At 28.9% G+C, this 144,179-nt stretch overlaps 1 protein-coding gene across 1 annotated transcript; it reads right to left on the bottom strand.

Annotated features, from left to right (window-relative positions):
- Nucleotides 1-44,332: 44,332 nt before the first annotated feature.
- On the bottom strand, nucleotides 44,333-136,435 carry LOC129975841 (uncharacterized). The gene is made up of 43 exons (XM_056089081.1): nucleotides 136,323-136,435; nucleotides 130,946-130,970; nucleotides 121,885-122,079; nucleotides 118,960-119,270; nucleotides 115,632-115,827; nucleotides 113,510-113,682; nucleotides 111,235-111,521; nucleotides 109,931-110,100; nucleotides 108,748-108,978; nucleotides 107,012-107,191; nucleotides 104,563-104,783; nucleotides 102,651-102,801; nucleotides 101,605-101,693; nucleotides 100,484-100,642; nucleotides 97,850-98,172; nucleotides 96,311-96,534; nucleotides 94,102-94,286; nucleotides 90,977-91,211; nucleotides 89,016-89,184; nucleotides 87,927-88,114; nucleotides 85,273-85,542; nucleotides 82,006-82,157; nucleotides 81,439-81,613; nucleotides 79,158-79,330; nucleotides 77,955-78,077; nucleotides 77,279-77,387; nucleotides 75,170-75,243; nucleotides 74,953-75,083; nucleotides 73,156-73,279; nucleotides 71,054-71,236; nucleotides 69,469-69,688; nucleotides 67,465-67,718; nucleotides 65,935-66,159; nucleotides 64,283-64,384; nucleotides 62,912-63,027; nucleotides 61,646-61,811; nucleotides 60,379-60,657; nucleotides 59,312-59,438; nucleotides 56,705-57,027; nucleotides 53,997-54,114; nucleotides 51,634-51,887; nucleotides 48,601-48,772; nucleotides 44,333-46,138 (listed from the first exon to the last, which is right to left on the bottom strand). Exons 1-43 carry the CDS (start codon nucleotides 136,353-136,355, stop codon nucleotides 44,664-44,666), a joined length of 9,090 nt encoding a protein of 3,029 aa, XP_055945056.1. The 5' UTR covers nucleotides 136,356-136,435; the 3' UTR covers nucleotides 44,333-44,663.
- Between the last annotated feature and the right edge of the window lie 7,744 nt (nucleotides 136,436-144,179).

The following is a 144,179-nucleotide window of genomic DNA, read 5'->3' as shown; positions in this document are numbered from 1 at the left end:
TTCATCAAATTTTTTCTTCTAAATAAGATGAGATACCGCTTCAACTACAAACGATTCAACAAACATTCAACAGCAAACGATTTTTTATTCTAAGCGAATCTTATTTTTAGAATTTGTGTTCCGACTTTTGGTTTCGTAAATACTGCTCACAGACATTTCCTTTTGCTGACTAAAAAATAGCTGAGGTGACAGGACTGATAGAATTCGTAAAAAGTTCTTATTCTAAAATTGAAAGTATTGGAAATGATATTTTCTGTGGATATGACGATCGGCGAGAGTTTTGAAAGAATGGTGCTGAGTGAGGAAAACTAATGTGATATTTTGAATGTATTCGAAAAGATTCCAAGCTTAGAAAGAGAAGTAATGTGATTTTTTTTAAAGAATTTTCGATACATTTTTTTTTCTTTTTACCACGAAGATTTGAACAGATAGGCTGACAAATACCATATCTCAGAGTTGTTCATCAAAAAGTAAAGGAAACTAGACGGTTTTTTTTCACTTAGGCAAATTGCACAGCTGGAATAAAAAAAAAAATGTAATACCCTTAATGATGGTGTAAGACAAAAAAAAATTCCAATTTATTAACTAAAATCCATTGCAACACTTCCAAATAAACGTATCTCGATTTTAATGTTCTACTGCCAACATTTTCCTCAATCATAACAATCTAATTTTCCTCAATCATTTCTTTGCCATCTTTCAGAGTCCGTAGTGTAATTTTCTTTTATCAAATTAATAAACTCACCACGGAGACACAATTTCAAAATGAGTAAAATAGTGCCATATCTAGTGAATACGTATACTTCTAGAGTCTTATTTCATGATTTTTTTGTCAAGAATAATAATGCCATTGTGAAAAGATGCATTATGATTTTGCAAAACTCATTGAGTTATTTTCCACGGTTTTTAAAGTTTTCGGTGTTTTTAGAATAGAAATTTGCTCAGCAATGATTCTAAATACTAAATGACGATCACTGATTTATCTATGACAGATTGCCATATTTTATTCCATTCAAACAGTTTTGTTTTTTACAAGCTGTTGTCTTAAAAGGGTTTTCGTAAGAAATTTAATATTTTAGTTGCAAGAGTTGCTTTGCGCTAACAAATTTTAACGCCTATTCTTTACTCAAATAATTTTCTATTTTGGAAAATTTGAAAAAATTAAAATTTATATCTAATTAATAACAAATTTATTTTCAGATTATAAAATGAAATAAATTCCAGACTACTGACTGATTTTAATAGAAATTTTAGATCTATAATACATATAACTAGATAAAAATTTTCAGACGATATCTATTAAAAACGTATTTTAAATGAAGCATTCCGGGAACGTTTTGATCACAAAATTATCTAAGCAATTTGTACGCTTGCTTTCATTTATATGTTTTTCCAATATGTATTTTTGGCAGCAGATTTTGAATGTGTTTTGGCAATGTGGTAATATCTACATGCATGTTTCTCGGTCATAATTACGATTAGATTGCAAATTTTTAACATGGAAATGTAATTTTTAAATTGAAAATATAAAAAAAAAATTATAGAAATATATGGTGATTGAAATTTTTTAAAAAATTATTTAGTCCATGTTCAAAGCGTGCTGCCACATATTGCCTTCGTAGATATGTAGGCGATTAACAATGCATAGACACATTATTAATAAAATCAGTTCACTGATACAATCAGTCAGTTTTGTGCTCTTCAAACTTCGTTATAGAAGTTACATCTTAGTTGCGAAAAATGTATTGGAGATGCATCGTTTTAGCCACAAAATTTTTCCAGTTTTCTTGAAATCGATATTAAAGGAGACGAAACATAGCATTTCCTATATGATTCAAAGACAAAGAAACAAAATGTGAGAAAAAAAATCATCCCCTTCCCCAAAGGGCTGCGGTGGTCTGGTGGTAAGATCTTGCCTGCGGTACCGGAGAGTTTCAGGTTCATGACCCGTTTCCACTGAAGAACCGTCGCTTAAGCGGATTTGATGCACCTTAATTACGTCGTGGCCAAACGTCTGATGTGGTGTGGAAGTTTGAAGAGAGGTTGTCAGGCCAGATGCCGTCCTCGTCCTCTGACTGCGGTTCAAAACTATGAGGTCCGTCCCAAAATAACCCTAGTGGGGCTTTAAAACGGGACATTAATATATTTAAACTAAAGTAAACTAAAACCCCTCAAAAAAAGTTTCATCCTGAATAAAATGAATTTTTATTAAATTTTTTTTTCAACGATAGGGTTTTCTACAGTAATCCAAAGAATTAATTCCAGAATGAACGAGCAATTACAGTACATTCAATACATTATTTCAATGCATTATCTGAAACCTTACATTGATAGATTTCATCGGATAAGTTCATAATGTGGGGATAAAAGCAATTGGTGTTTATTGCCTGATAATGTATTCACATAGAATTCACTTATTGTTCGTCAGTGTTCGGCAAAAAGTATCGTTATTGTTTAATGTTTTTCCTGATTTATCTTCTGCGACTTTTCTTATTCCTAATAATTAAAATGAAATTAAAAAGTCTTTTTTTATGTTAATTTAAGCAAGCACGCCGATTTGAAACGTGATTTAGAAGCCATTCCAAAAATCGAACAGAAGCAGGCACTGTAATGATTATTAGATTGTTCTGACGAGGGTAATGAAACTGGAGAATTTTACTTTGAATTTTTTTAAAAGGAAAAAATAATTTCTTATTTCTATTTCTTTTTACAGACTCAATCTTAAAATTTGTCTGATATCTGTGCAATCTAGTCAAATATAGTAAATTTTATATAAGGAAAAATCTATTGTTTTTTTTAATTATCGGTGCATTTAAAGTAGGCTGAAAAACAATTTTCATTATTATTTACTTATTATGATAAAAACATATGAACTTATCGAATTTCATTAAAGTATGGCCAATAGCTATGAAAATATCCACCCCAAATTTATTTAATTTTCAATACTAATATATGTTTATTCGATGTTGACAATCAAAGTGCTTTGCATTTTTTTTTCTCAATCAAAATCCTAATTTTAAATTGGCTTTTAACGTATTCATTTATTTTGATGTCTATGTATTCATTTTAAGTTTCTGTTTGTTACTCAAAGATAACAGTTCTTCTAAATATATAGCTTAATTATTTACTTTATCGGTTGTACTTTCTAATTTATATTTCAAATATTCGATTAACGGATTTTAAAATTAATGGAGTCATATTACATAACTGACACTCAAAACAGACACTACTCTTTTTTTTCTGCAAAAAGATACAACAATTTAAGTAAACTTATTTTTATATATGAGCAGTTTGCCAAATATTAGCATAAATAAATAAATAAAATGCTTTAATAAGTTTCAACTATTCTAAAAGAATACTACCAAACAATAATATAGCTTAAAATGTTATTGGAAAAATGAACTGCTGTCAAAAAAAATCCTGCATTTCCAAAGATTGTTTTTTGTAACCGCAAACCGACTGTTCTAAATTGAATTTCATTTACTAGATATCTGTCTGAATTGTATGTCTGACATTTTGTTCGAAATAACTGTTTTCAAGAATACAAAGAAGCTTCTTTTCCAGCTCCACGAAACTAAAAGAAAAAGAAAATTATAATTTTTATGACGTTATTTTTTTACTGAAAAACCATATTAAGCATTGAAAGAATAAAAACTGCGAGATTTCATATACAGTCCATTTAAATCAATGACGACTTTTTTCTTAAAAAGAAAATGTGAAGTCTGTCCTGAATTACTAATGAAATGTCTGAGTAATATTCCGGAGAATAGGAATCCCAGGAGATTAACTTGCTACTTACATTATCAGAAGAAAACGTTCCGGAAAGTAAACAACAACATTTGGCATAATTTGTTTGCAATAAACGAACGTTGGAATTGGAAGACATTCTTGGAAAATCACTGGAATATTTCATTAATTCTTAATTAAGTTAAGATTTTCAGAGAATATCTCTAAGAAACAAACCGAGTTTTGAAAAAATGTTATTTTATTAACATACTCATGTTCTTACGACTAACAAAAGAATGTTACAAAAACAGAACCTTTTCAAAGTATTCGAGGAAATACTTCTCTATTTTGTATGAAGTAAGTACTCTAGTAAACAGAATTATATTTAACTCAAAGAAGATTTCATTGTTAATAAAAATTATAAACTGTTATCTGAATATTTTTCTGTCTTTTATTGCTGTCTTTTGGTTTACTATTTCCGTAAGCGACCAAATGGAAAGTACGTGCTATCCGTCTTTGACGACCAGCTGCTCCGCCGGGATTATAGGTTGAAAAAGATTTAGTCGAATATTGTGTAGGTCATTTCGTCTTAATATCTTCCTCTACGGAGTGCTTTTAAACTTCCAATTTTTATAGTCATTTAACTCTACCTATTCTAGATGCCTTGACTATTTCTTAACCCCTGAAGCTTTAAATCTACTAATCGAAAGCTACTAATAATAAATCCTTTTTTAGTAGAAATAGATATCAGTTAACGGAAAAAATTGTTGTTACCATATTTTATTTGACTGTTAAAGTATGAATTATTGACTGATGAGGTATTGACTGATAAAGTAAAGTAAAGATTATATAGAGTATTAAAGTAAAGTATTTAATCAACATACTTTGTTTTCCATATATGGTGGTTAATGGGTCCAAAATAATGACATTCCAATCTTCATATTTCCTATTCTTTTGGGTTTTTTGAATAGAATAAGTACAATGCTTTACGTTATTTAAACTATAGGCATATATAACCCACAAGGCACGCATGCTAATTTTTAAGGATTCAAATTGAACACTTCAAGATGAGTATTTTGATGTATAACATGTGGGGTCCCAAAATGTAGCGTCACAGTCTAATGAAGGTGTAAAGCTTGTGTCATGAAAACTTCGTGAAATGAGTACAAAACCATGTGAAAATAAATTTTTACTGAGAACTTTCAATACAATAGATTTTCGACATGTTGGCCGTTCGGACAAATAAAATGGCTAAGTTTGGAATGGAATCTAAGTTCTCAATGGTTTTCTGCTAAACATCTGTTCCAATTTCCTTGGCCTCTATTCCAGTTGCTGCTCTCAAGTTATCCAATGTTGAGGGATATACGAGATACACTGTGTCCTTCAAACGTCCCCATAAAAAAAGTAGCATGGATTAAGATCCGGGGTGAAGGTGGCCATTCTCTACCATTATTTGTTTTGTAATAGAATCCAACTCAATCATTCTATCGAGAAAATATTCAGCTAAGAGATCGAGGTTCGGAGAGTATAATGAGTTCTAGCACTATCTTGCATAACCATTAATCGCTTTTCTTGTCTATGCCATTCAAGAATGGGATGTCACTGTCATTCAAAAACTTTCACTTTCTGAACATCAGGTTTTGTTCTTGCACGCATCTCACATTTTCGCTAGAACAATGTCCAACACTATGCCGATTTCCTTAAATCTTCCGTATATTCTTTTGATCGTCGTGCCGTTTATGTTGTGGTGATTGCCGAATTTTTTCATCACATTGTGATATAATTGCAATTCATGATATGTCAGCATCATGAAAACACGTTCAATAAAATATTTGCTCCTTTCAAAATCACAACGAAGGCGCACATCACGCAGAAATTTTTAGCGAGTAACGCGCAACTCATTCTCATCAAACCTGTTTTCTAGTCTTATATGACGCATTTGCATATTCACGTGCAAACACGCTTTTTCTCTCATTGGTTGCGACGAATTTGCATAATCACCTGGGGAAGCTTCCATGCTGGGCAATCGTCTTATGCATCGTAATTTAGAATACAAACTGTATCGTCAAATCATATTTTTCAAATATTTTCTACGTCTTGAATTGAACTTGACATTTCGCCGAATTCTCCAGGTTTCAGTCTTGAGCTGGACGGATGAAATTTTGTAAATGGTCTTTACACCGAATTCTTAGTTTTCTATCAAATTTTATACGGAATACATTCTAAGAAGTCTATCGGCTGTCCGAATATAATTTAATATGATGACTACAAAACGGAAAGTGCTATGTGGATAAAATTTGGTGTGACTATATGGAAAACAGTCATTTGGCACTAAAGTCTAATGTGTACTACAGATGATTTTCGTAATTTATAATATCTTAAAGAATTAGTCAACAGAAATTTCACGGTTTCATCTAAAAACCAGTTTTTATTTTTATTTTCAATAGAAATTATATAATATGAATGATAATACCTTATTTTTTTTCGGTCTATAAATATGTTTTATAAAATTACGAAGTTTAAATTTTATACAGTCTTTTGGTCTTAAGGATTCATATTCTGCAAAATATTCTGAACACTCCAACTTTTAAACAAATAAATCAACGTTTCTGTCTTCTTTTATCAAGTCTGGCCGATTTATGAAGTTTTGAATATTGCAGTTTTAAAAGAAGTGACATTTTCATAATCTCAGGCCAATCCAGTTTTGAGAAACCTTGGGCAGCGATTTGCGTATCTTTGATATGGTCGATAAAGTGGATTAAGATCTGTTGTTTATATGGAATATATTAAAATTTTCATAAATCATTTAGTTTCAGCGATTGATTTAATTGTGACTTTCTTTTAAACATTTCTGCCTCAAGAATATTTCAATATGATTCACAGGACAGTAATACAAATTTGATGGCGGCGAGCAGCTATGTAAAAATTTACAATTTATATTTCGATAGAGCATTAATTGACTCAAGTTACATTAAATATATTGTATTCCTTTGACCATTCAGTTTATCATTTATCTATTGCTAACGATTTACAAAGATATTATATATATATATATATGTAATATTTTGGTTTAAGTAGAATACAGGTTCGAATCAGTGATGAGACTTTGTAGTTTTAATTTCGTTTTATTCTCTCTAATATCCATCTCGGGAAAGCAATTTATTTACAAGACGCAGCACAGCACAAAAGCAAAAGTAAGAAAGAAGCCAAAAAGGGAGGAACAAATGATCACTAATCTTATATAACATAGGATTTCCGGCCACGCACCAAAGGAATACATAGGATGACCTTTGACAAGGGAAAAAATATTAAATGAAGTATCACTTTTATTGGCACTGATGGCGCATTAATTTTACAAAGGGATTAATTAAACCGAAAGTGGAATTGGATCAAGAAATGAGAATATTTTAGTATGAAGTTACGATGGGCTAAATTAAGATAAAGTTTTGGAAATTAATTTGGATTAAATTAAGAATTTAATATTATAGAATATTGAAGCATGTTTGCTGTAAATAGAACTGATTTATTGAATTAATAGAAAATTTAGTTTTGCATTTATTTTTTCGAAAATATTGTAGTTCTCATTTCATTTCATATAGACATGTGCTGAAAATTACAATTTTCTATGAATAATTTCCGGTAATAGTTAATTATTTACTCATTTGAGCTTTTATGAATGGGGTGGCAACGCGTTGCTAAAAGCTAATTTTTTCCCCATGCACGCGAAACGTGCGCGTGCAAGTAATTTTTTTTTTTTTTTTCATTCTTTTATTTGATTCAAATTATATTATTGAAAAAAATGGTTGAAATATATTTTTAAAAATTCATTAAGAACAGAAATTTAATTTATCGGTTAAAACTTTAGTATCATTGAAAATAACTTTGAATTTTAACCTGATGTAAAAATCATTTTTGTGTGATAGTATTTTCAGAAGTTATCGCTAAAAAACATCAAAAATTTAATTTCGCTTAGTTTTTAAATAATTAAAATTCTAATTCAAAAACATAGCCCCGAGGTGCACATTCCCAATCTCAAAAGTATGCATTTGCCAAATTTGGTAGCTGTAGGTCAAACAGTCTAGCCTCTAGAGCGCTAACACACACACACACACACACACACACACACACTAAGCTTTATCATAAGTATAGCTATAGATGGATAGATAATATCGATATTGTAAAATACCATAAAAGTTTTATTCTTACATTTATTTTTTTAGAAAATCACTTCACTGTTTATTTTATTTCATCAAATCACGTGCTGAAAATTACATTTTTTTTTTTTTTTAGATTTAATTTGCAGTAGTAATTTATTTTTAATCTGAGCTTTTGTTAATGTGGCAGCAACACGTTAATATAAGCTAATTTTTTGCCATGCTCGGGCAGATTAAATTTTATTTAAAATTTTGAGCGAAATAAATTTTTAAAAAATGATTTAATTATATTTTAAAAATTGAAACTAATCTGTAGGAAAAAACATTTATATCATTAGAAAGATAATTTTTTTGGACTTCAATTTGATTTAAAAATTATTTTTGTGCAACGATATTTTCGGAAGTGGAAAGACGTCGAAACTTCGCTTAATTTTTAATTAAAATTAATTAAAAAAGTCAAAAAATTCACTCCGATGTGCACATTCCCAACCTCCAATTTGTAAATACCATATTTGGGGTCTATGTAAAACTTTCTGGCCTGTCTAGCGCCAACACACGCACGCACACAGAACTTTATTATAAGAATAGATTTCTGAAAAGGCTAGAACCCATCGCAAGCGCACAAGTTGTGATGTGGATGCGAATGAAGACTTGAAAGAAAGTGTCAAAACTGGTTTCCAAACTTCGTTCCGGTGATTTTTCACTTTAAAATGAGCAACAATCTGGCCTGTTATCGATTCATAGCGTCAAAGCGCAACACGTGAGATTGCAGAAAAGCTCGATGTATTGCACACACGTATTAAAAAAATACTAAAACGGCTTAACTGTGTCAATCCATTGTTGGTTTACGGATCCCTTGTAAGCCTAATAAAATTCATTTGGTGCAACACAATAGCATCTGCGATTCGCTTTTGAAGCACAACGGACCTTGTCTATTTCCGAAACTACCAATTACTGAAAAAAAAAAAATCGAGGTACTTACGAAAATCGTTTATATTTATAACAAGGTAAACCAGAAAAGATCATGGACCGAAGATGAAGCAGCCAAGAGGGTAACAAAAGTTGAAATTCATCAAAAAGAAATTACAATCCCACCAGATTAACAGCATAAAGGAATTTTGCACTTTGAACTTTTAACAAAAAAGCAAACGATTCATTCAAACGAAAATTTCAACAACTCGCCAAACTGAGCGACGTAGTTCAAGAAAAGAGGGCAGAATTGCGAAAACTTGAAGACGTTTTCTGTATAATAAGGCAAAGCTCCACGCAGCTCTGGTTACTCGAAAACATTTTGCACGATGTTGGGATGTTTCACACATCTACCATATAGCCCTGAACAAAGGCCTTCAGATTACCATTTATTCCTTTCCATGCAGAACTCAAATAGAAAGTTTTTTTAATGATGCTCATGATGTAAAAATTAAATTTAATTCGATTTTGTTTGCAAAAACCGGAATATTTTTTTAATGGAATTATGACACTGCCTGAAAGGTGCAAAAGGTCATCGACGAAGACTAACAACGCCTAACTGAATAAATATATATTTAAGCAAGAATTTTAAAATTTTCTCCTCATTTAAAATCTGCAATCACTAAGTTGCCAACCCAATAATAGAGACGGTTAGTAAAATTGTGAATACATATTTCGTTAATGATTCTAACTTTAAAAGATCATCTTTTAAAGTTAAAGACTAATTGAAAACTTGAATGCAAAGAACATTTTAAAGATTGAAAATTATACGAAAAAATTTAACTATGAACAAATTTGGGTACTTTATAGTTACAATTTCTTCAAAAGTCGGGATACTGAGGATTTCAACGTTGGATATTTGAAAATTATCGACTAAGTGACGAGTTCCAAGGAAATTTCTCAAACTTGTCATTTTTAAATCTTTGATATTTTATTCACATAACAATATCTTGAATTTAAAATATAAATTCAAAATTCGTAAATTTCCGTTTCTTGTAAAAATATTTCCAAGTTGAATGGCAAGATAATTGCATTAGTTTCCATTTTAGGGAAGATTCAAGAAAATCGAACGCATTGAGAAAGGTTCATTTTCTTTTAATTATAATTTTTATCGGCAAAATTAAACAACAGTTATTATAAGATCTTTAATATACATAAAAGTGGAATTAATATTTCATAATTTTGCTTTGCTATAATTTAGAATAACTGAAAATAAACGCTATAACATTTCGCTTATAATTTACGAGTATCATTTCCCTACAAACATTTGACTCGCTAAATCCAGTTTTGAAATTCGGAGCCATGTTCGACATTCAGGAACAGCTTCTGTATCGACTTGAACTTCTGCTTTGAGATGTTTTAATGCTAATACATGCATTTTGCTTATTAAAATGAGATAAAACCATTTTTCTGTCAATCTTAATCTACATCTGTTGATTAAAAAAAAAAGAACCCAAGCTATGGTTAACAGATTTATTTTCTAGAACATATTCATTACAATAAAAACAAAATTGGATTTTTAATTTTTAATTACCAATGAAGCTTAGAATAAAACATTTAAAGCACAGATTCCACATAATTGTAAAGTTTATAATATCAGTATTTACATGGCATTGAATCGAATGAGAATTTAAGTATTGGCGTAAGAGATGCTTAATTCTACACATGTTTTATGGAACTGCTATCAGTTCAATTTAGAAACAGTATAACCTTCCAAATTAAATGCTTTTAACAAATGATGGCATAGATAAACATGATGCAAGATTTTCATTCAATGGCAAATTGAAATAAAGTAATAAATTAGTGCACATCATTGATCAAATTTAAAACATTATATTCAAATGATTTTATAAACGCCAACATCATTAAAATGTTAAAAAAGCCTCAGATTACAGCTAAACTTTGTCATACTCAAAATTTTTCTAGATAATTCAGCCCAAAATCCAAGATATTAAAATTTATAGTAGAAACATTATAAAACAGTTAATCAAAAAAGGTAACGTCATTATTTTCCAAATTGGAAATTTTAAAGGAAGCAATTAAAGATGCGAAGTATCAAAAACTTGAGTAAATGCATACGTTACATTGCAAGACAGGCACAAAACATCAATTATACGACATAAAATGCAGTTCGTAAAGCGTAAATTTTTACTTAAGAATTTCTTGTATTCCACTTTAAATATACATTAGATGCTACAGATGTATTACAATACTGGTATTTAAGAATACGTTGCTATTTTTACTTGAATACTAGAAATAAATTCATTACACATTTGCAACTTATTCTAGTTAAATACAAAATTTGTCTAAGCTGCTTCCTACATTTTTCCCACAAATCCACAGTTCTTTATTTAGTATATCAACTATCGCAATACATTTTTACCAGCATTTTAAGATACGTCAGTATGAACACAGAACAATAACAATACATTAATACACTACATCAATTATCAATATTTTGACATATTTAAGCAGATATATCTCGTACAAGGAAAGAACAGTAAAATATTACATGCTAATTATTTCCGAAAACTTCGACATGCAATCCATCTCAAATCATACATTTCAGCAAGAAATATTAAATTGCGAGGTTCGGTTGTTTTAATAACTAGAATTACAAATTCCTCCCATGTAAAGGCGTACTACAATTCAGTTTTAATTATACGGCTAAAAGTAGAATTTAAGATTAATAAAAAGGTAATTTTAACAAATATGTAATCCATTCTAATTTTTTTAAAGTATCGTTTGGTACTTTGTATACAAATTTTCAACAAGCAAAACATTCCATATCCAATTTGCATTAACCAAAGTAATGATGCTCTATGAAGTACTACTCTTACGCATCAACAGTTACCATTTTCGTAACTGCCTTTGGCATCTTCTACTAACTTTGAATAAAATTATTGAATTATAACAGTTAAAATTCAATTTCTACAATAAATTCAATACTAGTCTTAAAATATTCAAGTCCCACACAAACAGAAAAACTCGTATACAGTGAACAGATTAATAAAGTTTCATAGCTACATATTTCTGTAGAAATAGTTTATTTCTACCGAGTTTATTTCTGTAGAAATAAAAATTAAAATAGTTTTATAAGTAATATTTCTGTAGAACAAGAGAAGTTCTCGTTTTTTATAGAATTAGACTAATAAACTTAATAATAAATTACAACATATTCACTCAAAAATATTTAAAATCTAATATATTTTACATGCAAATACCATATAGAAAAACGGTTAAATTTAATTTCCTTTAATCTACAAAAACAAAATCAATTCAAAATTATTTTACGTAATTTATTAAAAAATGTTTACAAGTGACAATTTTAAAAATACTTCAAATTACTAAAAAAATAAAAATGGAAAGACTTCCGAGCTAAGCTAGTTGAGGAAGGCTGGACGATGCATTTTTTATTTAAAAACTGAATCTACATCTTACAGGTATTTATTCCGAAATTGCAAAGTTTTACGCATTGAATTCTCGCTAACATCAGAACCCAAAATGAACGAAGCGATGTTATAGAACTAATAGGAACAGATCGCAGAGTTAAATGATTAAAAAATGTGATGGAAGCTTAAATTTGGTTTTAAATTTTGGTAAATATCTACAATTATGAAACTAGAAATTTGGTAAAATTTTAATCCTTAACTAATCGATGGGCATTTGCAGTTTCCTTTGTATAAGTCGGAAATGGAATCATTTTGAATTTATTCAAATTACGAATGTGCTGAAGATGGAGTAATGCTAAGTGGCACTTGAATATCACTAAATATTACATGGCAATGTCGAATTATATACTTGTATTCCAATTCTTATCCATTCTAGTGCATTACGTTAGAATACAAAGAAATTCAATGGAGAAGAGTTTAATTGCATCTTAAAAGACAAGGGTTCGTTGTGCGAAACTGAAAACCCGATTAGTTTTTTCAAGATCTAAAATAACGTCCATCACGGCAATCAAAAAGCAAACGAGAAAGAATTGATGATTACTTTCGTGAAAAGTATTAAAAGGCAATAAATGGCGTGAGAATTACTAAAGCCTCAACCATAAATACATACATTTTTAATATAGCCATTAAAATTTTAAAATCTTTAATAATCCAAGAATTGGTTTTGGAAGCGAATCAGCGTATGTGTATGTTCCTTTAGTGGATAAATCTCGTTTTGGCAGCTCATTTAACTCAAGTGAATAATCTAAAACAGGGAACAAACCTAAGCCCTCCGAGATTATCATTTGGATAAGTCATTGTTTTGAATACATGTCTAAGATATACCCTAATTTAATCCATCAAAATAAAAATATAAACTACCCGTCAGTATGGTTTTTTAAGCTTCTGGTTTTTTTTAAGTTTAGTAAAATTTATACCGAGAAAATTTAAAATTGCTGGCAACAGATAATTAACTAGGTCAAACATTTTAACTACTCTTAGAATTAAGACAAATATATCTACTAGCCAACAGATGTTTCAGCCAAACTTTCTCCGCTTTCATTATAAATTTCGCGAATAGAATTCAAATAAACATTTAACTTACAAAATGCTTCATTGGCTTAGTAATGCATCTTGATCTGGATGTTGATCAGGCCTCGAGATCGAAAATGCATTACATTGGCAGATTTTAAAGATCGCCAATCAACCTCCAGGCGCAGTCCATTGGCGATCTTTATTAGCAAGCTGAACTAGCATCATGAAAAGAAATCGTATTTAATTCCTATTATTTTTATGGTAAATAAAAATATTTTAAGCTAAAAACCTGAAAAAAACTTCTGACAGTTTAGTTAATTCCTATTAGCTTTATTCGACATGCGCAATCCATAGAGAGTAAGTAAATCGCATTTTAGATTTAAATTTGCCTCTAGTTTGCTAGAGATAATTTTTCTTCCGAGTATTGAGAATGCGATATAATTCCAGAAATTTCACTTTCAAAACTTTTAAATTCGTCTTTCTTTCGCCAAATTAAAAAAAAAAAATCGTTATTTTTTTAAATGTGAATACAAAGCCTGAATTTTAAATTTTAAATACTCTCATCACCACTTAGTGATTTTAAAGTAATTATCTTTGCCAGAATAAAAGAAAATTCTTATAATCCTTAGCCGGATACATTAGCAAATGAACTGCCATTACGATTTTACGTCAATGTTCGATATGATAAATGTATTCGGTCTTTTGAATGCTAATTGCCTTTCGACTGAGTTACGGTTAGTCGGTTTCCTGTCGCTGAGCAAGGATTAGATACGATTTAGCTGCAGCAACTGTATAGCAAGAAAGGTTGCAAGCCTGAAAGCTTCAGAAGTTTTATTTTACTAAGAAATCACTCAGAAAGGAATACAAAAAGACTTTCAAGAGTTCAGAAAGTAAATTTGAAGTTACAGTTCAGAAATTACTTTAAATTTAAAACCACAGTTCCAAACATCATTTATATGTTTTAAATTGGCTCGCTTAAAAATATTTGGCTCCCAGGACTGCCGATTTTTATAATCAATAGAATGAAAAATGTTCGATAACTATGACATTAATCTAGCGTGAAAATTTTGAAATGATTTGGTGATAAGGTTATAGTTTCATTTAGCTATAGAGTCAAAACAATATTCATCGATTACTTAACCTAAGGTTACTACCAAGAAGTTATAAATCTACTTCATAAAGGTATTAATCTGCCTCAAGAATTCAGATAAATCTCGGGCTAGTCTAGAAAACTAAATTTTACAGATGTGAATAAATTCTATAATCGATTTCATCTTTTCACTGTGCACAAAACCTTTATGACCTTTACTTTTATGAAATATTTGCATCGAGAAATCTTCCAAGCCGTATGTTTTACCAAGATAGATCTTTTAATCTTTATTGGATTTTAATTATTCCTTTCTCTATTAAAAAACTAGCGAACTCGTAATTGTTCCGAATACAAATGGGAAAACGCGGATTTTTGTATAAAGCGTTTCAATTGCGATGTTGGCCAAGCATCACGATCTAAACGCTTTAATTTTTTAAAATGAAAATGGCCTTTTGGCTTGCCGGCGTAGCCAGTGACCACTTTTCACATAAAACTGGTTCAATTATTTACAAAGATAATACGTTACAAATCTAGACTTGGCATTTTAATAGGATCGTCAGAATTACGAAAGATGGTTTTAATTTTTCAATTATCGAAAAATGGCATAGCCTTTAATCACATTTTTCCCCATTAAGAATTACATTTTCTTATGTTTTTAAAAAATTTTTAATATAAATTCAAACTTGAGAAGTTTCAAAATTTGGATCATTTATTTGCAATTGTTTTTGGACCTTTGATTAGCGTACAGATAAACAGACAGATAATGAACAGACGGTGTACTGATAAACAGGCAGAATTAGTAAATTATGTTAACAATAGGATAGCATTATTGTAATGTATACCGACTGATTGCATTAGTTAAAATTATCCGACCTAACTGCTGAAAATCCTTTTTAAAAGGAAGCGATTTATCAGTTGAAACATGAAGGGGTTATGATTTTTTCTTCATGCTAGTAAAGAACTTTCAAATTCGATTTAACACTCCTTCCCATTGAAATTTTACACACTTGCGTAATCTCATTGAAATGCTATTTTTATAGATTCATTTTATTTTCACAAGAGCTGACGTATCTAAAAAAATTTATAATATTTTGATTCTTAATTTTATAATATAGAATGAAGCAAAATTTATGGTTCAATAAATCATTGTTTTAATACTTTCTATCAAACACAAAACCTGGATGTATTCATTTGGAAACTGCAGATGAGAGTCATGATATTGATACAGATTATATCGATAGCTATTAATTTAGATCTACAATTTTTTTTTACACGGTTTGGGGAGAAAATTAAAAAATTGGAATTCCCAGCTGTCTATATTTTTCTGAATGACTGCAAATGAGAAAAATTAATGCGCTTGTTTCATCATTTTATAAAAAGCAGGCCTAATGTAACCATTTAGAGAAAAATATTCACTTGGAAAATTATGCTGGTTAATTTTCCCACGAGCCGTTTAATAAGTTGACGGGCGCAAAATTTAACTCTTACGTATTATGTTCTAATCGCATCAAGACTCGATTCAATCGTGAAAATAATTTGGGAGCTTAAATTTGATTTCAGACGATTTTTATAGAATAATGCTCGAGTTTAAAATTCCGATATACTGCAGCGAAGTAACTTTATTTCATCGATTAGATCTATTAATATTAAGATACAATCATAATTAAAATTAATATTTTAAATTATTTTCTTTTAATATATTTTAAGCTTAAAATATATTAAATCGTAATATATTAAAATTAAATAAGCATTTTAAGAATATATTTGCTATAATTTTTATCTTCTATAAATTCTATTCTATCCATATAAATTATACACCGACCAGCCTTGATATAGATATTAAATAGAAGTACTTAAATATTTATACAGCATTTACAGGTAATTTCTACGATTACAAAGCAAAAAGATACATTTCTTACCGATTAGTTTAACACGTTTTTTTTACACAGTTCACATTAATGTCGACAGAATACAGACTTGAAAATAGAATCTAGAACTTTAGATTTATGCCAGCTTCGTCCATTGGAACTACTTGATCTTTAAAGGCCATGGATCACACAGATATACGTTCACTTTTAAAATGGCTCGTCATTGTTCAAATGAATAATAAATAGCACGTAAACAAGCCCAAATGAAATCTGAAGCAACAGTCTTAAAGCATAAGATATGATTTTTTTCATCAGAAGCACAATATATTTAAGAGTACATAAAATTAAAAACACATTCTACCTTTTGGATTCGAAAAGTATTCTACTAAAAGTTCATTTCATTACTTTAATAGGTAAAAATATTCAATAATTTAATTCTGAAAAATTTATCATCTTGTATTTACAACTTAATATTTTTAAATATTAATATAAGTATTATTCCTATGCAAACTATAGCCAATAATGCACCATCTGGAATGGGACACAAGATACAATGCTTATTTAATGAAATAATTTTAACTCGATGTAAAATTTTAAATTGTAAGGGAACTTAAATTTCAATGATTTAAAAACAAAGTTAAATTTAGCACATATAATTTTGATGTTAATCATCGAAATGTAATAAATCAATATATCTATATAAACACAAAATTCTACATCCTTCATAGAAAATCTTCAGCAGAGGATAAAGTAAATATAGTTTACTTTGAAAATTTCTAAGAAAAAATTAAATATTCTCAAATTAAAAACAAACTATCCAACTAAAGAATTAAATTTAGCTATGGAAATAAATTACCGCAACACATTAAAATTAACGCACAAGAAATTTTGACCAGCTTCAAACGAAACAGACGATTTTAACGTTTTCAAAATAAGCTTGCAATACAGAAAGTAAGATTATATTTATATTTATTACTATAATCGTTTGCCAAATATAAAACTAATGTCAAAGGCGCGAATTCTTTTTAAAGAATTTTGTCCTGTTTCTCAAATTTACATAATTTTTTTGAAGTTTTGAGTAATATTAAAGATTGATTAGATGCTTTGATTAAAAGATGGTCACAAGATTGACTAGATAAAGTGACCTAGTTCATATAGAAATCATTCGTGTAATTTGTATATTTTCCTGAAATTAAATGAAATGTGCACCAATAATTGCTGCACATGTAGAACATCTATCACACTCAGTGCATTAAATTGAAAAGATGCATTCCGAATAGCAGTTGAAAGACGCGGAATTGAGAAGTGTTAAACGTGAGAAATTTTGCAAAAACTTGATCATAGAAAACATTAGAAACATGCACATAAACTAATTTAGATTTCATTAATTCTTAAATTACTCAAACTATCTGCACAGAATTTGAGCTCGCCAAAACAAAAAAATTACTATCCTTCAAGAATTAAAATTAGGAAATTTGTATCTAGATACATTTTATGAGCATTCCTGCTATTTGAATAATACTACACTTTTAATCTATTAGTGTTCATTTTAAACAGTGCTTCTTCCGGTGACATTTATCGAGAAACTACTTTTAAATTAAAATACATATTTAAACTCTTTTTCTCGATACCAATACTAGAAGCACAAACTACACTTCACAAGCTCGCATCCTTCCCACATCAGCATTCTCCGCCTCACCATAATGTATTCAATACAACCAATCTATAAAAACCATGCTTGCAATTCCCAGCCTACTCTCCTAACTTCCCTAACAATAAGCATAGAAATATCAATTACTCTCCCCACCATTGATTCTACCCTGTTAACACGCAAGCACCGGTTACCCCGGGGACTGGCACTTTCCATTTAGGCCGCCAGTCCCATGATGCCTAAATGGAAAGTCAACAGGGACCGGAATATAATCACTTGACGTGTTAATCGCTATTCTCGACCCATTTCGAAACCCTTTGAAATCCCCTTTCATACCCAAGAAAGCCAGCAAAGTGTAGTTTCTAGCTTCAGCTTTGGTATTCAACTATCGATAGTTAAGATTAACGCGAATGAACCGAATAAAATTAAAATTTAAATCGCGAAGCCTATTGTATGAAAATTGAAAGACCAATTAGGAGGAATTTTGATTTAATAAAGAAGTTTATGTGCATGAAGTAACCGGGTCAAATCAAGCCAACGGGTCACAGGTAAAGACTAACTAAAATAATTCCAGGATGCTTTTATTGAATTTTTGTACAGATGAGCCTTTGTAGACGCCATTTTCTTGAATTCTTGCCAACAATCTCGAAGTGGTTTAAGAATAAGAAATCAAAATTCAGAGATCTTTCTGTGTTTGAACAGTCTACCAGCTTTGTTTTGAAGACATTAAATTAGCCTTTATCTTAAGAGAACGATACACTTCGCAGAATAATCTTATCTGTTTCGTTTGAAGCTAAGACTAAAAATTAAGTTTGCATAGTTGAGTTATTTTTATTTATGATGGATAGCAGTTTATCGAAGTTCCTCTCTGCAAATAATTTTCAATTATTGTACAACAATTATTTTCTAAATTTTAATTAATCATTCTGCAGAAATAACTGCAAAGTCAAAATATTACAAAATCGGGTTTAATAAGTAAAGTAATTTAAGTAGCGCAACTAAGAACAAGTAAAGCAAGTTAACATTTATGATACCAAGACCGGCCAAGAATAAGTTGCTGCAGATCCAACACAAACTCCTCAGCTCTTCATAGAATAAAAGGAGGATAAGAAGAATGAAAATCTAATTTTTGAAATAAACATACCAGGTTTTATCGAAACTGGTGTCACCGTATTTTACAATCAGGTCATTCGATATGTATGCCGTAAGCAGAACGCCAGATAAAAGGAATTTTCCCCCTCTAGTCCTTGATCATAACTTCAGTTAGAAACGCACATGCAAAATTCTTCAAAACAGCACATCAAAGGGCAGTCAAATTCTCACTGCTATTATCCGTTGAGTCGCTACTACATGGAGTTGCGATCAATTAGGATATCGAACTTGATGCGGAACACATTTGGCAAGATTCAGATTGCTTTTGTAAATAGTTTCGGGTCATTGGGTCCTTGCCTCAAAGGCGCCTCTGGTCGGATAATCGCAGACAAGACTTAGGCCTACATTCAGAACACAACGAGCTCAGCTTCTATACTTCAATGCAAACTTCGATGAACGGAGGTTTTCAGGCGCCCTGAAAAAAATGAAATGGATAAATACCCAAATATGAGCGTAAGTAAAATTCAATGGACATTTCAATGGATTCATTGTAAGCAAAAGCTTATATTGAGAATTATACAAGAATGACAAATTCTTTATAAAACATAAGGACAGTATCGATTCATGCAGAAGTTTCCTCACTGAAAAGTGTAAGAATCCCATCTAAAATAAGGAAAATGTGTGAAATTTTTGCGTCAAAAGTGAACATTTTGGAAACTACAAAAACCTTTCTCAGCAACCGTATAGAATTGCTACTTGTCGCTTATGTTAGTAACCTTATTGCTACCTTCAAATTGACGATAGGGTAATCTTGTTTTTGCTATTGCGTTGTTTACTATTTCTCGTCTTAAGTTATTTATCCCAAGACTGTCTTCACATCTGTCCTTATTGAAGATTTTAAATATGTCACAAATTACTTGACATTATTAGCATTATCAGTTCAGTGGAATGGCTCGTTATCCAATTCTTAACAAATAGAGTGAATACATTCATAAATCGTTGCCATTTTGATGAGCTGGCATAATGCATTTCATTAAGCTTATTAATCACAGAAGCTACGGAAGTATTGCTCTCAGTTTGGCTAATATGCTAACAAAAGTTAATTGGTCATGGTCATTAAATAATTTATGCAAGAGAACACACGAGATTAGCCTAAATATTATCACACGATTTATCAATTATGATCGTGAAGGCCCGTTTTTGAGAATACAAAACTTCATAACTGAACGAGTAACCGATACAAACCCCCAATATTGGTATAGAAGGCGTTGCAGAAATCCAGTATAATTTAAAACAAGCTACTCAAAAGTCTATCCCTCTTAAATACATTGATAATTACCTCCGTTTCTTTGGAAGCTTTAATTGATAAAGCCATTTACTAACAATACTTTGGAAGAGTCTAGTGACTTCAAGAAGCCAAGATAAATGTTATTATAACCATAGTGAAAACTTGTCAGTGCAATTTTATTTAATATATAATCGTTGAATCAAATAGTGCAGCTATAACAATGAGAATACGATTGCTACACATCTAAAAAAGCTAGACTCGAGTCGATGATCAATATTTCTGTTCGCCAATGCCATGTTAAGGAATAAAAACCCAAGTGCCGATCATCTTTAACCTGTTAACTGAGTAATTAACTTGTGTTCAATTTGTTTAGCATTGAAGTGTTTCGTCAAATCTAGTTAACATGTTAAGACAGCATGAAGCACAAAACTTTCGTGTGCGAAAATGCGAAGCTCCTCTTCCACGTGCATATTAATCCAAAATACGAAATTCTCCTCAATCAGACATCTTAGTGTCTAACATTCATCTTGAAAGGGAATGCTTGTGGATATAACATTTTGTTACCGTATAGGTAACCGAGTTATTGTACATATGGACGATAACTTAAAACCTTATTTTAAATATAAATCACAGGACAAGCTTCTCAAACTTGAATTCCTTAATATATATTAATTTATGAAAAAGGATGAATTTTCGCGGTACAGAGTTGAAGTGGTCAAGTATTTTTTTTAATGAAAAGCGTAAAGAATCATAATTCCAAATAGATATCACCGAAAATTGTGCAATGGGACCAATTCGTTTTTCTATATCTTCCGGTACAACAAAAATGTTTTAATTACCGAATTCTTACGATACATTAATAGAAATAGTAGAATTAGTCTTAATCTACATAGGAAATTGTAAATTTTTGAACCTCTACAGTATTAGTTAATGGCAGAACAAAAATGTCGAGTTTCCTTCAGCTGTAGAAAATTTGCCAAGGCATTTACGTTTCAACATGGCAACAATTAAAACAATCACGTCACGGCCTTGTTCTACTTGTTTTCAGAATACAGTAACAATTATTGAGCGACTATATTTTGAAAATATAATCTTCTCAGAACACGACAGATTTTAAAGTTATGCGTACAATATCCACTTCCATTTTACAATGAACTATGAAAATTTACAATTACCGACAGTCATTTTTCGATTTTTGAGACACCAGTCTTTGAACATCTGAGTAGATTTAACCCTCCAACTGCTTATTCCGCGATTTCCGCGGGTTGGCAATCACTCCATTTTCTGTTGCATCCCGCTTTTTTCGCAGTTTAAAGTGTTTATTTTTGCAATTAGATTTTTTTATTACATTATATTATGTTGTAACCTAGTATCAGTTCAATTTCTTTGAAAAATATTGAATTTATTTGCAAATATCGCACCTAAATAGTTATTTTGGAGTTATGCAGCCAAAGGGTTCATACAGCTGCTCAGACAACATGTCACTTGGAAAAGCATATAACCAATAGAAATACGAATCGTAACCGCACGATAACGAATTCTGTATTGACAACAAGCATGGTAAAAATTTCATAATACTTAGAAAATTTGAATACGAATTTAAGACTATAAAGAATATTCTTTATCAGGACTTTTTGGTATAGTATAAAAAGTGGGCTTATCATTTCGTATCTAGTAACTTCGTTAACAAACATGCAACAGAGCTAAAGAATACGATTGAATATTATGAGCCATACAGAGTTCTCTGAAAACTTTTAACTGAACTTCCAGATAAGTTTGTCCTTAAAGAATTTAAGCATCGTAGAAAATAGTAATTCAGGATTCTTACCTTTACAATTCTCGATACTTGCTGATGGGTTAATTATTCTAAACCTTATTTTCTCCATTTCGTCCTTTTCGTGGTTGGGCTGCACAGCTTCATTACAATCAAAATTGTGCATGCAATCTTGTTGTAGTAATAAGATGTCCATTTCAGCCTAGTCGGATCAATTTGAAGCCCGATTTCACATTTCTGTTAAGGATTTTAAAAGAGTACTTGTAAGAAACATTTCTACACTAGAGTAATATATAGATATGTTGCTTATAGCGAGGATTTGAACACATTATGGGGAAAATTGAAAATTCAGACATTACAAAATGTGGATCAGCGATGTTAATTTTCTCAATAGTTTTGCACTTTTTTAGAGTTAATTTTGAATATATTCAATATAATATATTCAAGATTATATTAAAGTATTATTTTCATCGTAGATTAAAAAGCTGCAAGGTCTGATTCAGTAGTTTCAGGTACCGGAATTTAAGATACGCTTAAACATCTAGAGACAATTTTAGAGGATGAGTGCACTTAACTGAGAGACAAGGTTTCATTAAAGCATCTGGTGATCTTCAATATACCATGATATAACTGGGTTTGCTTGGGATAGGATTCAACAACGATATAGTTAAATGAGAAACTCTTGGACACCAAATGCATCTAGGTATTTCCAAAATTATAATTCTTTTAATTAACACTTGAACTGACAAGACAAATTAGAGGATTGAGGGCTCAAATACCAATTTGATTCAAACACGTTGTTCCATTTGTCGCAATGGCACGGAAAAATCCATGAAATTTTGACGAGATAATTTATAGTTAACCACCTGGATAGGAGCAAATTCAAAGCGACACGTTTATTGCTAAAATCTAAGCACGCTTCAAGCAAAGCAATAAAATAAAATTTTCCACTAAGAGAGATGAGGATTATAAGCGTACTTCACAAAAAAAATCATTCCAAAGCAATCTGAAATAGACTACTTAGTTGCTTACTATCAAAAACATCTAACTACACAAATTTATTAAACAAGAAATTTTCAAAACCCACTTTTTCCTATTCTTCAGAATTGGATTGTTCCTATTTGCGACGCATAGCATATTTAACGATTCTAATATTTTACTTGGATAAACTTTATCGCTTACGTTGTGATAACTGATATTGAAGTTTTTTTTAGCGCCATCTCCGCTTCGCTTTATATTTTATAAATAAAAAAATGTTTATCTGCAATTAAACTAAAATGCCCCATCTTTGATAATTGTAAATGCTAAAATTTATTTTGAATCATTGCATATGTGATGAAGTCGCCCTTTTAAGTGTTACTGGTTTAATCCATTAGACTACCGGAAATTAAAAAGGAACCAAGCCAACATTGAAGGTCAGATATTTCCGAAAAAGAATTTTATAATGCGAAAATAAATGTTTCAAAATATTGTTTTGAGAAACATCGCAGATAAGTTCGTTTTCTGAACATTCATTCCGGTTTTAGAAGTAATTGTTAAGCAATAGAAAAGATTTTTTTCAGTTTAAACAAAACATCATTATGATTTCAGATAGAGTAACATAACAAGCGAGATACACAAATGTTTCGAATTGAGAAATTACGCATATTAAGACAATAGAAAAAATGCATACAGCATCAGCAATGAAATTATTAGAAAAACATTACTTACATGCTTAAACTGCTGTTTAACAATTTAAACGATCTACTCAGTCACAATTATGATTGTGAAGTTCAGAAAAACAAGTTGAGAAAAAGCTTCGGAAACAGGTAGATCATCTGGCTACAGTTGCAGTAATACAACCACATTTCATTAAACAAATAATTCTCACAAACATTAAAAATCATTTTAATTTATTACACTGCAAGTAAAGAAATAAGGCTAGTGATGATGATTATTTAAAACTTTTCTGAACATCAGCCAACCAATCAAAATGGCCAAAATAGATTTGCATAATTTGAGTTTTCATTATGTATTAGCATAAAACTAATCGAATGCTGCTTTTCCGGCGCCATGATGTCCTTGTTGCCTAGTTCCGCCTTTGAGGTCAGAGATATTTGCAAAAAGTTCATTTGTCCATGTCCGTTTGGGTGTGGCCTTTCGATAGATTCGTTTTCAGTATCGAAGGTATTGACATAAAATTCATTTTCTATTGATTTTTTTTGTTGGCGCAATATAGTCAAATATGGCTCTTGAGACAATAAACCACACAAGAACAACAACTATAGTTTTTCTGTTGCCTGTGGCGGCTTGGTGGTTAGTGATTGTATTCTTCTCATTTTCAGGGTAGAAGAAATATCTATTTGAGATCACATTTCAATAATGGGTAGCCGTATATGAGGTTCTAACAATCGCAACATTTGCAGCCATGAGTTCTTGTGATGGGAAATACTTATGGTGCATCGAAAATCATTTTTATCATCTGACCTCGATATAAAATAAAGAGTTTCATTTGGAAAAAAACATATAACTTCAAAATCAGATTATTATCGTTTAATTATCTCACTATTGGACAATAAATTCCGGAAATAATTCTTGATATGCAATTTCTATAAGTTTATTTTAATTATAAATAAAACTATTCTAATAATCAATAAAAAAAGTATGTTGCCTTTAGTGACCAATTCGTGCTCTTTTATTCCTTTGGCACAGAGTACTCTTTTATTCTTTGGCACACAGGCATTTTGGTACAGAGTGGTAAGGTCTCGACCTCGACGCCGGAGGGTTTGAGGCTCGAGTTTAGTTTTAATTATATTTACGTCCCATTTTTTAAAGTAACACTGGGGCTATTTTGGGAAGGACCTCCTAATTTTGAACCGCGGTCAGATGACGAGGACGACACCTGAATTGGTGACACTCTCTCCCCAACTGGGTACGTTTGCCCCGGACGGATAAACGTGCGCCAAACCCGCTTGCACGACGGTTCTTCGATGGAATCGGATCTAGAATCTGAAACACTCCTGTTCCGAAGACAAGAATTTACCAACAGGCCACCGCGGTCCCTTCAGGCTTGATACCGGATATCTCCGAAGAATCGCCTTGTAAACGATTGTGGTGTAAGGTAAATCTGTCGGGCGAAATGTCCTCGATTTGATGTGATACGGAAGCTTGGTGGGTCCAGCTCAGGTGATGTCCTCGTCACCTCGTGGTTCAAAATTACGAGGTCCATCCCAAAACAGTCCTAGTATGTCGTCAAAAACTGGACGTTAATATAACTAAACTAAAGCAAACTTTTGCTACAGAATACTGAATAGGTCTTTATTTTATTTCATTGTGAAAACCATTTTTAATATTTTTATATTCGTTTGTTCATCAAAATAATTTAACATTCAAGGATATAGTTTTAAAACAATCACGAAATATCGAATACTAGACAATTATCAACGAAACCACTTTTATTTCTGTTAGGTGAGAAGTAACCCATCACTTGAAACCGCACGAGCCGACGGAGCAGATTTAGGTTGCAAAACTCTTAGAAAAATGTGAAAAGAAGAAAAATATACAATAAGATGAAACACTTATTATTTATCTTTATTTCTTTACTATTATTTTAAATCAATATTTCTATTCAAATGTGCATTTTGATAAAGATAGTAACAAAAGAACACGAAATTCAATATCATTACAGTTCTGTGGCCGGCGTCTTGGCTTAGGGGTTGCGCGTCTTCCCCATAATGTGGGCGTCCCTGGTTCGAGTCCTGGTTCGGGCATGGTTGTTCTTCACCTATTCTATCTGTGAGGTGTGTTCAATAGCCCCCCATGCAAAACGGGTTTGTGCAAGCGAATGTGTGTGTGTGTCATCTTCATATGAGCTAGAAGTCAGACTTCTGCTGGTAACGCAGACATGGTATCATCATCATCATTACAATCTGTGCCAAATTAAAGGCTAAGTGATCAATTAAACGTAATTACAATAACTTAGGCTTCAAATTTATTACCAGTTGTTACAGTAGTTTTAATAATGAATAAAAACAAGTTTACAAAAAGCAGGGCAAATATCTTCAAACCCGCGGTGATAAACAAAGATAGTTAAGCATAGCCTTAGCATTCCATTTTTAAATTAAATAAAGGTTATTTAAGAATAAATCTTGTTATTTTGAATCTTGAAAAAATGAATAAAATGACGCCAAAACATTCGCCAATTGTGCGAGAATCTGGGCTACATCACCTAAAGCCGATTGGCTTATGATGAACATAGTCTATTAATGAACATCGGGCTCTCTATTTGAAGGAAATAGAATCTAGAGATACATAATCCACAATTTTTTGAATTACAAATAATTCTGCTATTGTTATTTTTAAATATTTGTTTCACATATCTGTTATTTCAATCATATTATTAATTAAAAATTATTACTTAGTATTAAATATAAAATTTATAAATTATAATTAATACTTAATTTACTAATTTAAGTAATGTGTGATTGAATTAATTTATCTATTTTCAGCTTACTTCTTAAATTTGATTTTTTTTCAAAGCTATTTATTTAATTTCTTTATTGTAGTAAACGATTTTCTGAAAAATTTGAATTAAATATATATGTCTGTTTCCTTTAGTTCTATATTCTACCAATAGATGGCGCCAGCAGTAAACAGAATATTTGCAATCAAAGTCATGTCACAAGCAATAAATGTTCTTTATGGAATAGTGCATTGTCAAATGCGAATATCGGAAAGCCAAGGTCACTCACACTTTCCAGTGAAGTCATCGCTCCTATAAATTTCAGTGATATGCAATTCAATGGCACAATGATTCCAAGAATAACCGGTCCGTTCACTTTTCAACCCATTCGCAGATTTCTCCTTTTCTGTTTTTTTTTTTTTTTTTTTCCCGAAATCTTTTATTAGACAGATCGTATAGATTGTTACTTTCTATCGTGATCCAAGACCTGTAATCAAAATATCACCAGTAAGATCGTATCAAGGATTTGAATCACACCCCTCACTGAAAAGTATTGATCACTGGTATTTGTGACTTTTTGATATTGGTAACGTAATAACCTCTCCTAAAATATTAGTCAACCTTATTAGAATCCAGATAAATCATTCACCGATCTTAAAGAGAATATTTTAATACCTGGCCTCCACGGCACCAGATGAACAGTTATCAAATAATATTTCTGTTCTTACTAAGAAATATTATCGACAAAAAAAATCAATTATTGAGAAAATGGATTTTGACGAATTAATGAGTTGATGGATGCTTCAAGTATATTAAAATAGAAAAGTCATACTCAACTTCTTTTCAGGCAGATATTCCTCTCTTTCACCAAAGAATAAAATGTTATGACTACAAATAAGTTTTAAGACCTATCGTCTCTTATGCTGCTCATATTTGCAGACACGATACTAAAACCACCCGAAATAAAATTCATGTTTTACAAAATAAAATACTTCGTATCATTCCCAACACTCCATATTTTGCAACTGACGGTGTAATTATTGTGGCAAGACTGGACCAATTTCAAGAACTCCACCCCAAGATGTTGCATCGGCATAGAGAAATTGCTATCCAATCCTACATCGCAGAGTCAATGTTTGATTTAAAAAATGAGTGAGGTTGCACAATCCAGTATTTTTTGAATCAGGAAATAGGAAAACTGATTTTTTTTTGTCTGAGCTTTGGATTTTGGATATAAATTTTGGCTAAAACTGAAAACTTGAAATTTTTGATTGTAAAATATAGTTAACTTAAAAAATAGAAATGAAACGATAAATACAGAATCCTTTTCTTCTCCATGAATCAAAAAATCCACATCTTAGGTCTTAATGATTAAAAAAATATCGAAGGGCTTCTGTAAGTAGTAACAAAGAGTTTAATTTTGCAGAAACCACACTCTAAATGTTTGCTGGAGGGCAACGTCCAGTTTAATGCCACCAATTCATACTAAAACAACCACTAAAGGAAAAACAGATTCGAACCTAAGAGTTGAAATTACCAGAAATTGTAATTTCTTTCTGTTACTGTTGCATATTCATATTGTTTACAAACATTGTCGATTCCCTGTTAATATTTACTTATTCCATGTATTGCAACGTTTCTTACATCCAATCTGTATTCTTTTTACAGAAATTTTAAATGGCTTTGATCGAGTTCTATGCCATTTAAAACGTCCTTTGGACGTCCTTTGGATAATCACTGCAGGATATTAACCTTTTTCACTCGGATGACTCTTCTCAGCCACCATTCAAGACGATACATCATTTTGACATTTTATTTATTTATTTTAAATTTTAATTGTTAAAAATGCCTACAAATTGTTAAAATAATGTAGATTCATTTTTCAGGAAAACTCAACTGAAAGCAGTTGCATGTATTTATTTTTTTATGTAATAAACAGGTCTATGTATTAATTGAAAAATTATGCATCGAATTATCTTTCCGACAACAAAGTGCTAATACAAAAGACAAATCTCAAACGAGATGTGCAGTCCAATCATAAAGAGAGGCAAATGAAATCTCAGTCGTCACCATAGTACTCCAATCACATACCCATGGATGTCGATTCTTCTAAAGGTTGAGAATTTTGAATATATTCTTGGCAATATATAAAAATTTTTGAAAAACTTAATCTGTGAGAAAACCGAGAAATTCTTGTTTAAAAAAAATTATATTTATAAATCTTCTTATGACGATGAGTTTGCATCTAAATGAAGCTTATGGGATTCTGTAGTTCCTTCTAGAAGTTTAATTTTATGAGTAGATCTTCGAATGAAATATTTTTAACTTAAAAGTCTTTCTTTAATTGAATGTTCATATGATCTCAAACTCAGCTTGTGCTTGTAACTTAATATAAAAGCTGTTTAATGCTTTGAGTATTGTATGGATTCATACATGAATTAGTAGGATGCATTTTCGAAACGGAAGAAATTACTACAGAATGTAACGAATAGCTTTATAACTGTTTAGATAACAGAAAAGAGATTGGTCCTAAATTAATAAGGAATCGTATTATCACCAAATAATACTTTATTCATCTACCTGTTTCTTTCTCCTTTTTTTTCCGTAAATGGAGATTATCTAGTGAGCATATGAAATTTATGCAGTTTTTCGGACGATTCCTATATTGCCCTTAATGAGTACATTATTGGTAAACTAATATCAAAATGTAAATGCTATTGCTTGCTTCCTTTAAATATCATAAAAGGCCGTGATAGCCTGGTTGGTAGGGCATTGGATCCGTATTCCTTGGGTTGCGAGTTCGAATCCCGCCGGCTGGTGACTCTCCGTGTGTGTGGTGGCAGGCGCACGTATAAATCTGTCGTGGACATAAAGTCCTCCATATAGAAAGTAATACCACTGGCGGTACTTGATCAGGGGTGATCGTTCACTGATTCATGTCTAAATTACGATCTGTGGATGTGTGAATGAAACGCATGAATGAAGTCCGCCCCGTAAAAAGGGTTGTGACGTGTGTGTAGCTAAGTCGTACTCTTAGCCCTAGATGACGCTAGTGTAAAAACAAGAGACGCATCCTTGGCTTAAAGTCACCGACTTCTAAAGGCAGTGGGCTTGTCTATGATAAGTGCCATTAGAAACAACAACAACAAACATAATAAAAATGTCTGACTAGATTTCACGCTACAGAAATTCACATTACGTAATAGTTTCTTAGAACAACACTCAGAATAACTGGGAACATTTGGAAGGTTTTAATGAATATTTCGAGATATATTGACTAAAGTCAATGCTTCGTGTATGAAGGTGATTTTTCTCCAATGTTATCATTCCTGCAGAATTTTAACCCTTTGCACTAGGGTAAGTAATGAGATGCATTATAGATATCTAAAGATTCTTTTTTGCAAATTAGAACTGAAAGCAGTTGTAGAAATTAATGATAAGGTTTTTGCTGTCATACGGATACTATCTTGTTGGATATCATCATTATCCAACAAGAATGTGAAAACAATTCATCCTGCACAATGAATAGTCAGACTGGACATATGAGTGCAAACGGTTAAACTATTTTATTCATCCCCAAGTTGCTGTTAGGCCGCGGTGGCCAGGTCCCGGATGGTTTCAGGTTCGAGACCCGATTCCACTGAAGAACCGTCGTGTAAGGAGGTCTGTTGCACGTTAAATCCGCCCTGACCAAACGTCCTCCCTCTGGTGTGGTGTGGTGTGGTGCGGTGCGGTGTGGAGAGGGGGTGCCATCTCAGGTGTCGCCCTCGTCATCTGACCGCGGTTCAAAATTACGAGGTCCGTCCCAAAATAGCCCTAGTGTTGCTTCAAACGGGACGTTAATATAACTAAACTATCCAAGTTGCTGTTTGCAAATTTGGTGAAAGTCAGCTTACAGAGTTTTTAAAAATTTGGTCATCTGATCTCCTTTAAAAATATAGTAAGAGTGCTTTCTATTTAAACAACTTTTTTACATTAAAAAAATGTTAGACCTGAAAATATTTCCTTCTGAATAACGCAAAATACATCGACTAAAATCTACTGCAAGAAGGCATAACTGTACATTTGTATCATACACAGTTCGCAATTGTAAAAAAGAACATGTCTGACCCCCAAGCAGCTAGAAACTCAGCATGATTCTCTGTAATTAATAAAAAAAATAGCATCATCTAAAAAAGTTTAATCTATAATTAATTTTCTTTAAAATTAAAAAGATGCAATGAAACGGCAAATCTTGAATTCGTGAAATCGTTATTAGAAGCGTTTAAATATGCAATTAAGATTTTCAGACTGGCATTTGAGCTTCGTAAACAAAAGTTAGTATTTTTTATGCTAAGAGGTCCCAAATACGCAGAATTTAAATAGATTTCGTAAAATTTAAATGTGAATGTTTAAAAATATCGTAGAAATTCTGTTCCGCTGAACTTTTATCCAATGAAATCTGGTAAATTTGTGTTAGTTCAGAAGTTAACTTACTCAATGTACGCTTACAGACCTTTCCTTCTCTTGTTGACTTATACCGCAGATACTGAATAAGAATAAAATGCTATTGTTACGAATCTGTGATGCTGCTTCCCAGCATAGCTGGTTCCATAGGGGGTCCCAGAGCTTGGCGACTAACTTGACTATCCATTTGGCGACTTGGCGACGAATTTGGCGACTTTGGCGTCAAAATAGATTATACCCGAAACATCGAGAATTTTCCCGTGCCGTCCAGTAGGAACCGAGTTACGCCTCGAACGTTCCTGATTGGTTGAGAGGCTTCTAGACCCCCTCCGGAGAGTAGTCGGAAGGGACAGAGAAGAGTAGTCGGAATCGACAGTGAAGAACTGGTCTTTCAGGGATTAGCGGAGCAAAGACTGAGTCAAGCTAGTGCTGAACTAAGCTGTGCGCTACTCTCTGCAGTAGAGTTTTGTTGTATGCTGCACGTCTCGGCTGAAGATAATCGTCTTCTGTGCTGTATTTAGTTGTCGTCTTTGTGCTGTCCTGTATGTCTTCGAGTGAATAAACGTCTTTGTTTTATTTTCTACTGCCGCCTGGTGATTGAACGTTCTCCACACCATATCACTTCCACTATCCAAACGAACCCCCGGAAAATTCGTAACACTATTTTACTGATATCTATAAATTTAGCTAATCGAATCTTAATTGCCAAACTCAATAAGGCTAATTTTTTTTTATCCTAATCTAAAAAGCATTAATACTGCAAATAAACAATTTTAAATGGTTACTCTGAAAACTCAATTTGAAATTAAAAATTATCATTGATTGTGCCTGGAAGTTTCACCTAAATAAAAGATTATATACAAATTTATCTTCAAGAAAAATTTGAAAATCTAAAATTTTACAAATTAAGTGTCATTGTAGATTTTTTTTGTTTACACATTTAATAGAAAAGTATAAAATATTCAACATGAACATAAATTATAATAGAAATATAAAGCAGATTGTTAGATAAAAACGTGATGGAAAAAAAATAAATTTTATGACGAATGTTTAAAATTTGATTATATTCAAAGAAGAAAATTCTGAGACAAGTGCATATAACAATACCAAAAGTGTTAACATGCAGACATTTTTCTGATTGAAAAATAATCACTCAAACCAAAAATAAGTTTTCAATATAAATGAAAAATGTATTTAAAAAACTGAAAGTAATATATTTTTTTAAAAAAAAGTCGCACTTTGCATCTGATTATAGGGATTTAAAATACTATTTACTTGCTGACGACTAATTTGTGAAAGACTTAATAATTGTTTGCATTTAGGGGAAAAAAATATTTTGGTTTCTTTTCCTCATTTTGCTTTTATATGAATCAGTAGTTGAACCACATTGATATCAAAAGTTTAATATTTTCAAAGATAAAAAGCAAATGTTTCTGCTAAATTCAATGCAAAAAGTCCTCTAAAAGGTTAATTATGATAATTAAAATTTTATTATTAAAAATTTTTATAATTATTTAAAAACATCTTTAACAAAACAAAATGGAACGAATAAATGATTAACCCTTATCATGGCAAGATTGCTTTTTTGAAGAAAAGCAAAAAAAAAATGTATATAGGTAGCTATACATTTTGTATAGTATACCTCATTCTGTATAGCATCTCATTTTGCATAGTATACCATACATACAACTTTATAAAAATTATTTTATAGTGGTAGTATATTTTTATAAAGTTGTATGTATGGTATACTATACAAAATGAAAATAAGGGTTAAAAATGTTGTTGGAATTTATGAACACTTTACAAACCCACTGACAGCTGTTTGTCAGCGATTTAAGCAGAGTGAGCGTCTCTTGCTTTTTCAATAGCCTCAATTAAGACCAAGAGTGCGAGTTCTCTACTTCATGCGTCATATTCGTTTGCACAACTCCTTTTTACAGTGGGGCACATTCACACACCTCACAGATAGAACACAGACGAACAACCATGCCCGAACCGGGACTCGAAACCGAGGCCCCCAGATGCCGGGGAAGACGTACTACCCTTATGCCAGGACGCAGGCATGATTAGAAATAACTATATATATTAAAAATATTTTCCAAACAGTGTTAATACCTCCTACCTCATATAAAATATTCAAACAATCTAAGGTTCATAACACAACAATGCATGATCTCAGTTAGCCTGTGAGACATGAATAAGGTTAACCCAGGCTAAAAACCTAAATCTCCTTTCCATGCCTTTTCTTCCGATCATGCATAGCACAAGTATTTTTGAGCTTAATTTGAACGTTGTCAGTACAGAGAATTTAGTGACAAAGGAAGTAAGGACCTTTCCAGCAATAAGTTTCTTTTAATAAATTGAAAAGTAAACGAAGGAAAAAGGTTAAAGAGAGAATTGAATCGTAAGTTTAGGGCTGAGAAAATTTCCCTGTCAAGTCAGGCACAAGGATCCAAGTGGAGTCGTGTATGTTTTCCGCCACATGGACGAAGAATTTTCTGACAAAGTCTTCAGTCTTCCGCATTTTTCCTAGGACTTCATTAATGTTGGGTGTTTTTACAAGAATTTTCTTAATTTCTCTGATGAATTTGAAGATAACGGGCAGTTCTTCCTTCTGTTGACCTCTTCTGATAAATTCGTCGCTGGAGCCCGTGGCGCCATCTCTTGATTTACTTTTATCACTTTATATTTACTTTTATCTTTCAGGTTTTTCTTCCTTTATTTTTATAAAGATAGAAGCGAAGGTGTGTGTTTTTTTCCTTTCATAATTATAATTTAATTAATCTTTGGAAATTTTGGGCACCCTCTAAACGAGGCTGCGTGTGAACCATTACATTTGGCACATTTGTGCATTAAGTTTTCTTTGACTTTATATGGATGGTTTCCAAATCCTTTTTTTTCTGCACCTGACAGTCTGCGTCCTGAGTTATGATGGACGAATTTTTAACAGACGAAACTTTAGCCTAATGATTTCCTGATGTGTATTTCAATCTTAGCAATTATATAGCCAATAGTTTCTAGATCATAGATGGTGCAAATATTTTCAGTTTTTAGATAACGAACTTGAAAAATAAGAAGTGAGTTCCTTTTTTCCTCTGCATTGTTTGATTTAATTAGCAGTGGTAACTCTGAATCCTTTATTCGAAAATTTGTCTCTGATAACTGATATAGGATATTCGACTTGAAGGCCTTTTATCACTGTTTTACTTGGCTTCTGACCACTGGTTGGAACTACATAATATTTCCATTTTTGTCCATCTAGATATTTGGTAATATTCCTGTGATTGTTATCGGAGTTGCAAAGAATATGGAGAAATTCTTCATCTGGTTATGTATTACGATTGATATTATGAACTTCATTAATTCTTTTAAGCATTTGAAAGGAGTTTGGTGGTTTCTTCATAATAACTGGGGGAATTTGTAGAGAGACATCTTACATTATTGGACAAATTTTACAGTGCGCTGTTCATCATCTTTAAGTTCTTTTTTCCGCCCTCTTTTACTTTTACAAAGCTATCACTGGCCTTATCATTTGAGATAATTTCAATCTCATCAGCCTGCAAGATTACTTCAAGATTTTGCATAACAGCCCGAATAGTTCCGGAAACTTTTTCCACTGAAATTATAGTTAGTACAAGAATTAGAAGGCGGTTCTAGACCGAAATATTCTAAATAAAGCTCCCATTTAACTATGCTTTCTTTCTTGACTAAGCCTGCTGAAATTTTCTTGATGGGTTTTTACACTTTTTCTCATTCTCATCTGTCTCTAACCCTGAAGCCACAAGTAGAACATTGAGCAACGGTTAAATTCAACGTAACTTATTGTCCCTTCAGATACTAAATATATCTTAATTAAAAAGTTTAGTATCTAAACGTACTTTTGTATTAATTATCCCCCCCCCCTTTCAGGATATTAAAAGGAGGGGAATCTGGTTGGGAAGACCTTTCCGAGATACTTTTAAAGAAATCTCGTGTTATTGCCAGGGCTCCTCTAAAATCATTTTTCGAGCCTCACCTTCAGCTGTAAAATTCATGCAAAATTATTTTTTCTAACTCTTCATAACTCATATTGCAGAAGAATAGGTTTGTTTTAATGCATCTGTTTGAATTTAAGATGCGCATAAATTCTAGTGTCAAGAATATTTCATGAAATATGATTGATAGGACCGGAGGAAGGTTTAAAAAATTAAAAATCATAGCATTTCCAGAAATACTTCCATTGCCTCAAATAACATATAATAAAATTCTACCCTTTATTGTACGTGTCATTTGACGAATTCTTCAAACTGAAATTTTATCCCTGTCATTATCAGGTTAAAAAATAGTTATTCTGATGCGATAAGAGTGGATTAGTTATTCTGATACGATAGGAAAAATTGTATTTTCTTATGCACATCCGAAAGTATTATTACAAGATTTTCTTCTACAAATACCGTCAATCATTTGTAATAACGCAGCGCATTTAATCGCTAGTTCAGCAGTTTGCTTGCTGTCTCATCCTCTAATTCTGTTACTTGACGGCGACTCCGACTACTCGCTCACACCACTTCTGACGATCACACGACTTCTCTGCAGCTTCAGAGTGCCCGTCTTTTATAGTTCCGGGAGGCGGGGCTAGAATCTTCCAGACCAATCCGGGCGTATCTGAGTGTATCTTGGTTCCTACTGGATGGATCGTGAAACTTCTCGAACTTTCCAGTATGATCCATTTTGTTGCCAAAGTCGCCAATTCATCGCAAAGTCGACAAATGCTCGCCAAGTTTGTCGCCAAGCTCTGAGGTCATTGACGCGGCACCCGCTCAGCAGGCACAGGACAGATCGTACAACAGTTTTTCCCACGATGACAATATTCGTTCCGGGTAGCAAAATTACAGATTTGTAACAGTATCATGAAAGGTAAAGTGACATCCTCCAATGCACGACAAAGTCTGAAGTGGAAGTATTTCTCTTTCCACAATGACCACCGTACAGCAAATTGCCGATTCAGTCTGACACATTTATGTATTTAGCAATATAGTAAAGAAACTCGAATATGTCATTAAGACGCCCTATTTACGCTGAATTGAAATAATTTGATTCATATGTATAATTTTGATAACTGATCACGATTTATAGTAACTATAAATTGTAAACGTTTTTACAGGTGTTTTTTTTCTGGAATTTGATATAGATGTATAAATGAGTGTAGCAAATTTTATCTATCTACCTCCTCAGTTACATTTCTTAAAAACTGCTTCCAAATGGACTTCATTGATGGAAATCTACAATTTTGATCAGAAGACCTAACATCAATTTTGATCTGTCCATCTGAAAATGTTTTTATTAACTGTGGCAGCTCATTAATCTTATTTATAGATTAAACAGGCAAACACAATTTTAAAATGCTGCGTTTTTGGATACTTTTCGAGAGAATAAAGATTTATCGCAATTATCATAATAGGAATACTTTTTCTTTGCAGGCTTCATAAAGCCCCGTTCCGACGGCCTGTGCATACCTTCAGATAGGCACATTTTCCCCTCTTTCCTCTCTCTTGTGGTTTTCAGGGATTCTTTGATGTCTGTTCATTTTACCGACAATTTGCGGGAAGCTCCTGGCCAACGTCAATAGGCGGGGGCCATATAAGCAACATACGTCGAAACGGAATTTAACATTAATGTAAAAAGAAAATGTACTTTATCCGATATATTGTAGAGATAAAACTCAACAGTTAACAAATTTTCAAAAAATTTTATAAATAGGGAGGAAAATGTAATTACCAATTTAGCACAAGAATTTAAAATTTAATGTTGGGAGCTATATAACTACATCCATTATAACGCCTTTGCTGGTTTGAAAGGTTTATAATCATTCGATGTAGTTTACAGCATTGAGTAATTTGTTTCCAGAGAAGTGATATTCATAGAATATTTAAAACAGTGCCATTATTGGTGATTGTTTGAATTAATATTTCCATTATCCTTTTAAAAGATTCTCTGAAATTTGGTACAAATTGCAACCACAGCCAATCCCTGAAAGAGATAGGACTTTTGTTGTCTTGAAAAACTTTTGCATTCTCATGCTCGCTTTTCGGGGGGCTATCAAAGAAGCTGATGCATGAGTCCTTAGAATCTAAAGGAAGGAAGGCTTGAACGATCTCTACAATGACTTTCAAAGAGAAAGTCTTGGAACGTTTCTATGTTATAAGGCGATGTGGTCGAAAGGTAGAGTACGTGGTATACTTTAAAAAATGCAAGCAGGACGTGAAAGTTCGATCCTCGTTGCTTTATTTTGTAGCAATAATCTTTTTTTAAATAAAAAATATTTTTTGCCTTTTTTTTATTATATGTTTATGATCATTATGAAAACATTTTAATTTATATGTTACGATTTATTTTTAATCGTTGTCAAATAAAGAAACAAGGTCAAAATAAGCAGAAAAATTCAAAATTTTAACAAAGATGTAATTTTATAAATTATTAGTATTATTAAAATATAAAAATGAGAAATATTATAAAAAGGACTGGATTAGAATTCTAAATACAATTATAATGATTATTATGAAAAAAATAATTTACATACTGTCCAACTAATTGCTAATCATTGTCAAATAGAGAAACTTGCTCAAAATCAGGAGAAAGATTCAAGATTTTAAAAAAGAAGTAATTTTCAAAAATAGTGAAAAAGAGAAATATGATGAAATGATTGTATTAGAATTCCAAATAAGCATCTTTGATATTAATAATTCCGTATTAATCTAACACTTTATAACCTTGCCTGACCTTAAAGCCTTATATAAATAAAATATTACAAAATCGAAAATATAATGAGCAATTTTGAGTATTTCAGATTTAATGAATGAAAGAACTTTGGAAAACTTATTTAAAAAAAAATATTATCATATTATTATAAAGTAGAAAAAATAATTTTCACAAAATTACTCCGTCTTTATGCCAAATATTTAAATCCTAAATCACAATTGCATATCTCATGTAATAATCGAGCATTTCTTTTATTGTGTTTTATATGGCTTTTAATTAATTAGGTATTTTTAATCATCGTCTGAAGTGGTGGGATTTCAGGAAGCATTGAATGCAATATCATGGATCAAATTAATTATGTTGTCTTTTTTGTTTACATTTTAATTTCAAAAGTCTAAATGACAAACAAAAATTTAATTGTGTATTGAAAGAAAGATGGAAAACTTTTTTCAATGTTCTTTAACATCGCTTAAATTAGCACCATATATGTCTTTGATTAATACAGCAACTCTTTCCATTAATTCAACAGTTACGAAGTTAGGATCCGGTTAACTCGCATCACATAATCATACAGGGAGAAAAAATGATCCATAGATTCCAATCTAATTGGAAATAAATTAAGCACCGCGTCGTATGAATGAGACATCTTCATCATTTTAATGCTTATAGAGCAATCAGTACTGTTATAAGCGACATATAGACAAAAGCCGTGTAAAGAGTACTCTATTGTAAACTGAATGACTCGAAAGTCAAATATTATTAAAAATTTGTTTCGTTCTTCCGAACTTTCGAATATAAATATTTTTAAAGTATTTTTGAAAGCCATTGTATAGTGATATCTATATTCAAAAGTAATTTATTATAACCAAAGCGCAAAAAAAAAAGTTTAAAGAAATAGATTTTAAGTTGCTAAATGCGAAAGAAAAGAGAAAGAATACAAAGAAAGTTAATTCTTTTTGTAATGAAAATATTATTTTTTAAATTTTTTTTCAGCTATCAACTGTGGTAAAACTTCATAAATTCCTGCAATTGTGATTATAGATACCTTTTTTAGGAATCACCCATTTTTGAGATATAATTTTCCGTTAATACAGTGCCCGAAAAAATTATAAGGACACGCGAAAAATCTCCAAATCTAGAAGCCTTGTTTACAGAATCGTATGCAAATTTTTGCAGCAAAAATAGAAGTAAAACTAAAATATTTTATGCGTAAAGTAATTAAAATTTTCAATTTTAAATCTGTTAAAATTTAAATTTTGATTTTTAAACCTAAATGAAAACGGAAAAAAGTATAAGGACATTGCTTTTTCTCCAGTAATTATTTAAAAAATTGCATATTTGAAAGCATAAAATGACAATTCCGAGTTAAAAGATTCATTTGCGAAAAGAATTTCCCACTCGGCGACTTTCAGTGTGAATTTTTAAACGATGCCCAAAGGAACTCAACTTTCTGACTCTGAAAAAGGAAAAATTGTTGCTTTTCGAGAATGTGGATTATATGGATGGGAAATTTCAAAAAGAATCAAGAGATCTAAAACGGTGGTTTATAATTTTCTAAAAAATCCTGGGATGTATGGTATGAAAAAGAGAACTGGGAGACCAGAAATTCTCACTCGTCGACAAAAAAGAATGATTGTAAGGAGAGCTTGCGAGAAAAGAGAAACCGCAAATGAAGTTAGACAAAATTTGAGTTTACCATGCTCAACAAGGACTGTTCAAAATATTTTGAGTAAACATCCTCAAGTTTCTTATGGGAAATTAGTGTCACGCTCCCCACTTACAAATCATCATAAGAAAAAAAGAGTTTACTTTGCCAAAAAGTGCATTTCTCTTGCTCAAAAGTGGGCTGATGTAATTTTTTCGGACGAAAAAAAGTTCAATCTTGATGGACCTGATGGTTTTTGTTATTTTTGGTATGATCTGCGAAAGACCAAGGAAGTGTTTTCCAGGCGTCAATATGGTGGTGGCTCGGTTATGGTATGGGGCTCTTTTGCGGCAAATGGTACCACTCTAATTGTATTTATCAACCGTAAAATGAATTCGAACAGGTATGTTGATATGTTAGGAGAAAGTTTGTTACCTGAAGCGCCACTAATTACTTCAGGGGACTATATTTTTCAGCAGGATAATGCTTCGATACACGTTTCTATGAGTGCAAAACTCTGGTTTGAAGCTAATTCTGTAAATTTACTTGATTGGCAGGCGAGAAGTCCCGATCTTAATCCAATCGAAAACTTATGGGGACTTCTAGCCCGAGAAGTTTATAAAAACGGCACACAATATCAATGTACACAAGATCTTGTTGTCGCTATCAAAGACGCTTGGGAAAAATTATCTGCGGACATTTTAAAAGATCTTTCAGGATCTATGACCTCTCGGTTCATTCAAGTGATTGAAAAAAAGGTAGTTTTCTTGATTATTGAAACATTTTTTTAAGTATTTTACAACATGTCCTTATAATTTTTTCCGTATTTCCTTTAATGTTAAATTTTGTAAAATCAATATTTTGAAGCTAAATTATGTTTTTTATGTGGTATAAGTGTTATCACAAAATTATGCAGCAGAAGTAAGAAATATAAAAAGTTCATTTAGGTGAAATGTAAATAAAGCATATTTTCATGCAATGACATGTTGTCCTTATACTTTTTTCGCGCACTGTATGCCTGATGTAAATGCAATTGTTCCAACTATAATATGACTTTGTCTTGTTAAATAAATAAAAAAAAGATTCCATAGTTGATACTTTTCTTAATAGATGGCGCCATGATGAACATTGATTATAAGGTGATGTTCAACAGAGGACGCTCCTTGTTCTTTCTCTGTGCAGAGAAATCAACCTTGATGTATCAGTATCTAACTTTTCATTATTACAGGATCTCCCCTCGTGTCATGGTAAGTCATTCTTAAATTGTTAGAACCATATATATATGCATCTACAAAATTTCTATTAAATGCTGGCAAAAAATTACATTTTTTATTGCTTGAGTCATTAAATGTATTTCTTAAAAAATGCTGAAAAAAGGCTTTTTATTCTGTTCCTCAACTCCTAGACATACTTAAGAATTTTTCACTTTCCAAAACATGAGATTTAAAAGGCATAGTGTTTTATGCTTAAACATTTACAAAATTATTGTTATTTAAGCTAAACAAGATTTCAGAAAAATTATAAATATTTGGAATTAAAAGTTCGTTGCAATATTTTTTTTTATATATATTCAATATAAAAGTTTAAAGAGATATTCAACATGAATATAAATTTAAAAAATATAACGCAGCTTTCTTAATTAAAAAAAAATTATTTAAGACTAAATTTTTATTGCAGTTACTTAAAATTTGATTACAATCAGATTCTGGGACAAGTGCGAAAAACAAGAACAAAAGGGCTATTACACGAGACTCATTTATTTCAAAAATAAGTGTTCAAATAAAAAATATTTTCCCATATAAATGCAAAATGGAAATTCTGCATCTTTGAAGAAGGATATAAATTCCTGTTTATTCTTTGATGACATAATAATTGTTTGCATTTAGGAAATTAAGCATTTTGAATTCTTTTACCTCAATGATGATTTATTATTTGAATCATATTTAACAAATATTTTATAATCTCAAAGACTAATATTTCTGTTAAATTAAAAGCAAAATGTGCCCTTAGAGTAAAATATAAAAATTAGTTGTTTTATATAATTATACATTAAAGATATTTTGTAAATAATAATATTTCCTTTCTCCACGTGTAAAATATTTAAAGAAATCTAAGGTTAATAGCGCAATAATGCATAATTACAATTACCCAACAATCCGCTCAGATGGTGGGATATTAATAGGATTAACCCGGACTGAAGAGCCCATGTCTCTGTTCCTTAAGTTTGCTTCCGGTCATGCGTACCACAAATCTTTTTGAGCATTGTTAGTACAGAGAATTTCTTGAGAGAGGAGGTTAAGGGCATTTTCCGCACTAAGTTTTTTTTTTTTTTTTAATAAAAGGAATTAAAAGGATTAAGAAGAGAATGTAATCATAAATTTGAGGCTGAGAAAATGTCCATGTGAAGTCAGGTAAAAGGGTCGAAAGATGAGCAGTTAGGTGTCGACGGTAAACTCCAACGCAAGGTTGAAGAGTTTTCAGGCTGTGTCAGTGAAAGTCTTCTGCATGTTCATAATACTTCGTTAACACATTGACTGCCGCAAACGCACCTGTGTGTTGCAGATAATATGCAATTTTACCAAACCATCTATGTTATTAGATGACACTTTTACAGTTAAAAGATAACAAAGAAGGGGTCATCTAATTAGATAGATGGCCTGGATATCAGGCGTGAGTAGTGGCAGTGAATGTGTTAATGTTAGGATTTTTTATAAGGATTTTCTCAATTTCTTTCATGAATTTGAAGAAAGCGGGCAGTTCTTCCTTAATGTTCATCTCCCCCGATAGATTGATCATTAGAGCCTGTGGCGCCATCTCTGTGCATCAATTTTTACCAGCTAAAGTTTCAATTTTTATGAAGACAGAAGCGTTATTTTCCCTTAGTTATAATGCAGTTAATCTTTGGACGTTTTGGGCAACCTCTAAATCAATCTGCATGAAAACCATCATAGTCAACCCGTTTGGGAACAAAAGTTTTCTTTGCCTATATTTGAACAGTTTCTGGTATCAAGATCTTTTGCACAAAAATCGCAGCGTGCTTGGAGTTTATATCGCCGCATTGAAGAAAGACAGTCGAATCTCCATGGCCGAATAGTCATGGCACTGGGCTCATGATGGACTGGGCCAGGCTCAGAGACCTGGGTTCGAATCCCACTAGAGACAATGCGATTAATAGTATATGTAAATACTTGATTTTGTGTTTTCCTTTATTTCATGTTCCAGAAGATACTGGACATTTCTTTAGTTTACCAGACAAGTGTTCTGGACTTTTCTTACTGTCTCCAGAAGAGTATTCTGGAACTTTCTCTGCTTGAATAAAAGCAGAAGATCTGTCAGTCACTGTATTCTCCGTTCTGAGTTCCGAATTCAGATAATAAATTGCTTTAGCTCTACCTCTTGTGTGTGTCATTGAGTTTTAAACTAAAGTATCTACGTGACAATATCCTAAACTGAGACGGCCGAATTTTTGACAGGCGAAACATTGACCTACTGGTTTCCTAATATATATTTCGAACTTGTCAGTAATGTATCCAATAGGATGGATGGAAAATTGTGGATATATCATTAGTTTTTAGATGACGAACTTGAAATATAGAACAGGGGCTCCTTTTTGTTCTGGAATGTTTGACTTGTTTCAGAGCGGCAACTTGTAATCCTTGATTTGATATTTCGTCTTTGATATGTGTCATAGGATAGTCGACCGGCAAGCCTTTTATAATTACTTTAATAGGCTTCTGAACAATAATTGGAAATATATAACATTTCAGTTTTTCCTCGGGAAATTCTCCAAATGGTGCTTCAGAGCTTTGCCTAACGGCCTCAATAATTTCGGATACTTACTTACCGGAAGGACGAATTTACATAGAAATTATGAGATTTCTATCAAATTTTGAAAGAAATCCACCCATAGAAAAACTGTCTTTCCAAGTACAGAATTACAACAAAACATAAAATTAGATTAGTGAAATTTGGTAAACAAATTTAAAATCTAGACAGCATATCCATATGAAATTTTGAATCAAATCTAACAAAGAGTTGATCTCTATATTTTCGTAGGCATATAAACGCGATAATATATATATAAAAAAAGCAACGACTTAGATACCTTAAATTTGGCATGTGATCTTATTGATTGTAGTTGTGTGTCAAACTTTGATTTCATTTGGGCTTAAAAGTGTTCAAAATGTAGTTTCGGCTTCCTTCGTTATATTACGAAGCACAAAATGCTCATGTGCGGAATCTGAAGGTGGGAGGTAAAAAACTGAGCACTCGTGGCGTTCCCGACTTTGCTCGAAAAACCAAATTTTTTTTAGGATACATGGATGTCCCCCCCCCCTTATTATGAAGTATAGAAGAAAGTTCCAGAAACACGCTCCCTGCTAATTCAGTTATCGTATTGATACAGACATAATTTCAGATATTTGTTTTTAGGGCTAAGGAAGGTTTAAAGTACATCAAAATCTCAGTCAAAATTTTTGACGATTACAAAATTTTCTTTTTGCATTATATTTCGTATAAGATGGAATAAAAAGCGACACATTAAAATAAAAAAATAAAAACTATTTAAAAATAAATTTATTTAAAAATGTTTTTTGCATTTGATGGGAAATTCCTAGGGCTTCAGTTTAGCAAAAAATGCTTCTTTAAGCGTCGGTACTATATGCGACAAAAGGACTTTAAAACATAAAAGTAATGTAGATAAATTGTTTATTATCATCAGTGCTTTTCTTTCTTTTTTTAAAATCAGTTATTTTATGTGTTGTAATGGAAAAACATCACTTATATTATTAAGTTAAAAAAAAACAACTATTAGATTCAACTTTATTTGATGATTAATATCTCCAAAAACAGAACATATCTATACATAGAATTTAGAATCAACAACAACAAATAAAACTTGATGTTACAGAGGAACTAATAAATGGAATCATTTTTTATAATCAACAGTTTTAAAACTCTAACTAGGTTTAAAATCGGTGTTTGTACTGTGCGTAGAATATTGATCTAGAAATTGAATAAATAAAGTCCTCAAATTCATTCTGTAAAATAAAAGCGCAAAAAATTAGACTGAAATATGAATTTTTTTTCCTTTAAAGGAATGTGAAAGCATATCTTTTCTATGCAAAAGAAAGTTTTTTGGAACAACTAATTATTTACAATTAAATAATTCATTAAAAATAAATTATTTATTTACACATGAAAAAAAATTACTGAACAGTGATACTAAATATCAGAAACAAGTAATATGCTTCCCTATGATAAAGCTATACTTCAGGGTGCTTCATGGGGAAAAAAAGAAATAATAATAATAATCCTTAACGATTATTCCAACTCATAAAAGACATCTTATCCGATTTTGCGTTGCCCTTTGTCATTCCAAAATCGTAATCGTTATCGTCATCTTTCTTGTAGAGACTTTTCAGAGCCTTCTTGCTATTCAGATCCAGCTGCCCATCAAAGTAGAACGAATTTATGTGATTAAGGAGCCTGTCCACTTTCTCTGGGAAATCCTGTATCTTGTCATCATTCGCCGAAAGCCTGAAGATGGGCTTGACATCATTATCGAAGTCGTCATCATTCTTGGGTTTGTCATCATCGAAGATGAAAAAGAATCCTTTCAACTTCTTCCACATGAAGTCGACGATTTCGTAGTCGTTGGCCTGTTTTCCGATGTCCTCTTTGACATCCTGGAATGAGCTCAGGATTAGAGTGACGAAGATGTTCAGCAGTATGATCGTCGTTATCAGGCAGAAGACAAAGAACGACAAAGGACCCAGTATCGGTGCGGCAAGGCACATTTCGTCGAAATCGAAGCCGCCACCATTCATGATGGCGAACGTCGTTTCGGCAGCAGTGACAAAAGATGAAAATTCTCGCATCGTAACGCCAAACACGAGGTAGAAAAACTGGACAAAGGCGAGGTAGATGACGCCAAAAACGACAAAGAACGATTTCAGATCTTTGGCGCACAAGGCAAGTGTGCTGAACAGGATGCCCATTCTTTTGTTGAACCTCACCAACTTGATGAACTTCAAGATGGCAATAAACATTAAGAAAGCGACCAGGAAGCCGAAAACTTCATCAACCGATGCCACAAACTGCATCTTGATATAACCATTACCGTGTGTTTTCTCAAAGGTGCTCAAGATCTTTCTAGTGACCAGCATCCTATAGGAATAGAACACTATGGCACTGATGGACAGACCAATAACCATAACTTCTGCCAAATTCCAATACGCTTTGAAATAATCTCTGCCTTCCATTCTGAATTTTTTATATTCTCGATACAAGAAATACAAAGTGAATATGACATAGCCTAACTCGCAAGCTAAGACAAATGCCCCAAAACCTTGGTGATATCTCATGAGCCGAATAACTTCGAGGCGGTAGAATGGAACAACGCCTCCACCGGGCAGAAATTCTGCAACTATCGTCATGACACCGAACAAATTCACTTGTGCATTGTAGACTGAGAATTCTGCAAAGACGGCTCTGGTTCGTTCGTCAATCCAATCACTTTTTTCCAAGCGGAACACTTCTTCTTTTAGTTTTTCTGGCGTGCCGCGCAATGGAAAGACGTAACCTCCCCCACCGTACACATCCCTAATAGCCCAGAAAGGTAAACCATTCAGTTCTTTTGACGTTCTGTATCGATATTCATCATTTGTATCGTTCTGGGCCTCGACTTTCCACCCAGGTTCATAACTCTTTTTATCTTCAAAAATGAGGTTGGAATGGGATCGGCAGACTTCCGTCAGGCTTTTCACTCGCTTATCCACATTACAAGACCCTGTAACATATAATTAAATGAATGGAAATCTTTAATAGTCATCGAGGATATCATCTTATTTTCATTTTAAAAAAGACTTATTCACGTTATAAATACAATTCATGAAGTAATACAATCATTAATTATGAAATACAGCTGACAACCATTTATATTTAAAATAACCAGGAAAATAAACGAACTCCTCTCCCCGTAGCCTTATTAATCCGATTTCGACAGTGGTTATTTCGTATAAAAGCTCATGAAGTCTAGATGCATCATTAGTGATTGCCGCTCATCCCTTCATTACGGATATAAATCTCAAAAACATTATTTTACTGTACATTCTTAAAAGGGGGGGGGGGACTCAAGACAGAGTTTTCCAGCCACAACCACTGTCATTCATTTATATTTCAAATGAGATCTTACAAAAACATTTTAATGTATATTATATATGAGAAAAAAAAGTCATCGTTCCTTGAGCCACAACCCATTTAAGCTCTTCATGATGTCTAGACCGTTATCAATAATCGTTTGACCACCTTCCCCCAAAGTTTCGTGAGAAATCTCAATAAAACCCTGACAATTTTAACAACTGGGCCGATTATGCCAATTTCGTTTTTTTATGTGTATAGTTAGCCAATCAAAATATTCCTCTTTTTTTTTTTTTTTTTTTTTTTTTACCATGCAAATATAATTTAAAATTGTACCTTCATTTGGTGTGATAGGATATAATCCATCATAGTTGGTCGACATTACTAAATTGGTTAGTTGTTATTAATATAATAAATGGGTGAGGGGTTGGTCGCTGAAAACGGGTAGTTTATTTTTAAATAAGTTTAATCAATTTTACTTGCAATTAAGATTTTCAAAAGCGAAAATATTGGATAAAACCTGATTGCTACTTTAAAAACGAAAGAAAAACATCACGTTTTAAATTTGAATCGTCAATGAAACGAGCCTTGACCCTGATCGATCTTTTCTAGCTTTAGATTACTAATTCTTCACATTAAACAGCAAGCAATTACGTTCAGGATTTATTTTTTTAAATAACCGCAATAAAATGGTTATATTTTTGAATTTTTGCATAAAAAAAGATTGGTATATCCATGAAACCAAAATATACCAGTTAAATGATAAAGATTGGGCGGGGGGGGGGGGTCTAAAAAGAGATATAATCTTCTAGTTTAGAAGTTTATCAAATGATATGTTAAAAATTTTATATATAGCTGAATAATTATATTACCCAGTTCCTAAACTTAAAAAAAATAATAAGCTACATTTTTTATACACCCTTTAAAATATTGAGGTTTGACTCATAAATAACACGAAATTTTCTTTTCTCTCTCTCTTTTTTAACGTATGGTGAAGTATTAAAACAATTATAGAGTATTTCTGAATGAGCAGATGACTTATTTTCCAATTCAGGAACTGCAGACCATATTAAGAAATTGTTATATCAAATTTGAAAAAAAATACATACATTAGATTTTAATTTATGAGGTGTTTTGTAAGACAATTCTACCGATATTTAGAATTTGAGAAAATGGCATTTCAAGATGTAAAATAAATTTAAAACGCATATAATGCAAACATAAAAATCAGTGGCATTTAAGGAAAAATGGACTTCGAAGCAAAATTCAAAATACTATTTTTGCAACAATTCGGTTTTTTAAAGCAGCTTTAATAGTTGAAAGATTATTGAGCCATCTATGATTTGAATTCAATAACAAGGGATAGGGGTACAATGGGTTGCTATCTTTGTAGAGAAAGAATGTGGGGACAATTTTTTATTAGAATCAGCAATAAAAGTAATCTTTTTTTTATTGCAGATTGATTTCAAAATGTTATAAAAAATTCAATAGTAAATTTTTAAAAAGTGTTTTTAACATAAAAAAGTATTATTTTACACAAAAAAAATTAAGTGCAGAAATCTTTCATGTATTCATAATTATTTAATGTTTCAGCCCCTTACTGTGATTACAAATTGTTCTAAAATTATTTTATTGTGAATAGGTATCTTTTCCCGACAATATTACGAGTTATCCGCAATTTTTATACCTCCTAAGTTCTATACAATCCGAGTTCACTTTATTACTAATATAAATATCTCATCTTTTTATCTTTCCTCTCATCCCTATTTTGACTAAATAAATGCATCCTGATACATGCACAAAAGCGCAGAGGGTTTTCGAATCCAAGAATGGACAATAGGCCTCCTTAAATAAATGGCATTACCGGACTGTGACTCAATTAGATCATTGAATGAAACGACCTTGAATAGTAAAAGCAGTAAAGCTAACTATAAGATGATTAGACTCAATAATCTGAAGTGAATGCTAATAGTTAACTGGTAGTGCATAAATATCAACACGAAAGATTAAGAATTTGAAGATACAACAACTTCCCCCTTCCACAGAAATAAATAAATAAAGATAAACAATAAATATCTTTTCCAGGAAATAAAACAAAGACATCGAACTTACTTTCTTTGATTCGGACTTGCCGAAGCATTCCATATCCCATGATTCTGTTCACTCTGTCATTCAAAAAGCCTCGGAGCCCAAAAGGTTGGTCACCATTGTACCATTTGCCAACAATTAATTCTGGTATCAAGATATTTCTTGTCCATTTATAGAAGTCTGCTGTGGTAGTTACCTGCAAATAAAAAATTAATTAACAGTTTGTAAACTAAAGCAGATATTTTGGTATGAAAAATGAGTAATCTTTATTCCGTCTATTTTAATTGTATTAATATTTAATTTTTTTTTCCATATAATTGAAATAGATTATGAAAAAATCTCACATTTGAAATGAACCATAAGAAAGTGTTTAATCGGTAATATTGTTTTATATTATATATATATATATATATATATATATATATATATATATATATATATATATATATATATATATATATATATATATATATATATATATATATATATAAACGTTTACAACATTCTTATTTATATATATATATTTATATATAAATTCAGCCATTATCTCGATCTTGCATAGAATAAAAAAACTTGCAAATATACATTTTTTTCGGAATTTTCAATAAGCAAAACTAAGAAAATCGTCATTGATCCCTATGTTACAATCAAATTTTTTTACATATCATTAATTACTGTTTCATCTCCTCGAAAGAAATATACAGTGTGTCGAATCTGATTTTGATGCATTGGCTAATTTCTAAGCCTGTAAAGATTGGAATACACTTCAGTATTTTATGCTACTTCAGTCAAGAAAAAATTACGAAATCTAAATTTTTATACAACCGGATTGTATTAATCATATTTAATGAAATAATTTTGATGCACTAAAAATAAAACAAAAACAGTCTCAATCATCTGCATTTAGAATTGACCGATTTATGGAGCTTTGAATTTTATTACTCTAGACCAATCAGCGGCTACTTCAAGAAAACGAAGACCGCTGATTGGATGATCTTCCTTGCAGTAGTCATTGAAATGAACTAGAATTATCTAAAATAACGATATTTATAAACTTCATAACTCGTCAGTTTTGATTCAAGGAAGATGGAACGATTTTTTTCTGGTAAGAATTTTAATTAAATGATAGGATTACAAAACTGGAAAGCTTAAGATAAGAAATATCGAACTAATGTAATAAGATTAGGAGAAAAAAAAAACTGTTTTGAAATGTTTAAATAAATTAGACCATATGAAATAAATTTGAATAATTAGACAATAGGAATGTAAAAAATTTTAGACTTGTAAGTAAAGCATTTAGATTGAAACAACACAAAATATAATTCTATTCTATCGCTTAAAGCATTTTTTCAATTGGATGTTTAATGCTTATTTCCAAAGGTTTATAATTTTATTATTGAGCTTGAATAGCAGTGGATACCAATATACACATATAAATAAAATATATTTTCCATATAGATCAAGGTCTCTAAAATGGGTTGCAATTTTTATTACAGTGACAAAAACGTTTAAAGGACCAAATTTATTTTTTTCGGAGGGGGAGGGGGGATCCCTTAATATTCATAAGTAAAAATGATTACAGAAATACTTCTGACATAACAGATTGCTTTCCATTTTATCAATGTTTCCTTGGTATTGCTACGAATCTGTGATGCAGCTTCCCAGCATAGGAGGTCCCAGAGCTTGGCGACAAACTTGGCGACTTTGGCGCCAAAATAGATTATACCCGAAACATCGAGAATTTTCCCGATCCGTCCAGTAGGTACCGAGATACGCCTCGAACGTTCCTGATTGGTTGAGAGGCTTCTAGCCCCGTCTATAAAAGGAGCTGCAGCTGCCGGGCAGTCGTCGTGAACCAGGAGTAGTCAGAATCGATGATGAAGAACTGGTCTTCCAGGGATTAGCAGAGCAGCGACGGAGTCAAGCTAGTGCTGAACCAAGCTGTGCGCTACTGTCTGCAGTAGAGTCTTGTTGTATGCTGCACGTCTCGGCTGAAGACAATCGTCTTCTGTGCTGTATATAGTTGTCGTCTTTGTGCTGTCCTGTGTGTCTTCGTGTAAATAAACGTCGTTGTTTCTTTTTCTACTGCCACCTGCTGATTGAGTGTTTTCCGCACCATATAACTCCCACTATCCAAACGAACCCCAGAAATTTCGAAACAGTATTTTAGGCAGGTGAAATTTTCCAATCAAAAACGGAATCCCCACAATTATTTCATCTCGAAACATAACATAACCCCGCTGCATGCCCTGCAACTATAACCTATTGGTTATTTAAACAGCGTAATGAACATAAAATGGGAGAGACATCAGAAGATGCTCCTGTACTATCCATCGCGGAGATTATCGCCCAAGGAGATTTTAACATTAGATAAACAAAACTGAGAGCAATGAGACTCTTGAATTTCAAGTGAGAAATGACAGTGGTTTTGTAAACAAACTATCAAAGAGAAATTTAAACTATTCTACTTAAGCAGACATATTGTCTGTTTATGATAACAAAATTCAGGAAATTATAATAACAATAAAATTATTAGCAAAATAAGGCTGCAAAAATGAAAACAGATATTTAAGAAAGGGATAAGACAAATACAAAAATGAAAATAAAAATACAGAAACAAAAAATTGCTATGCACAATGTATACATGTGTATATATTACTACTCTTGAAAAGAGTGTTCTTTAAATCTGTAAAAATCTTGATTGCCTTTAAAATGACAAATCATTAGAGTCGAAGATAGAAGATGTTAATTATTCTCGATACAGTCTTACCAACCCCAAGCAAAATATGATAGTAACTTAACTCTATGAGTACTGAAAGACTCGAAATGCCCGTACAATGAAGCAACAACACATGCCCAGGATGTCTGGATATCAGTGAGAAATTTCTTCCCCTTTCATTAAGTGTGATGAAATGATTATCCAAGGTTCATGCAATGTTCCTAAGATATTTGTTTTTAAATCTTTTACAGAGGAAACTCGAGTGTTCGAGTAATCCAAAGTAGCTAAATTTGAAAGATCTTAAGAACGAGAGGGTTAAACAATGGACTAAAACTCACCGCCATAAAGCCGTCGTCTGCGCCTTCTTTAATAAAAGTGTCTTTCAAGTTTTGTCTCAAATAATAGGCACTGGGATCTCGATTGCCATAACTGAGAACGGTTAGAATCCAGATGAAGAAGCAGTAGGAGAAAATCTCTTTCAGTATGGCTGTCATTTGCATTTCTTTTAATCTTTCTAGTTTCGCCCATTCCATCTTCGCCATATCCGCCGGTTTGTACAGTAACTTCTTCTTGTCATCTTTCGTTTCTGGTTCTGGAAAACAAAATTAAAAAGATACAAAAATTGTAATGTTAAAATTTAAACAAATTGAAATTTTATAAAAAAACAAATTAAGGAACTGATCAATTTACGAAATGCTGTCTTTCGCTTTACATGTTAATTGTTTTACTTACATTCTTGTATAAAGAAAATACTCTAAATTTATTATTAAATCTTCATTCCTTTTTTTAACTAGAGACAGTGGTCTCTCCAAAATTTTCTCGCCATTATTTAATAAAGATGTTTGTTATCTCAGAGAATGCCTTGCATAGCACTAGTGTGCAACGGTTAGGAAATACTATTTTTCCGCTTTAACTGAGATTTTTTTTTTTTAATTAGTGCATTTTTTGATAATCGGTCGCTGGCATACGGTTAATGGTACCCGAAAATCGAATTTGTGTTTTAGACACGTTTTCCCAGATTAAAACAAAAATTTGGTACAAAACTACACTTGTAGTTACAAAATTCCATAAAATATTTATATATTTAAGCCACTGTTATCGCCTTTACATGTTTCTAAAAGTACAAGCGCATGTTGAATTTGGTTCAAAATTTGAAAAGTGCCTATAATACAAATATTAATTCTGCATGCTCATTTTTTATCTATGTGGCTCTCTTCGTTTTTTAATTATCGTGTTAAATTATATTCCAACATGCGAGAAGATTACATTTGAGTGCATTTTGCTCAAAATTTGATAGAAATCAACAAATTTGATGTAAAGACTGTACACCAAATTTCATTTGTCTAGCTAAAAGCATATTTTTAGCTATCTTTATCACAGACAGTCAGACGGACTTTTTCAAAAATGTGCTTTTCAACCTCAGGGAGGTTTAAAACATGGAGATTTATAAAAAATATCGAATTCGAAATTTTCGATGATTACTATCTTTTCTCTATATAATGTATACGAGAAAATTAAAAACAGTTATTCAGACAAAGATGGTTACTTTTCAGAGAAAAAAAATATAAAAAATTTAGATATACAGATTGACACTCTTCCTTCAATAGGATAGATATAAAAATTTCGTATATATATCTATTCAATATAAAGAGATCAGAATATGTCACTAGGCATTTGAGAAAGATGCTTTCTCCACAAATAAGGCTTAAGCCTTACAGACGAATTTTTCATTGATAATTTTGTACTTTTGAGAACTAATACTTTTAGTTTAAGTTTCTTCATGGTTATAGATAAAGAAGTTTCGTTATGATTAAAAACCAAGTGATTCGTATGAATTGATGATAATATAGAAGAGGCTACATCAACCCAAAATGTTTCTTAACTCCATGTATTTGTGGCGGAATGATATACGCGAGGATAGAACCTGGGACCTTGTGGTTCGCAGTCCAATAACATGATCAAAGCAAAAGCAATTGCTCGGGTAGCGTAGCTGTTAACTGGCTTATAAGCTTTCACCACATATTCAATAAAACAAAGGCTTTCACATCAAACAATTAGTGCACTTTTAATGCAGATTTACAAAACAAGGATTCTCCAAGTAATGTATAGACTCGTCAAGACAAATTACAAATGAATATGAATAATGATGTTAACAATCATTAATTAACAAACTATTGTATTATGGTGAAGGTTTCTCAATATATTAGGCAACTCCTGAACTATTGAATAAGTAATCTATTCATTTAGAAATATTTTATAGTTGTTTTAGTATTTCACAACGAAGGGGGGGGGGATTTAAATTCTCGCGTTATTTAGCAGTTGAAACCCAATGTTTAAAAAAATTGATAAAAATACAACTTATTTTTTAAATTCAAGAACTAGGTAATATATTTCTTAAGCTTTAAGCAAACAATTTAACAAACCTTTAAAATTTTTTGCTTTATACCTCTTTTTAGTAATAACAAAAAAAAAAATCACTTAATTGGAAAATTTTGGTTACATATATTTTTGAATATTTGCATAAAAAAATGTTTTCGAACGTTTTTCAAAAAACTTTTCCCATGGTCACTTATCTTAAACGAAATTTTAAGTTAAATTAATTTATGATTTTCACACCGGTCTTATTTCGAATTATTGGGAATAAATTATTCTAAAACACTGAAATGATACAGCAGATGGAATGAAATGGAGTATACTTCACCTTTGTGTAGCCACTCTTCATCAGAAGCAAGCTCTGGCGGCTCCTCGTCCTCATCTTCCTCTTCTTCAGTGTCCACAGTTTTAAAGATGGCAGAGAAGAACATGGCAACCAAGAACACCTAAAATTTTTAATTTATCAGATATTTTAAGGTTCAAAAAGTGTTTGTATTAGGTACTTTTCTTATTTTCTTTATTGTTTTTCTAGTCATACAATATCGCGATTCAATCAAATGAAAGAAAAAAGAAAAAACACTTTAAAAATTGCACACAAAACTTTATTTTGTTACGAACCTGTAATATCGCTTCCCTGCGCTGTTAGTTTCATGGTAAGGAACAGATTTTACAGATATTTTAATGGTTACTGAATGGATGTTAGGTAAATGAAACTCCGGCCTTGGCGACAAACTTAGCGATCATTTGGCTTAACGACAAAAATTACTCGAAATTCGAGAGTTTTGGCGATGTCTCCATTACTCGAGTTCAAACGTACGTTCCAGAACATTCGATGATGTGTCATGGAAGCTATAAAATCGAAGGCATGGAGATGGAAGTCAAGTCAAGACAAAAGTAGTTAAGCAAATTCTCCGTTTGGAGTGTTGATCTCAAGCGAGTTCTCTCTAAACACTCAGTACGGTTACGTATATTGAATAGTGATTTCCTACTTGTATGCTGTTGTTTACTGCATTATTTTTGTGTGCACTTCATCAGTGCTTTACTATTATGCATGTGTGTGTGTGTGTGTGTGTGTTAGATTTTTTTATCCTGTCGGCAAAATAATATGTAACATATTTTGATTGAAGTAGAATGCAGGTTCGAAACAATGAAGAGACTTGGTATTTTTAATTACGTTTTATTCTATTCCGAGTGGCAGGCATGATTATATACAAGAAAACGCAGCGTGCCACAAAACAGAAGTAAGAAGAGCGAAAAAAGGTACGAACAGATGATGACTTGCCTTATATAACATTGGATTTCTGGCCAGGCGCCAACTCAATACACATGTAACCTTTGACACCTTTTGAAGGGTAAAAGTATCACTTTCATTTAATACGTAGTACTGATGGCGCATTATTTTTACAAAGGGATTAATTAAACCGAAAGTGGAATTGGATCACGAAATAAGAGAATATTTTAGAATGAAGTTAGGAAGGGCTAAATTAAGATAAAGTTTTGGAAATTAATTTGGATTAAATTAAGAGTTTAAAATATCATTATATAAGAACATAATTTTTTAGCAGTTTCGAGACCGAAGAGAGAAGGCATTTTTGTTATCTTAAAACTTCTCTCGATTCCATCCCGAGAATAAAATCTCTGGGAAAACTTTTCCCTGAATGACCATGCAACATAAAGACAATAAGTTCATACAATTTGGCAGATTTAATGTTGGGACCAATTCTATTTTTTAAAAATCACCAGAAACTGAAATAAGCGTCTGTATAAATTTAAGATCCTTATATAAAAATCATTAAAAATAAAAGTTTTTAAGCACTTTAAATGATGTTAAGCACCATACATAACCCCATGTGAAACTGCATCCATCTACCTTGATGCAGAGGCAGATTTAACATTTCTCATTCTAGACAATGCACATTATGAGTCCACTGTCTCAATTTCCAGTGATCTGGTTTCATATTTAAAAAAGAATGTTCAACTTAATCAAAATTTAATAATATATTTCAGCTTAATTTTTTTCATTTTAGTAACTTTGTTAAGATATACACGTTTTTATTTATTTGTTTAATATGTTTTACATGGCAGAAATGGCTAAAGTGAAAAATCTTGAAAATAAATCACAGTTATTAGTTTCTTACAAATAAAAACGTTACATCATCATATTAAACAAATATAAAATTAAAAATTATTATTTGCAAAACTTTTCAAATTCATTTTGCATAAGCAGTTAAATAATTACTATTCAAATACATTTTAAACAATTAAAAGCAATTTATTTTATTTAATAATCTTTTTTTACCTAATCTAAAAGTGACTCTAGATAGCCGCCTAATTGAAAATCTGCTCCTGTCTTTTTGCATTTTTGAACTATTGTTTTCATAAATATATCGTTATGGGGAGAAAGAATTGTCCAGTGTGTATGATGAAAAGTCAAGTATGCTCAATAATAGATAAAGATGCTTTATTCAGCATGAACAATGAGTCACAAAAAATGAAGTATACACAAAACATCACTTGTAGACATCATAAGAAACACCCATGCAGCGAATCGTTATGAAACAACTGCAACAACATACATAGATCACTAGAGATTAACATGCCTAAGAGAGAATTCGATCAACAACTATTCTCATGATTCTATTACTGACTCAAGGGGTCTCTCAGACATTTATAGTTTTAACAACAGGGCAAAGAATCTTCTAAAAAGATAATATATTTTAGAAGGATAATATGTTTTAGGAGCGTAGATACATCATCACTCTTTCAGATGCTTTTATTTATTTATTTATTTATTATTTTTTTTAACCAAAATTCATTACCAAGTCGCCAAATAATTGACAAAATGGTCTTTAATATCGGAAAATCATGCAGCAGCTATTAAAATATCTGTAAACTTCTCTTTCCTTCTAGGCAACTATTTGCAGGAAAAGCAATATTATAGATTCATAACACTTTGGAATGAATCCACGATTGATTTGTTTTTCTTGATTACACTACTTTGGTTTTGAACATACAAAGGGAAAAAAGTATTCTTACCTTAATAGGCTGAGTGATCAAAATTGAGCTGAAGAATGAGATCAGGAGTGATGTTATCCATTTTTTGGTTTTCTCGTCTCCAAACTGCACACCATAAGCCCACAGGAAGAAGCACGAAACGACAATGCTGGCAACCGCCAAAAGCCAAGCAATAATTCGACACCACCAGGGAAACAAGAACTTCTTCTTCTTTTTCTTTTGGGCCCCAAAACGATTTTCACGACGGGATTCATCTTCTTGAGAAATGTCATCCAAAATCAAAGTTGTTCCAGAATGTGCAGATCCTGGTCTGGAAACTGTGGACAGTTTCTTCTTTGAAGCTTCTATAACAAATTTTTAATTGTAATTTCTAATTTTACTAATAATCAGATTTTTTTTTCAATCTAAAAACCAAATTGTTAAACACATAGAGCTACGATGTTTGGCATATATATATATTTGGATTGCAGGAATAAAAAGTAGGATTTTTAAACAGAATTTCCTTAAAATTTGTGATTAATTTAAAATAATAATTAATAATTAATTTATAATTATTAATAACATTTGATAATAATTATTATAATAATTAATTTAAAATTAAGCAAATTTTACATTTTCACACCGTAACTTCCAAAAATATTACAGCTTAAAATTGCTTTTATACCACTTTAAAGTTACAAAAAGTTAATTTTTCAGTTATGCTAATTTTATCGTTGTATTATTTTTGTCCATTTTTAAAAATATTTTTAAGCCCATTTTTTTGTAAAAAACTTCTGTATTGTAAAGAAACAGTTGTTTGTAAAAAAACATTTATAACTGTTACAGATGTTAGGTTGTAAAGAAACATCTTTTTCATTGTTACTACAAATACTTTATCCTGACTTTTCCCTCCCAATGTTGATAGTCAAAATATGAAAATTTGGCTTTTTTCCCATATTGAATCAGTTTCAAAATAAGGCATGCTTTTAAAATGTTGTATATGCAATTAAAATTCCACTTTAAAACTAAGCAATAGAGAAAAAGTTTTAGAGTGCACCAAGTTTTAGACATTCCCATTCTTTCCTGAGATATAACTGAATATTTAAAGACATATATAAAAAAATTAAGGAAACATATTGCATAATGAGTAATATATTTAATTGACTCCTATATTAAAATTAGAGTTACAAAAAATTACTTCACTAAGGAAGACATAAAAACTAAGTACAAAATATATTTAATTGGCATTTTTAGTAATTATTAATCCTTACTGATTGCCAGATGTAAATAACAGATGGTTAAGCACGATTGAATCACAGATAAATGACACAAAATTTAACCCCATTCAGCTTAGAAATATAAAGACCACATCATAAAATTAAATTATCCTTATAGACATAGTTTCAATGCACAAAATAACTATAAGCCATTTTTGAAGCTATTTTTTTTTATAAATATATGAATTACTTTTAAATATGATAACATTCAGGGCTTTTAAATTTGGTGTAATGCTATGCTATAACTTTTGCTTCCCTTGAGTTGACACTGACTATATTTCAAATATGTCACAAGTATTTATAATTTAAATATTCTTTGCATAAATGACATCACTATAATATAATGACAATGCATTTTAAACTTAATTTTTATGAACAATATATAATTCAACATATGGTGTTTTCAGCAAATACATCATTAATTTTAAAAATAACAAATGAACTGATTTTTTTAGTGCTGTTTCTTCAAATATGAATTATCTCTATTCAGTTAAAAGTGAACTGTAATTAGTTGTAAGAGCATTAAATTAATTATATAACATGAGTTGAGGCACTGTAATATTGTAGTTTGAGAAGTATCTGTGGTTTAATCTATACTAGATATTAAATTAGAAAAAAAAAATATAGATGAAATCAATAGAGAAGAGGTAATATAATATAATCTATTCGATTTTCAAGCACATTCTTTTTCAGAACTCAAGAAAATTTTCCTAGGAGGAAAGCAAACATTTACTTTCTTTGCAGATCAATTAATTTTTCTAGACAGAAATATTTCATTTTATTGTTTAATTAGAAAGAGGGGGGGACAGTAATATCACATTTGGAAAAATTGACATATCAATACCATGTGATGAAGTTATTAAGCCATTTAAAATCAAAATAAATCTGCTGCCACTAAAAGTTGAAAATAATAGAAATAATCAAAGAAAATCCCCTAATTACTTCTAAATTATGTTTTGATATAGTTTGACCATTTTAATAGCAAACATTAAAATGGTAATAGCAAACATCAGCATGATAAAATTGGTAGAGTAATTTTAATACCCTAGAGAAAATGTGATTTAATTGTCAAAACCATAAAATATTTCAGAATATTTAATAACATACATAATTTATCTCTATAGAATTTGAATTAAATTCATTAATAAAAGTTCAAGAGCTATATTCTTAAGTACAACATAAAAAATATTCACGCAATTAAAATTTATTCAATTTTTGTCACAGTGCATCATGGTTTCAATGAAATGTCTGAATAATTATTAAATAAATTTAGATATTTTATCAAAACGACTTGAAAGCCATGATTCCAAAAAATGCAAAAAATAAATTAAAATTTCTAAAAAATTTTTAAAAACAAACTATTAATACTTACTCTGCTTTTTAATGGCTTCAGTGATATGTGAAGGTCTTAAATTGCGAAGCCTGGATTTTCGGAATAAGGTTATCATCAGGAAGGTTGGTGGGAAAACAATAAAATTAGCCATCACACCAACACCAATCTGAAGGAAAGTTAGATTATCAGATTCAATTTTTTATTTGTTAATTCAAAATTTATAAATATGGAATAATAAAGATCAAATGGAAGACAAAAAATTAAATCTACAGATAAGATGTGCATAGATTATAAAACTTACAAATGTAAGTAAGATACATAAAAGACAAATTATTTGTAATTATAGGAGACTTCTTTTAATAATAAGAATACACATTTATTTATTTTTATTATTTATTATATTTTATATTAACTTATTAATTTATTTATTTTGTAAAAAGATATATGGATTGCATTTTTTTCAGAGAATTTAATATTTAAAAGTAAATACAATTCAGAGAATAAGTTGAATTCAAAAGAATTCAATCAAAACTTTAATGAGTATCTTATTAAATTTCCTGCATATGCTTCTCTATTTTTCTAATTTAGATTACAAGCAAAATATTTTTTTAACAAAAATAACAGTAATAAAAAAAAATTTACCTCCAAAAAAGGAAAAGAAAATTTAAAAACAATCTCATAGTTAAAGTAAAAGTATCTAAATTTATTTACATTATAGATAAAAAATATAATTAATTTAATTTGCCAATCGCAAAAATGATTCACAGAATGAAAAACTATTATACTACAAACATTAAGATAAGATGAGGATTAATCATTTCAAACTAAAGGAGAGAAAAAAAAACCCATTATTAATGATAATCAAGTTTGGAATTTCTTGAAATCTGATTGGCAGATAATCACTTCAACATTATTTAGCAATTAGCAAAGCAAAATAAATTAAGCCTTTTAACTGCTTCCAAGATATCATTTTTAAAATGCTTTATTTTAATACAAATTTTGTTTTTAACACACCATGTTACTTTTTATTTCCAAATCACTCTTATTTGATTATTGAGAAAGATTAGATAATTTGAATTAAAAATCAACAAGCAAATTTTATTTACTTGTTCTGGACTCATAGAAAGTGGTCCAATGTTAATTGCTGATCCAGATGGTTTCGAAGGCACACGTCCATACCACATGGCATTCACTAACATGGATAAAAACAGCATGGCAAAACAACAGGTGACTCTCTGGGCTCTAGTGAATCGACTCTTAGGTGGTCTCATAAATATTGAGAACCAAAGATGCCCATCAGATAAATTCTTTTGAGTTTTTTGTTGGAACAAATGATTAAACTCTGTAGCTTCCCCTTTTCCAGCAACTGGTAAAAGTCGATCAATCTATAAAAAATTTAAAAGTGCAAGTCAGTGGATGTTTTAAAAAAACTGAGAAAAACTCAATGCTTTATAAGAGTTATTGGATGTTTAATTGATTAGAACTGGCAAACAATCATATCAATAAAAAATTTATATTAAATATTAACAAAAATAACAATAATAAAGTATTTTATATTGATAAAAATATGAGAAACTCTTTTCAAGAACTCATTTTTTCCTCTCTTAATTTAAATATTTTGTTTACTAACTATACAAATGGATAAAACTAAGCAAATAGTTATTATTAAAAAAATGGCACTTGAATATAAGCTTCATAGCATAGATAAATTTTTAGCTTAACAACATGTCATTAGCCAATATAGTCAATAGACTAGCATGATATATTTTGCAATTTTTTTTTAGTAATTAATTACTAGTTGCATTAGACATGGCATATTTGGCAATAACCACTGGCATACAGTTAATACATAAATACCAAGCAAAAAAAAGTCACAGATCATAAATGTATTTAAGGAGGAAAAAACCTTCCTAGTAACATAGATTTCTCAGCTGCAAACTTTTTTTATTAGCAAAAAAACAAAAAAAAAAAAATTAAATTACAGACTTAACTTTGTGCATCTTACGACAATTATCATTTTTTTCCCCTTTTAAAATTATTGTATGCAGATTCCATATCTTTTTTTCTCCCCACAAAATCAATGAAGTGTTTCATTACGTCTATTTCAGCATGAACAAAGAATTCTGATTGTATTTTGAAATGACAGTGCTTATGACAAGATAAAAAGAAAATCTGATGATTGATTTGCATGATCAATGATAATTAGGATGGAATAGATAGCAAAAATAATATATTAAGAATCAATATAAAATGAAACAATCAATAAAGAAATACACAGACTATAATAATTTAGTATTCATGAAACAACTTTTACTCAGTTTTCACCAATGTCAAAATTCATTAATTTAAAATTCCAAATAAAAAATAATTTACCAGTCCATCTTCTTTCTCTACAGCCAACCATCGATTGCACACAAATTCATAGCGTGCTCCAGTCTGCACATCACGTATAACCACAAAGTTAAGGAACCATGATTTGAATTTGCCTTTACCAGAATTGTCATGCCATATTCGCAAGTAGTTCAATCTTCCCAGAGGCCTAATGGTTCATTAAAAAAAAGTCATGTTAAGATCATCAATATAAAGATATTTGTCCTTTCATTTTCTAAGCATAATCATAGTTAAAAAATTAAATCAATAAAAAAAGAATAAAATAGATTAATTAATTTGCTTTTAAAATGAAAACTAATGCAAATCTAAAAAAAATGTATGCAGTTGTATTTAAAGGTTATAGTGGAAACTTTAGCTTATAAACCAAATTTTATCAATTTTAGGCTTTACAGATTTGTAGTTTTTTTTAAATATATATTTATGTTATTACATGAGTACTTCTAATACAAGAGCACTCTAATTTCAATTCCAATTTCAAGCACTTCTAATACCAATTACAAGAATATGAAATATTTAGTTTGATAGAATTTACATTAATAGATATTTTAATCAGGCAGTAATATAAATGTGATGATTTTGGATATTTTTTAATAATTTAGCAAACATCCAAAATAAAGAAGCTACAGGAATCAGAAAAGAATATCAGGGAGAAAAAAAATATTTGATTTGATAAAAGCCAAATATTTTTATTAGTTGGGTACCATAATACGATGATTTTGGATATTTTTAATGATTTAGTACACTGCCAAAAAATACAAATTAAATATCAATTGAATGTTATGGAAAGCATGCCTCTGAAACAACATGCATGAAATTTTCAGTACTTAATATACATAACACAGATGAAAAATTTGTTATTACCAAAGCAACAAGCTTATTTTTGAAACAGCAATGAATGTATATAAAGTTATCTAAAATTATTATTTTAGATTTGCTTTAATAGATTAAATTAAATCACAATATTAAGAACGCATTACTTGAATTTATTCTGAAATTCTAAATAATTAATACATTATATTCATGGAAATATTTTTAATAAATTAACTCCTTTCAATGAGTCAATTCATTAAGAGAGTTCTTATTCAAATGAATTGATCATGGACCAAAGTGTATATTAAATTATGAAGATGTGTAGATTTATTTATATATTTATATGTAGGTATTGCCTAATTAATTATTATTTTGGGAATTTTCACAAATATATATATATATATATTTCATTTCTATGATATTTATACTCAGCAATACCTTGGCACAGCCATTACAAAAGTATCTGCAGCATTACGTCTAAACAGTTTTCGCTTTGGATCTTCAAGAGTTCGCACAACTGTTTCATCATCATCACCCGATAAGATAAATTGCACCTAAAGAAGAAAGACATATATAAGTAATGATATTTTTAAATCAAACTTAAATCTTAATTAAATTCTTAATTTTTTTTATCTTAACTTGGTACATAGTAACTTCTTTCTAAAACATTCTCTTAATTCTTGATCTAATTGCCAATTTTTTTATTTAATTGACTTTATATGCACTCAACAAAACTGCTGAATACAGCATGTTTTCACGCTCTGAGCGAAGGGTTAAAAATCCCTAATGCTTACAGCATTCTTTTAAAGATACCTAAGATTCCCTTTCCTATGCTGACACATGGCTAAAAAATCCCTATCAAAATCTCATAACAAAATCACTGAAGGGAAATATTTTGGTCTCTTTTGAATGTGATGTAAACGGATATCAATTTTATCAATGATTCTTTTTCATAAAATGCCTCCCATGGAGAAATAAATCAAAGTTATAATTTCAAAAGTCTCTTTTGTTCAGCTACACAAATGCAAAAATATGTTTATATATCCATATATGTTAGTGACTTTAATCTTAACTTTTATATGAAAAAAAAATAAAGAAATAAAACAAATGTTTGAAAATAGATTTCTTTTGTTTTAAATTAACACTGAATCATTTGTTACTAATAAATCAACCAAATGAATCATTTGTAACCAATTTTTATACATGATTAATCTCAAAACCAGAAAAGATCCAGAATTTTATTTTATTTTTTTACCATAAAGAAGCATCAAATGATTCAATTTCAATGATTAAAAAAATATGATATTTAGCCCGGTTTACAAAAAACTCAGTATAATTTGATTAAACCTTATTAAGCAAAAATTAATTATTAAATGAAGCAAAGCAGACTGAAATCAATCTCTTGAGTTTATAATTTGTAATTAATTAATTTAAGATGTACAATGTATATATTGATTAATTTTTCTTTCGGAAATGAAGAAACTTCACAAAATGGATACAGGTCTGAGAGAAGCAAAAGAGCAGTGAAAAAAACTGAGGAATACTCATTTAAATGGAAAGTATTCTAGAGTAATTTCCATTCAGCTGTACCCTAGACGAATACATGGAAATAATCAAGACAATAAAGAACTGAACTGAACTACAATTCAGATTAACTTAATGGAATAATTTTTTTAAATATATAATTTCTATTAATATTAAAAATAAACATTTCATTACTCCACAATTTTTTTCCCTTGAGTTTATATCTATAGTATCAATACAAAATAATTCAGTATCATGATAATAACAATAAATCAATAACTTTACCTTAGAATCTGTTGCTGCTGCATCTGTGTTACCTGTAAACACTACCATTTCATACAGATACTTATCATCAGGATCATTATCTGGTAATGGAGTAGCTCCAAGCTAAAAGATAGAAATTTCATATACAGCATTTAGAAACCAATAAAATACTACAATATATGCCAATAGAGATTAAAACCAAATGATATTTTAAAGCATATTTTTTTAACTTAAGATTTGGTATCAGTTTAGTCAAAATATGAAATGATGTTCATAATATATACTCATTTTATCCAATAATAATATTAGCAAGTGAATATCTAAGCAGGAATTATTAGTGAATGCAGCTGTAATTTATTTTGTAGGAAAGCCTTCTATCAAAATCAATGTTCCATGACATCTGTCATTTGTTTTGACACATCTTTCAATTTTTAAACTAATCTAATAATTATTAATCATAACTATTTTTTCTAATTCCATCTGATGATCGAAATCAATCGTTTCATTTCAGTTCAACCCATTGTAAAAGATTTTAAGAAATTAAAAAAAGAGGGAAAAGAAAATATTCAAGCAAAAATCAAGTAATGAATGTCCAGTCCTTGATATATCAAAAGAAAAATGGAAAACTGCAAAAAAGTGCAAAAAAATTGGCTATAAAAAAATATTAATGCAACAGGATGAATTTATCAAGAATTTGAAAGCATATTTAAGAAAACTAATCTTCAAGGTGAATCTTAAGCTAACATTTATTTTTGAAAAAGCAAAACTCTGAATGTAAATGCAAAGATTATAGAGGAAAAAAACTTGAAAAATGTAGACATATTCGTTTTGGCAGTAGAGGTACCATAGGAACAACAACTCAAGTCATTTAAGTTTTTGAATCTACTTCATTTAAAAAAAAATCCATGGAACAAGATTCAAGCATCATGAAATCATTTCTTACAGAAAAGAGTTAGAAAACAAGAGATCATATCTACATGTTTAAAATGCAATAACGAAATGAATAAAAATTTAATCCAGAAATCCAGACACTATCTAGACAGTAAAATAAAAATTAAGAAAAATATTTTTAATTTGTTTAATTTAATCTAATTTTTTAATAATAAATATAAAATATTTTACATTTATTTTCTTTTGCTACTACTTTAATGGTACAAATTAAATTCAATGACAGCTATTATTATTTCGGACAGAGGAAATAAATTTTAACTTTGGATATTTGAATAAACTTAGTTGCAAAAATCATTTGAATTTTTAAAAAAATTTAATCCTGTTATTTATTAGCAGTAGAAGTACAAAATCTGAAATTGCATAAATTAATTTCAATTTTGACGTGTCACATTTTTTGATTTAATCATATGTGCTACGTGTGAAGTTTAATTTTATGTCAGAAAAGGATGATAATACTTAAAATAAACTTTAAACGCAAATCTCGGTTAAATAGAGACATACACATATATTGAGTTAATATACAAAGTTTTTGTAGTATTAATTAATACAAATTTACGAAAGGTATATGCATTTATAGATAACATTATTTTTTTTATTAATTATTAAAATTGCAAGCTTTTTTTTTTTTTTTAGAAATACCAGTTGAATTTTCATAAATAATCAATTTATATGGTTTAACATCAATAATATACCACCAAATATTTAAACATAGAATTGCTTACTTTTTCTTTGTCTTTTATGTCTTGTCTCCGTGCCCATATTAATAATGCTAAATAAATTAGCATTATGTTTATTATAGTCATATAGATAGTAACATTGTCTGCAAAACCAGCATTCGCAAAGACATAACTGAAGTCTACTGTATTAGGAGCAACAAAGAATCCACCACCAAACGATGTCAAGTGATTGCATTTGCACTGTGTCAGAGCAGCTGTGGCATTTTCAACCTAGAACAACAGAAAATAAATAGGATAAACCAATTAAGTTGCAACAATATGATAAACTTCAATATTCTGAATGTCCACTTTTATAATGGCCCAATAGCTATTTTCTAAATTGTTGCAGATATGCATATAGTTTCAAGTGGAAAATTGCATTAAATTACAAGAATTACACTTGATATATTTATTGTGAATCAATAAATATACTTCTAAAAAATTACAAAATCTAACTTTTTATACAACTCTCAGCCTTCCCCCAGTCTTATTCATCATATTTAATACAATATTCTTAATATTAAGCATAAATAGAATTAATATTAGCATTTTAAATGGGAAAAAAAACTAAAAAAAATTGAAATCAGCTATTTCAGCTAATCAAATTTCAAGTATCATGTGAGAGCACTATTATTAATTCCCCCCCCCTGCTCTTTAATCTAATTGAGTTCTAAAATTTTGTCTAGAGGCCAGAATTTTTTTTCTTCAAAAATCAGTTAGAAACACTCACATGACCATCAGATAGCGCATGCGTCGATGTTTTTTTTTTTCTCCGCATCTCAAAATCGTTAGAGCTCCAAAACTATTTGTCAATGCCAAAAATTTCTTTTCGCGAAATTTTTTTTCCGGCTGAAACTGGTTTAGAATGATAATGTCACTATTGTATTAAATAATCATCAACTTATGGAAAAGCTAAGTTTTTTTCCTCTCCCCCCCCCCTTTCCCTTTTCTCCCCATTTTAAAAATCTATCGTTCGAGCTCCAAATCTTTAATCATAATTATACATGTATATATATATCTTTCGATACCTCACCTCACTGTTTCGCGTTGATTCCCTTTTTCTTCTTTGCACTTCTTCGAGCGACAAATTCTTACAACCCCTTTATTTTCTGCTTGCATATTTTGAGGCCTCAAAAACCTAAACAAAAAGAAAACAACATCGTGTCCTCACATGATAAAAAATTCTATTCTTCTGCGACTAAAACTGATGGACTTCTGAAAAGTTGAAAGAAGGCGATTCAATAAATTTTACAAATAAATTGATACCTTTCAATATATTTGCAAAATTGATTGAATCTTCTTCCAACTGATCTCCTCCGACACTACAAAGTATTTCTGCCATTATTTTTCCCCCTAATCCTCAAAATATACCTTGATATCTTTTGTTTCTACCCGAGTATCCGCTTTAGATTGGTCAGTTTCTCTATGTTGGATATCTTTAGTTTCATGCCGTGCTTAACAAGTATTTTTTTGATCGAAAAGCATGGTGAATAAATATATAATGATCTACGTTCGTTTAAAATAAGGCAAACTTACATAACAACCAGCTCCAGACCAAATTTTGAGTTCATAATTGTAAAAATAGCATCCGGATGTATATATCCGGACTGAATAATTTGTGGAGAAATCACGGACAGCTTCTCCATGGGTGAAATTTAGTTCACTGTCAAACATCATATCCTCAGGTATGGAGGTGTTGAGAGCTGTGGAGTTTGCTTCAATGATTCCCAAATAGAAGAAGCCGGTACGATTCAGTATTACCTCATTATTCAAGAATAGATCATAAGTACCTAGAAATAAAATTTTTATACTTTAAACCAGGGTTTAAAAAAATTATCGGATTGGAAATTTCTGAAAAAATTTTAAGAAAATGAATTAGAACTTTTCCTTTAGCTCAACAGTAGTTGTCGTCAAACAAGCAGAGGATGCAGATAGAAAAATACTAGAAGATATTATTTTCTACATAATCATCATGGCCGTTAATGCATTTATACCACAAGTAAAACTAATTTATCAAAACCAAACACCGATTTCTTCTAAAAAAATTTTAAGAAATCAGATTGAACTGAACTTAGTTCTAAAACAGTGAACTGCCAGGTGCTTCATTAATGGTTCGATGAAAAGAAAATCACTTGGTGCGAGTTACGGGCTGTAGGGAGGATGTTCAAGTACATTTTCATTGAAAACATCAAATGACCAGTAACTGAGGACATGCGTAGTCCGGCGTTGTTCTGAAACAGCCAGACACCTTTCCACAGCGTTCTCTGTAAATTTGTTTTACTACATTTCATACTTCAATTGTCAAAGCTGCCATCTATTAGCAGAAATGTCGCAGCGCTGCAGCACAATTAGTTTTTACTGGTGACGTTTGAATGCTGAGATTGTTTATTATATTTGAACCCTCTTAGTTCCCTAGTTCTCAATAGCATTTTTTATCAATATATTACATATAATGTAGTAACCATAAATTACTGAAACATATATATTTCCAAAGAATTTTAATTAAAACAAATATTTTCAAATATTAATCAAAATTATTTAACATACATTTATTAATGAATAAATATGTAAGTGAAATAATTTTATTAAAAAAATCTCACTAAACGATTTTGAAGATCAGACAAATTAACACTATTGATTAGACGTTTACAGTTTTTTCCTGCATTTAATAGCAAGGACCTTTGCTTTTTTTTTTTTTTTTATCACTGTTCAGTTTAACATCATAACATACCCCCATATACAATTTGGTTATGAAGAATAACTCCAGTGTATTTATTCTGAAACAAGAAACTTTTTTTTTTAATTACAATTCTAAAAAAAATTCACTAACAACCTTGCTTTGAGAAAAAAAATTTAAAAAAGAATATTTTTGGCTTTTTTTTTCAAATTATTTGTTACAGTTTTTTTTTTTTTTTTTTTTTTATCTATACATTCATAGTTTCTCACAATATATCTATAACTCCATATTTTCACCTAACTGCAAGTACTGAAATTCCGTAGCTGTTGAAAGATGTTATTTAACCCTTTCAAAGGCCGTGGGAAGTATGCTTTTCACCAAATTTATCGATCTTCGAACAAAGTTATGAAGATTGCCATAAGTTCTGACATATTTTTCAATAAGACAGAAACTTAGATGGTTCAGTTCCTTATCACACGCAAAATTTGTTTTGATTTGTTACTTAATTATTAATTAACCAAATTAATTAATTAATCAAATTAAATTTATCTAATAAGTTAAATTAATCTCTTTTCTTAAGCCAATCTCAATTTAAAAATATTTTAATATACCACAACTAGAAAAAAATGGCCTTTTAAAGGGTTAAACATGGAATTTAACTTGCACAGGGTATTTTGTGCACCTTCTGCAGCTTTTGCTCTTTACTTTCTGAACTACTTACGTATGACAAATATTGCAATCGCATACACTAAAATTGCTGATATAATGTAAGTTTTGTAACTTAACATTGTAGTACTTGGCATATGTTTCGGCCTCTGTCAAGCTATTAGAAAATTAGAAAATAAATTAAAGTAAATGCTAACCATTCTCTTCTCTGACATTTTCTAAATTGATCATAAGATCATATGAATGTAGGAGAGGCTTTACTCTGTGCTTCACAAACACAAGTAAGTCAACTTCCGGATTTGTTGGCGTGATTTCGATATTTACAGATGAATCTGCTTTTTCCACAATAAATTGATGGTACACCATTTCTTCATTCCATTTAATTTGAGCATGGACATAGTTTGGTTCTGGTAAAGCCTGTAAAAGACAATAAGAAATATTATTTTTTGGATATGTAAAGCAATAAAATGATTAATAAATCAATATTTAGTCTCTTTTTGGAGTGCTGATCTCCAGTGAATTCTCTCTGTGAGATATTTCGATTGTTCAATAGTGCTTTGTTTGTTTGCGTGCTGTTATTTATTGCAAGTATTGTTCTTATGTATTCTTTGGTTATTTTGTTACGGGAATTAATCCCGCTAAACTCGACGGGTTCGCTGTAATGGGTGTATGGTGACACAGACAACAAACTTCAGTATTAAATAATGGCGTTTATTAACACGAAGACAAGAACTCAAAGAAGATAAATACACAGCCAAGACTTACACAAGTAATAAAAAGTAGCACTTATAACAAATAGCAACCTACGAATAGTAATCGGTAGTAAACAGCCACAACTACACAAAACGACCAGAAAGAGGGCGATGGAATCCATGTAGCTTTTCACAAAGTCTCTCCAAATGCCTGTTATTTTCCATTGCCACCTCGGTTTAGCTGTGCCCAGCTACCGACTCACTGGCTAGTTCAAACACGACTCAATGCTCCAGACTATACTAAACTCTAATACTCGTTGCACACCTCAACTCATAATCCACTAATTGCTTGAGCTCCATTCAACGCTTGCGCATCGCTGGACTGATCCAACCAATTAGTCATTGACTCACTATACGACCGACTTCGGCTTGGACTCTTGGCCTTTTATAGCTTCCAGATCAGGGAACAGAAGGTTCTCGAACATTTAAGCATAACTCTCCTCCTAGCAGTCCTATAGCTAAAATGCATGAAGATTCCAGTACCATCCATTTTGTCACCAAATTCGCCGCATTGCTCAGGAATCATTAATCAGGCATCCGATCAGCATCCAAAAGTGGTCTTTCCTACGATGGAACTAACTATGCTGGGAAGCAACATTACAGATTCGTAAACATGTTTCACACTGAATAGTGTCTTCATCTGTTATTGAATCTGTTAGACTTTTCATTATACACTGATTGGACGGATATTGATTTTTCTATAATCATTAACAATTAATGACAGTATTAAGTAATTTCTACATTTTTGAAGCAACAATTACGAATTATTCAAAAAGCTACAAAATTAATGCAGTAAGATAAAGGCATTCTAATTTCTGTTCTGCTCATAAGTAAACCATTAGCATAAGTGAGTAAACAAAATGATACAGATAGAGAAATCAAAATCAATTTCAGTATTGAAATGTACTATATCTATATCAAATCTAAGAGCCAATCAAAATTTGAACTAAATAAAATTGACTTTTAAATGATAATGTTTTTTTTTTTTTTTTTTTTTTTTTTTTTTATGAAGCATAGATCAAATACTTACTGGTTCAGCCCCTTCTTTCTTGCTACCTCTGGGCACCTTAATTGTAAACCAACCTGTTGAATTTGAAATGTGCATCATATCTAAGTCTTCGGTTAGCATTATGAGTTGCAATGTTTTAGTGTCATTAGATAAAAGATCAACACTGTTTCCATATGAATCGAGAATGGCTGGCCAGGAAACTGCCTAAATGATGGTAAAAGAAAAATGTAGAAAATATAGACATAAATAGATTAATATTAAAATCACAAATAAATCACAACTTTCCTTAAAAATAATTATATGCATACAAATAATACAATAAGCATTATAGTTTCTCATTGAATTTTATCTTTTTAGTTTAAGGGATAAATTTGTTAATTTGATGAATTCATTTGTTAATTTGGTGATTAAATTGTCACGTAATTCTTAATTTTTATTTATTTATCTATACTTATAATAAAGCTCAATGTGTGTGTGTGTGTGTTGGCGCTCTACAGGCCAGACCGTTTGACATACAGCTACCAAATTTGGTACATGTATACCTTGGAGGTCGGGAATGTGCACCTGGGGTTTCTTTTTTCGAATTTGTAATTAGAATTTTAGTTATTAATTAAAAACTAACTTTCCCGCCAAAAAAATCTTCCATTTTCCCCACCGCCAACTTTTCCGCCAAAAAAATCTTCTATTATCCCCAGCGCCAAACGAGAAAGGCTTCAGTTTTTTTTTCTCCCAACAGTAATGAGGCTAGGGTTAAAATTTTTCGGCGGATTATTTCAATCGGTTCTGTTTATTAAAAATTTCTAATCCGCATTTACCCCAACTGGCGTAGAAAAAATCACGCATTTGCGTTACGTAACCGGCGAAGAAAATTCACGCATGCGCATTCTGTTCTGATTGTTGCCATGACAACGTTATCAATCGATGATTTAAATTATTTTTGGGTTAGTTGCATGCTTTTGTAAGTAAATTGTATTTATGTTAGTTATATATTTTTTGTATATGCTTATAGTTTTAAGTACATCGTTTTTTAAGTAGTTTTTTTAAAACCTGTTTTCAACCATTTATTTTAAACGATTCGTTTTATTTTCTTAGTGTTTGATGCATTTAAATTTAAACATTGTTAATTAATCGATCTGCTCATAATGAATCTAAGAAAATTTTGTTGACCAACTCTTAAGATATTAGATAAATTAAAAAAGATATTCTTTAGTGCCCATAAAGTTTAAACGCTGAGTGACTCTATTTTCAGTAATCAGATTATAAAAAAATGCTTTGTTTCAGTAAAAAATATTATTATATTAATTGAAGATAAATTCTTTCCACTTTAATTTAAAGCATAAATTCTACGGGTGCTAACAGAAAATGAGAGAGATACATATTACGTTATGACTGAAGGCCTTTATAATATTATGAATGAATTATATGATAATCAAAATTTGAAGTTTTAAAATATTTTGATGAAGAAGCTATTAAAGTAGAAATTGCATAAAATATTTAATTATTAAAATTTTAACGAACATTAAGATTGGTGAACCGGCTGGTCGCCAAAGGCGGCTAGTATTTTATAAAACAAAAAAAAAATTTATCATTTTGACTAGTATTCTTCTTTACAGGAAATATTTAATTAGAATTTTTTTTAATTATAATTAACTGAAGTTAATTATGAATGATATGAATCATTAATGAAGATTTATATTTTATTAAAAAATTTATAATACAGAATTAGATTAATGTTTCATTTTATATCTACATGAGAGTTATTTTAATTAGAATCACATAAGTTTTAACAGTTGTAAAATGAAGAGGATAACAATGGAGGTCACACTGTCCACTGAAAATTCTCATAGTACACCAATTCAGTAAAGGATATATATGAATCTGACAGATTTATAATATCACCCAGCAAATCTTTGGTAGGAATGTCTTGAGCATACAAAGCTCAAAATTAAATTGTTTTTAATTAAATGAATAAAAAAATATTTATTTTAAAAATTTATAAAAGTACTATAGTTAGTATAAATTTGGCTATTTAAATTTGTATTTAAGTATTGTATTTTAAATAAAAAAATATATAATTAAAAAATAAGGCAGTAATTTTAATACAATTGAAGTAATTAACTTACCATCACTCCCAATGTTTCATTGCCCCAACAGCCAACATCTGAAAGAATGTCACAGACATCTGGAAACACATAAACTGCATCTCCATGCTGAATTGCTCGGTTACTAAGAGTTCCCCCTTTAAACCTAAAATATAAAAATGTATCACTTCTGTGATAAAGAAAAAGAAGTAGTGCAAGTTTCAAGAGCAGAAATAAAAATAAAAATAATTTTGTAATATCTGCTAAAAAATATTTGAATATTCCTAATTACTCACATTCTGTATATCTCAAAAATTAAGGAAACAGGTCATTTGGTTTATTAAAGTGCATTCTTTTAATAGAATAATTTGAACAGGCATTAGACTACACTTGTTCATAAAGCACTGCTATAGAAAAAGCAATTGCTATAAGTAAGTCTAATCTACAATAAAAATTCCTTCTAGTACAAAAAAAAAAAAAAAAAAAAAAATTGGGATGGGAGGAAATATCTATTAAAAATGACTGTCTTTAAAAAAAAAATAATAATAATAATAATTCCCCGTCTTACTTCATATCAAACACATTAAATAGACATATAGATGCAGATAGCAATCTATATGTATATGTATATAGATGCAGATGGCAAATCTGTATATTGCTTCCCTGAGTATTTAGTGAAAACAAGGAAGAAAACTTAACAAATAATTCTGATTTATACTGAATGGATCAGCATTCATTCAATGACCGATAGCTTTTACAACAAAAATGAAGGTTCTTGAATATGCAAGAATCTTGGCTGTATTTCTATCAAGACTCAAGCTACATAGTTTCTTTGAACATTTTGCTTCTTAACATTGAACACTGAACATTGTCCTATGACAAGAGCCATAACAGAGGAGACACACTTATGAGAGTAGTAACTGAGTGAATTCTCTCTTTAGAGGGATGATCTCTAGCAAGTTCTCTCTGAGTGCTGATCCCTACAACTGCTGTTTCTGTGTATGCTTCAGCTGTGCTTTCATGTTTTCTAGTCGAACAAAGAATCATTATCAAGTTTGTTGGACTTTTTACCTTACAGATTTTTCCATAATAATACATTATAATTCAAGATTAATTATAATATATTATTAAGGAAATAGACTGGCTATAAATATAGCATGACTTAAATTAGATTAGCTATAATATAGTCATGTTACCAGATTGATGTTCTTAATAATTTTCTTAGCAATATATATAAATTTTTTGAAATTTTAAACATTTGATTTATTTTACCACAGGAGGCATAATAACTCATGTACAAAGAATAATTGATAAGGAATATGTCAGTCTACATCACGAGACAAGAGCAGAAGAGACCAAAATTTTTCCCTTCAGTAATTTTACTATCAGATTTTGGCAGACAGTTTTTTTTACACACGTCGGTTTAGGAAAGGAAATCTTAGGCATCTTAAAAAGAAATATTGTAAACATTAATCATTTATATCCTCTCACTCGGAGTGTGAAAAAATGCTGAGACCTTCAATTTTATAAAGTGCATGTAGAATTAAATAAATAAAAAAAGAGGAATTGGATCAGAAAATAAGAGATCATTTCAGAATGAAGTTAATATGGGTTAAATTGAGATAAAAATTCAGAAATCAATACAGATTTAAATTAGATTATGAGGTATCATATATATATATAATATTGCAAATTTATAATCAATATGCATTTTTATGCAATGCTACAATAAAACATGACAGAACAGTAATAATTTATAATTCATTTAAATTGTTATAAAATAACCTAGCCCAATCAATTGCAAATCAATTCAATTGCAGTTCAAATGAGGCTACTTACATTGATATTGTAAGACCAAGGCCACTAGGTGCAATAAATTCCATGGGTTTTTCTCCTACAATGATATTTTTCAACATTGCTAAAACCAGTCGAATAGTGAGATCGACAATCGTACGAATATGTCCTTCAGCCTAAAATAAAGAATTTAACAAAAATTATTATACAACAGTATTATAATACAGTGCAAAACTAATAACGAGCAAAAAATATATTTAACCTGCTCTCTTTCGTGTTTAATTACAGCTTTGGTCAAAGCCTCTTCCAAGGGAATAGTCCCATCAAAGAAACTATCTAATAACAAAAAAAAAAAAAAAAAAAAAAAAAAAAAAAATGAATTATTAGCCAAATTTTAGTTATTTATTTCAGATATAAAAGCAAATAGTTCGTGTAATTTTGTTATTTGTAATTATTATTATTTCTGTGATTATTCATATGCTAAGTTGGCTAATTAATATTGTTAATATTCTCTAAATTATATAAACTGAGAGTAAGAGGCAAGCAATTGTGTTTTCTCACTTCAGTGTTCATTTTGGAATAAACTACTGCAGCTAAGCACAGCTCACTCGTTGTTCAGGGCAATATTAAATGTGAAATGCTACATGTTATTCTAAATGTTAAGTTATTTTTGTCCATGTTGTGTGTCTGTGCATATGTGCAAAAATAAGAATGTCAAAAATAAATAAGCAAATGGTTACCAAGAATTGTTCATTGGATAAAAACCCACACACCCATTTATAAAAAATATAGCTCAGTACAAAATATTTCCTTCAAGATTATAAGATCTACCACATAACACAAAATACAGTTTCATGATGGTGAAAAACCTTGTGGGATTCAAACTTCTTCCCTGAGAAATTAAAATGTTTGCTTATTATTAAAATTACAATTGGACAGTTAATCAGGCAACAAAAAAAAATCAGCCAAATGGCTGCATACAAATACCATCAATATCATCCTTAAAAGTAAGCAGCTAACCTATAGCAATTTAGAAAACAATTATATAATTTAGGTTTAAAAAATGCAATGAACAAATTAGAAGAGTTCAGAAAAAATTGTTTCTTCTGACTAGCTCGGCTGGCTGGTGCATATGATACTACAATAACTCGTACATGTAAACCTATTAAAAATAAACTTATGAAACCTAATGCAATTACAGCAACTGTTGCTTAATGTGATTACTTTGAGGCTTCAGAATTTTGATAGCATTAATTAATTAAAAGCAATAAATATATTGAATAATATTAATAATATTTTTATTATATTAAGGGAAAAGATTAAAAACACCTCAGGAATATTTATAATTTATTTTAAAAACTATTAAAACAATTCATTAATTGTTGCTTATTGGCAATTATTCCCTAATAGTGCATTTATGTATTGTTTGTATTTATACAGTGTCTTTTTTCTTTAATTTGTTGAATGATACTGCATTTCAAAATATCAAGAGCTTGACTCATTTCAGTGTTTGTTGGAAGAATTTTTTCAACAAATTATATCTTCACAGAATCAGCAAATTTTTTTGCTTGATCTTGCTCACAAAATGCTAACGATCTTTCAAAATTTTAGCAAGAAGTACCTCTGAAATTTCTTAGTGCATTCCAGTGTTGCATTTACTCATTTTAATTCCCAAAACAGTTTTTTTATTATTATTATTATTTTTAATTATTCATGCTGCTTTAGAAATTCAATTACAGGTCAAAAATCAGATAGTGTTACAATCCTTTTAAATCAATTCAGATTGCTCTAGCTCAGATAAAAGAATATGATCCCCATACTATAGGAAAAATGACTCTCAGATGTTTACTCACAAGAGGAAGAAATTTCACAAATGTCAACCATTAGTGTAGCATAAAAATTATCACTTCAAAACTAAACATTAAAGGAAATTATGATCACATTAAACAAATATTTTTATTCAATTTGAATGTATCAACTAAGAGAATTTTGTTAGGTATAAATTAAATGATAACATTAACTGGGAAAACATTAAACAACCTTCACTGTAGTATAAATGTAGCTGGTCCTGGTGAAGTAAAGTTTTGGAGTTATTCTACAATTTTCATGAGCTTCATTTATGATTAAGTTAGGTGAAAAATATGTTACTAAGTGAATTAGCAATCTCATACAAACCTTAAAATTGATGTAATAAAATTTCTATATTTATCTAAATATAAATTTTATTTGTATTATTTTATGCAATCTATATTTTCATTCATCATAAGTTTAATTTACTTTATGAATTTTTAATAAAAAGTAGGAACATGGAAAAAAAGTCTAATAAAAATGATGCCATAATCAACATCTAAATCTTAAAAATTTTAACTACCTTTTTCCTCTTCACCATAAAGAGGAATTTCTACATCATATTCAAAGTCCAAAGCTTTGGTTCTATCTGTTGGCATCACTACTCCAGATATCAACTGCTCTGTCATTCTCTGAAAAGAATACAAAGAAACATCAATCATTAAAAGAGGTTTGATTAATTTTATTTCTCAATGCAAATAGTTTTAAACATACATAAAGTATAAATACATCTTTTTTTTTTAAATTTTTGCAGTATTAATAAATTAATTTTTTGATATTCCTTGAAAAAAGTCTCTTAAAATACTATGAAAGTTTTAGATAAAAGACAGTACTTAGAAAGAAAGATGAAATTTTTGTTACTAAAACAAGGCATCAAATGTTACAGATTTTTCATGTCTTTTTCCTAATTCTTTCTTAAATTATTTAAAATATAATGACTTCGACTTCTTTTCACTCATATCTTCAGTAAAATGAAATTTCTACTGATATTTTCAGAAAGAATTTTTTCTGTTCTTAGAACATTTTAATGATCTATTAATATGCTTGCATTAAAAACTAAAAGGATTTAACACAGAAATTTTATGATTTATTTTATATCCAGTGGTTACTTTTATTTGTTTGCTTTTAATGAAATAAATCATTCTCTTTTACCATATTCACATTTTAAGAATTGCAATATAAAATAAAGTACAACTTACAGCTACTATTCCACCCATTGTCCCAACAGCATACATACAGAAATCTAAAAGTTGTTGTGGTGCTTCAACTTGCATATTATTTGCCAAGGACACAGTCTTGTTGAGAAGATAAATAATTGCCTCCTACAAGTTTTAAAAAAGAAGGGAAAAAAGTTAAAGTTTATATGTTAGTTATTAATACAAATTTAAACAACTTTTAATTTCAATATTGTATTTACTTGAAATACAATGAAACTGGTAGAGTTTAGAGTAGCCATATAATATCCAAGTTATATTTTATAACTTTATTCTCCTCTATTTTTCATCCGATTTATATTTGAAAGCCATAGATTTCAAGGCCTCCCAATAATTATGTATTTGAAATGGTGATTGTGGTCTACAATTTGGTATTAGCTTCAAGCAGCAGTAAATTAAAGTTTAGCAATTCAGCTATTTTCAGAAATGTATACTATTCTATAATTTTAACAATCATAAAAATTTTTTAACATATTATTCTGGCTTAATTTTTTAAGCTAGAATAGTGATATATTTCAGAACCAATACATATGTCCTTCAGATATTAATTAGGAGTTTAGTGCTATGATAGAATGTAAAATGACTCAAATATCTTTCTGCAATATACTTGTGAAAGACTTTGATGCTGTATAGATTGTAAAATTTTAAAATTTGTTTGATGCTGTATAAATTGTAAAATTATCTTCTTTTCATTTTAAATTTTTTTAAAAATTTTTTAAGCATGTGAAATGTTAAGATTATAAATCTCGTGGCAAAGATTTGATTGGAAACTTATAAAATTGCCGGGCATCTTTCCAAAATTCTTCAATGAAATATTCTATTCTTACCAACGACTCTACATCCTCAGAATCTATTAATACATATATTTCAAGTTCTAATCTAGTTAAGTGAAAAGTCATTGTCTACAAGAAAAGTATCACTTATCATCCTTTCAACTGTTAGAAAGAAAAAGAAAAAAAAACTATCAAAACTTATCTTGACAAATATAGTAATCAAGCCTGGAATTCATTTAAATTACCTGAAAATAATTTGAAATTATGTTAAAATTTTACACTACAGAATTTTTCAAAATATTTTTAATGAACTGTAACAATCTTTGTTGCAAATATCTGCAGAAAACAATAAAAAAATTAAAAGATTAAAACATTCTCAGATGAAATCTTTAATATCTAGAAATGGTAAACTTACTATTCCTTCATTGTCAATGCCATTTCCATCACCAGCAATAGCAGTCAATGCACTACCAATCTGTTCCAAATGACCAAGAGTGTCAGTATTCATTACATTACCAACAGAGCGAACCATTTTCAAGCGTGTGGAAGCTTTTTGCTCAGCTTCTTTGTCTAGTAGACCAGGGTCAGCTAATTAAAAAAAAGTTGAGATTATATTTGACTTAATAGAACATTATAATGGATAACAGATTTTCATTTCCTTTAATTTATATATGAAAAAATATATTTCAATATAGTCACAATCAAAAAAATGTAAAAATTCAATCTTACAAAAGCATTAGCAGAATAGTGATGTTTTATAATATGACTGAAAAATATCTATAACTTAATATTAAGAGAAATTTTAAACATATGGAATACAACCTCGATTATAAGGACCACTATCAATTGAAATCTTTGCTAAACAAACTAATATTAGGAAATCGAACTGAATTTTATATTTTTTAAATAATGCAATTTTTTGTCAAAGAATTTTTTGAAAAAAAAATATCCAATTTAACAGTCAAACTAATATCCACATGAAGGCTTGTAATTGATCATTATTAGAAAGTAATTTTTCATTCTCAAAAAGTTATTTAGAAGGAAACAAAGAGGAAAAAACAGCTCCAATCTTAAGTACTTTAAAAGTGATGAAGACAAATTTCATGAAAAAATTGGCATTAATGTTTGATATGTCATGAATATACTCATTTTTCAGCAGGATGGGGTGATATAATAAAAAGAGTGGATATATTAAAGGAGATAATGAATAATCAACAATATTCCAGAATTCTTTTTTCATTATTGATTTTTTATTTTTAAAAATGTTAATATAGTGTAGTACATGCAGAATTATTTTTTATAATTTCAAATAAGCAATTCTGGAAGGCCATGTTGAAAGAAAAAAATAATCTTATTTCAAAATTTCATCTCTGTCAGCTGAGTTATTTCTGTGATTACAGTTCCACACACCTCACACAACTGATGACCCCGGCCCCTACATTATATTAAATTTTATATATATATATATATATATATATATATATATATATATATATATATATATATATATATATATATATATACTTTTTTTATATACTACCTTATATAAAATTAAAACTTTCCAGATATACTAATTAAATTTGATCTTGACACTTATGAAAAAAACAAAATATTGTCAATGATGATACTTTATTCATTTTATGATAATAATTTTAAAATGCTTCAGATTTTAGAAACATTTGCATGTATAAGCAAAACACCATTTAGGATTCACTTCATTAAAATATTGAATACAAAAATAGAGATGTAATAGTTGAAGGAATAAAAGAATTAAAGTACAGTGAGATACAAAAATAGGATTAAAAGAAATAATTGAAAAATTAAAATAAATTGAAAACTGATTGAAAATATTCATAGCTGTAAATTTGTATTTTAAGAATATAAAAATATACTTAAAAATTCAAAACTAGTAGATTTTAATTCAATACAAAAGTGTAGCACAAAGGTTTCAATTACACAAGATGTCTGATCTTTTAGTGGATCAACAGTTAATATCTAACCGATAGAAAAAGGAATACAGTTCCAGTTGGAAAATGCTATAAATGATCAGAAAAAATATACTTTATATTATTTAAATCAATAAATATATACCAGAGAAGAGTCATAAATTCTTTTTGTAAGACCTTGCAGTTTTATCAGTAATATGTAGTAAAAAATCACTGACACTCATAAATACATGTTACATCCACTCTAAATACATGTTAAAAAAATCCGATTATTGGCCATGTTATAGCTGTTTAACATAAATAAGGTAGTATAAAATTTCATTTTAAGGAACAATTTGATAAAGTAACACAATGGTGCATAATTTCATTTTACAAATGTTCCTTTAAGATATCATGCAAGATCCTAACATTATTGGTAAAATGGGTTTGAAAAAGGATTTTTAAAATATGATGTCAGTAAATTTTAGTTCCAGAAAAAAGAAATTTTCTTTGTTAAAAATGTTACAGTATCAAGTATATTTTACTAAGCATGATTGATTGAAATAGAAGACTGTATAAAAAAATAGATTTTGTAATTTATTAAGAAATATGTTTAATGACTCAAATAACATAAAATATAATTCTTCCTATCATTTAAGAATTTTTCCAACAGACTATATGTATATCACTAATGATTTAGAAATTAGTTATATGTTATGATAAGAGTCAACTCTCTATAAATGCAAAAAGGCAAGATGCTACTTTACTTACTAGTTGTTACTTCTTCATAAGTACTGTTCTCATCAATAGGCATTCGTACATTCATAAGTGAAGATAAGGCCTGTGAAACCTGATTCATCCGAGCTTGATCTCCTGATGCTTCAACTTGCTCTAACTGCCTGTTATTCATAAAGCTGTCATAATCTTGCTTGAAAGGAGGTTCCAGCTTTAAATTAAAAATAATTTTAACATTGATACATCCTGAAATTTCATTAGATATTTATTAAAGGAATTTGTCAATTATAAACTTTTTAAAGACAAAAAGAATGTGTTCCTTTTTAGAGAAACATATAAAATAAATATTTATACCGCATTTAAGGTCTTCAGATCTTTGAAGAAAGTGAATAGAGATATAATATTGAAAATTGTGCATTAAAACATCATAAACAAAAATGAGTTTTTAAATAAATTTTCCAATTAATAAATAATAAGATCAATTATCTGCTTTATTTACTTAGTAATTTAAAACTAAAGTGTGTAACTTTTTTTGTAACTAAGTAGTTAAAACTTAGTTTTAGAAACTTCATTGAAATTGAGAAGAAATAATTATTAAATTACCATCATGGTTGTAATATTAATTCTTGCCAAAGCCCCCTCTTTGTCTTTGATATCAACACCCAACTCAAAAAGTCCATATGGTAGTACAAGAGTAGCTTCTGGGTCTGGGCCAGCACTCAAATAGATTAAAGAGCCAGTATCATTGTGGATAGCTACAAAATAATAAGCAATTAAAAATAATTAATCAATAAAATAAACAATGAATTTTTTTTTTAAATTAATCTGATGCTCCTTTTTTTCCATAACCTTTATAAGAAATATAAAATGAAAGTGTCACTGAAATTTTTAGCCAGGTATGAAGCTGATGAAATTTATTCAATGTTGGTATCAACAATCAGAAGAGATACAGGATTAATTTATCTTAGAAGTAATGAATATATTTATTCCTTACTAGTGGATATACCCAGCAATGAATGGAATTAAAATGTTTCCATGTATAATATTTTTAACATAAAAATTACATCTGTACAAAATATTATTATATATAAAAAATCTCTGATCATCCAAAATTTTTATTGTTTGTTTTTAATTAAAATTATAAAATCAATTGAACAGGTATTTTTTTTTTAAAATCAACAGATCATTTTCTCAGTAAGTTATAAATATTTGTTATATAAGTACTGCAAATTATGTTCACAAATGCTGAAGAAAAGTTGTATTTTCGCTTGAATGACTGCCTCAAACTTAATCTAAAGCATAATTAAATTATTACTGTAAGACCAATAAAAGCATCATCAAAAGTAGTATTAAAATAAATGAGAAATTAAAAAATAATAATAATATAGTAGTTCAATTGCAAAAGAAATTAATTTCTTATTAATCAAATATATAATGAAGTTTAAACATTGAATAGTTGACAATATTCTCTTTAATGCCTTATAATGTAAGGACACAAAATTTGGCTGATTTTTAGGAGTAACTGTGGAGAATGCATACATACATACACACATGCACAGATACATACATACAAACATAGCCACAATAATTTTAATTTATATTAAGATCAAAATAGCAAGACATATTATACAAATGACTAATTTTGCAATATATTCTATAACAGTTTGGATAAAAATTAAATTATTTCAGCCATCTTTTTATACATCTGCATCTTAAACTTACATTTTTAATATTGCATCTTTTTAACTGAATCATTATAATTAGGATTTTACGATATGGCGAATTTGCGAAGGATAGAAACTGGGACCTTGTGGTTTGCAAGCAGTCCAGTAGAAAGCTGTTAACTGGTTTATATGGTATTCACCACAGACTCTCCCTCCAGTGAGTCGGAGGTGAGACAAACGATATGACTGTTGAGTGGTGATGTAATATTAGCTGTTGTCTAAACAGGCCTGTACCCAGTTGAGTAGGGCGATGGTTACGCAGTTATGGCAAGCGTGTGTGCGTCATGTGAATCTGACGACTTTTGGGTTGCTGTGTCAAGTGAGTGATGATTTTGGTTGCGGGTAGATGACGCTGCAACAGCTGTTAAGAAGGTTGAAAGTTCATCGTCCGAGATCACCAATTTTAGCGGATTGTGATGTGCGAGGATAGAACCTGGGACCTTGTAGTTTGCAGTCCAGTAACTAAACCATTATACCAAAACAATTGTTCGGGTAGAAGAATTGTTAACTGGCTTATATGCTATTCACCACAAGGACATAATAATAGAATTTTTTTAGAAATTTTTTTAAAGTTCCACAAGGTCATAAATTAGGGCATCCCCCCCTTCGTGCCACCCCTTTCTTTTTCTGACAACCAAAAACTCACACTATGATATTCTGAAGATATCTATTTGCGTTGATTTTCATGGATAAAAACTTTTTGGGTTTGGATTTAAAAATCATACATTAAAGTATTAAGCTAAGAATTATCGTTGAAAGCTAGAACAAATAATTATAAGAGAACCATAGTTCTTCCCTGTTGCAAAACAAAAGAAATGAGTTAGTAAATATATAAGAAGACAGAAACAAAATAAATTGATCAGATCAAGAATATGTATCCTGCCACCTCCAATCACCTCCCAAAAGAATTGAATAATTTATAATTGCCCAAATTCTGCTGTAATAATTACAGCTGCAAAGTAATTGCTTCATACAACAATTACTTTGCAGCTGTAATTTATTACTGTATGTTTCGCAGATAAAGTATGATTATATCACTATTTGTCATTTTCATCATGTAGCTATAAAGTTGTTTTTTTTCTAAACCTATACCCTTAAAGTATCATGCTTAGCCATCTATTATTCTACATCAAGCTAGTGCTTATTACCTTCATCAATAGTTACAACAGAATAGAGTTCCAAAATTTTTTGAAAGAAACCCACTTTAAAATCTGATCTATGTGTTAAATTATGAACTGAATGTTAAAAAAAAGCTATGACATGACAGCTATAAATAATAAAAAAAAAGCTGTAGCATATTTGTTACAATGCATTTTATTCCTATCAATTGCATCATTTTTAAAAAACCAGCAGGAGTGGTCTCCTCAAAACTTTTTCGCATATTCTCTAATAAACTTTCAATGCCAGATAACGACTTACATGAAATTGGCATACAACAGCAATAAATTAAAACTTTTAGCATGAAATTAACATTTTAACTGAATCTATTGTGTTACTATTGGCGAGTTATTTGATGATTAATTCCTGCTATAAAGTTAAAAGTATTCAAAAGTTGAATTTGTTTTTACTTTTTTCTCAACTGATTGAAACAAAAATTTGATACAAAACTGCAATATTAGTCACAAAATCCCATACAAAATTTGATATATTTTAAGTCACTCCGTTTTTGAATTATCACATTTACATGTTTCTAAAAGTACAGATTGACAGACAGTCAATCCCTTATTGGATTTAATTCAAAATTTGATAGTTATCTAGTTAAATATCAAAATTTGCAAAATTTGATAGTTAAATGAATTTTATCTATCTACTTCTTAAGTTTTGTATTTAAATTATATTTAACCGGATAGACTGATTTACTCTAAGGGTTTGCTCAATATTTGTTAGAAATCTACAAATTTGATATAAAGACCACATACCAAAAATTTCAACAGCTGAAATCAATGCGTTTTTGAATTACCTTTGTCTCAGACAGATAGACAGTCAGATTGGCATTTTTTAAAAATGTGTTTTTCAAATTCAGGGAGGTTTAAGACGTGGAGATTCGTTGAAATCTCGAGTTCAAAGCTTTTGAAAATTACTATACTTTCTCTATGCTACATATAAGAGAAAGCAAATATTAACAATTTTATCTTTAAATACTTACTCCAAAATGCAAAATATTCTATGTCTTTCCCTTCTGGATCAGACCATCCTAGACAGCTAACACTAAATACATCAATCAGAGCTCTCCCACCGTCAGGAGTAATTGTGCAATTGCCTCCTTCAGGAGGTTGATTGATGTGAAGAAACAGATCAGATTCTCCTCGTAAACCATATTCATTTTCTGCAATCAGTTTGGCAATAAAATCTCCATATGTTGGATAATATTCCTTGAAGAAATCTTCACTCAATGCCATTTTCTTTTCAGTTGCACCTTGAAGGGGAAAAAAATGTTACTTTATCATGGATTCTTTGACTATTCTTTTAAAGATACTCAGAAGCAAAATGGCACACCAATTTAGAATAAAATATTTTGAATAGTTTAAAATAATTATGAGTTTATAGAAGGAATTGCTGGTAATTGTGCCAAAGTGTTGTATATATATATTCATGAAAATTTTCCAAAATTAATTAAGATAGAATAATAACAATTTTTTCTTATAACAATGATGTGCTAATAAAACTTATACTTTTGCATGGCATAACTAAATTGGCTAGCTAATAAAACTTATACTTTTGCATACCCAATGTGATAATAAAACTTATACTTTTGCATTATTTTATTTTTAGCTTTTAAAAATGAAACAGATGTAATTAATTTCAAAATTATTCACATTTTCATAGATATCCGATTTGATATTAAACCCTTGACATATAAAGGCATGTCTGGCTTGTGCATTAAATTACAGAATTACTTTTGTTATTTAATTTAGTGTATCACAAGGGGTGATCCAAAAAAAGTTTACAAAGCAAAGAAAAAATGCTTTATTAACAATAGACGCAGGATACAAATGGTAATTAAAACACATACGTGGCGGTCACTTCTCTACATAATCACCAAACCTGTTGAGGCATTTATCACACCGCTGTACCAATTTGTTTAACTTGGTAATAATCTGGTCCCTGGCTATTGAGCCAGTTTTCAGCACCTTTTTGAACATCACCGTCTGATATGAACTTGTTTCAGATAAGTGTTTCTTCAATACTGGGAAAGGGAAATAGTCACTGGGAGCCGGATCTGTATGGGGAGTGGTTCCAGACCTCCTACCTAAACATTTCCAGCAATCACTGAGTCTGGCAAGCTGCATGGGGACGGGCATTATCATACAGGAGAATGACACCTTCCGTTAGCAATCCAGGACGTTTGCGTCGAATGGCTTCACGCAATTTGTTAAGGTGCCACATTAATGGTTGGCATTAATGGTGTGGCCACGCTCCAGATACTTGATTAGGATAACACCATTCTATCCTAGAAACCAGTTGCCATAATTTTGCTGGCAGACGGTGTCACCTTAAACTTCTTCCTCATTGGTGATCCAGCATGCTTCCACTCCATTATGGCTGTTTTGGATGTGGGGGTAAAATGATGCAGCCATGTTACGCCCCCAATAATGATGTGATCAATGAATTGCTGACCGTGTATGTGTGATATTGCTGAAAAAATATGAGGCTGCATTTCATCCGAGTGCCTTTATGCTCCTCAAATAAGGCACGTGGAACCCAATGGGCACAAACTTTGGAATATTGCAACACATCCATAATGATATGCTGAACGATACCGCATCTCATTTCAAGTTGTGCAGTGATCTCACACACGGTTACTCGTCGATCCTCTTGGATCATTTCTTCAATATGTGCCGTGTTCAGTTCGGATGTTTCAGAAATTGGACGTCCACTCGATTCCATATTATGCTTTCCCACTTGCTCTCTTCCCTCTTCAAAAGAACAAAACCATTTTGCCACCTGTTGTCTACACATTACTTTTCCCCCGTACACTTCAACAATTTGTTGGTGAATGTCCGACGGGGACACATTCTTGGTGTCCATAGAAATTGTATCACGGCTCGCACCTCTGTACAAGAAAACTTCTCTAGATGTCTTGCCATTACTGTTGCTGTTTCAGGTCTCAGTACTAACACTATTTGCTTGAACGACCAGTCTAAAACAATTAGTGCCATCTGTCTCTACTCTGGGCAACAATATTCCCATCCACAATTTCTATTTTCCAAATACTGCTACTTGTAAATTTTTTTTGGATCACCCCTCATATATTAATCGCCATTTTTTTTTTTTTTTTAAATATGCGCTATGTTGTGCTAAATAATTTTGAATCATAATTGATTAACAAGTATAGAACTTGTCTGGCATCCCAATCTTCAAATATCGACATGGCACCAGCACCATGTATTGTATGTACCAAAACCTTCAAGATAATAGGTTTTGAACCTGCATTACTGAGACTAAGATTGCCATTAAGGTATTATGGTCCTATCAGCATTTAGATCTATAATTAAGCTAAATCAGCAATATATTTAAAAGTCAAAAATTATTTGAACTAGCCAAAGTACTTCATGCATGTTTAATGTTCTTTTACAGACTAAAATAAAAATAAATGTCTCAAATGGGATGTGTCAGCTAGACGGGAGGTTAAACATCTTCATATACCAAGTGGCTAAATATAGTTCTAAAAGATGAACTTATAAACATTCATTTTTAATCAGAAAAAAAAAATAATAAAAGTGAAAAAAACTTGTATATAACTATGATAATAAATGCACAGAAATATTTTTAAAAATACTAATAATAAATTGAAATTACCAACAAGAAATTCCCCTGCTTCTGCAAGATATGTTTCATTTCCTTCTGCATCCACTCCATAAACCTGCCATTCATATAAAAGTTCAGTATCGCAACCTTCTTTGCATAAACCAATCAAGCCAACCCTTACTGGATTAATGCGCTGACCTATAGGATCATTTGGATAGCATAGTTTTTCTGTTTGACACCTGTAAATAAAAAAAGAAATTAATAATTATAAACTATTAATTGATTGACAAATATTTTAATTATTGTATTTTCCATTTTCATTAAAAAGTTTTTAAACAATATTTTTTCAATCAAGGTCTAAATTTTTCTAGATTGCATAAATATTATATAAAAAAAAATTCATAAAACTAGTTTTTAAAAAAAAACATTCCTGATTTCAGAATAAATCAAATTTGATAATAAATCATAATTTCAAATAAATCACTTCTAAATTATTCCTCTTAGAACTTTCTAACAACAAACTTATTAAAATCATTGTGAAATTACAAATTTACTTTTAAAATTCATTTTAATTCATTAACTACATAAATTCTTAGAATATAAGTTGTTTACTATGAGAAACATCACAATCCAAATTTAATCTTAACTACATCTGAGATTTAATTTTAATATTTTTCATATAACAAACTAAAAAAAATAAATAGTAAATGAAATTAATCGTGTGATAAATAGCTGCTCAAAAAATATCCATCAAAATTCTGAGTAATTTTATTTCAATCTTGAATTTACTTTCGATATAATAAATTAATAAAAAAGGAAATAAAATATCTATAATATAAATTATCAACATCTAGAAATATAAATCATAGTAATGTTGTTTCTAACAGAAAATCCTATATGACTTTGAAAGAAAATACAATTTTCTTTATTGCATATTTACTTACACTTTCAATAAAGCAACAATAATTGTTTCAAGCACATAATCACAAATATTTCTCAAAAAAATTTTACTCTTAAGCATTTTATAAAAATGTTAAGGAATAAGTTTGATAATAGAAATGTGCATATATTTTCAAATACAGTCATAGCTTGGAATAGATAAGAAATGGAATTATTTCATAAATTATTAATTGCACTTACTCCACACTAATGATAGGAGGTATATGTTCTAAAAGAACTATCTGTAAGCCACCCCAACTCGGATCTCGATCAGACATTTCTATTTTTAATATAATTTCGTATGTAACATTGGATCTCCTGAATACAGTTGTGTTCCAATTCACATAGTTCTCTGTGACGTTAATCATGCCTGAAAAAAGAAGAATGGACTGATTACTTCAATCATATATAATAGGTATATATTTTTGATTTAAGAATGAATCACCAATTGAAAATGGTATGCAATGAAACTAAAAATGGAGGTCCTTAACCAGACAATTATCTTGAAAAATAATTTCATGCTAATCTTTTCTAATTTTTTTCGTAAAAAAAAAACAAATAAATAAAAAGTATTATACTAAAAACAGATTTAATGAAACTTTTTCAAAATGGTAAAATATGCCTTCATTAATAAGAATGTATTTATAAAGTATGTAATTCTTGTCAACTATCAGATGTTTGTATTGAATTTCATCTCCATTGTAAAAGCATATTTAATATACAAATGATAATAAGCATAAATAAGGAATATAAACAAAATAATAAGCATATAAAATATTACAAATTACTCAAATAAGAAAATGTACAAAAGTTAAGAGAAAACTCTCGTGTGTTATAAAAATACTTAAATAATATTTTTGAATGTGATTTCAAGATTTATCTAGAAAAAAAAATGTATCATGTGTTAATGTGAAATTTTAAACTAAAATCATATTTTTCCAGAATAAATTAGATTACAAAATGTAAATAATTAAATTGAAGGGAGGGAAAAATATTTAAAATATATAACAACTTACAATGCTAATGCAAGCAACTATGAAATTAATGTAAATTAATAATTAATATGTCCTTCCAAAAGACGTTATTTTAAAAAAAAATGTGTTATTTTCTCCATTTGTTACAAAAATTTAAAAATATATTTTAAAATTTAATCATCATTTCTTTTACTTCTTTCAATACTTCAAATAACATCCCCTCTCACACATATAACCATAATAACAGAAACACTATGTAACAATAATTAAAAACACTAAATTTCATAAGCATATGTATTCGTATGCAACAGAATTAGTTCCTAAGTCAATGGAGAATCCTGAATTCTAAATTTTAAGAGCCTTATTTATAAATTTTAAACTCTTTAGTTATAAATGTTCCATATTTTTATTACAGGCTATTATAAGTTACAAGTTTATCTTATTTGATAATTTCAAACACCATTCCAATTTCATTTATATGGCAATTTTTATGCACATTTCTTTAAACAAAAACTGAATTAATAAATGGAATTAGAAATCCTAAGCTGTGTGATAATGGGCTTTTTTTTTTTTTTTTTTGCATGTATGTGTAATATGTTCATTGTTGCTAAGTTCAAAGTAAATATATAAAATTTCATTTTTAAAATATTCAATTGCAGATTTTTTTCAATTGCAATTTTCAAAATATTTTCTCAATTGCAGATACATCATCAGCTACATGTATAAGAGCTGATAGATAAAATGGGAGTATTGATTTAATTCTAAAAACAATCACTTCTCATTTTGATTTTCTTTATAATTTTATTTAACGAGAATAATAAGCATAAGTCTTGATCCCATTAAGACTACAATAAAAGAACTGCATTGCTGCTTATAGTCCCAACAAAAACCTATTTGGAATACACTATATTTTTAGTCAAATTTGCTGAATTAAAAAGAAGCTCATGATCGGAACTCATTTAACAAAACCTACGAATGTACAATATAATTCAACAAAGAATGGTTCCAAACAAAACCTACGCTGTGCTGGCACTAAAATAAATAATTAATACTGTAGATTCTAGTAAATTTTTTAATAATAAAACTAAACAAAAAGATGCAGTAAGATATAATTCAAGAATGGACTAATTACATTTAGCAAAAAAAAGAAAAGAATCACATATAAAGATTACAAATTAATAAATATACCAGGCCCTTTTCCAAAACAGCCACCAAGATCTGGTTCTTCAAGTAAACCATCCTTATTTTCATCATCTTCTTCACTGCTTTCTTCAGAACTTGGAGTAGGTAGGCCTGTTGGTCTCTCTCTATAGAGGACACTTCGGTCATATATAGGATCTGAGATATTTTGCAGGTCATCTGTTAAGTTCCGGTTAATCACCTCTCCAGGCAAGCGGCGACAAAACCATTTTATAGTAAAATTCTGCAATCAATATGGCATTTTTCAATATATATTTTAATATCCTTTATAATTTAATTTTTTTAGAAAATGCTGCTGTCGGTTAATGTGATCAAGCTGAGACTTATTTTTATATTAGTTTAGACATGAATTTTGAAAATATTAGCCAATGATAACAAAAGCAGAATTCAGTAAAATAAACAATATTTTTACTATACCAAGAGAAAAGAAAAAACGTCCTAACTCAAATCTATTCAAATTTTTTTAAAAAATAACAATTAAACATATTCATAAATTATTGCCTATGGACAACTATTCTTTAATGGTTCACTTATATATCGTTCAAACATGCACTGTTTTTTCTTTAATTTGTTGAACCAGTTGCTTGCTGGGTTTCAAAATATCAAGAGCCTAACTCATTCTAGCATTCATTGGAGGATTTTATTTAAAACAATCAAGTTCATTTTATCAGCATTATTATTTGATTTTTCCAAAAAGTTACTGCCAAAAGCAAGATTTTTCTAAATATTACAAAAAAGAGATTTTGAAATGTTCGACTATGACTCCGCATTGCATTGATTCCTTTTTGTTGAATTTTTTATACCTGTTAAAGAGCTTCGACCTCGTCTTTAAAACTCAAATCACTTCTAACTATAATTCATTTGCAGGCAATAGTGTTTTATGGTTGTTCCCCATATTTCAAGTCAGATCTGGCTGCTTAAATTAATCTCGAGTGCTTCAGTCCAGAAAAAAATAAAGTGAATCCCCATAAAATAAAGTGAAAAAAATAAAGTGAAAGATGATCCTCAAATGTTTTTTTAAGAAATGGAGCAAGAAAAGAAATAATTTACTTTGGTTTGATGAAGGATAAGACAATTCTCTATTTTAAAACTGATAACATCAACCAATGTAGGAATCACATTAAACGAATATTTTTGTGAACATTTGAATATGCTGTTTTAAGATCCGAATAATAATATTTTGATAATATAAAAAAAATAACATTAACAGTGATCACATTAAGTGACATCTAATGTACTTTATAAAATACCATATAGTTAGTTTAATTGTGTAATAGTCTCTCATAACAAAAGTAAATGGGAATCTGATGACTGACACTCTATAAGGAATACCATTTGATCTAGCGTTATCAAATTTGGCACAGATATACTTTAAAAAATAAAAAATAAACAACTCAGAGGGATCTTTTTAAATTTAATAATAAATTTGATTTAAAAATCTAACAAAATTTTGACAATTAATGCTACACTTTTCAAAAATATTATTGTTCAAAAATCAATTTTACACCATTTTGAAATGTACAAAATTACATTTTAAATAACACAAATTTAATTGTTATCCAATTATATTTTCTAACAAATTTTTATGCATAATTTACAACAATATTTTTCATTGATATAATGAAATTTAAGATCTATTCATTGTTAATAAAATCATTAATTATGTGTTTTTCTTCCTTATATAAAACTAAAGAATGAAGATTCTTTTTATTTCCCTATTTTCTATGCTAAAATCGCCATGAGCTTAATTTTTTTTTATTACATCAATTTTTGTAGAATCTCTAGGATATTTCACTTTTATTAGAAAATATATTTAATAAACATTAGTATTTTTGATATACCCACAAGCTGTTGGGTGAAAATATGCAGCAGCATTTTAATGTTGGAATTAACTGCTTATTTTGAATCAGAAATAAGAAAAAGAAATTGGCAACAACGGTATGCCATTAGAATCATAAGACAAAATACTTCTATCAGGCAATTGGATATTATTATGAATGTCCATGAACAAAATGTATAGAAAAAGTTCAGGGCTATCCAAGTAGCCATCATTATTTTGGTTCTTGTCTTAATTCTCTATATTAATTTGATGTTTAAAAATACAATAACAAGGGAGTTATGAATATCAAATTATGAAAAAAGAAATTCACATAATATTAAATTCAATAATTATTGTTAGCAAATAAACTGATTGCTAAAATCGACTGTAAATTTAAAAGTTCAGCAATTAATTTTAATTGATCAATTAAATAAATAGTTATATTATAAATTAATATATACTACATGGCTAATTTTAAAATAAAGCATTTCTTATTAAAGTTAAAGAATTGTTCTGCTTCATATCATATATATGTATTAAAATTCAAATCCTTTTTTTTCCCAAGTCTTTTTTTGAAAAACTTAATAAAAAAACATCACTTAAAATGCATCATTATCAAATAAAGAATTCATCATTTAAATAAACAAAATATTTTAAACAATTAGCAATTTAAATTACAAAACTTCTTTAAATGTAATTATCAGTTATTTTATATATATATTTTATAAAATAATAGTTTTTTTTGTGTGTTTGTTTTAATAATAACATACATATCAAAATTATCCTTTAAGTTTCAAGAGGTAATAGAATAAAACTAATCTTGATTAAAGATGGAAAAAATATTCTTTTACAAGACTAATTATTTAGTTTTAGAATAACCAGCTTTATTTAAATCTTTAAATAAAACAGTATCAATTACAATTCTTTAATGTTTCAGATTAAAATGATAAATTAATTTACTAAAAATATTCATTATTGAATTAAAAATAAAAGAAAACTACAGAATTTTTAGAGTTCTATGATAGAACATACTTTTAAAATACTGAATATTTGAATATTATAAAATTCTTTATAGCTTCTGATCTATTGCTTGAACATATTACTTGATCCCATATTCTCTTTCTGTAAAAATGTTACCAAGCCTTTCACAGTTTAAGTAACAGATAATTCTACTCAGTATAATATACATTTCAGAATTGATAAACAATTACATTGTAGCTAACAGCAGTATGAGGTATAGCTTCTAGCATAACTTATATTTTTTAAAAATGAATAAATTTTGAACTAAACAAACCTTATTATTTTCGTCATCTGGATCGATGGAGTTCTGTCCTGGATCAAGTATCAAACCTTGTCCCCATCCTCTAGTTACACGCGACTGGGCTCCTTCTGTGAGTCTTACAATTACAGGGGAAGGTACAACCTTTACATATGTTTCCACAGATCGCACCAGTATGAGAGGAGGATTTTGGATATATACTAAAAAAAATAGAAGCAAAATATGTAAGTTATGGATTTTTAATTTCAATGTACAAAAATTGTATTCAACAAGAAAAAGATAATTATGATCAGGATGCAGATAGAATGCAATGCTTGATAGCTTATAATCTGTAATACAGAATTTTTGGATTTGTAAAAAAATAAATTCATTCTTTCTCAAAGTATCTTACATTCATTACTTCAGTCCATTTGCATGCCCACCTCAAAGAAGATTCACAAATCAATAATGATGAGTCATTTGAGACAGCAATTAATTAGCCTAAACTAATGAAGTATAAATTCATAATTTGGCAATTTAAGATATGGAAGTATGAAATTTTCTTGTTTAAAATGTTAATGCATCAAAAATATATTACAAAATATGACTAAAGAGATTGGAGGACTGTATATAAATCGATAATTTGTTGCAAACATACTTAATGTTTCAGACAACTTACTTTAAATGTAATTGTGTTATTTAAGTATATATTTCTAAATAGAAAAATATTTATCTTGAATGTCCGGGAATAGCTATTGAGCCATGACTAAATCATTGTTCCTACATAAACCATATTTCGACAGAATGAAGGCAGAATATCCTCGAAAATTAGTAGCCTAGATGCTAAATAGATTATGAAATATTAATCATTTTTATAAATCTTATATGCTTCAAACTCTTATGTTTAAAAAAAATTGTTCTCAAGATCTTATTGGTTAAGATTTTAGAGATAATTTAATGAATAGTTAGTCAATTAACATTCTTCCTATTCTAAAAAAAAACCATTATTTTCTCAACAGTAATTCTTTATCATAAACATCTATTAAAATGCATACTACAGGATCTAATCTAAAATATAAAAAATAAATGGAAAGCTATTGTTTCAATCAAAATATTTTACTAATCAAACTGAACTTTCAGTTAGCAAAGAGAAACATATTAATTTGCAGAAGTTAATAGTTTCTTAACAAAAAAAAGTATGCTAAATTTTCTTTTAAACATTTTTAAAAAAACAGAAAAACTTAAGTTCAACTTTGTGAAATGATGAAGTAGTATAATAATTACTTCTTTTACTGCATTTTCAACAAGAAATTATTTAAAATTTGTGTGTATTCCTCTAAGCACTCATATTTTAAATTATTTAAAAATATATCTGATTTTTACTCTACAGTATTGAAAATGGTTTTGTATTTCTGCAATATGTCAGATTTAGAAAGCAAATAAAAAGTAAATCTTTAATTAAGACAACTAATGTGGATAAGATCACTTTAATACAGAATGGAACAAATAGTTGAAAATGCTCTTCCAAAAAATATTATAAAATATCTTGAACATACGTAAATTAAATCTTTGAGAGCATTCATAAATTACAGGAACTAATTTTTTTTTTAAAATAATGCATATCTGATTTGAATTATCAATATTATCATAGTTTATTTGCAAAAAAAAATTGAAAAAATGGATGCAAAGTTATTTTACTAAATACTGAATGCAATTCTAGAATCAATTTTTTTATAAAATCTTTTAATTGAAATGAATAATTTTTTAAGCTATGAAAATTTTTTATTCTTTTCTTGTCTTTTATAAATTATAGGAAATATTTATAAAAATTAGGGCGAAAATTATTAAAAAAATATAACTAAAAAAAGATAAGAATTGAGAAATGAAACTTGAAAGAAAAAAAATAATAAAATTAAAAATATATATATTTTTTAAAGTTACAAAAATGTATGCATATATAGAAAATAGTTACATTTTACTTCTTTTTAATTAGAAATAACAAAAATTATAATATTTTTTACACATAATAATCTTTGATGAAGTTTATCTATTATAAAGGTACTGCATATCATTGATTAAAATAAAAAAAGAATTGTCTTTAGAAAGATAAGTAAAATTTAGTAACTGCTTTATCAATTGGATCTTCATGGCAAAATATTTATTCATTCATTTAAATTGTAAACTTTTTGATCTGATAAAAATTCATTTCAAATTGAGATTTTTCCAAGATATGAGAAAAAATTACCTGTCATATTCACAGTAAATTTAAACTTATAAATTCCTCCTTTTAAAAAGAATGGTCTTAAATAAAGCATGGATTTTCTGTAAGAATCAACCATTGTCAGATCAATCTCTTCGAGAACTTGACCATTTGTTTCATTCAATCTAAAGCCACTCCAGCTTCGAACAGTGTCAGCAGAATCATTACATTTCATGGTGGTATATGAATATAATACAACAGGCAGTGACCTATAAGAAGGAAATGTAAAATTCTTACAAAAAATAAGCAATATGGTACCAAAGGTAATTCTGAAAAAATTAAAGCATGGAATTTTATGAATTAAATATTTTCTTTTACAAAATGTTTTTATTGTTTAATAATTGACCTTGAAATCTGAATTCATTTTATATCTATTAGCAAAGCGAGAAAAAAATATATCTGTTAAAATACAATAGTGCAAGATATTGCCTCCTTACTGTTAATACCTAAATTAATTTAGAACATAAATTACAGTACAATTCTTTTTAAATACAATAAATACCCAAGATTTTTTTGTTGTTGTTGTTGTTGTTTACTTACTGAAAAAATTGTAACAAATCATTTTAATGTGTATGTGTTAAACATGTTTTTAAGTAATAATTATAAAGATCTTTATTATTTTATTTTATTTTTTTTCATAAACTCGAGAAAATATTTCAATTTTGATATTTTAACAGGAGTACAGAATATGATTTTTCATAAACTCGAGAAAATATTTCAATTTTGATATTTTAACAGGAGTACAGAATATGATTTTTCATAAACTCGAGAAAATATTTCAATTTTGATCTTTTAACAGAAGTTTTTTGCTTAAACTATGACAAAAGTAGTATAGTGAAACGAATAGAAAGGCAGAAAGTAGGAAAGTAAGAGCATAAGAAAATATATGGAATTTATATAATTTTAGAAAGGAAATTTGAAAACTTAGCGTCTTGGTCCTGTGGGAGAGATAAAAGCCAGCACAAAACAGAAGTTAAAGGTGCAATAAAGCTGAAGTTCAACTGATTAGGAAATTATCTTTAGCCAGTAGATAAACATGAATCATTTATATATATATATATATGTTGTCACATATGTATATAATTTTAAAATACAATAAAATATCAAAAAATAAAAATTTCTTGATTTATTTACTTGATAAAATGATTCTAAATTGATAAGTAAATTTCCTTCCTTGATAAGTTTACTCCAAAATAAATTAAAGAAAAAAAATGTAACTTCAAAATCTCATTGATGGGTAGCATTTACCACATGAAAACTGCTACAGAATTCAAAAATGCATACTGACCTTTTAGGCAAAACAAAAAAGAAACAAAGGAGTGCTATCTTTTTAATCACAGATGCAGTTGTCTTCATATGGGGATTAATAGGTTAAAAGCAATGAATTTGCTACACAAACTTAATTTTAGAATCCCCAGCACATTTTCAAACAGTAAAGGTTATGTAACAACACAGCAAAAAATAATGTGTAATTAAATTAATTCACACAGGAACAGAGATCAATAAAATAAAAACCAACTCTACCTAAAAGTTTCTGGAGCCAAATAATAGCTGGGAATCCTATTTCTAATGGATAAATCTGGAGCTTTACAAGTCTGGTTTGTAATGAAGAACCGCACAGTAGTATTTACTTCTGATATGGCATTAAATGCCTTGAAAAATGCATCGATGTAGCCTTTAGATATGTAAGAATGTCGAATAACCAATGGATTTTCAAGCTCTCCTTCCCAAACAACTTCCTCTGCAGTGTCATTGCAAGTTTCTCCATTACCAAATGCTCTCAGAACTGTTCCGTCATCATAGTCAACCAGTAGACATGTGTCCGTGCCCACACGTTCTAGATAAATCTATTAGAAAGGAAAGACGACTTCAGAGACATGATTTTTAAAAACGTATGAATAAAGAAAATGATTATATAGCATTTCAATAAAAGTTAAATAATTAGAATTGTTTAACAAAATTATATTTGATTTTCAAACATGAAAAATAATCTCCAATTTCTTTAAATTACATACAAAAGTTTTTAATACCACACAACTAACAACCAGAATATGCTTTTAATTGCAATATTTGTCTTGAACAATTAGTTTAAACAATATTTTGAGAATATTTGTTGTTGTTGACAATTATTGGTTAGAAAATAAGAACAATTCATTTTTTATCACTTTTTTCATTATAAGAAATTCTTAATAAAAATGCAAGCATACAAATTTTCTATAACTACTCCCTTCATCTTTTCAAAACCTGTTCATGTGATGTCTAGATAAGCAATCTTAAAAGAATAGCTCATACCATCATTCCAACCTGGTAATTTAGGCCACATCACATATTCTTGGAAGATGATAATTCATTTGCAGTTGATAAAAAAGCCAAATTTCTTAAAAACAGTTGTACATAGAATCAAAGAAAAATTAAGCTTGGAGATAATGTAAAATAACTAGCAGGAGTGGTCTCCTGAAAACTTTCTAATACACTTATGACAGAAATCCCCTTACATGGTGTTGGAATACAAAAGTTATGCAATATTAACTTTTGCGTGAATTTCTTGAATTTTTAGAATTTACATATTTGGTAACGTGCCATCCTTGACGAGTTATTTGCTGATTAATCACTGGTATTGATCAATAATATCGAAAAAATGAATTTGTGTCTCAGACATGTTTTTCTCAACTGATTGATACAAAAATTTGACAGAAAACTGCATGTGTAGTCACAAAATACCATACCAAATTTGATCTATTTAAGCCATTATGTTTCTGAACTATTGCATTTACATGTTTCTGGAAATACTAACAAACAATCAACCCATAGTTCAATATGGCTTAAAATTTAGCGAGTGTCTACACCAAAGATGCTAAATTTGTATATCTAATTTTATATATATAGCTTTCTCTGTTTTGTGATTACCATGTTAACTTGTATTCGAACAGACGGACTACTTTTGAATAGAGTTTACTTAAAATTTGATAGAAATCTGCAAATTCGGTTAAACAAATCGCATATCAAATTTCAACCACCTAAATCAAAGCCTTTTTTTTTTTTAGTTTATCACAGACAGATGGATATTTTTCGAACTAAGGAGGGTTTAAAACATGAAAATTCGTCAAAATTTTGAATTTGAACTGTTTGACAATCATTATAATTTGTCTATATTACATATATGAGAAAGTAAAAATGTAAGGGACAGGTAGGCCTAACTCACAGGACTAATGAAGCCTGGCCCAAAATATATGTAAGAAAAGAGACTTGGACTTATTAAGAGAATACATCCTACAGAATGCAAGAATGGATTTTAAGAAATAATCTCATATCAGGGTATTTTTAAGTTATGAATAACAGAATTGATATTTTATCAAAGATTTTATTATTTATATTAAAATATTTCCAAAGAGTCATCATTTAATTCTTGGCTGTAAAATTTATAGTTTACATTTCTGAAAAAAATTTCCATAAAATCGAGCATTTTTTTTACTTGTTTAAATGTCAATATTGATTAGTAGTCTAAGAAAATCAAAAGTAAATCAAGATTGGCGGCATTAATATTTAATGTGGAAATGATTAAAACTGAGTCTTCTTTCATTGAACTGCTGTTCCATAGATCTATTTTTCATCTTTGATAGATATATTTTAATGCAATAGATCTATAAGTTATTTAAAATTTATCCAAGTTAATAAAATTTGTTAATACAATCATAATATTTAATGATAAAAAGAAAATTTCACATTTACCATTCAAATTAAGGAAGTTTATAGGTTATCATGTCTTAAATGTAAATAAAATTTATTTCCATTTGTAAAAGCAAAATTTCTTTTATGAAACAACAAAACAAATGCAATAAAACAATTAGATAAAATTTATTTTACTATCAAATAATTTGTCTTCATATAAAATTTGCATAAAGTGTTTGTAATATGCATCTGCTAGTAGTAACTATTTGTTATTTCAATAACAGCTTAAGGCAGTTTTCCTGTAAATGTGTAATTCATAATAATTTCATTCTGATAAATAAAACTTTTTAAACCAACATTTTAAGGCATAGCTGAATGTGATTCGGCAACAGATAGAAATATGATAATAAATATGAGATTTAAAAAAAGGCTTAAATTTCTTATTGCAAGCTAAGCAATAGCTCTAAATCATATTTCAGTGAACCAAACCTCAAATTCTTTATCTTCTTCTTCCTCCAATGTGGCATTAACATTATCAATAGCAATTAAACCTTCAACAGGTTCCATGAGGTATAAAAATAGGAATACTGGATCTGTAGTCTTTTGTACATGATTGTATGCTGATACAGTGAAATTATAAAATCCAGGCTAAAGAATAAGAAACAAATATTTTTTACAAAAAAGAAAAAAGCACACAAAATTATTCTTTAACAAAATTGATAAATTCCTTAATTTGCTATTTAAACATTAAACGTACAATAATTTTTAATTGCATCAATAACATTTTTATTTTCTTATCGATTATTTAAAATAATAAACTGAAAAATTAATTAATAAAAATCAAACATAAAAATAACTGAAATATTAAACTATAATAAAAAAATTAAACAGTTGGAAAAATAATTTATATATTTTTGCTCCAATAGAAAAAAAATTTTAATTAATTTTGTTTTAATTTAAAAAAGCAAATTCGAAATTATATTTATATTATTTTTTATCATTTATTACATTTTATGGATTAATACAGCCCTAGTTTTAAAATAAGATTTTTGCAGAATATAGGTAATACTGAGTATATATTTGGAATTCTATTTTCGAATAATAATTCAACAAATTATAATACCATGGGCAATAAAAAACAATTCACATTTTTTTTTTTTTTTTGCAATAAGAAATCAAAGGAAATTAATCTAACAATATTATGTTGTATTTCCACATCCCTAGCAAAATTAAAATAAGATTTTATTTATTGTTGTATAATTTTATCATTATATAACAGCATAACTAGCTCAAAAATACAATAATGTTACTAATATTTTAGATATGTTAATAATATTGCAATGAAAATGAAGAAAAAAATCAAATTGGACAGAAACAATTAATGCATTCCAAATGTCTTAATTTATACTGAAAATATTTTAATTCTCTATAAAGAAAAGTTAAATATGTTAATTCATTAATACTATGTTATAATATGTTAATATTAATAAGAGTTCTCAAAAGTTCATGCAAGAAAAAAAAATCAGTTTTAAAATTACTATAATTTATATCAATATATTTTGTAAATAAATATGTAACAAATGCTATTAGTGTTTTAAGATACTACTAACCTCTTGAAACATTGTTGTATAAGTAGAGTCAGAAGCATTCATTAGTGTAGTGCCATTTGCCATTTGTACAATATATAATTCAACCTCACCTATGATAAAATTTAAAAACAAAATTAAAATGTGTTTTAGAGAAATCACGAGGGAAATATAGACATTTTCTAAATACTATATGATTTTAACTAATATAAAAAATCTTACAAAAAAAAACAGCAATAATATACATTTTTTTTTTTCTAAAATCTTTCATAGTTTAAAAAAAAATCAAAATAGTTTCACACTATTGACTATCAAACTGATAGTAAGTGCTCATATGAACATTTAGTTTAATTTTAATAAAATGAATGATTTAAGTTGCTACAGTCAGGACTTTAAAAAATTAAGTACTTCATAAAAAAAAATTAGTGCAAAAAAATGCAATAATTGGATACAATTATCTTTGGATTAGGAACCAACAACCATCTTCTAATTTTGACATTCACTAATGCAAACCCTAATTATTGTTTTCTATATAAAACTGGATTTCTTATTTTTTTGGTAAAATAAACTGCTTTTAATAAATAACTGATTTTGGAAGAAAGTAGTTTTAAAATTTTACTTTTATTGTTTAGTAGAAACAACTGCATCTAAAAATGTTTATAGAGAGTTGGTTCTGAACTGAATGAGAATTGATTTCCATTTTGCATTACTGAAGCTAATTGCAGAATCAATTATTTAACTTATATTTGTGTTGCAATTTTAAATGTATCTCTAGCTTTACAGACTTCTAGATTAAAAGAATTATTTTTTTTCTCACTATGTTTCTTCCCTGTTGGGATGTAAACAAGAAGTTCAAATTAATTTCAATAACAACCTTATTTTGTTTTATTTTACATTTAAAAAGAAAATGATTAAATCAAAGTAACTTTAATTTTCAAGTTGATTCTTTCTACATCAGTAAAATACTATGTATATTGTGTACTTCCAATACAGTAGTTACATGAAACATGACAGTTTGAGAAGAGAATAATAACATTTCACATTAAGTTAATAGCAAAGCATAACTGTACCTGTTGCAACACTCATATGCATAGAAACATTTCTCTCTACTGGGAACTTATTCTTCTCAGGTCCGTAACCAGCAATTTGATCATGACTTCCAAGATTAGGACTATAAAGAACATTAACAGCCAGATCGCGGATTCTAACAGCAGTTTCAACCTGAAATAATAAGTATGCATAATTATTAATTTTTTTGTCACAGATAATGAGGCATTTTTTTTTTGGAGGAGGGGGGGGGGGGGTAAATTATATTAGACTTCAAGCTCTGCAGTATTCATTTGATATCAATACAACTCAATAAAGATACATAATTTCTTTTTGTATCTAACACTAATTTTCTAATTCATTCCTCAATAACAAAAATCCATAATTGAATAAAATTGTATATATGTAGCATTTTTAAATTAGAATAATGTCAATAAAAATGCAAATAGGAGATGCAAAGAAGAAAAACTGTAAACATAAATAGATTCCAGATAAATTTAGCAGTCAATAAATATGAGAAATATTTGTAAGAAATTTAAGTGAATAGCTCTTTCAAGTTTTTTGCATGTAATCATAAACATAACCGCTCCCCCATCCCCACCCCACCACCTAAGGATTTGCGGTTGTTGAATGATCAACTCAAACTCAGCTGCTTCAACAAGGCAGACACATTGAATGGTGGTGGATCCCCTTTCACAAACCAAAGTGAAATTCCATCCAAACTATGGCTCTAACGCCACCAATCAGCTCCAACTATTCATCATTAAAGAAGACAAATGATGAACCATTTATCTGGATTCAAAATATATGGAATAAAGTTGAAGAAAAGTAAAAATTCAAAAAAGGAGAGCAACCACCATTTTTTAGTATCATAATAATAGCTGCTATTTAAAGAAATAATAATATGAATGGCCACCAATATAGCAATCACAGAAGAAAGGAAATCTTAAAGATATCCTAAATAATAACTTTTATATCATATAGGAGATTACTAATTTTCAAAACTTCAAAAATACCCAGATTATATAAACCTTTTAGATTTTTTTTTTTCCAAAAGTGGGTACCCAAAGTATAATGAAATATAAAATCATCATCAATTCTACAAAATCATTTTGAGGACTTTCTAAAAAATTTTTTTGGGTGAACTGGAAACTCAAAAGAAGTAGACAAAACCTGATTAATATAAGAATTATCAACACGCCTCAGTATTTTCATTTGAAAAAATTCCCCCCAAAAGTCAAATTTAAAGAATTTGGTCATCTTCCTTGCCATTTGGAAATTTTAGCATTTTTTGTTTATTTGTTTGTTTAACACAGAATTTTGAAATTTTGCTATCACAGGTAACAATTTCTAGATTAGTTGTCTTTTTTTTTTTTTTTTTTTTCCCCCAAAATATCTATATGCCCATTTTTCTGAACTCCTTCCAAGACAGCAAAATTTAGTCTAATCAAGGATTTATAGCTAAGCAATTTTTTTTTATTAACAGTTCTAGGAAAATGTCATAGTTCTTCTTCAGGGATCTATGGTTATAAGAACAGAGCATGAATTTGAAATCAAGCATTTTATAACATAATTCTATTTTCAGAAATTAAGAATGCATTAATAATTAAACTGCCTCTTAATACTGTCAATCTTATAACCTTTATAAATGACATTAAGAACTTCTTGCAAAAGACTTTATATTAAAATAATGAATGCATATATTGATTTCTACTTTGCTATAAAAAATTAGACTGAATTTTTTATAAAAATATTTGGCTATTAAATGTATAATTAAATATCTAATAAGATCCTGAGAAGAAGCTAATTATCCTTCAAATAGTGAAAACTAAATTCAGGAAAGTGCTTAATCAAAAGAAATAACAGTGCTACTTAATAAAATTAGAAAAATACTAAAAATAAAACTCTATAATTGCAACGAAACAGATCATTTACCTCGGTTAAAAGAGTATAGGATGACACAATATTTGAAATACGGATATTAACAAGATACACTCCAGGCTTTCGATACTTGTGCTCAAAAGACTCTTGTATCCCTTCGCCTTCTTTTGGAATGTTCCATTTCCATGTTTTCTTGTCGCCAAATGTAAACACAGCAGTTGCATTTGTGGGAAGCAATTCAGAAGCTGGATACGTTAATTCAAACATAATTGGACCTAAAGAGGGAAGTTATAAATCAAATCAACTTGGTACTTTTCTACTGAAATGCTAATTTTAAATTAAATTTTTAAATGATAAATTAAGTATTAATGAAATAACCTAAAGACAAAGTGGAAAAAAAATTGTATGGTTAATTAAAAAGTAGTTGCTAGAAAATGATTATGATGATATCTAGTTTTATTGCTATTAGATTGTAAAGTTTTTGAGACATGAACCCTTTCTAGGGCTGTTGGAGATATTTTTCCCAACAAATTCATAGATCTTTGTATGCAATTATGTCAGTTAATATACATTCTCATAGATTTTTCAATGAAGCAGAAAACCAGAAGTTCCAGTTTCTTATCTCACACAAAATGATGTGTCTTGATTTGTTATTTAGTTATAAATTAACAAAATTAATTACAGAATCAAATTATATTTATCTCATAAATGGAATGAATTCTTTTTCTTAAGCCTATCTCAATTCTAAAATTATTTTAATATACAATTACTAGAAAAAAATGGCCCTTTAAAAGACAGTTGTTTAGAACCATTGGGGTGAAAAAACAGCAGTAAGTAATTAAATTAAAAAATTGTTATGTTATTAGCCAGATGGTATAAGCCAAGTTGTCAAATAAATAAGTTTGTAAACATAAAAATTCTGTGAATTATAAAATTTTATTATAAAATTAATACTTTGTCAAGTGTCATCAATCAGTTTTTGATTACTTCATTAGGTTTATGCAATTACTAAAGTATTTATAAACACCAAGCATCTGTTTAAATATAAACAGATATAAATGCTAAGAGCCATGAGTAATAACAAATACAGGGTGCATGAAAAAAATGTATATACTCTTTGAACCATTGTAGAAAATTTATGTTCCATTCTACAAGGTTCAATTGTTGGATGTGAAAAGTGTAAAGTCCAATTTGAAACATAAATGAACTTTCAGATGTAAATGTGATTACTATTCAAAATGACGACCTTCAACATCAATACATTGCTGAGTACGAGCCAACACTGATTCCATGCATTGTACCAACATGTCCAACGGGATTTCTGTACACAACGCTTGAAGCCTTGTTAGGTACTTTTTGCCAGTTACATTGCCTTCAAAATGGAAAGGCCCAATGAGTCCCCTTTAGATAAACCATACTATACATTTACACCAGGCAAATTCACAGCCTTTTCAACAGTAGTGTGAGGATTCTCTTTAGCCCAGTACACACAATTGTACCTGTTGACAGTTCCATTCAGTTTGAACTGGGCTTCATCCGATCAAATCATGCTACTCATAAGTCCTAGTTCATCTCTCACACCATCTCTTGAACCCATTCACAAAATTCTAACCTTCGATCTGGATCGTTGTCACTTAGCTTCACCCTTGGATTTCTTCTTATGGGACACAGTAAAAGATGAGGTGAACAAACATAAACCATGTAATCTAGACACACTTTGGAATGAGATTCAAGCAATATGCATAGAAATCCCATTGGACATGTTGGTACAATGTATGGAATCAGTGGTGACTCGTACTCTCTAATGTATTGATGCTGAAGGCCACTATTTTGAATCACATTTGCATCAGAAAGTGCATCTATGTTTCAAATTGGACTTTAAGCTTTTCATTTGCAAGAATTGAATCTTGTAGAACTGAACATAAATTTTCTATGGCGGTTCAAAGTGTGTATACATTTTTTTTTATGCATCTGTACATAATTAAAGGGTCAAGTTTCAAGAAATTACTAAAGTAAAAGTAATTAAACTAAAATGCATCATCAAAATCTAACTAAATTTTTAAAAAGTTCTGAAATATTAAATTGACTAGCTTTCTAATCTGAATTGCTTAGAGCCACAAAATGACCAAGTCTTCAACTTCCAAAAATGTAATTGATAAGTAGGAGAAAAAAATGACTGATTCATCCCTTTTAGTTTTTTTAAAAAGGTTGAAAGCCACAGAAATTGAGAAAAGCTGTCAGAGAAGTTTTTGTGGAGGCAAATACCAACAGAATTGGGGATTCACTCTAGTAGTTGCAACATTTTGTAAAATTTAAGTGTAGAGCCTGAATAGAGGCATAAAAAAATTGAGATTTTATTCTGGGCATTTACGTTAATCATTTCTTTCAGTATAAAATCTAAGTTGGCATCAATTCAGTCCAGTCATGCAAGACTCATCTCATTTAAGAGCAAATCCTTTTGCAATTCACGAAACAAAAGAGAAGATGAATGATCAAAACTTACTTGGAAGGATCTGAGGTGTATTGGTTGTAACACCATATATTGGAAGGACTGGCCTCTGTGCTCTAAGAACATGAGATTGTGTAAAGTTAGCATGTGGATTTGAAGCTCTAACTCGAATGACATAAACCCCTGGTTCAGGATATTTATAAGTCTTTTCATATTTCCCACCTTTCTTCACCTCTGAATAAAAGAAAAAACATGCATAATTAGTTTCATTTGAAAGGAAAACAGTGAAGAAAAATAAATGCATTTCATTCTAAAATTAATCGCAAATTATATCATAATTTGATAGTAGAAATAAAGTAATAAGTTATACATTTTGTGGTTAAATAGTAATTAAATCTCCTAAAACTTCAATTTGGAACATTTGAGAATCGGAACGTAAGTCAATGCAAGATAGAAGACAGGTTATGAAGCTAGATAAAATTAAAAAAGCCAGAAAGCGGTTTAAAAATCATTAACAATAGGTTTTTCGAATAATTTTTTAATTTTTCTTCAGATTATTATGGACCTTATAAAAAATCGGTAATCTGTATATAGTTAGCTATAATATTTGCATACGGTAAAAAAAAATTAGGAATAATTGTTCAGAAATTAATTTTTTTAATATAAACTATTTACTTATGAGTAATCATTTATGAAAAACAAAGGATATTTAAAGCTGGGACATTTTTTATATCGGAAACAGTTTAAACATAGTACTATATTGATCTAGAGGTTAATTTAATACTTTTTGAAAAATGAAATTATTAGTTCCTTTTAAAATACATAGAAATAAATTTTACCATCATAGAAATATCAATTCATCATAGAAATAAAATTTGCATCAATGTTTATTTAAATTTATCTAAACAGTGATTAACTTTAAAGTTATAATATAAAGCGTCAGTTGCAATCACAAATAGGCTGTTTTACCAGTAAAATTATAAATAAAAACACTAAATTTAATAACAAGTAATATTTACTTCAATAACAATAGACTAGTTTGTTTGGCTTTTTTTTTTTAACGTTCTAATCGTTTTCAATTATTTGTAAATTAAAAAGTCCATGGAGAAATATGGAAATTCGAAAAGAAACACAGCATGATCATAGTTTTTGAAAAGATAAAACTCTTTTCAGTTTGATTAGTGTCCACTAAATATTGCTTTAATAAATGAGCTATACAAATTATAATTTAAATTAGTTCCAAGTTTGAGCAAATATCTAAACATTTACAAATTCCACAAGATAGTAAGCTATTTAATACATATTATTCTGTAAAGCATCACTTTTTTCTTGTTGTTGACAAAATTTCAATTAATTAGTTATGAATATATGCTTTGTAGCAATTAATTTTACCCTTTATAAATTTTGCAATCAACCATTTGAAAAAAAAAAATTATTATTTGACTATTATAAATTTTTTATCTAAAAGGATTTTCAAAACTTTGATTCGAATGCAGAGTAATAATGCATTCCTTTCAGAAATATTGAGAATTTTACATAAAAAACAGAATTAAAACACAAATTATATAAATATAAAAATGAATATAACTTCTCAAAAATAAAAAGAACTGAAACAGCAAAGTATATTAAAATTAAAGATTATTGTATAAGAAATTAAGAATATTGTATAAAAAATTTTATACTTCCATTAAAATTCGGCCTTTTAACCTAAATAAAAAGGAATATAAAAAGAGTCTTTATATTACTTTTAAGAATTTTTATATATAAAAAAAGTTAACAAAAGAACCTACCTCTTAAAAATTCTTTCTTAGATCTACCATCACCAAATTCCCAAAGAACATCAACAAAGGTACCACCACTTATTTTTATTTCAATTACCACTTGTTCTGTGGTAGACACATCTGGTGGAGTCACACTCAATTTTAGCCCACTAAGTGGTCGCTGTGAGTCAACTTCTTGCTTTCGCATCACAGGAGTTGTTGAAAACTTATTAGAAAGTTTCATAACTACATCGTGCATTCCTATAAAAAACAAAACATACCAGTTATAATTTTTTAGAATTAAAAAAATAAGCATTCATTTTTCAGTTAACAATAATTAATAAACTTTGACAAATGAAAAGTAAGATAAAGTATTTCATTTTCAAAATAAACATATCTGATTGATTTTTTATATGTTAAAATTAATGCTTACTTTTAACATATAAAAAAATGCTCATATTTTTGCTTAAATAATGATAGAATGCCAAAAGTTGATATACAATCTATACTTTTGCCATATTATATATATATTATATGACATGTATTTTCTGCCACATATATATATATATATATATATATGATTAAAAAAAATTTTTTTTCACCTTGATATATTATATAACAACTAAAGTTATCCCTTTTCTTTTACTTGGATAGCTAAAATGTATTCTAAAATAAATTTATATTATCATCTATTAGTGTATTTTCTAATTTCAAGATTATTTTTTTAGTTTTACATGCTTTCTAACAATTTAACCTTCGGAATAAATTTTAGCTTGCAGTCAGGTTGTAAAAAAGATAATTGGTTTTTGACATTTTAATAGGATAAATCCTTCATTCATTTTTTTTTTTTTAAGAACACATGATTTAGCTAAGAGGAATGAATTCTTTGAACATATGAAACTTATAATTTCATTCATTTAGGTATCATTTAATCAAGTTACTTAAGGAAAAACATTAATTAAATGTATTTACTTTCAACCATGCATATATAATTTTTGTTAATCAGAAAGTTATTAAATGACTATATTTCAAGTTTAATACTATAGTTATAAAAATTTTATTTCGTCTTTTTTACTACTGAATAAAATTTTCACCATACAGAGTAAATAGGTGCAATGAAACGAAAATTATTTACAGAGTAAAAAATAAATTCAGGAACCAATTTTATTGACAAAGAAAAAGAGAGAAAGAAAATAATTCTAAACAAACATGCCTATCTTTTTGTTAAAGAGATATTGCACTCCAAGCTCTATTGGATTATTGACTATAGCTTGAAAATAGTGCACTTTTTGTGTATTAGTGAGAATTTCTTGTGGTATCACAGTTTCTTTGACATCAAAAGTAATAGCACCTAAATTAGGTTCCTCTTTTAAATCAGGTTTCCTGAAATTAATACAGCATATTAATAATTAGCAATGAATAAACATAGATAAAAAAAACAATTTTGCTTATAATATCAAATTTCAAAATTTAAAATCCTAAAGCATCTCTTAAAACTAAATAGATGGAATTTAATATCATTAATATTTTAAAAACTTTGAATAAAATAGTTAAATTGTTAACATAACCAAATAAAAGTTCTTTTACATATGTGCATCTAGATTTATATGTTAAAACATGCTTTTATAATGTGGAATAAATTTAATATTATCGCACAATTACACTTTTCAAGAGGTGAAAGGAAGAGCAATGTAAATTGCAAGAAATTACTTAGACAGGTAAAATAGATCAACAAGAAGAAAAAAAAAGAGAAAGAAAGAAATCTTTCATAAATGCATATTATTAGGAGTTTGGAATAATTGTTCTTATTTTTAATACCTGCATCAAATAAATAGCCAATATAAACTCATTACTAATGCTACTCAGCTTTTCCATAGACTAAGAAAAACTAATTAAAATATTGTTTAATATATTCTTTTAATTTTCTTGCATTTAATATTAAAGGCATGTAATTATCAAAGATGCAAAAAAAATATTCTTTCTCTGCATGGAGTATTTAAATTTTTATAATTAATATTGCATTTGCAATTTTAAGGAATACTCATTCCAAACGGAAAAATCCGTTACTGCTTTCTATCAAAATAAGATACAAATCAGATGTCAGTTTGTATCCATATACCTTATGCTCCCTTATTTTTGTATCCCTTAATTTCATAAATATTACCAAATTATTTTCAGTCCCCTTTTTAAATAACACTATAATTATTTCAAGTGTTTCTGGTTGGTTACAATGTAATTATATTTTTTTCTCATAAACTGCCTGGTATGGTATAAATTAATTTCATATAAGCAAACTTGAGGATTTTAATAGATTGAAAATATAAGAAATCTGACAGGTCAACAAAAAAGTGCTTTAAATAACAGAAAATGTAAAAGGGGGATAGTGTAGTATTTATTACCATTATAAAAACTTTGAATAAAATAGTTAAACTTTAAGCATATCAAAACGAAAAATTTGTGTCGACATATTCTTTTCAAGGCATGAAACAAATATATTCAAAAATATTCATCACACACCTGTATCCAACTTTAGCCATTGTAGATATAAAACCTATTAAATCACCAGGTAGAACTTCAGGTGTGTCCGTAAGAGTCACATACTGATGTCCAATTTCAACTGTAATTTGAATTATATGTGCTATCTCAAACTCTAAAACTTTATTTAATCTATGATGAGGACATTTAAGTATTTTGTTGCTTGTGCATGTGTGCAACTGTGCACAAAAAGAATCTTCCTTGCTGCATGTACGGATATCTCTAATGACTGGACAAATTGTACCTTCCGGGCATTTCCTCCTCAGAACCTGCAATCAATAAATAATTGATTTTCAATTTGCTGAATAATGCTATAAATAAGCAGTAGTTTTTCATTTTGTTGAATAATGCAATCAATAAACAATTGTTTCCATTTAATAGTATTCATTTTGTTGAATAAGACAAGAATTCGAATCAAACATTTCTTCATTTCGTTGACTAATGCAATCAATAAATTATTCTTTCTTTGTTGAGTAATACAATCAATAGATATTTTTTTTTCATTTTGTTGAATAATGCAATCAATAAAACAATTGTTTTCATTTAATAATTTTTATAATACTTCAAAAGTAAAGCAACAATATAAAAATTAAAAAGGAAAAAGAATCTTAAAAATTGTCTTTATGTTGAGATTTAGAAAAAAAAAACTAAGACACGTGCATAAAATTCTATGCAAATTGTTGATTCTAAATTCAAATTTATTCGAAAATATTTTTTTAAATGAAATTTTAGGAAACAATAAATTTTGTATACAATATATCCACTTGAAGTGATCATTAAATAAACTACAGTGAAAGTAATAAAGACAATTAAATAGAATTTGGACATTTGTATATAAAATAACTATTGCAAGAACATTCATTACATCCATGTAATTTGTTAATAGAAGCAAAATGTAATATCACATTAATAATTACTGAAATAAACAATATTCATATATGAAAATAAAAGATTAATCAAGAAACTAAGGAGTCAAAGAAGATTTAATACCAGGTAGCTATATATGAACACAAAGGGCTTTATATTTAAAAGTAACCAAAAGTACTTAGAGTACTACTAACAAAGAATTATAAGTGTTGTTTTAGTGATATGATATTACTTCATGCTTGCTATAAAATTTAAATATACACTGTGTGGATAACTACTTTGGTCTGTTGCATGATTATCAATCAGCATAAGGAGAAAACAACAAAAGATTTAATGTGAAATTTATCTGAATTTAAATCAGATGAATTAATGTCAGCCCTTAGACATCATGATAAACTGAAATGAGTATGATAGCCTGCTTGTTTAAATTCATTCTAAAATGGATCCTTTTAATTAGGATGGAACCAGTCATCACCTAGCTAAAATAAAGAAGCCAGTTTTCACCTAGTATCACATTGTCATCAAATACAGTCAACAATATAGCATTGTAGCATAAATAGTAGTCAAATATTGACACTAGATTTTGGTATAATAGTATTGGCTTCAAGCAAATGTGGAACCAGAGTCACAAAGTTAAAACTTTGAGTCATTTGCCATCGAATATTGTTAGAAACAAAGAATAAATAATAATCAATAATAAAAATCAAGAATAAATAATAATGTCAGACCTTGTTATGTTAATGTTGGTGCCATGCTAATAAAAAATTGCACTAAAATTGCAATAAGTCATAAATAAGGAACTTAGTTTTAAAAACAGAAAGAGATCAGCACTACTTGGACATTTAGGAAGACACTAATGATGCTTGCTTTGAAATTCATTAATTTGTGCAGAAATGCAAAGAGCTACCCTCTTTAATATAAATTAAATTTTTAATCAATAATTTGCATTTCAATTAGTACAAGTCATTATTTCTAGATACCTAGTATATCAGAAAAAAAAAAAAAAGAACTGTTAGTCAAAGTAAGCAACATTTTTATTGGATGCAGTTTTATGAAAATATGTATTTTTTTATTTTTTTTAAATCACAGCTTATAATATACTTGCTACGTTACTGAAAGCCTGCATTGAAATTCATAACAGATAAAAATAAATGTGATGCAGCTGAAATTTCAAAGCACTTTCCATTTTATAGCTAAAGCTTTTTTTTTCCTTATATAATAGACCAAATTTCTTTAAAAAACAATATAGTTTTGTTTCACTGAATATGTTATTTTTTTTCATTCAAAATAAACATTTAACTTTAATAAATAAAAACCAAACTGGCCTAAAAGAAAGATTTTTTCATAGAGAAATCTTCCAACAGAAAATACCAGGATTTAAGAAACTTACTGTTACTGCCATGGCTCCTGACTCTATAGCCCATAGCTGTACAGCTGAAAGACGACCTCGTGTATTAACAGGTTCATGTTGAGGGATAATTAACATGTAACCTGATTCTTTAGGTGACATATCAGGTGTTTCATGCTGAGGTACAAGAGGTCCAAGAGCTTGTACATTGGTATCTAAAATCAAGAACAAAATGGTTATAGTGATTTCTTTTATGACAATGTTTCTTTCCAGATTCTACAAATTGTTTTTTTCTCAGTGAAGTGTATGTTTTTTTATCTTTGGTTCGGAAAATTACTTTTAAGATACCACATTTTGAAGTTCTTCCAAATTTACTTCATTCATCAAGTAATCTACTTTTAAATTTCTGAACTGATATGTAAAACTATTAGCATAGTCTTATATTTATTAATCATGAATTACAGAAAGAATGTATAAAATACAGTTACATATTTGGAAACCAATAACTTCTTATGGACTTGAAATTCATTTTTGCAAATTATATCTCAATATCTAGTTTTCTAAGCACTTAATATATTCATCAATAGACTATATATTATCAAACCATTAATTTTTAAAACATGCTGCATCTGATTGTTTTTAAAAAGTTTTGTAAAACATACATATGCATTCGTACAGGTATATTTAAAAAAAAATGTGTACTTCTGAAACAATCCTTGACTGCATAACGGTATCTTAGTAAAATGCTTAGTTTATAAATAAAAAATTTTCTGAATAATTAATTAGTAAAATCATAAAATTATAAGGAAATTGTTACACAAAACATTACTCTCAATCATTTACAATTTAGTTATTTGCACTCCAAATACAGAACAAATGCATTGTAATTAAATTATGAAAAGAAATAAGTTACAAATAAATCTTAAAGCTTGATTTTACTTTTTTACAGTATATTACAGTGCTTTGCGAAAACTTATGGTTCACAATTCATTATGAATGCCAAATGATGTGTAATTTCCTATATGAAATTAAATGCTGATAAAAATCAAATTAAAGAAATTAACCTGAAACTATAATATAGATTATTGAATTAAATCACACTTGTTAATAAATTTGTAATTCACAACATAAACATTGAATAACATTATTTAAATTGAAGGCAATAGAATTTTTGCATAAAAAATATTACTTAATAAGTGAAATTTTTAGATTAAAAAAATTATTTTTTAACACTAACATCTAACATTTAATTAAAAATAACAGAAAGAAGTCATCTTTCCACTATTGATTCAATGACAACTTATAATATTTTTATATAGAAATCATAATTGTAAAATTATTAAGTGTGATAAAAAATCATATACATTTGCTATAAAGTAATCTGCAAATGATAAAAATAAGTAAGAAGAATGTGGGTGTGGGTATGTGTTGGCATTCTACAATTTAAACTATTTGACCTAAAGCTACCAAACTTATCACATTTATATTTTAAAATGTAGAAATGTTAAACTCAGAATATATATTTTTTAATTTTAAGAATTAATTAAAAGAATTTTTGGATTTTTTTTCTGATGAATTTCGAAAATATTATAGCAGATAAACAATGCTTACAACATTTCATAACAATATCTTCTCAATTATATTAATTTTTTTTCAATATTTATGTGTTTTACAATATATTTCCTCGTTGAAATAAATTAAAATTATTTTCATTGTTATTCTAGCATTTCATCTTGGCCTTTTCCCATTATTAATAATTAAAATATAAAGAACTGACTTTTGTGTCCATGTTGATTAAGTTTCAGTTTTCTGAGTTTTGAAGGCAGAATTTAAGGTATGATTTTAATAAAATTTTCAAATTTTGTTGAACTAAGATTAAGTTTTAGAACTAAGCAAAGATGAAATTTTTTAAGTGCATTTAACACTACTGATCTTTCCTGTTATTATAACTGGTATGAAAGTATAGAGAAAATAAGGGAAATGTATAGCTAAGCTAAATTGCTTAGACTGCTTATCGAAATGTCACATTTAAAAATATTTTGTGGAGAAAAATATTAAATTGAAATTTTAAATAAATAACTAAGCTTGTCATTGCTAAACTAAACATTGCCAAAAATGGCTAGTATGAAACAAATTAATCACATAAAGATTTACTTTCACATACCTGGAAGTCCCATAACTACTTTATCTGATTCATCTCCATAATCTATTTCCATAGTAACAAAACCACCAGTAATGGTTGTTAAATTACAAGTTACTACAACAGTTGGTTTCACAACTGGTGGACAGCTAAACACAACACTTTTATCTTCAATGCTATCAGCTACTGTCACCTCAGTACTAGCCAATACTCTGTAAGACTGGAATGAAAAAAGAAATAAAAATAGCAATAATAGTATTTTTTAGAAAGTATTATTTACAAGAGAAAATAAGCTAAAAAAGTACAAATAAATAAAATATGTATTTTGAAAAATGAAATATGTTCTTTCCTGTTTAAAAAATTAGTGAATTAAGCTCTTTTGTTTTTAATGTTTCAATTTCAACTATATTAAGAATTTTATCAGCATATAGCTATTCATGATAATCAGACATGAATGATAAAGGCTTGGAATAAAAAATAAGCTGAACTTTATAAAATAATGAATTGTACTGATTATAAACAAAAAGAAGCAGAATATGATCAGTTGAATAACAAAATGTATAAAGTTATACAAAACTGTTAGGATATTTTTAAAAATACTGTTGTATTAATTCATCTCAATTCATTTTTTGAATTAAATTTCATCAAATGATAAAATTTGATTTCAAAAATTCTGAAATCTGTATTTTTGCAAAATTCAACATGTCTGATATTTGTAATTAAAATCAAAGCATGTAGATATATTGAATAATAAACAATGCAAATTTTCTTATTTTAATGCTCATTCATAAAATATAACAATATTTTATATGTGAGTATGAATCTGCATTATTTTCTCACTGACTCTGTTTAATTTAAAAGAATAATGATAAAATATTTAAAATAAATACAAAAGCAATCAAAATTATCTCCCTTTATAATATTAAATTTTTGTGCTTCGGAACATCAAAAGAAAAATAATTAATAAAGGTATCTAAAAGATGAGAATTCTCTTACAAACTATTTCCTTATTCTAAGATTTTAAAGAAACTCAACTTGTAAATTCTCAAAAACTATGTAATGTGTCATAATTTGGTACTTTTATCTCTACATATATACACAATATTCAACATAGGAGACATGCATCATTAAGCATAAGAAAGAAAGTATCTTTGTACTTAGTAAATTAGAGACAATCGTGAAAACATTTACTTGATTAAAATATGATTCTAAATGTCACTTATCAACTTTATATATAATGAAAGTATATTATAAATTAAAGATATTTAATGTCACAGAATTATTTCTAAAAAAATATGCATCATGTCATTCATTAAAGATTTGATTTTTCATACCATTCTACCTAATTCCAACCAAACTTCATTAAGTATGTATTAAATCACTATTTTCAATTCACTTTATATTAGTATTTCATATGGCATTTTTAATATATATATATATATATATATATATATATATATATATATATTGATACATTAATTTTCTCTCCGACAGGCAAATAAATGTGTTGTTTTTGTAAATTTCCCACTCTGTTTCTAATTTTCATAACTGATCTACTTAAATATATATATATATATATTAAAATCATTCGTTTTAAAGAAGAAATTTTTAAGAAAGCTCTATACAAAAGAAATCAATATACTGCATTTAAATAAGATCATGATAAATCTGTTTTATATAATTAAATCAAAGCAGTTTTTATGCATATATCTACAGAAAAGAGAAAAAAGTTGTTAAAATGGCCTTTTACATTAATCGTATTTTACTGATGATGATTTGGTACAATTTATTAATAAAATAAATTACAAAATGGATTATAAATTTTATTTTAAGGTTCATTATATGCATTATACCATCATAATAACATCACATTATTGAAGATTTAATGTAATTCATTAGCCTCTTCATCTGGTACCTTCAACTGCATTTCATGTTAATTTTAGATATTTTGAGACTATGACAATCCATGATTAGAATAAGTGGAAAATAATGACCTTAAAATATTGGTTAAGGAACAAAATAGAAGTTCAAAGAAAACATTTGGAGTAAAATTTAGTTTTAGATTCAATTTTAATAAACAGTAAAGAAAGGAAGAATTGCTAAGATATCATTACTGAATAAATGAAACTGCAAAAGAGTAAATTAAAATCTGAATTTTATGTGGAATTGAATGGTGTTGTAAATGGTGTGCAACCAGTATAAGCACTATACATAAACCAAAGATTGAACCTGGGAGGGGGGGGGGGGATTAGAGCAAGGTGACAAACCAACCATGCTAATGAAGCTATACAGAAACAAGATAAGAATCAATTCTTAGCAGATGTTTGAGAAGATGGCAATGGGAATTATGAAGCATTATTTATATATGATAAATCTACAGCACTTTTTATTATGGAGGGGGGGGGGGGAGAATGTAGTGTTTTTGAAATTATTCGAAATTTAAAAGAAATTTTTAGAGAACTTAAGTTATGAAGTCTTTGATGCTGGAGATTTTAAGAATATCTCTAATTTTATAAGTATTATTACACTATGACTATCATTCTGACCATTTCCTTTTCAGTTGCTTCAATATTTTTGAAATTACATGTGGGAATATAGCTATGAACACGACACATAAGTTAAGATTGGTTGCATATAGGATTATATTACACATGAGAATTTTATTATTAATAGACAATTTAAAATTACTATAGATTAGGGAATACTGGCATCTGAATGCCTTATTAAATTTTCTGCATACATTATTAATATGAAAATTAAATGTTAATTGTATATCAAGAATAATTCTAAGATATTTGACTTTGTTTTGTCCAAGGGATGGAGTATTAAGAAGTTTTACTTCTAAAATAATTTGATGATAATTACTTCAGTTTTGTCAAAGATAATTTGTATTTTCTGGCAAGTGAACCAAATTTGCAAGTTTGGGGATGTATTTTATAAATGGAGAAAGCATTGTACAAAGATACAACCTTTTCAATCAGAACAAACTGAAACAATTTGAATTAAATAAATATTTCTATACTTAGTTTTATTACACAAATTTTACAAAAAGAAAAGCTGCCTCAAGAGTATCACAAAGTGATTTATTTTTAAAAAGTGCTTTTCTTTAAATATTAACTTTTTTTTCAAATCAAATAAATAAACATACACAAAAATTTTAAATGAAGGAAAAAATAATAATTTATGACTTAATTGATATTGGGGAAAAAGCAATATTTTGTTATTTTAATGAATACATAAACTGAAAACAATGAAATAAGATTACCCTGTATGTTTCATAAAAAATTTTGTGACACTTTAAAAATATTTTCTCTAAAAAATTATTATAAATTTAAATAATATTTTAACTTACTTCTGGGGCACCAACAGGTTTTACTGATACCTGAACCTTATATTTTCCAGGTACATAATATTTGTGTCCCAATACATCATGTACATCATTGAATATTCCAAAACTGCCATCACCATAGTCAATTGTAAATTCGACTTCCTCACCAGTATCATAACTCATAGAAAAGACTACATCAGTAGCTGTCTGGACAACATCATCGGATGGTTTCACAGTAAGTCCAGTTACTGAAATAATTATGTTTGATCGATAGAAGATAAGAAGATCTGAACTGGTTCCACATTCTTCAATTGGGGCAGATGGGACTTTTTCAACTGTGAAGTAAAAAAAAATAATAATAATAACATGAAGAAATAATATTTACATCAGCTTTTCAAAAAAGGCAAAAAAATTAATTGAAAAACCATTATGAACTACCTCATGTTTTTATCATACATATTAAGAAACTCATACAAAATGTATTAATTTTTTAAATTTCAATCAGAAATAGCTCAAATTAATAATATAGAAGAAAATTCCATAATGTATCATTATTTTTGAGCTCTGAATATGATCTAAATAAATTGAAAAGTAGTTGATATATTTGAGTAGATTTTTGTTAAACACCAGTAAGCAGCATCCTGTGTAATGGTACATGTTGTATTTCAAATAAAAGCAGTTTGATTTTAAAGCAGTTCTTTCTACAGATCTGAGATGCACAGAAAAAAAATTACAGCATATATTTGTAATTAACAGTCAGCAATTTTCCATGAGATATCAACTTCAAGCATCACTGATAACAGAACCATTTATAAAAGTTTTAAAAGAGCCAGATTTCTATTTTTCATTTAATTTTAACTGTTTAAATAAAGAATAAATACAGTATCATTGGATAAAGAATTGTTTAAAAGTTCTGAAAGAAAATTAAGCATTAAAAAAGGGAAACATATTTAAATTCAATATGAAAAATCTAAAAAATCAATAAAACCCCTTTGCATGATCAACTACAATGCACATGTCTATAAAAGCCCCATTTCTTTATCATAAGCTATTTTTTTAAAAATCCAATTGAAAAATTTTAAATAAAAAAAAAACTTTTAATAAAAAATTATATAAAGTAAACTTATTTCTTTAAAAAAAACAAAGAGAAACCTTGCTTCATTTTTTTATGGAAAAAAAAATTCTTCACACTTTAATTTATTCCAATTTTTTAAAAATATATAAGAAACAAAAAATACAATTGATTAAAAGAATATTTTTTGGCCATACAGGGTACATGGTGGCTAAAGGTACCAACTTGTAACCTTTTAACTATTTCCCAAACTGAAAAAAAAAAAAAAAAAAAAAAAAAAACTTTATACCTCTACAAAATAAGTATGCAATACAATAATTCCATGCAAGATATTATAATATTTATTTAATAATATCACGAATATATCAATTTATTAGAATATTCTCACTTTTAAAAATACTTTTAAATTTTGGAGTATCTATATTTTATATATATATATATATATATATATATATATATATATATATATATATATATATATATATATATATATATATATATATATACAGAAAAATAGAATGAAATTTAAAACGAAATTGAAAGTAAGATAAACAAATATTTAAAAAACGAAAGCTTTTGCAAATGAAATAGAATTAATAAAATTACAACAAAAAATGTACTTGTAAATGAAATGTTGCATGATACACAGAAATATTTTAACGGCATAAAAAATACCTGAAGAATAAAAATTAAGTGTATTCACTATTTTTCAAACATTTTATGGACATTATTATATTTTTTCAAACAATTTTAATTTTATCTAGAAAGTTTTAATTTTAATATTAAATTTAGGAGTGAATTCAACAAACGTTTGGTAACTTAGAACGAAAAAAGAAAAATCAGGTTCAATTTTCGCTCCAAAATTGTGTGTTTGTTGGTATACAAAAGATATCTACGGTTAAAGTCAAAGCAAAAATCGTTTGGAGGTTTTAATTTGAAAGGTTTTACTAAAACTCATACTTATTTCATTTAAGATTCTGGGATAGAAATCTCAAGGAAAATTAGTCTCATATTTTCAAACAATGTGAATTTTCCACAAAATTCTGTCTAAATTGTTTAATGAGTCTATATATAGATGATATATTCAGATACCATCAAATCAGTTTAAATAAAAAAAAAACGTAGGTATTTTAATTTAATGTTGGTAACTTCAGAATTTTATCATGGAATAGATGAATGATATAACGAATTTACTTTTGTTTTAAAAGCGAATACTATTATTGAAAGTTTTATATTCACATGGAGAAAAATTAGAATATATAGTATACGTTGCTCCACAAACATTAATTGCAAAATGAAATGCAACGAAGTGGTTATCAAACCATCAAACTCTTGACTGAAAGGTAGGAAGTTCGATCATATTTTAAAGTCATACAAGGAATAGAGAAAAAAAAATTCTTTTAGAATTTCGCTGAATCAAGTAAGGATAATTTCTCACCTTTGTGCAAAAGTCACTTCATATACTTGTCACTCAACCACTCAGCTAAGCTGCGTTCGAATTTTTTCAAAGCGGAATAAAGATTTAACTAAGCAGATAAAATAAATAAGCTAAACAAAAAATTTAAAAAAAAAAGATAACAATGAGAAAAGTAAATCTAATTTTCATCGTACAAAAATTTTGAGTTAAATAGTTAATTTTAAAAAGATAATTACAGTTTTGAGTTAATTCAATTTTAAAAAAATTGTGTCGATTTTTCTTTGACAATGATCGTGAAAAGAAGGAAATTATGCGCATAATGCACCATTTGCAATAAATCGTTAATAATAGTATAAATCGTTTAAAATAAAGCTGGTGCAGATACTAAATGTTATTAATACGTTTAGATATGATTAATAGGTTTATATCAGATGAAATAAAAACAAAAATGTATATTTACCTTTCTCATCTTTTGCGCAAAGACACAGTTTTTGGTTTAAAATTCCTGCGTAAGGCAAAAAGAATGATCCGCATTTTGCACGACATTCTGTATCGCTCATTACATGATTGCTGGGATCGTAACCTCCTGGAGAGAAATGAAAATATTCTGCTCCATTCAAATAGATGCAATCACCGTCATCGAGGGCAAATATATCTGAAAAAAGTACATACAATTGAAAAATAATACATAACAAATGAAATAAATAAGATATATAACTGTTTTATTTCATCATAAACTAAATGCATATTAATTTCTATATATTGAATTTGAAGATTCTTATGGAAAAAAAAAATCGATGTACTAATTTATATAAATTTCGATATGTATGTGTTTTATATAAAGCTTTTGATAGTGTAATTTTTTCATAATGTTTCTGCAGAATTAAATTATGCGTATAATTATTTTTTAAAAATAATTAAACAAATCGAGTGATTAAAAAATTCATGATGCATGCACTGTACTAAAACTTAGTTCCGATTTCCTCCAATGCTTTCAAAGGTTTTAATAAATGAATCAAAACTTATTACACCTTATTTGTCTGTTTTTTTTTTGTTTTTTTTTTTTTTTTGTCAGGTTCTCACTTTTTACCCTTCTTTCTAAGTTTTTTATACACCTTATTTGTCGGGGTTTTTTTTGTTTTTTTTTTGTCAGGTTCTCACTTTTTACCCTTCTTTCTAAGTTTTTTATTATACTGAATTTTTTATTCCGAAATGCAGGTTTTCCCTTAAAGATCATACGTATTTAACATGAGAAATCTAAAGGTAAACTAAATTTAAAATAAAACCTCGCTTCATATTAAGAAAAGGATTAATAAAACAAAAGCTAAGAATAACGTATGATTCAACTTTCCTGTAAACATCTGTCATCCATGTGACAAAACGGTAAATGTTTATTACATTTTTCATACAAGACTTCTAGTCTTTCAAAATTTCCATTGCAATAAAAATAACTGAAATAGATTTTTTTAGTCATTTAATTTATTCTTCCATATGAGCGATATCCATGGATGGTCTTTGATTACACAAGATACGCAAAACATATTTTGCACAAATTTTAATTCGAAGTATAGAAATTTTATTGGATATTTTTTGGGAAAAAATTAATTTGTACAAATGTTTGATATAATTTATATATATATTTATATATATGCAGTGGTTCAAAAAATTGAGAATACACCATACTTTTACCTGATAAATCCGACTTTTAATATAAATAACACATTACCGAGATGAGCAAACATGTTTTTATTTTTACCCATAACAAATGGTTTAATTTAGAGTAAAAATAAAGAAAAATCAAAGAAAAAGTTCTAAATTCAAAAATTTCAGAAGCATTTTAAATAAACACACTCAAATTTTTGCCTCAAAAAATTAAGAGTACACCAATGAAATTTTTGCAATATTTCGCATAGAAACAAAGTGTCACTTTTAAATTGCATGTCTTTTGGCTCCTATAATGGCCCCTAAACGTCATGGTACCGATTCGAACAATTTTTGGTGGTATCTGAAGATATTTATCCCATTCTTCTTGCAACACTTGTTTTAAATAGGTTTTGCTTTTAATTTTATGTTTTTGTACCACTTTTTCGACTATAGCCCAAGAATATTTCATGGCATTGATGTCGGGGTACTGTAGTAGTGTGTGTAACTGCCGTTTACAATGAAAAAACATCATATTTTGAATTATTCTGTTTGGAGTCGTTGTCCTGCTGGAAAAGGGAATTTCCGTCTATACATACATTTATAACACTTTCCTTTCAATTGCTGTGACCATATGGTTCTTCCAACTTGCTGCAGAAACTTCTCAAATCATAGGCAAAAGTGTATGTGCTGAAACTATGCGAAATGACATTAGACAAGCTGGATATAAAAGTCGCAATGATAGAGAGAAACCTTTCATCAGCTTGCAAATTCAGATAAAGTATTTAAAGTTTGCAAAAACTCATTAATTGAAGACAAATTTCTTTTGAAAGAAAGTTATGTATAGTAATGGATGAAAACTCAACATTTCTGGCAGTGACAGCCATCGTACTGTATGCAGAAAGTCTAATACTGCTTTGGATCCAAAAAAGTTACGTCCTACAGTTAAACATGATGGTGATTCCGCCATGATTTGAGGTTGCATGGCTTCATCCGGGGTAGGAACTTTAATTTTTATAGATGACATTATAAACGATATGGTTTACTTGGATATATTTCGCAGAAATCTAAAGGAAAGTGCTAAAAATTTGGGTTTAGATGGAAATTTCTTTTTCCAGTAGGACAACGACGCCAAACAGAATACACTTAGCGTCAAAATATGGTGTCTTTTTCATTGTAAACATCAGTTACATATGCCACCACAGTACCCCGACATGAATGTCTTCAAATATTCGTGGCCCATACTCAAAAAAGTGGTTCAAAAACACAAAATTAAAAGCAAAACCTATTTAAAACAAGTGTTGCAAGAAGAATGGGATAAAATATCATCAGATACCAACAAAAACGGGTCGAATCGGTACCACGACGTTTAGAGGCCATTATAGGAGACAAAAGACATGCAACTCAACAGTGACACTTTGTTTCTATGCGAGATATTGCAAAAAAATTTCATTGGTGTACTCTCAATTTTTTGAGGCTAAATTCTGAGTATGTTTATTTAAAATGCTTCTGAAATTTTTCAATTTAGAAGTTTTTCGTTGATTTTTCTTTATTTTTACTCTAAATTAAACCATTTGTTATGGGTAAAAATAAAAATATGTTTGCTCTTCTCGATAATGTTTTATTTATATTGAAAGTCGGATTTATTAAATAAAAGCAAGGTGTACTCTCAATTTTTTGAGTCACTGTACATATATATATGGAAATTTAAGAAAGGAAGTTTGATTGTATTTTTACTAAGATATAATATGCATAATTTCCACCATCTGATTTTTAATTATCTAAACTAGAGATATCAAATTCGAGGAGAGTAATTTAACAATTTGATTTGATTAAAATTTTACAATTTAATCATTTTAAATAATTTTCCAGTTAATATGAAAAATGTGCGAACTACAGCATTCGATCGAGAATGATTTCTTGTTCTATGAAATTAATACTGTCATTGTGGTGCGAACAGCCACATATATTTCTCGACTGTAAGCGGTTTTAACGAACTCATTGTCTTGTGCAAATTCGATTAGTATAATATATTCTACAATATTGTGTAATATGGCCACGATATTGTGAGAAATTCAGAATATAGAACAAAATCATGCAGATATCGTTGTGTCTACATAGTGTTAATAAGGATCACTATTGATCAAAAGAAGGGCTGCATTTCAGGCACAGCGATTTCTTTTGCCAGTAAATTTATTTGATTATATTGAATATTCATGCAAAACAAATACATTTAAATATATTTGTGTAATTTAAAACTTCTGCTTCGTTTTGTATTATGATATGATCAATTGTTTTTCTTTCTTTTTCCTTTTTTTTATTGCTAAAATTTTTATCTTTTTTCTGTTATATATACCTTGATAACGGTTAATCTGTGGAACTACAAATGGACAGCCTATTTTTAAATTATGTAAGGAATATATTCCCTTGATTTCCAACTTTAACAAATACCAATTTAATGGATTCCATTTACATATAAGAGCTTTATAGCAATGATATTCTTCTTTCGCGTATTATTCTCAATCTGCGCAATTATCGTATATTGTAGTCTAAGTTTCGTTCCGGCAGATAAATATTTTAAATATATTCTCACAAGTTTACGCTTTCAGTATAAAATCAGTCAAATAAAATTCTCAAACTTTAAGAAAACTCATTTTTTATAATTGTATCCCTTGTCCGAATGACTGCAAAGCCATTTTCATATAATTAGCACTTTATGTGCGGTTTTATTGAAATTTAGTATACTCGCCCTCGTCATATGAGTAGCCCTTGTAAAAACGATGCTAATAAAGATAAACACACAGTTGCCAGAATATATAAATGAATTCTGAAAGAACACTAAAATAAAAATTTAAAAGCAGACGATTCGCAGACCATTATTAATTCCCAATAGAAACAGCTGCAATGATTTAAATAAGCTGTAATTTTCCTAAATAAATTAGAATAATAACTGTTACTGTTTTTATTTTTTAACAGTTAATTAACTTAAACTGTTTTTTCATTTGTAGATTTTTTTTTATCATTGGTCATCGTAATTACTTAATGCCACGTAACGATGTTTTCAAAATCGGTTTTCGTGTAATGAAATGATTTATGTGTTAATGAATTTCTGTATGGTATTATTTAAATTGAAACTAAAGACTGGAAACTTAGCAGATAATTTGAAAATCCGCCTATAAAGCAGTTACTGTTAGAAAACTAATTTGAAAACGCATTCGTCAAAACTGAGATCACGACTCAGCGAATAAAAATACTTTTTAACTGCCACAAATGATGGAAAAATAATTGAAAACGATTTTTCATGAACGATATTGCGCATATATTCATGACTTTCTAGAGCACAAACAAATTGGTGTAATTTTTATTTTATTTTGGAAAGTCGTAAACACTTTGTTTAGTCTTTAAGATTCATGTCTGCGTGTTCTAATTTGAGATTCATAAACAGAAAGTTTGATATATTATTACAACAGAATATAGTTAAACGGTTCTCTATGCTAATGGCTTCTTTTTCCGTTTTGAAAATGTGATTATAGAGTTTCTTTTAAAATAAACTGGTTACTTGACATCTCAGGTCTAAGAATCATATTAGTTATTAATACGTTAAAATGCTTACAAAGAACATAAGATGTATTAACATGAAAGAGCTTGGTTAGTAAATTAACAGTAGAAAATTACAATTTTTTTACAAGATTTTATTGATTTTTTTCATGATCTAATTTTGTAATAATTTTTTCAATTGCTTCTGGATAAAATAGATTCCTAACATTTGTACAGCAATGCATTCTCACAGAAAATTTGATATTTTAATTTTTATAGAATTTAATTATTAGTTAATGGAATGATTTTAATTCTGCATGAAAATCGCTATCTGGCAACAAATGTGAAAAAAAATTAGTTGAAGAATTACACTTTGCAAATAATAAATCATGTAAATATACCAAAGTCTAAAATTTAGAATATAATTAAACATTTTTTTTAAAGATTTTAAATTACGCATCTACGAAAGAAACTGATAAGTAGAAAATACATTTTTTTAATCGGAAATACGAACTTCGAAATCAAATTTTTAAAACATTTGACAATGAAAATAATATTATTAAGAATTTAATATTAAAGTAAATATCATGACTAAATTTTTAATCACTCATTAAAGAATAAATATATTATAAATACTTAATTTTTCAATTTCAGTTTAAATTGAGTTATTAAACTATTATCTTTATTTAAATTTCAATTTATATCGTGTATTTTTACCATCCACTCACGTTTTTGCTTTTATTCACACATATTATGGGGAGGAAAGTGTATATTTGGTAAAAGCAAATTTAGAAAAATTAAATTTATTTACTGTAATACATTAATATTATTACTAGAGTGTATTGTATGCGTTTTATACCTTATATGTTGCATTCATTTTTTTAAAAATTAATTCGCTGGCAAGAGATTTCATATTCTAGTGCGAAAATGACTTACTACGATATTCAATATATATATATATATCTTTAAAGTTTGTCTTATGATTTTAGAAACATATTATATAGTATCAAAATTTTATACAGCCAATTAAATTTAATGTGAAATGACACCAATTTCTTAATATTCTAAATACTTCCATATCGCAAATGTTTATCCATTTCAATTTGACTTCGGAAAAATAAGCTTTTATTTCATTATAATTCAATTTTTTTTTAGTAGAAAATTATGTTAACATTGCAATTTTTATGCTTTTATGAGAAGAAAAAATGCAAATGAACTCAATATAAAAATTTCTATTAAATCTCATGATGTTGAGATGTTTATTTCAATACTTTTATTGAAATAAGCACAAGAGAATTAATTAAAAATAATACGCCTCAAGATAAAATATAATGCATGCAAAAACTTATGGAAGTCCATAGTTTGGAAGAAGTATAAAAAAAAATTATTACTATTGCTTTTAAACACGCAGTACAATTTCTTATTTATAAATCCTAAGATTAATTCTTTTGTCATAACGTCGAAGAATACATGCTTTATAATTAGAGTGGAACTTAAGTAATTCGAAATTGAGGGAATTAAAATAGCGATTTATCCAAAAATTAATTTTAAACACAAAATGGATACATTTAACAACATGATAAATAAGAAATTAATAAGATCACAGAAAAGAATTCGAATTAGCAAAGAATTCAGATTACAAAAAAAAAAAAAAAAATCTAATTGTATTTGCATTTATTTGTTCGAACAATAATTTTAAAAAAATGACACATTTATTTGGAACTTTTTTTTAATTATGTGTTATTTTAATATTTGTTAAAAAAATCTAATTTAAGGAAATTTTTTAAATATGTCAATTGCAGCTGTTTATTTTTCGTAAATTTTATATACTGTTTCAATAAAAGTTAATATAAAACAGAAAAAGTAATTAGTTTTGATTTTTTTTATTTCGTTTTGGCATCAAAGCTAATAAGTTATTCAATAACTAGGCAAAGGAACATTTTAAAAAGTTTACTTATCCAGTTATTGAATAAAGACATTTAAAAAAAAATGGTATTATGGTGAAATGTCAATGAATGTTAAAATTTTCAAGTTGAAATTCAACTAGATATATTCTTCCAAATTAATATGCTAAAATGGATAAAAATTATTAAAATTCTTTTTATTTGTTTTTTAGCAATATAGATTATTCAAAACTATTCCGTAGATAATAAATAGCAACCACTTTTTTGCAAACAACGATAGTAAGAAAAGAGTTTGCTACAATGCTGAAAGGGATTTAAGGTTTTGTTTAAGAAACTAATAACTACCCATGTAACTTCTCTTGGTCCCACCGGCAACATCCAAGCATTAATTCACTTAATTATCATTTAAAGCATTCTCTGTGCGCATCATCAATTCGTCATTATTACACACAAAGCAAGTGTAAAGCCAATCTATGGCGAATATAATGAAATTAAAACTCAAGAAGTGATTTTAGAATATTCATACAGACATATGCAGAACACGAATACGGCTATTGAAAAAGTATCAATACGTCAATGCTTGCAAACATACTTCAGAATGCCTGGTGCGAAATGAATTACCGTATTGATTGTTGCCCGTATGACCAAGGTAAGTCACATCGGCAATTATTTACTCAAACAAAACTTTAAGTTTTATTCTGTACTAGCCGCCTTTGGTGACCAGCCGGTTCACCAATCTTAATTTTCGTTAAAATTTTAATAATTAAATATTTTATGCAATTTCTACTTTAATAGCTTCTTCATCAAAATATTTTAAAACTTCAAATTTTGATTATCATATAATTCATTCATAATATTATAAAGGCCTTCAGTCATAACGTAATATGTATCTCTCTCATTTTCTGTTAGCACCCGTAGAATTTATGCTTTAAATTAAAGTGGAAAGAATTTATCTTCAATTAATATAATAATATTTTTTACTGAAACAAAACATTTTTTTATAATCTGATTACTGAAAATAGAGTCACTCAGCGTTTAAATTTTATGGGCACTAAAGAATATCTTTTTAAATTTATGTAATATCTCAAGAGTTGGTCAACAAAATTTTCTTAGATTCATTATGAGCAGATCGATTAATTAACAATGTTTAAATTTAAATGCATCAAACCCTAAGAAAATAAAACGAATCGTTTAAAATAAACGATTGAAAACGGTAGAATTTATGCTTTAAATTAAAGTGGAAAGAATTTATCTTCAATTAATATAATAATATTTTTTACTGAAACAAAGCATTTTTTTATAATCTGATTGCTGAAAATAGAGTCACTCAGCGTTTAAACTTTATGGGCACTAAAGAATATCTTTTTTAATTTATGTAATATCTCAAAAGTTGGTCAACAAAATTTTCTTAGATTCATTATGAGCAGATCGATTAATTAACAATGTTTAAATTTAAATGCATCAAGAAAATAAAACGAATCGTTTAAAATAAACGGTTGAAAACAGGTTTTAAAAAAACTACTTAAAAAACGATGTACTTAAAACTATAAGCATATACAAAAAATATATACCTAACATAAATACAATTTACTTACAAAAGCATGCAACTAACCCAAAAATAATTTAAATCATCCATTGATAACGTTGCCATGGCAACAATCAGAACAGAATGCGCATGCGTGAATTTTCTTCGCCGGTTACGTAACGCAAATACGTGATTTTTTCTACGCCAGTTGGGGTAACGCTATGCGGATTAGAAATTTTTAATTTCTTTTATTCTGTTTTATTTTAATTCAAAAGTACTTCAGAATGAATCTGAAAGATTGATTCATTAACAATGTTTAATTTTAAATGCACCAAACATTAAGAAAATAAACAGAACCGATTGAAATAATCCGCCGAAAAATTTTAACCCTAGCCTCATTACTGTTGGGAGAAAAAAAAACTGAAGCCTTTCTCGTTTGGCGCTGGGGATAATGGAAGATTTTTTTGGCGGAAAAGTTGGCGGTGGGGAAAATGGAAGATTTTTTTTGGCGGGAAAGTTAGTTTTTAATTAATAATTAAAATTCGAATAAAAAATTCGAAAAAAGAAACCCCAGGTGCACATTCCCAACCTCCAAGGTATACATGTATCAAATTTGGTAGCTGTATGTCAAACGGTCTGGCCAGTAGAGCGCCAACACACACACACACACACACATTGAGCTTTATTATAAGTATAGATTATAATAAAAAAATTTCTTACTATCGCTGTTAAAAAAAAGTTATTGGTATTTATTATTCGCAAATAATCTGTATTTGAAAGCAATTCCAGAAATAAAAATAATCAATTTAATATTTATCAATAATTTCCATACATATAAGTATAATCCATCTAGCTATATAATAAAAAATAAATTTTCTAATTGATTAAACACAAATTAATGAAAAGATACTTACGACGCAATTCAATAGCAATAAAAATCTGAAAGGAGAAAGAAAAGAAATCGCAGTTAGAAAAAATGTTTCATGAAACTTTGAAAACATATACAAAATTAGAACAATTGAATAAACAAAATATAATGAGAAAAAAACTTGTTTGAAATAGAAAGGATAAAGGACATACAAGCAACCATTTTGAATTTACCGATTGATTTTTTTTTTATCAATTCAATTAGTTAACACAGCTGGCGTGACTAAATAGTCTATTCTTTGACATCTCTGACCATCAGAGAACCAATCTGTGCAAAAAATAAATTAAACCTAACAACGTCACAATTCGCTTTAACTTTGCTTCGTTTCACATAGTAAAAAATAAAAAGATTGGAGCTGAAAAACCTTACATTTTTCCACGCCTAGGTGAGTCCATTTCATTACGATAACTGTACCTGCCAATCAGTGAGATGGTTTTGTTTGACGTCACAAAAAGCAGAGAGCCACGCCCATAAAGACGGTTTAGTATTTCATTTCCAATCATTTAAAAAAGAATCGTTACATAAATATTTATTAAGCTGCTTCAGTGTAGCTGAATATCACAAATAAAACGTAATTTTCTTGTATTTATTTTACTTCATCTGCCATTGGTGACCAGCAGGAAAAATAGCTACTAATTTCAATTAATTTCTTATGTGTAACTTGATATGCGTAATAATTTCAACAAATATTTCACGGCACCAAATCATAATAGATATTAAAGTCATATTTTTTGGCTACCTTACATCTTTTCGCCAATTGCTCACATGAGCCTTTCGAACGAGGTCAAGTTCCTTAATATTATCGTGCCATTGAAAGTGCAATCGCCTTGGCAATTTATTTCCTAATTGCATGCTGTCTATAGAGTAACAGTAACTCCATTTTCTTATTCCGTCTGCAGACTTTAAATATAATAAACAAAATCATCTTTAGCATCCAATAATGGAACTAAAATACGTGATTAAAGATTTAATGAAATTTTGGTAGTGATTTGAATTTTGCATGACGTCATTCTGGAAAACGTCAAAATCAGGTTTAATTTCAAATTAATTCAAATTCTAACTAATCAAACCGCTGCGTTTTGCTTTTAACAGCACTATCAAATCATGACCTACTCGGAAATTTCATGTACCCAGAAATAGAGTAAGTGTAAAGCTTTTAAAATAACACCATTTTAATGTATGCCACACTTTAATGCTTCAAGATAACCCACTGAGTATATTATGGTTATTAATTTATGCACACGACATTTAATTGAAACGAAAAGCACAATCAGTATTCTTGGCGAGTAATTTGGCGACTAATTTTAAAATTTAATTCAAATACGGAGTTCATACATAAAAATGAATCATTCTTTTTTTTTTTCAAAACATGCTGAGATGTGGAACTTTATAAATTGATCAGCCATTCATGTAATTAGAAGAAATTATCAGTTTCAGCAGGAAATAAATTTTGGTAATTTGACATCAATGAGTTATAGGATTTAATATTAAAAATCTAATAATTGATAAGCTTATGATGAGATATGTGAGTAAATGGGTGCAATAGAAGCGGAAACCACAGATTGGGATCTGTCAGAAAAATGAATGGCATTTTTCAAATTTGGCTAAAAACTTCGACTTAGCTGTGCCTTAATGTTGTTTTCAGTAAAATACTTACGAATTACGAATTTTGATAAATTTATAATTCATATGATTTTGAAAGCATTATCGCACCCTCTAGTAAAATGTTTGAATATTTATTGTATTTACAATTAAGATTCAAATTAAAAATGAAAAAAAAAATAATCTTGGTTCTAAAAACTACTAATTTCGATTTTTGTATAATAGAATTTTGTACACAAATTAAGTCATTTTTAACTGAATTTATATTTTTAAATAATCATTTTTTTATAAGAATCAACAGTGAAAAAATTTTAAAATGTGCTACTTGTTGTGATATAATATATAAAAATATAAAGAAATATATAAAGATATAGACAGAAAATTAGGAAAATGCGTAATACTATGAACAGAAAAGTGAAAGGCAATGGTGTCTGGCTAACTGTATAAGAAAATAGTGGGAGTTATAAGTTTATCAAAATTTGGAATTTAAAAATTTCTTAACGATTAAGACATTAAGACCAATTGATACAAAATATTTAATTGAAAATTTTGGCAGCCATTAATCCCTGTGAATTAATTAGTCTTCAAAAGTAAGTAACAGGTAAATAAAATTCATTAAATTTGACGCAATGCCAGCCAGTATCATACAGTCAGTTTTACTTATACGGCCATTTAGCGATTTCAGATTTAGTTTTAATTTTTAACACAAGAAGTACTATTATTTTGGAAGTAAAATCAAGAAGATTTAACTGTAACAAAGGATTAATCCTATAAACTTCCTTGACTTGGATGAAGAAATCTGTATTTGCTTGCCATCCAACTGCCATTATCTTGATTTTTTTAAATAACTTTTTTTCAGCGTTGCCATCCAGCTGTCATTATATTGATTTTTTAAATATGATTTTTTTTCGTGTTGCAATTCAACTATCATTATCTTGTTTTTTTTAAAAAAACATGAACCTTTTTTCTCCGCGTTGCCATCCAGCTGTCATTATCTTGATTTTTTTAAACATGAACTTTTTTTCATGTTGCCATTGAATTGAAAAAAGTAATGTATTATATCTCATAAGAATATGTATGTCTGATAAGAATTTTAATGCTCTTCTATAATGTAGATTTTTGATTCTTGCATAAGTCACAAGACATTTCTCAAATCTTCATATATGATGAATAGTGGCTATGGTATCAGTGTGCTTTTATTTCTTCAAAAACCAAGAACTCTCTGTTTAACTATTTCCTCAGCTCTATCTCATTGTACTGGTGATGATTAAATAATGTTTTTGAAATTTGAATCATTTGAATCTTGAACAACTTTAGAAATAGATAAGTTTTTTTTATTTAATTAAGATAAACCTCAAAAGAAATAGATTTGTTAAGAAAAAATGAAACGTGGACAAATTACATAAAAGAGAACAATATTAAAAATCACATAATTTTCCTTTTTTTTCCCCAACATTTTTCAATCATCATATCAAATGAAATATATTTGTTAAGAGAAAATGAAATATGTACAGAGTGCTTTTTCTGGTCATATTAATTTTTATAGCATCTGCTCTATTCATTTTGGAATTTGAAATGAAAATCAAATGTGGAAACAAAAATTTCCTAAAAAAATTACTTAAAATAGGCAATACCAAAAATCATGCACTTTTTCCTTTTATCAACATTTTTTTCAAACATCACTACATTTTTTTCAACCATCATCTCAGAAAAATAGATTTGTTAAGAAAAATTGAAGTATGGACTGATTACTTTTTCTGGCCATATTAATTTTTAAAGAATTTGCTCTACTCATTTTGAAATTTGAAATGAAAATAAAAATTCATTTTAAAATACTTATAAAATAGACAATACTGAAAGTCACGTATTTTTTTTTCAACATTTTCAATCATCACAACATTTTTTCAACCCTCATCTCAGAAGAAATAGATATGTTAGAAAAAAAGGAAATATGGGCCGATTACTTTTACTGGCCGCATTAATTTTTAAAGAATCTTCTTTATTCATATTGAAATTTGAAATGAAAATCAAATTTGTAAACAAAAATTCTCTAGAAAATACTAAAAGTCACGTTTTTTCCTTTTTTTAACCATTACAATTTTAACTTGAAATTACGGTAGCCATACTGGTCGTACTAAAGAAACCCTTGGTTAAGAAAATGATATAATAAAGAAGTTTTGCTGGAATGCGATGCCTTTGGAATTTCTTTCCTTTTTTTTTTGATGAGATATAATTGAAAAAGAAGTATTCCTGTAAAGTTATGTAAAACAAATGCCAAGAGTTCCTACTCTAGTTCGGCACTTAGAATATTTTTACAATGTATCATATCATAACGTATTCTAAACGACATATAAGAATTCGTTCCGCGTGAAATTTTAATTTGAATATTCTTTAACTAAAATCTTTATTAGGGACCCTCGTGACATTACATCCGGGTTCTTGCACGATTTCATTCTGCATTTCTTCTGGCATTGCATAACTCGTGACAAATTATATTAAAATTCAACATATTTATTGCTTATGACATGCATACGTATTAATTTAGGTGTCTTTTAAATATAAAAATATGATTGACAAATATTAATACAAAGCCATTTATCATTAAAAACAGATGTTAATCTATGGTTCTGAAGTTCTATTTCTGTACTCTGAAAAATAGTTCTTTCGTTTTCTTTGAAGCAAACACGTTATTTCTCATATTATGTAATCAATAAGATTTAAATGTTAAATAAAATCATAAAATTTATTTATATGTATATACATATTCATCAAAATTCTGAAAAAGAGAATAAAATATTATATCAAATTCATACAATATTAAAAATGTTTGAAATATGATTTTATGTTGTAAAATATTTATATTAAATTATTTTAATAAATAATATATGTGAAAAGGATATCGTTCTCATTTTTTTTAAGTAGCACATTAAAATGTTCTTAAATAGAACGTTTACTATTTAAGTTTGCATTTGATATTCTAGCGTTAGTAAAGGTTTGCTTTTGTCATTAAAATTTTCTTGAATAGAAAGCTGGTTATTTAAGCACATTAAACTATTCTTAAATAGAATGTTATCTATTTAAGAACATGAATATTTTCTTAAATAGAATGCTGTCTATTTAAACACATTAAAATTTTCTTAAATACACGTTTGCTATTTAAGTTTGCTTTGCTATTCTAGCATTAGCAAAGGTTTGCATTTGCTATTAAAATTTTCTTGAATACAACGCTGGCTATTTAATCGCATTAAAATATTCTTAAATAAAAAAAAATTTGCTATTTAAGCACATTAAAATATTCTTAAATAGATCGTTTGCTATAAAGGCACATTAAAATATTCTTAAATAAAACGTTTGCTATTTAAACACATTAAAATATTCTTAAATAGATCGTTTGCTATACAAGAACATTAAAATAGTTCATTATGAGTTAGTTTAATCTAGTATTATATAGTTTATTTTTTAGATTTATTTAAAAATCTCCTAAGTATTACTTTTTTCTTTTTACTAATACTATCAGTTGAATAAAATAACAATTATTAATTTCCTTGAGCTATTATAATGAATTAAAAGATAATTTTAAATTGTTCCAAAGCAGCGAATTTAAAAAAAGTGATTGTAATGAAATTAACTAACAAAAACTATAAATTTTTTAACAAATTACTTATTACTGTATTCTAAAATAAGTAGTGAATAAAAATATTTTTCTTTTCATTGAGAATTACATATTTTTTTTTTTCCAAAATTAATCAATGATTACTTACCAGAAGACATATTCGTAGTTTAATTGAAAGCATTTCTTGTGAACAGCTATATAAACTACAGTTTAATATCTATACAAAGTATAGTTAGATTCACATAGTAAGACCCTACGTGTGTCCAGTACCAGCCGTCTTTGTAGAATGACCACTGGGCGCCTCCTAGTTTTCTTTAGTATAATTAGTCCAGCGAGAAAAAGTCGGTTGCGTAATACTTTTCGCTTTGATGATTAAAGGGATGAATCAGAAAATTCCCTAACACAGGGATTTTTTTTTACTATGGGGAATTTTAGCTTAAACCTACTCCAGTTTTAATTTACTGAAGGAAAGGGAAACAATTACCAGAAAATAATCGAATTTAGCAACAAACCGATATAAATTATTATTTTTCAATTTCATTTTTATCTGCTTTTAATCCATAAAAGACATTGATAAAACATATATATTCAGCATTTCTGCTGTTTATTTTAAGAAATTGCAAAAAATTGGACTTAAATTTTAGGACAAATGTAAACAAAATTCGTTTGGATAAAAAAAAAAAGAATGTCTACCTTCCTTAATCCTTAAAATAAAGATGAATGAGTTGTATGTCAGTTGGCGCTCTACGGACTAAACCGTTTGGTCTAGAGACTTGAAATTTATCCCAGACATATTCTGGAAGGTTTTGTGGGAATATGCACCAACGGGAGCCTTTTTTGAAATTTATCCCAGACATATTCTGAAAGGTTTTGTGCTAATATGCACCTACGGGAGCCTTTTTAGAAATTTATCCCAGACATATTCTGGAAGGTTTTGTGGGAATATGCACCTACGAGAGCCTTTTTTGAAATTTGAAATTTATCCCAGACATATTCTGGAAGGTTTTGTGGGAATATGCACCTACGGGAGCCTTTTTTAAAATTTATCCCAGACATATTCTGGAAGGTTTTGTGGGAATATGCACCTACGGGAGCCTTTTTAGAAATTTATCCCAGACATATTCTGGAAGGTTTTGTGGGAATATGCACCTACGGGAGCCTTTTTTGAAATTTATCCCAGACATATTCTGGAAGGTTTTGTGGGAATATGCACCTACGGGAACCTTTTTTGAAATTTGAAATTTATCCCCTACATATTCTGGAAGGTTTTGTGTGAATATGTACCTACGGGAGCCTTTTTTGAAATTTTTCCCAGACATATTCTGGAAGGTTTTGTGGGAATATGCACCTACGGGAGCCTTTTTTGAAATTTTATTTAGAAGTTTAACTAATTAAAAAAAGTTAGATTTTGATGTTTCTTCGCTATAACTTTCGATAATGTTCCCGAACAAAAAGGACTTTTACATTATTTTATATTCTAAAAAATTACCCTTTCAGTGACGCCAATTTAGTTGCTGTAAAATTATTTAGTCTACTTTTAATTCACTTTTAAATATATTTTTATTTCATAATAATATTGCTGTGAAATAATCCAAAATCGTTTTCTTTGTTCATCAAATGTTTGATCGTGTCATTTTCGCCTACTGTTGAAACCAAATAAGTAACCTATTTAATAAATATATAGTGTATAGTATGAATAAATTAGCGCGAGTGGTCTTTCCAAAACTTTCTTGTATATTCTGTAATAAATTTGTCATGCCACAGAACACCTTACATAACACTGGCGTACAAAAGCTACAAAATATTATCTTTTGCCGTGAATTTGGCATTTTTATTGGATCTATCGTGTCATCCTTGGCGTGTTATTGGGCGATTAATCTTAGGTATGTGTTCAAAAGTATCCGAAAACCAAAATTGTGTTTTAGACGCGTTTTCCTCAATCGATTGAAACAAAAACATGTTATATGTTTACATGTTACTGAAAGTGCATGTAAACATAACTAACATGTAAATATACTAACAGGCAGTCAACCTCTTGTTCGATTTGGTTCAAATTTTGATAGGTGCCTACATTGTTGATGTTAAATATGTGTATTTTATTTATTTAACTTTATTGGTTTTGTATTCATCGTGTTAACGTGTTAAAATACAAGTTAACACGATAAATATAAAACCGGCGGACAGACAGATTTCCTCTAAATGCATTTTACATAAAATTTGAATTTTACATAAAAAAAGAAATCTCCAAATTCGGTGTAAAGACCATATACCAAATTTCAACCATTCAGCTCAAAACATATTTCAATTATCTTTGTCACAGACAGACAGACGGATATTTTCCAAAAATACGTTTCTGGAACTCAGGGAGGTCTCAAACTTGGAGATTCGTCAAAATCTCGAGCACGAATTTTTTGACGATTACTTTCTCTATATTATGTATACTAGCCGCCTTTGGCGACCAGCCGGTTCGCCAATCTTAATGTTCGTTAAAATTTTAATAATTAAATAGTTCATGCAATTCCTACTTTAACAGCTTCTTCATCAAAATATCTTAAAACTTCAAATTTTGATAGTCGTATAATTAATTCACTCATAATATTATAAAGTCCTTCAGTCATAACGTAATATGTATCTCTCTCATTTTCTGTTAGCTCCCGTAGAATTTATACTTTAAATGAGAAATTAAAGAGTGAAGTTACAATACCACCAAACAAATTTCGAGATAATCTGGATATAATAGCTATAATGTGTCATGGAACTGGTTTCCATAGCGAAGTTCATAGGTAATATATGCAAGACTATAGAAATAATACAGCTTTAAAGTATGAAAGTTTGGTGGAATCATGGCCATGAAGCTTTATCTAAACGATTATTTGAAATTAAATGTAATCAATATCTCCAGCAAACCAGCTGGTCTCCGAAGGCGACTAGAAATTGTATATAGACTTCCAGGTTGAATGAACGGAATCGAGTTCGGGTTCAAGCAAGTACCAATTGATCCAATAAATCCAATTGATCCTGTTTTGTGACATTGATAACGATTATTTGAAATTAAATATAGTCAATATCTCCAGAAAACCAGCTGGTCTCCGAAGGCGACTAGAAACAGTATATAGACTTCCAGGTTGAATGAATGGATTCGAGTTCAGGTTCAAGCTAGGACTTTGTATAGATATTACGATAAAATATGTGATAGAATGAATCTTCTTAAATTGTTGAGGAACAAATGGATAGAGATTATACTGCTTGTATATCATATTTGCATTTAACTGCGATTTAAAATAATTGGGTTAATCTCAAACAGTTTTCGTTTAGTTTGAAAAAAAAAATAAAACTCTAATCAAACAATAATCTCAAACAAATCAAATTACCAATGGTTGCAAGAATTTTTATAATATCCAATTTCTAAAACTAATATTTTCATTTAACTTTCTCACAGCTGAAATAGATAAAATAAATCAATTCTTATAAAAAAATGTTTTCGACATTTTCGCAAAGCTCTTTAAATTTCCCTAAGTTCCGAAAAAATCATTTTTTGGTGTTTGGTGTTTTTCGATACAAGAGCCAACCATGGCTAAACTACGCCAAATCATTTATGCTGCCTATCTATTTGTCTATTTATCTATTTGTCTCATCTATGCTGTCTATTTATTTGTGAATCCATAGCTCAAAAAATAAAAATGAGATTCGGTATGTAACCGTTGTACTGAAATTGTACAGCTGGATTGAAACGATAAGGAACAAATTGAAATGATAAGGATCAAATGCAAGTCTTATGTGCCCAAACAACAATTTTCAATTTCCTGTCAAATTTTTGAATTATTTTTGTTGAGTTTTTGAATTTATTAAATCATACAACACTTCGTTAAATCTCGCAGTTGTAAATGATATTTCAAATATTGCTCCCTCGTCCAGAACTTTTTGTTATTAGTTTCACAATCGGCTTTTAAAAGATCACTGATAGGTAGTTACACTGTACGCATCTATCTCTGTATGTAAAAGTCACACAATTTTCACATCCAAGTACACTTAGTGTTCTTGCGTTGGGATATATTTTTTAAATGCATGAAGAACAAATACATAAATATTGATAAAACCTACTTCAGCACTTCGGGTTCTCATCTTTAATTTATCATAATTTATTCTTCTCTAATTTATTGCATTTAGTCATTCTTAAACACGCAATATTGTTACAAATCTGTAATTTTGCTATCCGGCACGAATTGTGTCATCTTGAAAAAAACCATTAAAACCTTTGTAAGATCTGTACTGTGCGTGCTGAGCCTGGCGACCATTTGGCGACTTGGCGATGAATTTGGCGAGTTTGGCGACTAAATGGATAATACCGGAAAGTTCGAGAAGTTTCACGATCCATCCAGTAAAAACCGAGATATACCCAGGTACGCCCTGATTGGTCTGAAGATTCTAGCCTCGCCTCCCGGAACTATAAAAGACGAGCACTCTGAAGCTGGGAAGAAGTTGTGTGGTACGGCAGCGTACCCCCCACCCCCCACCCTCACCCTAATATCAGACAATCACAATGAGTCCTGACACTCGTCATCTCCAAATTTCGTCGAAGACGGCCACGGCAAAGTATAGACAGCAAAGCACTGTGAAGTCTCTCCTTACCGGGGATAAGCCCCTGCCGGAGCTAGGCACCCCGTCAACCCAACCATCAAGCTGGGAAGAAGTTGTGTGGTATCGTCAGAAGACTTGTGTAAGAGGAGTCGGAGTCGCCGACACGTAGAGAAACTGGAGGATTAGACATCAAGAAAGCTGCTGAACTAGCAATTAAATGCGCTGCGTCATTACTATTTATCGGCGGTATTTATTGTAGGAGAAAAAATTTTGTAACAATATATTATTACAAATCAGCTATATTGCTTTGCCGCCGTGTGAGTTTCATTGCCTTAAAAAGGGATTTACCGGAATTCTTAGTGGATGTTGACTAGATAGCAGGTCGATGATGCCGATCTTGGCCACGATTTTCCAACTTGCCCATAAATTTGGCACTTTTGATGACAAAAATGAAATTTTGTGAAATGCCAGGATTACTTCTCCATCACTATTAATGACCGATATCTTCAGAATCTTCTAGGAAATTGCATACAGACTATATAAGCCGAGGCGCTCGCATGAGAGCATATCTCTCTTTGGATTATTGATCGCAGAGCGAATCCTCTATTTCTTTACCTTTAGCTTCATTGCCTTTTTTCTATTCATCGATTTGCTATCTGCTTGTGTTGTTCTTTATACATCTTGGCTGTATTTCTGTGGCCTGAGCTTCGTGTTTATCAAAATATTTGTAGAACAAAACTTCGTTTTTCATTAACCAAAGTTTTGAATTTCTTTTACCGTACATCTACCAGATGATTACAGTAATAATATGTAAATGTACACGTGTTAAGCAGCCCCAAATTAAAATATTTAGAAGATGGCAAGGAAACTGAATTTGTGTTCCAAAATTGAATTTTTAATATCTTTATTTAAGATGGTTGAATAAGTAAATGTATTTGTTCATCTTAAAACGTAATTCAAACATTCAGCGACATGCTTTACATGGTAGAAAAGTGTATGTTAATATTGAAACATTAAAGAAATAATATATATTTCTGATAAAAAAAATGTTTTTTTTTATTATTCATTAAAAATTGTGAAATAAAAGTCAAGAACACAGAAAAAGTTATTTTTTAAATTAATTTTGGTAGCTAACTAACGTACACAATGCAATTTAAATTTAAGGAGTTAATAAAATATAATTTCATACTTGTAAAATATAATGAATATAAAGAATATCAATGAATTTAAAATAAAAGTAGTTCATTCCTTACTTATAATTTCAACAATAAAATAATTTTTCTACTATACATTAAAACATTTTTCAAGTAAAACTTTTTATGCAAATAATTTTATTTTATTTCAATATATTACTGCAAAATTGATAATTTTATTATAGATGAGTTTGATATTCAAATATAATATTTCAATTCGTAATTATGTATATGTTCATATTGAAACATTGTGCATATTGTGTACATATTTAACTCATACTTTACATGAATTGCAAAGTATGCGTTGATTTTGAATCATAAATGAAATAATTCATATACCTGAAGAAATGGATGTTTTTATTTTATTATTCATCAAAAATTATGTAAATAAATACAAAAGAAAGCGAAGGGAAATAATGAAAAATTGCGCAACAAATTAACATAAATAATGCCCCTTAATGATCGAATAAAATTTAAAATAATGTATGAGAAACATCACAATCAGTGGATTTTCAAAAGTCATTCATTGTTTAGATAAAATTTTAAATCTAAAACTGTTATATTTCAAGTAAAAATTATAGTAAGAAATAATGTCATTAAAAAATTACCAAATTGCTTAAAATTAATTTTCAAAAAATACAAAAATAGCAGCGATACAAATACGAATCACATCGTTTTTGTATCCTTATATCGTAACGTTACAAATATGATGGTAGAGTAAATACATCGTAGGATTAAAACACACTAAATACAATCTTCTGGAATTTTTCTTTCCTTTCAATTTTAAATTAATATTTTATATTTGTATAGAATACGTTTTATTGCAAATTAAAACTAATAGAAAAGCATGATGCAACGTTTTTTTACTAGTATTAGGGATTTTTCTGTTAAGAAAATTCCCTTCGTCAGGGAAAACATGTGGATACGAAGCGTAAAGAGCGGTCAAAAAACACCATCGAAAATTAAAAGGTTCCGAGATTGTGGCATTGTCATAGCAACAGTAACGCTACATAATTCCTGTAACGTATGTTTTGACAATTACTTTGTTTCGGGTGGTTGAGATGATATGGTATTTTTATGGGGATATCAATCAACTCAAGGTATGTTCTCGATCAACCAATGATACGACATCGAACAAACTATTAATAGCAACCGAAAAATACGTATGTTTACTTCATTGTTAATGTAGGACACTTTTTAGATGTTATTAAGGCTTTAAATACGTCATAAAATCTGAGAGGGAATTGAGGAATTACTGCTAAAAATAAGGAGTTCAACTTTTTTTTAAGTTATCGGAAAACCATTACAAATGTTTGAAAAATCAAGTTTCTAAATTGTGTGAATATATTTTTTTTTGGAAAACTTAGCTCTTCTTATATAAAAGAATAATGTTTTCAAGCAAAAATTTTATTTTCGAGATGGCAAAGTTGTATTTGTTGGAATTACCTTTTCTTACCATTAATTTTACTTTTAGGATAATATTTCATGCACAAAAAATTAAGCATTTAAAATAATTAGGAAAACAATGAATCAGTTTCTAGTCTCAACCACCAATTTTTGTTTTATATAAGAACTTCTTGGATTCTAGATATGTTATTACTGGTGGTCTGTCCCATTTTACCTCGCATGTCCAAAAGAAATCTCAAAACAACTCCACTGTACATTCTCTATACGAAAATATTTCGACAGAATCCTCCACTGCAATCCCTAATTTCATCGGTTTTTATTTTATGTACAAATTCTTGGCGGCTATATATGGTATTAATTGTCGTCTCTCCCACTGTACCTCTCATGTCCAGAAGAAATCTCAAAACAACTCCACTGTACATTCTCTGTACGAAAAAATTTCAACAGAATCCTCCATTTCAATCCTTTAATTACATCAGGTTTTATTTCATATACAAATTCTTGGCGGCCAGATAAAAGCTGTCTATTTTAAAGTGGTTCTCATTTCCAAAAGAAATCTCAAGCAAAACTTCATTGTACATTCTCTATAAGAAAATATTTCGACAGAATCTTCCTCTCCAATCCTACAATTCCATCTGTTTTTATTTTGTATAAAAACTCTTGGCGGCTAGATATGGCATTAATGCATGTTCGTCTGTCCCACCGTGCCTCTCATGTCCAAAGTAAATCTCAAAACAACTCCACTGTACATTCTCTATAAAAAATATTAGACAGAATCCTCCACTTAAATCATGTAATTTTATTAGTTTTTATTTTATATAAAAGCT

Source organism: Argiope bruennichi, chromosome 7 (assembly GCF_947563725.1).
Source record: "Argiope bruennichi chromosome 7, qqArgBrue1.1, whole genome shotgun sequence".
Lineage (NCBI taxonomy): Eukaryota > Metazoa > Arthropoda > Arachnida > Araneae > Araneidae > Argiope > Argiope bruennichi.
The sequence above is the reverse complement of the archived record's forward strand: the minus strand, read 5'-3'. Positions and strand labels throughout refer to the sequence as shown.

Bases quoted from the DNA above. Each gene is read 5' to 3' on its own strand.
- LOC129975841 (XM_056089081.1), bottom strand. From the start codon at position 136,355: ATGCTTTCAATTAAACTACGAATATGTCTTCTG. The intron at 111,522-113,509 runs GTAAGTTTCTTA...TATTGATTGCAG, and splicing joins CAGGAGCCATGGCAGTAACA to GTTCTGAGGAGGAAATGCCC. The intron at 75,084-75,169 runs GTTAAATATATT...TCTTTATTTTAG, and splicing joins TTAAACACGAAAGAGAGCAG to GCTGAAGGACATATTCGTAC.